Source organism: Crinia signifera, chromosome 7 (genome assembly GCF_055691185.1).
Source record: "Crinia signifera chromosome 7, ASM5569118v1, whole genome shotgun sequence".
In the NCBI taxonomy this organism is placed as follows: Eukaryota; Metazoa; Chordata; class Amphibia; order Anura; family Myobatrachidae; genus Crinia; species Crinia signifera.
This window is the reverse complement of record NC_139223.1, coordinates 28,125,442-28,269,620: the sequence shown is the minus strand read 5'-3', so window position 1 is coordinate 28,269,620 and position 144,179 is coordinate 28,125,442. Positions and strand designations below refer to the sequence as shown.

General features: G+C 47.0%; 2 protein-coding genes across 2 annotated transcripts; both read right to left on the bottom strand.

Annotated features, from left to right (window-relative positions):
• Window positions 1-36,478: 36,478 nt before the first annotated feature.
• On the bottom strand, window positions 36,479-95,835 carry ADCY9 (adenylate cyclase 9). Its single transcript, XM_083152697.1, has 10 exons — window positions 93,293-95,835; window positions 52,576-52,763; window positions 50,575-50,676; window positions 46,608-46,828; window positions 46,250-46,352; window positions 45,302-45,510; window positions 43,629-43,788; window positions 39,956-40,104; window positions 39,826-39,867; window positions 36,479-38,770 (listed from the first exon to the last, which is right to left on the bottom strand). The coding sequence occupies exons 1-10, from the start codon at window positions 94,965-94,967 to the stop codon at window positions 37,702-37,704; spliced, it is 3,918 nt and encodes a 1,305-aa protein (XP_083008823.1). The 5' UTR covers window positions 94,968-95,835; the 3' UTR covers window positions 36,479-37,701.
• Window positions 95,836-111,175: 15,340 nt separating this feature from the next.
• Window positions 111,176-140,439, bottom strand: SRL (sarcalumenin). The gene is made up of 6 exons (XM_083151950.1): window positions 140,391-140,439; window positions 116,879-116,977; window positions 115,252-115,347; window positions 112,562-112,678; window positions 112,234-112,467; window positions 111,176-111,986 (listed from the first exon to the last, which is right to left on the bottom strand). Exons 1-6 carry the CDS (start codon window positions 140,437-140,439, stop codon window positions 111,181-111,183), a joined length of 1,401 nt encoding a protein of 466 aa, XP_083008076.1. The 3' UTR covers window positions 111,176-111,180.
• Window positions 140,440-144,179: the final 3,740 nt, after the last annotated feature.

Here is a 144,179-nt window from a genome sequence, read left to right as displayed (position 1 = left end):
AGTGGATAGTGTAGCACGCCAGAGACAGTAGCGATGGGATCAGAGGCCAGCAGGGACAACCAGCTGGAGGGCGCAGTGTGCATAGGCACTAGGATAGCCAGGACTTCCCCAGATGCTTGCAGGCTGAAGAGACAATTTGCACTGACCCAGATTACCCTAGGCAGATCCCATTTATAGCAAGGGAAGGACTGCCATAGGCCATCTGGACAAAATGGGAGGAAAAGACCTGACCTGGCCAATCACTGCTTTTGCCCTCAAGCAAGATGGCGGCACCGTTATCCGGGGCCGGCCTCCTGACAGTCAGATTGCCGCACCTCTGTGTATCCATGCTGACGTTCATAGTCGCACAACGCCACCACCGCCTGCCTGACCAGGACCCCAGCGGACACACGCCAACCACCGGCAAGCACGGACCGGTGAGTACTGTACCCGCCGTGCGATGCTGCCGCGGCGTGTGACAGGGGAGCATGTTTAGGGCCTTCCCCTGGATAAATTTGTATTAGAGAGGAATGGCAAATGGCCTGGGATGCCTATTGGGGTGGCCAGGACCTCTGTCCAATGTCAGGTTGGTGTACGCCAAGCAGATCTTTGACCCAGGGAGCCTGTTCTGGGCCTCCCACTAGATGGATTTCGATAGATATGCCACACATACCAAGTTTACTAAGTGCTTGGGTTCTTGGTGTGACTCCCTGACACCACCCCCCAAAAAAAAAAAAAAAAAAAAGATTGCTGCCCAGTGTCACACTCTAGGGTTTTGTGGGGACTGGCAAATGGGGAGTAGCTTTCTCAAGTAATGGAGTACAGGGTAAATGGATCAGAATTTGCATAAGGTTTAGAAGGTTTAATATTAAAGTCTTGCAATACAGTCAGTGAATAAGCTTCAATGAATCGACAAGCAAAAGATACTGGAAATGCAATGTAAACAAGCAACAGTGATAACAGTAGCCGTTTGTATATCGGTAGATAAACTGTTGCACAGGACTTGGATACAACTGTGAAGAATTTGCAGATTGCTTGTGGAATACACTGAGACCTTGGAGATGACTGTGAAAGACTTGTAAATGACTGTGGAATATACTGTGGACTGGGATACAACTGCAAAGAACTTGGAGATGATTTATGAAGGACTTGTAGACAACAGTGAAGAATTTGTAAATGATTGGAAGACCTTGGAGACGACTGTAAAGAACTTGGAAAGTAATGAAGGATTTTGGAGACCACTGTAAAGTTTGTAAGTGATTGTGAAGACCTTGGAGATGACTGTAAGGAACTTGGAGATGACTGTGAGGAGTTTTGGAGACCACTGTAAAGAAGTTGTATATGATAGTGAAGACCTTGGAAATGACTGTGAAGAACTTGGACACAACTGTGAAGAACTTGGAGACGACTTTGGAGAACTTGGAGACAACTGAGAGCAACTTGGAAACAACTGCGAAGAACTTGAAGACGACTGTGAAGAACTTGGAGAAGACTGTGAACAACTTGGAGACGACTGTGAACAACTTGGAGACGACTGTGAACAACTTGGAGATGACTGTGAACAACTTGGAGATGACTGTGAACAACTTGGAGACGACTGTGAAGAACTTGGAAACAACTGTGATGCACACGGAGACGACTGTGAAGAACTTGGAAACAACTGTAAAGTACTTGGAGACGACTGTGAAGAACTTGGAGACGACTGTGAAGAACTTGAAAAGGACTGTGAAGCACAGAGAAGCTATCCCAGCAGGAGAGAGGTGGGGCACCTGCAGCACTTTGGTAGATCACTGCGGAACTGGATACCTTGAAGGAACACCAGACAGGAGCAACAGCAGGTTGGACAGGAAACAACTGTGGACCACAAAGCCAGAGAACCACTCTCCAGGAGGTAGACTGAAGCACTGGCAGGGAGACATGGGCCAGACCCCTTTTATCAGGGAAAGACGCACCAGATTGGCTGCAGAAACCCCTGGCGAGGGGATTGGAGAAACCTTAGTCTCCAACATGGACGCCTCCATACTGGAGACACCACGGAGAACCAAGCACACCTCCTCTCACAGCCAGTGTTCCTTCAAGGTAAACAGTTTCACAGCAGTTCTGCCCCTCCACAGCATGTGCCACAATGGCAGCCTCCATTGCCAGCATCCCGCCACCCGGATCCTGCCTCCTGTGTGCTCCTGCTCATCGGCATCCCGACCACACCACACTGTAACATGTGTGGGTGCGTGCGAGCAGTGGTGGTGGGCAGAGCCCTCAGCCGGGACCGCTGTTTAGAACGGCCATGGCAAAACCCTACTCTGACTCTATTGGCCCGGGCAGGTGACCGTAGGTTTCTCCTTTAGTCGTCGCGTTCGAAGGAGCGAGTTAAGCCCGCTCCAACCCCGATGCAACCAGGTTTTAGGATGGTACAAACCTACGGCGGCTGTCAGAGACAGGACCAAGAGGACAATCTAACAGGGCCTATATGGACTAAACACCCTGGATAATAGCACCAGGCCAAGGACGGGGAATGTGACCAAGTCACAAGCACCGGACCAAGTAATAACGGGGGGCCACCAAACAAAATACACGCCCACATTAAATAGTACACTTAAAGTGACGGTACCCAAAAACAGGCATGGACACACAACCGTGGGCCTCTCTGAATCATGGAGAGCTGGACTAGGACAATAATAAGGATAACTCATAAGGAACCAGGCTCCACTGGAGCACTTACGTGACCGGACCGAACCCTCCGGCAGCACAGGATGGTAAGGTGCACGCCAGGAGCGACTTTGCAGGACTGGATGGTGATACACTGACCAAGACGGAACCGGATCAAGACTGGACCAGGACCGGACCAAGACGGGACCATAACCGCACCAAGACTGGACTGAGACTGCAGCAAGATGGCAGCTGGACAATGACTGGACCACGTCTGGACAGTAACTGGAGCACGGCTGAAGAACAGGACCAAGCAGCACTGGGACAGCACGACCCCCACCTGTGGTAAGCCTCTGCTCGCTGACACTCAGAGAAAGTCTGGGGATTATGGCTACAGGTGAAGCCCCATCAACACAAATGACACCAATGAAAGCAAAAAGGAATCAGCTCCAATATCACAAAAACTTGTAAAATGGAAATTGTGAACAAAGAAAATAAAGGATATCTGTGGAGCGCTGTCCGTAAAACTAGAGAGCTTTCAGTCTCTCCGCTCTTCTCCTCTGCTCACATGAAGTTAGGCATATTGGAAATAGAAGGGGGAAGAACAAAGAGCAAATGTGTAGAAAACAGTTCAAAATGTAGAGTAACAAAATCAAAGTTTGAAGAAAAGATTTTAATTTAAATTGGATTTAAAAAGGGCACCTCATAGGAATCCATAGAAAACAAAGAGGTAGTTGTTTTGCTCTCTAAAGCATTATTGGATTCCTATGTGGTGCTCTTTAATATATATTTTTTTTAAATACAATTTTAATAAAAATCTTTTCTTCAAACTTTGACGTATGATCCTATTGTGAAGATAAAGATACCTTGATGTGTCTCACTGAATTGTGAGTTTTGGTACGATTCAAAAAAAGAAACCTTTATATGTGTATTTACCAGTGTGTACATGTGAGTTGAGTTGAAAGTATGTTTCTGTTATCCTCTCTCTACCACTGGGTAGATCCGGTGAAGGTTGAAGTACACCAGAAAGAAACCTTTATGGGCTTATCACCACACTATTACTTGTGAATGTGGTATGTCAAACGGGGATTTCTCCATTAAACTTTGATTTTGTTACTTTACATTTTTAAACGTTTTCTACACATTTGTTCTTTGTTCTTTCCCCCCTCTATTTCCAATATGCCTAACTTCATGTGAGCCGGAGAAGAAAGAGGAAAGACTGAAAGTTCTCTAGTTTTATGGACAAATGACACCAGACAGCCGCCTCTTGGGTCTGTTGGAAGTCTTATCAAGCGTAAAACAAGAGAAGGATAAAGGACATGATTCTGGTTCACTCGCAAAAGCAAATTCTCTCTCTAATGGACAAAACCATGCTGCACTGCAGGTGGGGCAGATGTAACATATGCAGGGAGAGTTATGGGCCCTACACACGGAGAGATTTGAGATTCATAATGGGATATTTAGCGTGAGAGATTTCCCTTAAACTTAATCTCTCAGATAATGAACCCACACACAGAGAGATTTGTGCCAGAGATTCATAATGGGAGATTCAGCAGATTTAAAATCTCTCACAGAAAGTGTTTAGGGGAATATTTTCTTGGACCGGTCCTGCTTTTTAAAATACAGGGGACTAAAGGAGTAGACGTACCCCCGTATTTTGCAAACCAGCACCGGGCTCTTGGACCAGTCCTGGTTTCCAAAATACGGGGGGACAAAAGGAGTAGGGTTCCCCCATATTTTGGAAACAAGCACCGGGCTCAAACGGCTATCAGGGTAATGCCAGAGCCGGGGGACACTTATATCTATGGTCCCACAGCCAAAGCATTACCTCTATTGCTGGTCAGCCCGGCTCAGGTCCCTGGGGGAGTGGGTACCCCACCAATAAAGGGGTCCCCCCTCCAGGGCACCACTGGCCCGGGTGAAGCCCAAGGATGTCCCTGGCACCCCTGGGCAGTGGACGAAAGGCTGATGGTGGATAGTAAAATCATTGGCCAGTGGCCTTATAAATAAGCATTGGTGGCCAGTGTAAATAGTGTCCCCCCACAAACAAAGGTTAGTGATACAGTGTCCCCCCAAAAGATATAAACATTGGTGATACAGGGTGTCCCTCCCCCCCCCCCCCCCCCCCAAAAAAAAAAATCCATTGAACGTTGGTATAGTGTAAAAAAAATACTTACCAAGTCTGGAGTCTTTGGCGGCATGTCCTGTCACTCACGCAGCTTCCATTGACGAGGGTTGGAGCAGTGGGGTGGCTTCAGCGCAGCATCTCTGGCGGCATCAGCGCAGCAGCTCTCCAGGGGCTTCAGAGGGACAGCTTTCCTCAGCTTCTTCGGCGGCATCAGCGCAGCAACTATCCGGCAGCTTCAGAGGGACCTCTCTCTGGCGGCTTCAGGGGGACAGCTCATCACAGGATCTACTGCGGCATCAGTGCAGCAACTCTCCAGCGGCTTCACGGGGACAGCTTTCCTCAGCTTCTCCGGCGGCATCAGTGCAGCCACTATCCGGCGGCTTCAGGGGGATAGCTTTCCCGCGACTTCAAGGGGGACAGATATCCAGCGGTTTCAAGTGGGCATCTCCAGCATCTTCAGGTGGGCATCTCTGGCGGCTCCATCTCCGGCGGCTACTAATCGCTCAGGCAGATACAGACCCGCAGGGACGCGCTTTTCAGTTGCTGGGCGGGATGTTCTAACATCCGCAGCCCTGTATCGCCGGCCATCGAATTCTTAATGACCACATACAGTATTCTCTAACATATGCGGTCATTAATGCAAGGGACAGCTCTTGCGATAAGATTAAGCCAAAATTCACATAATGCCACACGGATTGAGCCAGAATTCACATATTGCCACACAGATTAAGCCAAAATTCATAATACGCTTCATAAACAGGGACATTGTCCACCAAAGGCGCACATTAAACATTTACACCATAATGTCCATTACACGTTAAGTTACACGGCATGATGTCCATTATGTATTATGCCAAACACCATAATGCCTATTGAAAATTATGCTACATAAGTGCTACTTATCTACATGCTCATTGCCAAGGGTTCCATGCTCGCGGTAAATGGGGGACAGCCGCCATGCAGAAGTGATAGCCACTGACAGTGGCAGAGCCTGGCTGTATTCAGAGCACTGCAGGTCCCGGCTAATTGAAATAATACCCCTTTAACACCAGAAAATGCATTCCCAGATTGGCCCCTTTTACACCAGCCTAGTCCCTGCATTTTCTTGTGTGAGGGGGAGAGAAAACCACCCCTCCCCCCTTTAACCAGTTATCTCATTTAACCCCTTCCCGACATATGACGTACATTTACGTCATATGTCGGTTGGGGGTGAATCAAGCCAGCTCACGGAGTGAGCTGGCTTGATAGAGAGCAGGTAATGGCTGTATATTACAGCCATGTCCCTGCTCTCACGGCCACGAGCGGCGAGTTCGCCGATCGCGGCCGTTTAACCCTTTAAGCGCCGCGGGCAAAGCGCCCGCAGTGCTTAAATAGCTGATCGGAGGGGGGGCGCCCCCCTCCGGCGCCGATCGGGGCCCCCCGCAGCGCGATCGGAGGGTGCCGATCGGTTGCCATGGTAGCCAGGGGTCTAATGTAGACCCCTGTGCTGTCCGTGTATTCATACCTATTACATCCTGCCTCAGGCAGGATGTAATAGGAAGTGCAAAAAATCACTACGTTCAGCCATAGAGCTCTATGGCTGAACCTAGTACAGGCGATCGCGCCCCCTAGTGGTCAAGTACACTAGGGGGCCTTGTAGTAAAAGTAAAAAAAAAAAAAAAATAAAGTTTAAAAAAAAAAAAAAAATAATAAAATATTAAAAGTTCAAATCACCCCCCTTTCCCCATTTCCCAAATAAAAATAAATAAATAATAAAAAAAATAAACATATTTGGTATCGCCGCGTTCCTAAAAGTCCGATCTATTAAAATATAACATTAGTTATCCCGCACGGTTAAAGGCGTAAACGGAAAATAATCCCCAACGCCAAAACTACGCTTTTTGGTCGCATCGCCTACCCAAAAAAAAATAGCTAAAAGAGATCAGAAAGTCGCCCATATCCCATAATGGTATTAATTAAAAAGTACACTTCAGCCCGCAAAAAATGAGCCCTCACCCAGGTCCGTAGGTGGAAAAATAAAAAAGTTATAAGCCGCAGAACATGGCGACGCGACGCAAATTCGAAAAACCGTAACATTTTCTATTTTTTTTTTTAGTGGTAAAATGTAACGAAAACTATATAAGTTTGGTATTACCGGAATCGTAACGACCCATAGAATAAAGATAACCCATCATTTTAAACGAACTATGAATTTCAAAAAAACCGTAACCAGCGCAAAATTGTGGAATTGCGTTTTTTTTTTTTTTTACCCCACATTGAATTATTTCCTGATTCCCCAGAATATTATACGGTATAGTAAATGGTACCATTAGAAAGTACAACTTGTCCCGCAAAAAAAAAGCCCTCATGTGTCTATATAGCCGGAAAATTAAAAAAGTTACGCTTATTTGAACACAAGGAGGGAAAAAAAAAAAAAAATTACCTTAAAAGGCAATGTCGGGAAGGGGTTAACCAGCTATATCTTCGGAACCAACGGACCCATTTACATGAGACAAGTATCATATTGAAGAACTTTTCAGTGGGCTTTGAATGATTTTGGTCCAGTGAAACTGGAACGTTTGGTTCCAGAGTAATCTGCCCTCAAAGAACATGAACAGCCATGAAATTACATTTCAAAAATAAAACAATCGGTTTACACGCAATATCTCTGGAACCGATTGACCGATATGGACCAGCCTGGTATCATATTGAAGGCCCAGCGATTTGGAATTAAATGAGATCAATCTCAAGCTTCTGTAATGCCGTGGGGGGGACTGGCACCCATCGGAACCGGGTGGGGGTCGGAATTGACGGGTCCCATATTATCCTATGGGGAAAAAACATTACAGCTTTGCCAGGCGATATTTCCGGTTCCCGGGGGGCTAGAGACACGGGGCTGGGCTCGTTGGAAAGCCCTGGTCCTCAGCTACAAAATGAAATGACAGGGGGGACATGTGCCCGGGTGCCCCACCCTGAATCTGCCACTGTATATATATATATTATTTATATAGTTCCTATCTTTGATTAGATAATAACATGTATTGTTGTTACATATGTAAGCAGTACTAGACGCTGTTATCCATTCACCTGCCGATCACCACCACTAATTCACTTACACTGAGCTGACAGCTTGTGATAACTGGTGTAGGACTTGTAGCATAGGGAAATGAATGCTTGCACATTTTCTTTTTAATTATACAATTGCAAAGGCATATTGCGCTGCGATAATTTTATTTTTTTTTGCTTCTCAGCCAATCATGGACTTAGGGCCTTATTCTGCTCGGTACGGTGGGACCGTAAACGGGCGGATCGTGGTTTTTTTTAAATCTGCGCATGCGTAGCTTTCGCAATGCACAGGTGCGGCGACCTCACACCGCTAACGGACGGTCTCTCCTTGCGCAAAAACCTGTCCGCAAGAACACAGTCATTGTGGGCGGCATGGGGGCGTTTTTAGGGGAGCGGCCAGAATAATGAGGAAAACTGGGCGTAAACATGGGCGTACACAGGGGTGTGCGCCAAAAATGTACGGTGCCACAACCGCCTCGATCGGCGAACGCGCCATGCATTTTGGCCCAAAAACAGGCGGACGCCAAAGATAGCTCCAGACCACCCCTAAGGTGCGTACACACGGGGGGAGATATATTGCTAGCAATATATTGCTTGCAATATTTTGCTGAGCAATATATTGCTCAGTGTCTCCTTTTCATCAGCGACCAGAGATGGTCGCTGATGAAAGGGAACCTCTGCCGGGGGAGCCTGCAGAGGTAATTAGCTGGTCGCAGGAGCAAGCTCCTGCGACCAGCGATTAGAAAGGGGCTGAAAACTTATTATTTACTCAGTCCACTGTTGCCACTGGCAGTGTTACTGCCTAAGTGTACCTACCTAGTAGTACAACTATCATGGGTCCTCAAACTGCGGCCCTCCAGATGTGGTGAAACTACAAATCCCAGCATGCCTTGCCACAGTTTTCCTATAAGGGAGTGTTAAAACTGTGGCAAGGCATGCTGGGAATTGTAGTTTCACCACATCTGGAGGGCCGCAGTTTGAGGACCCATGAATACATACTAGGCTGCTATATCTAATTTAATAAAAAATAATAATTGTGCTGCGTGAGACTGTAAAAAATAATTCCATGCTGCTGGTGCACTGACGTGTGCCACTGAGTGCCACTGCCAAGCAGTACCTAATAATAAAATTAATTATTATAATGTCTGCTGGTGCACAATACTAGTATTGCTGACGTATCTACCTGTCTTGTGCCTAGTCCTGTCTTATCTACCTGTCTGGTGCCTAGTACTGCTGTATCTACCGTCTGGTCTGGGGCTCACTGCCTAATACTGCCGTATCTACCGTCTGGTGCCTAGTACTGCTGTATCTACCGTCTGGTCTGGGGCTCACTGCCTAATACTGCCGTATCTACCATCTGGTGCCTAGTACTGCAGTATCTACCGTGTGGTGCCTACTACTGCCTCATCTACCTGTCTGGTGCCTAGTACTGCCGCATCTACCGCTGCAGTGCCACTCTTACATGAGACACGTGTTTGTGCCGCACACTTGTGTGGCTTAGTATAGTTATCCAGCTACCTCAGTGCAAGCTTTTGCCCTAAAAACAATATTGTGAGCCTTGAGTGGTCGGTCCAATGCATGTCCACCTAAAGTTGGTCGACCCGATGACCCATACCCCTTGGAACATGGGTGAGCATTGCACTCAGTGGCGTAACTATAGAGGGTGCAGGGGATGCAGCTGCTATGGGGCCCGGGGCTTGGGGGGCCCATGGACCCGGCAGGCAATCCCCTGCACCCTTTTAAATGTGCTGCGGTGTGCGAAAATCCGGGTCCGCTGCAAATGCAGTTGCCCAGAGCCAGAGGTCTGTAGTAAACACTGAGGCCGGGGGGAGGGGCTCGGGAGGAGCTGCCCGGAGCTTCTGGCTGCTGGGGAAGAAGGAAGTACCGCTATGTAGCCGGACGTACCCTGCCCGCCCTGTAGTCGCTGCGTGGATGGGAAGGAGGAGGTTATGCTGCTGCTGGCCACATCCTGCTCCCTGGTCCTGGAGCCGCCGCTCCATTTCGTGGAGGAAGAAGGTGTGGCTGTCTGAAGCTGCCTGGACCCTGCCATTTAGCCGCTCTGCGAAGGGAGGAGCCTGAAGTGCCGCTGCCGGGAGCTGTGATCTGTTCGTACCATGCCATGGAGCTCCTCCATGGAGGGGGCGGAGGTAGGTGCCATTGCTGCTGGCCGGACGCTGCCTGGACTCGAACTTCTGCTGCTGCCCGGACCCTTCCCTTTGGTGGAGGGGAAGGGAAGAGATGCCACAGTCCAGAGCCTGCCTGCAGACAACAGACCCGAGTGATGGTGCGCACCCCCCTACATGCACACACTTCTGTCTGTCTGTCGCCTCCTGCACGCCCATCTGTATATATTCTACACCCATCCATCTGTCCCCACATATTATGGTGCACTGTCCTGTCTCTATGGATGTCTGTTAGTCTGTCTTCTGTACCCCCTGTTCCATTTGGTGCTCTGCGCTTCTGTCTATGTGCCTCCATCCATCTTTTAGTCTGTGCCACTATATTGGGATCATGTCTGTCTATATGCCCATCTTTGTACCCCCATCCACTTGTCATTCTATGCCCCCATATGGTGTTTTGTCTATCCGTCTCCCCATCTATGCCCCCATATGGTGCACTTTCTGTCAGTTCGATCTTGTTCCCGCATTGGCCTAGCCCTCCCCTGTCCGTTGGCTGTCCATCTTTATCTCACTCTCTCCCTGACACTGTCTCTCTCTCTCTCCCCCTGAAATGGTCTATTTTGCTCCCCCTGATACAGTCTGTTTCTCCCCCTCTCTCACTGACACGGTCTTGTCCAGACACCCTCTCTATTTCCTTCTCTCTCCCCCTCTCCCTAACACCCTTCTCTCTCTTGTTGACACCTTCTCTCTCTCCCTCTTTCCTTGACACTCTATTACTCTCTCGCTCCCTTTACTCTGCCCCCCTCCACCATAAGGGGCATTGTAGTGACAGTGGTAGGGGGGCCCCTTTAAAATTTTTGCTATGGGGCCCTCACAATTCTAGTTACGCCCCTGATTGCACTGTTATAGGGTATGCCGAGATAATCTTGTGCAGCATCTTATAAAGAACCCACTATGGGGATATTACAGACTGTGGGGGTTATTCTGGTTCATTCGCTGGGATGTGAATTTGCACCCTTGCGAGTCAATCAGAACCCGCCTTGCGAAGGGTGGTACGCCGGGCCACCATTCGCAAGGTGCGTACATTCGCAGTGGATGCGAATGGATGTTTCACCTAAACATCCATTCCCATGCCGCTGGCATACCTCCCAACAGTCCCGATTTCAGCGGGACAGTCCCGATTATCTGGGCCTGTCCCGCTGTCCCACCCGCGGGCGGCAGTGTCCCACCCGCGGGCGGCAGTGTCCCGCGGTGTGGGGGGGCTGTTGGGAGTCCCCCCTGTCGGCTGCTTAGCAGCGGGGAATAAACGCTGTGCGCATGCGCACAGCATCTATTCCCGCAGCCAGGGGGCTGGGGGCATGGCTAGAGGCTCACAGAGCCTCTGGGTCATGCCCCCATAGCGGCAGAATGGGGGCGTGGCCTCGCGGGGAGCCGTGAATGTAGGCCACGCCCCCGAAAATTTTGGCGCGCAGCAGCGTCCCGCCTGCTGAGCTCGCAAGGTTGGGAGGTATGGTGCTGTGTGGGACTGTAAAAAATAATTCCATGCTGCTGGTGCACTGACGTGTGCCACTGAGTGCCACTGCCAAGCAGTACCTAATATAAAATTAATTATTATATAAATTCTGCTGGTGCACTGCATAAAGCTACTGGTGGTGTGTAATATAATAACTACCTTTTGTGGTGACCACTGGCAGTGCTACTGCCTGCCTGCCTACCTGCCTACCTACCTAGTTATTTATTTTCTCTACCTACTAGGCTGCTATATTATTAATAATTTATTGAATTATATATAGTCCACTGGTGCTGCCTGCACTGAATTCTGTGAATAGAGGTTGCCAGTGTTAATGCCGATGAATTATGACCAAAGTAACAATAAGTGAAAAGCGTAGGTCACGTATTATGTCCGTAACCTGCGTACCCTTTATACCTAACTACGTGCGAACAAAACGTAGCGCAGCGTAGCGTACCTTTATTGTGTATTTTACAACCAAGAACCAATACCTCAAACAGAGATCCCTTCGCAGTACTTCGTCTCTAATCTGCGAATATACCTTTATGGACAGTGTCCGTAATATACCTTTATCGCTAAATGCGAATAACAGACACAAACCACAGTATAGAAGTATGGAGATAAGAACTCCGTAAAAAGGTTGTATTTAAGTCCCTAATGGACAAAAGGGGGTTACAGGAAAAGAAAATACAGGTTTAACAGGTAATACAATAGACTAACAATGAATACGATAATCAGGCTCTGCTAGGGGGAAGGAAACAGATACAAGACACAATCAGCCAACAATACAATAAGAATAAATACCGTGAATGCAACCGTTACCGTCTCATCAAATATGCGAAGCGCAGTCCGGTCAGAGCTCGCTATCGTTCAGGGTTGAACTATAGCCCGGTTGAAGGTCAGGGAAAGAAAAATGTGCCGAAGTGACCGAGGCAGCCCTGGGTCTCCTATCTTATAGGGTCAGAAAGGGGAGGTCAAAGGCCATTCCTATTGGTCAGAGATCGTATGTCAGGTCAGCTGTGATTGGGGGGTAAGATGATACACCTGGTTTGACTAGGTGCAGGGGAGTGAACTTTAGGAGTCCTTTGTTCGTTAGTATCGTCGGCAGGGATTGTAAACAGCTGTAGAAACCGGTTACATCTAGATTCCTTTGTTATATACTTTCAACCGAAACTGTCTTGGGAATATGGAATTATGTCCATAACTATCGGGCCGTGTCTTTGGCGAAATATTCGCAATGACCGGAATACTACGCATAAGAAACGGAACAGAACGGTACTAAACATGATACAGACAGATGTATGCAGGGCTAACTAAGCTATGTGTGGCGTTCTAAACCTTTAACTACATTTTACTTAGTGTCAGTATGTATTTATGAATTTATGTGTGATAGTATGGCTACTCTTCTGGTCCACTTTGTCACACAGAATCGGGTATGGAAACTTTATTAGCGCAACTCTGCGAACCAAAATGGCGGCCATACTATCCTAAAATGGCGTGTGTGCAACTCGACTTCCACAGTCCACCCTTTAACAGTAAATATAAAACTGTTACAGTACAAAACATTTTACACGACAATACAGAAATTCATAATCCTAACAGAGAAATTGGGATCCATGAAATAAACATATAAGGGGAGTAAACCATCTGCTCTTGGCCGATCCAGGATCATGGATAAACGATGGTCCGCATTTATCGAACAATCTACTCAGGGTCACGAAGGATAATGTACAATTTTGGGATAAAAATAAAAACAGGGGTGGTTACACTATATACAATTGTTTTTCAGATATGGCATCCTTTGGTAGGTATTGTTTGTGACAACAGACCCTTGAACTCTTTGTTGTCTCTCTTTTTGGTATGCTTTTAAGTATGATGGTATTATCACTATCAAACATCCGGTCCTGGGTAATGTGTCAAGTTTATAGATTCTACCTTGACCTAAACTGGGACAGGTAACACACTCTCAGAACTCTGTATCGTCCGTCCAATGCCTGGCAGCAGTGCGGCGGCGGTGTCCTTGATTTTGAAGATAAGAACGGATAGTGGGGGGGGAGACAAGAAAAGGACCCACAACAATAGAGAAAACTGAGAAAGGAAAAAATTTTTGTTAGTGATCCTTCCAACCTGTTACCAGTGGGGTGTGTCACAGTCCCTTTTGTAGCTTGTACAGGTTGCTTGACCTTAGCTGCTCTCCAGTCCTCCCGAAATGGTGCCTCTTAGCGATTTCTTTCTTCCGCCCTCGAGTGTAGGGTGGCCAATCCCGGGATCGGGATCGGCGGGATCCCGGGATTTGGCCCCTAAAACGCCGGGATTTCAATCCCGGGATTGGAGTTTCCAATCCCGGGATTTCGGGATTAGACTGCGCATGCGCAGTCTAATGCCGGGCAGCGTCTGAGCTAGTGCTCAGACGCTGCCCGGCTTCTCCCGTCCCGGGCAGTGCAGCTCTGCGCAGCGTGACGACGTCAGAGGTCACGCTGCGCAGGGCACACAACAGCCGCCGCCTCCTCATCTGACTCCTGCGCTGACCTCCCGCCGCCCGCCCTCCCACCCAGCCTGCATTCTCCTTTACCCGGACCCCCAGACCATCGACCGACAAAGGCTACAGCCTCCCGCAACACACGCCTGGCTACTGTATATCCGCCCGGCCGCACCGCACCGCAACTGTAAGTAAATATGCGGGCGGCCGGGGCGGGTTTTTGTATTAGGGAAGCCAATCCCGGGATCCCGGGAATCCCGGGATCGGGCATTTTTCAATCCCGAATTCCGGGATTGAAAAAATGCCCCGGGATTGGCAACCCTACTCGAGTGTAAGGACCTTCTGGCTTTCTGTTCCTTTGGCAGTAGGACGAACGTACCCGAATCTCTCTCTGCGACTTTGTTATTGAGGTAGTGCTGGTCAACAAGATTTGGGGTGGTTCTTTCCAAAGGTCTATCAAGCAACCTGTATATGGCAAAGCAGGGGAAACAACAACATCTCCTGGTTCATGGTTATGACAGTTCACAACAGGTGTCAACAAAGTCCTTTTGCTGCAGTTTTCCAGGTGTGGATACATCACTTGCATTTGTGGTCTAGGATCTCCTTGTGGGATTACCATAACCTGTGGCTGCCCGCCAAGCAATGTTTCGATGGGGACAAATGAGGTGGAGTTCTGAGAGTGATTCTACTACTATAAAAAGAGATTATGGGGTGTACCATCAGTCCCTAAAGGTTCACACATGACTTAAACCTTTCATATATATATACTTGCATACTCAAGGGTGCTTCTGGGCTGCCATATATATACACACAAACGTCAACACACATATATATATATATATATATATATATATCAAAATAAATAAATAAATAACTAGAATGTTTCTAGAGTGGACTGTACAAAGCCAATTTTGTATTACCTGCAGAGGATCCTGCTGGAGGAGGGATGTGGAGATGGCTCTGTGGGAACAGCCGTTGCAGTTTCTTTCCCCCAGACAAGTAAGGCATGATCCTGTCGTCTTACCTGTCTGTGGGCACACCAGTAATTTCGGACTAATTTTCCCCATACCTTCCCTGTCAAGACACGTCAGGCCATGGGCTATCCTATCTCTGTCCTGACAGTTTGGCATGTTCTCAGAGTCACTGGTTTTCCTTGTCCATCTTTCTATTCCTGTCCACATCCCTTCGGCTTCCAGACTGCTTCTCCTGCAGGGGACACAAATCTTGTATTTCTATGTGAATATACTGACATTTACAGGGGGAACACAAACATTATCCGCAGAGCGCATGGCTCACCCAGCTGCCTTGCCAGCATGTTCATTATCAAGTGACACTGAATCCTCATCGAAGATGTGGGCTTTACACTTGATAACAGCCACTCTGTCCGGCAGCTGTGTGACTGTCAGGAATCTTTTAAACTTACAACGCTTGCGCCACTGGAGTGCCAGCTACTGAAACAAAACATCTGAGGCGCCATAGGGCCTAAGATCTTCTGTATTACCCCAACAAACATACTTGGAGTCGGCATGAATATTGGCTGTTTTTCTCTCAGCCCGCAGTACTACTAATGAGACTGCTGTTGCTGAGTGAGACGTCCAATGGGTTCAGCCTCTACTATGCCTTTTCCATCTATTACGGTATAGCCAGTGTACAATTTTCCCCTCTCGGTGTTGTGGAAAGAACGAGGGAGAGAGAGGAAAAAAAAATGAATTACCTCTTCCAATGGGTTGTTACCACCCTTTGGGGGCATGCTGCAAAGGTCTGATTCAAACATGTCATGCAATCATATTCGTCTCGGCTCCCACTAAATTCCACCATTCCAGCAACCTCAGCATCAATCCACCCTTTGTGCCTTGGCGGGCACACCTGGTAAGAGTGTTGCTGGGTTTACAATATTACCCATTTTACTGGTAACATCAATGCAAGTTCCCATTTAGTGAACTTGGCTGATGAATATTTTTTCACATGTTTAGGCAGAATTTTAGGAGTGTCCAGACTATATGAGGAGCATAAACAGTTAAAACACACCCCAACACCACATTCTCAGTTTTGTTTACCAGTAGTGCTATGGCAACTACACTGTGTAGACAAGTATGAAGTGCTCAAGTAATAGGGTTTAATTGCACACTGCAGTACGACATTGGTCAGGCTGGCATCACCAGGTTTCTTACGTCACTATATCTGTCGCCCCCTCAGCAGGTCTAATATTCTAAATCACATGGTCTCTTGTGTCAGTTTTACCCATGGCAAAAGGCTGTAATCAGGCCTGTTTCTTCTTCTCTACTATCCACATTTGTCTGTGAAGACATGGGTTTTGCGATTGTACCTATTTATATGTAAATGCGTTTTACAACCCTTTTCATTCTTTGTAGAAGGGGAATGCTTTGTGCATTACTTGGACTGCTTTTCACAAGATGGTGGCTGTGGTTGCCCTGGGTAACATTAGGAGCAATGCTTAAAGTTACTGGGACTTTGTTCAAGATTTACTGAAAAATATATATATTGACTACTCGCTTTATGGGGTACCGCATATTCACAATGGGTATTTCTCTGCTGGGAGTGCGACAGATCTTTCAAACTATTTTTCTATGATTTGTGGGTTTATGGTTACTAATGTGTCCCAGATTTCCCCCCCTCCCCCCCCCTTCTTGTTCAGGCGCAACCGCAATCCGTCCTGAGATACCTTATGTCCTGCCTCAGGAGGATACACCAGAAGTTGTCTATCGCCAACTGCTGGTGCTGTGGATGAGGAAAGGACATAACAATAGATCATTAACCCATTGTATTGGTATTTACCCATTTGTGGGCCGTAAGGACAGTGTGCGATCTTGCAAGACCCGGGGGAGGAACTTGGTGGCTCTCTGAGGTTTCTGGAACAGAAGAGTAGGGGAAGAAGAAAAAAATTGGAAAAAGAGAGAGAGAAAAACTCAAAAAAAAGTAGAAAATATTTATGACAGTAATGTGTACATTTATTTTCAACAGGAATTTTTCTTTTATTTTTATGACACCAGGATTTAGCACTATGGGGGAATTGGCTCTCAACTATTTGGTTCTTACCCTTTTCAACTCCTGTTCTGATTTGTAAGCCCTCCCTTTCTTTCTGTTTCCCAGTGTGGTTGTGACTATGGGCTGTGTCTAGGGGTATTTAGCTAAAAGTTCTCTTTTGGGAACCTTGTTATTTCACTGGGTATTTTTCCAGCTCAACCTCAGATTTCAAATGGTGAAGCTGTACTTTGGGGTGCTATACTTTCTGTTTTTAACAGGGTTTCTATTGAAGCTATGGTTGCCATTGATCCTGTGTCCTTCCCATCTTTAGTTCAAAGGGAACTCGGTATTTGTGCTGTAGTTTTTAGCTACCTTAGATGGATTTGACTCTATAACAGTGGAATACAACATTAGCCTCTGAGGACTGTCCAGCATATCTTGCACTTCTTGTGTAAGATTTCTAGGAGTGTCCAGAAATACCCCATCAGGGGTGCAATAGATGACATATCCCATTTTACATAGTAAATCTCTACCCAGGAGGTTAGTCGGGGCCGCTGCAGCCAACAGAAAAGAGTGTTTGGTGTGCAGAGGCCCGCTTGTAACATCTGCTGGTTTCGTCAGTGGGTAATGCTGTATTTTTCCTGTTACCCCAATTGCTGCTACTAATTGCTTGGCACAACCTAGACCAGGAGGGAATGTTGTTAACGGGTTTGATACAAAAAAAACTTTATATTTAAACTATTCCACTTACCCATATCTGAGGCTCCTCCCTCAGATATTGTCTTATGTTACCTGGATGTGGGGTGTATGTGTGTCCTACTCCCTGTTTGCATATATGTGTCATGCTTAGGGCGGCGTTGGCTACTAGGTGGGGCTATGGCTATGTGTTGAGACCTACCTGTCTTCTCCCATTGTGTCTCCCAGTTACTTACATATGTGTTATGTTTCCTATGGTTACTTACCCTGCAATGTCTGGCTATGTGTCCTTTGTTTCCACATTTGAAACATACCATTTGGTTTTGTCTTTCTGTCATAAATCGTTTGTCCAGATCAACAGCAGATTTCTTTAAAGTGTGTATTGACATCTGTCTGCAGTTGGGGTGAATGGTTTCTATGTTGGTTCTCAGATTTTCCCTAAGACCTTGTATCAGCACAGAGACAATCCCTCCCTTAAGATGTATGTTGTCCCTGGGGCTGGGGATACCAGAGTGTTTTGGCAACGCCTGTAAGGCACGGTTGAAATATCCGCTGGTGGACTCACCATCTTTCTGTGTGATGGTGAACCCTAGGGTATTTTCAACCATCGCTGGGAAATATACACCCAATTGTATATTTATTAGGCGTATATTTTCCTGGTTGCCCTGTTCAGTTAAAATCTTATCGCCCTCCACACCACTGTCTCGAATGAACTTCTGGACATCTATGTGTGAAGGGAGGCAAGCTCTCAACATGTATCGCCAATCCTTATTGGTGGGCTCATCTGAATTTCCTCGCTCCCTTACAAATTTCTGACACTTTGCCAGATCTTTGCTGGGATCAGGGAAATTTTTGATGATTGAATGACGTTCCAATCGTGTCCATGTATTGTGCATGTCACTATCCTTTACAGGCATTACCTCATCCCCGTCTCCCCGTCCACAAGGAGGTTCCACTGTGTGCAGAGGGTGGATCTGTATCCCCCCTGCACCATTGGACAACATCCCAGGAACAACTATCTCTGTGCTGTGTTGTGTGTACTTACCTGTGTCTAATACTATGCTGTTGGCATCAGCCGTCTCTTCCTCCTGTGCTGGAGCCCCAGCAGCGGGTTGAGCTTTTCCCTCAAGCAGGTTAAGTGCATGGGAGACGGCCAGTGCCAACAGCTGCTCGTTTTTCTCTCGGGTTTCCTTATAAGGGGATAAGACAGGGTACAAGTTAGCAACGGATACATTATTACTCATGTCTTTCTTATGAGTCATTAACCCCTTCGGCACATATGGGGGTGGGGGAGCTGATTCTATTGCGGCAGCGGTTGCATTTTTATTGTGGCTGATTGTATCTGGTATTGCCAGACCTCTGATTCCCCATTGTTCCTGTCCTTCCTTCTGCCACAATTTAAGAATATCTATGTGCTTCATTCTCTCCTTACGACTGGAGAGTAGACATATTTCATCTTTTACTGCTGATAAGATTTCTGGATCAAAGCTACCAACACTGGGAAATTCTAACTTGCTGCCTTGTGTCATTTTTCTCCATTTATTTTGGTAAACAACTGCTCGCTCACCGTGCTTACAGCACATAATAAAAGCCGCCGATCCTTTTGGTCGGCTTGCTTCCTCCCTAACTTGCACGTTATCACAGCGTGACCCGTTATTACCCATAATTACAGGAATAAACGTTCACAGCTTAATAGATACCGGTGGGTTATTACTTGTCTGAGAGCTCCCCAAACACTTACTTCTACAGCTTCCTAGAACAGTCCCACAATCAAGCGGGTGCGAAGGATACGAGGTATGATACTCAATCACCAAGTCTTTCAACTAGCAGCGAACTTCTAGTCAACTTGCAAGGTGCGGCCTAATTTTTCCAGGGTACAACAAACTTGTTTTCTTGTACCCCCAAAAACTGGTTTTTCTAAAGTAGCTAATCGGATCACTGGGTTCCGATGTATCTTCTTGTACCCTCCTAGCGGATCAGTTCCACTGAAGGGGCAGTTCCTATGGGCACGTCGTTACGTGAACCCTGTCCTAACTGGACTGTCCTACACTGGACTACACTGCGCTTGAGTCGTGCCGTCACACACCCGTTCGCCTCAGTTATTTTTCACACTGGGCGCTAGTTACACCTTGGTCTTATGCTTATTGTTGAAATATTTCTGTACAGAAAATCTTCCCAGGCTGGTAGCTTTTCACTAGATACTTATGCAGGTATAAATCCCTTATAATAAGCTATAGGAATCTATTAAAATAATGCTTGAGTTGCTTGTTTTTGAAAAATGAACAAAAAGAAAAAAAACTTATTTTCTTTTATTAATCACCGCCTTATCCACAGTATATTACTATACTGTTTAAATAAAGCTAGTGGTTCAATACTGTTCACCTTTGAGTTCCTATGTGTGCTGCATGTGCAGTACCAATGAACAGCCACGTGTGTACGTGCGTTGTTCACAGGCCGCCGATGAATCGGCCACCCACGTGTTCTATAGTGTATTTGCAAGGTTGCGCTCGAGTTTCGCTATACGCAGTAATTGCGCCTAAATGTGGAATAAATCCCTTAACTCCGTCCGAAAGTTACGTATCAAGATGCGAAATAAATCCCGCACTTAATCCGTAAATCACGTACAAAGATGCGAAACTTTCCCGATATGGGCACGTGCGCGTGCACCTTGCGTAATACACAATAGACGCTTTACGTTACTGCAAAAGGCTCAGGACTTGTCGCCACGTGGCGGAGTCCCTGGTTTTGCAGTAACTAACAATAAACAGTTATAGTTTTGCACAGAGGGGATCCTCTATGTACTATAATAAACACAGACTCCACGTGTGCGAACCTTATCGCACGTGGTACATATACTGTAATGAACAAGCAACTCAAGACACTATACCCCGTTAAACTACTTGTGGCAGGCAGAAGTACAGTTTACTAAACACTTAATATATGCTTTAAACACGTGGCTTTCACCCATTGTACTCCGGGTTCAACGCTAGCACTTCTCAAACCCCGCACCGCCGCGGACCCGGCCTATCCAGCAATGGATAATAATACTTCCACCCTTTTGCTGGTATAGGTCGGGCCGCGCGCCTGGTACTAAGTTCCAGAATCTGAAACGGCCGGACGGACAGCCCCCAATTGTTAATGCCGATGAATTATGACCAAAGTAACAATAAGTGAAAAGCGTAGGTCACGTATTATGTCCGTAACCTGCGTACCCTTTATACCTAACTACGTGCGAACAAAACGTAGCGCAGTGTAGCGTACCTTTTATTGTGTATTTTACAACCAAGAACCAATACCTCAAACAGAGATCCCTTCGCAGTACTTCGTCTCTAATCTGCGAATATACCTTTATGGACAGTGTCCGTAATATACCTTTATCGCTAAATGCGAATAACAGACACAAACCACAGTATAGAAGTATGGAGATAAGAACTCCGTAAAAAGGTTGTATTTAAGTCCCTAATGAACAAAAGGGGGTTACAGGAATAGAAAATACAGGTTTAACAGGTAATACAATAGACTAACAATGAATACGATAATCAGGCTCTGCTAGGGGGAAGGAAACAGATACAAGACACAATCAGCCAACAATACAATAAGAATAAATACCGTGAATGTAACCGTTACCGTCTCATCAAATATGCGAAGCGCAGTCCGGTCAGAGCTCGCTATCGTTCAGGGTTGAACTATAGCCCGGTTGAAGGTCAGGGAAAGAAAGATGTGCCGAAGTGACCGAGGCAGCCCTGGGTCTCCTATCTTATAGGGTCAGAAAGGGGAGGTCAAAGGCCATTCCTATTGGTCAGAGATCGTATGTCAGGTCAGCTGTGATTGGGGGGTAAGATGATACACCTGGTTTGACTAGGTGCAGGGGAGTGAACTTTAGGAGTCCTTTGTTCGTTAGTATCGTCGGCAGGGATTGTAAACAGCTGTAGAAACCGGTTACATCTAGATTCCTTTGTTATATACTTTCAACCGAAACTGTCTTGGGAATATGGAATTATGTCCATAACTATCGGGCCGTGTCTATTGCGAAATATTCGCAATGACCGGAATACTACGCATAAGAAACGGAACGGTACTAAACATGATACAGACAGATGTATGCAGGGCTAACTAAGCTATGTGTGGCGTTCTAAACCTTTAACTACATTTTACTTAGTGTCAGTATGTATTTATGAATTTATGTGTGATAGTATGGCTACTCTTCTGGTCCACTTTGTCACACAGAATCGGGTATGGAAACTTTATTAGCGCAACTCTGCGAACCAAAATGGCGGCCATACTATCCTAAAATGGCGTGTGTGCAACTCGACTTCCACACCAGTATTATTTACTAAGTCCACTGTTGCCACTGGCAGTGTTACTGCAGTGTACCTACCTAGTAGTACAAGTACATACTAGGCTGCTATATCTTATTTAATAAAAAAATAAATAATACTTGTGCTGTGTGGGACTGTAAAAAATAATTCCATGCTGCTTGTACACTGACGTGTGCCACTGAGTGCCACTGCCAAGCAGTACCTAATAATAAAATTAATTATTATAAATTCTGCTGGTGCACTGCATAAGCTACTGGTGGTGTGTAATATAATAACTACCTTTTGTGGTGACCACTGGCAGTGCTACTGCCTGCCTGCCTGCCTGCCTACCTACCTAGTAGTTTATTTTCTCTACCTACTAGGCTGCTATATAATTAATAATTAATTGAATTATATATAGTCCACTGGTGCTGCCTGCACTGAATACTGTGAATAGAGGTTGCTAGTATTATTTACTCAGTCCACTGTTGCCACTGGCAGTGTTGCTGCCTAAGTGTACTTACCTAGTAGTACAACTACATACTAGGCTGCTATATCTAATTTAATTTAAAAAAAAATAATACTTGTGCTGTGTGGGACTGTAAAAAATAATTCCATGCTGCTTGTGCACTGACGTGTGCCACTGAGTGCCACTGCCAAGCAGTACCTAATAATAAAATGTATTATTATAAATTCTGCTGGTGCACAATACTAGTATTGCTGACGTATCTACCTGTCTTGTGCCTAGTACTGTCTTATCTACCTGTCTGGTGCCTAGTACTGCTGTATCTACCGTCTGGTCTGGGGCTCACTGCCTAATACTGCCGTATCAACCTGTCTGGTCTGGGGCTCACTGCCTAATACTGCCGTATCTACCGTCTGGTGCCTAGTACTGCCTAGTACTGCCTTATCTAACGGTCTTGTGCCTAGTACTGCAATATCTACCGTGTGGTGCCTACTACTGCCTCATCTACCTGTCTGGTCTGGTGCCCACTGCTGAGAGTCATTCGTATGAGGGACTTGTCTTTTCAATGCATACAACTGATTGCATTCCACTAATGAGAGTAATTGATTGCTGCACCAATCGCCCACTGCTCCTCGGCTGCACTGTGTAAACAGTGCACGATCAAGCCAGATAGGGGTCTTTTTGGGGCCTAGTTTTTTATACTGCCATCCTGTCTGCCGCTGCAGTGCTGGGTACACACCAAAACGATTTTGGCACAATCCCATCAATCTGGATCCAATTCAGACTGATTGGATGCAGATTGGATGCAGATTTGGTCAAAATCGTTTGGTTGGATCTGAATTGGATCCGAATCCGATCCTACCTGCTGCAGGTAGGATCTGTAAAAGACCCATTCATCTGAGGGGATCAAATCGTATGCAAATCGTATGATCCAATTTGCATACGATTTGCATATGATTTGCATACGATTTGCATCCAATCCAAATCGTTTTGGTGTGTACCCAGCATAACACTTGTGTGGCTTAGCATAGTTATCCAGCTACCTCGGTGCAACCTTTTGCCCTAAAAACAATATTGTGAGGTGTGAGGTGTTCAGAATAGACTGGAAATGAGTGGAAATTAATGTTATTGAGGTTAATATAGCGTAGGAGCAAAAAAACCACCCAAATTCTGCGATTTTAGCAGTTTTTATGCTTTTTTAACAAAAAAAATCAGAACCCAAAAAAATCCAAACACAAAACACTTATGAGGTGTTTTGCCAAAACCCATTAGAACCCAAAACCTCAAGGAAATCAGAACGCAAAACCCGAAAGTGTCCGGTGCACATCCCTACATTGTATAGTGTATAGTGGTGGCAAAGCCATGATGACACATTCATTTCTCCACGTCCACGTACTGGACATCTTTCAGAACCCCACCCCCTGTTGCGCTGACCCGGTTGCTCCCTCCCAAAGGGAGCAGCAAAAAAAGTTGTCAAGCACATCCTACTCTCTGCACCAGTCACCATTGCTGGGCACCCTCCTGTTCCCAGTGTGCTCATTTGGTACTCTCAATGCCAGTCATTATTGCTGGGTGCTCTTCACAGTTTCCGTCAGGGCCAGTCACTATTACAGGGCCATCTCCATAGTTTCTAGTGGGGCTTTGTCTTGGCTTAAAGCCTTGGACTAATGTATGGTGCCTCGGGCTAAGTGACGCCTAGTGCCTGAATGAGGTCCAGATGTACTAAGCTTCACAAGGTGATAAAGTGGAGACAAAATACCAACCAATTAACAAAAAATGACAGTAGTTGATTGGGTGGTGGTTTACTCTTCATTTTATCACTTTTTGAAGCTTATTACATCTGGGCATGAGTCTTAATGCCTGGGGTTGGCAGAGGCTTTGTGCCCTCCAGAGGCGGATTGGCCCACCGGGAAACCGGGCCGTTTCCCGGTGGGCCGGACCAGATTTCACTCTGGCTGGGCCGCTTACCTTTGTTAGAAGCGGCCGCAGCACAGCCTGGTCACAAACGGCAGCATTGCCCAAAACAAATATGGCCGCCGCCTAAATGCATATAGGCGGCGGCCATATTGGTTTTGGGCAATGCTGGATGCCGACTAGGGTTACCACCCGTCCTGCCCCGGACTATGAAATGTCCGGGAATTTGCTCCCCCTCCCGGCGCCGGGGGAAGTCAGGGAGCCTGTGTCACTCAGCGCCGCTCAGCGCCACAGCGCCGGGTAAACATAGACTGTTGCCGGCTGAAAGGAAGGGGTGAGGAGTGGACATGGAGTAGGTCCGCGACGGCGGTGACGTCATCGGCGCTGTGAGGCCCTCCCCAGCTCTGCTTGTCCACATGCACTCTGACGCTGGGAGTCGGGACCAAGGATGGAGGGCTGCAATGGGAGCTCAGATGTCCAGGAACAGCCTGCCGCCAGCATAACAAGTAATGTATTGTACACAATACACACACACACTATATATATATATATATATATATATATATATATATATATATATATATATATATGTGTGTATGTACAGTATGTGGGGGCATATGTTTGGCACTGTGGGGGCATATATGGTACTGGGGGCATACTTAGCACTGTGGGGGCATATATGTGTGGCGCTGTGGGGGAATATCTGGCACTGAGGGCATACTTAGCACTGTGGGGGAATATGATATCTGGCACTGTGGGGGATAAATGGCACTATGGGGGCATATATGTGTGGCACTGGGGGCATACCTAGCACTGTGGGGGCATATATGTGTGGCACTCTGGGGGCATATCTGGCACTGGGGAGTCCGGACAGGTGGTGTTCCCGGACTATTCAATGTCCGGGAACAGGCAGTCAGGCAGGCGCAGCCGTGCATGGACCACACCCAGGTTCGCCGCCAGGTGTTCAGCGGTAGCTCGACTGAGCTCCGACGTGTTGCGGTCCTCACTTGGCGGCAGTGACCTCCTGCCGCTCAGCTGTCGTGTAGCATTTCCTCGCTTGGCAGCAGGAGGTCACTCTCTTGCTGAGTGAGGTGACTTCCACAGCGCAAGATTTTGCGCCTTCTCCGTTGCCGCATGCTGTACTCATTTGTCGCCGCCATCGCCGCTGATCCAATTGGGCCTCCTGTATCTGGTAAACTTTCTTTTTTTTTTTTAAACCGTGTTTGTGCTGGCTATTTGTGCAGTGCGCATCTGCTTTGTGAAGTGCGCAGTAGTTCAATTTGCCTTTGACTCCAACCTGTGGGGCATATGTATAATGGGCATCATGTGTGTGGCATATGTATAATGAGCATCAAGGTGTGGGGCATATGTATAATGGAGCATCGTAGTGCGGGGCATAATGTGTAATGGGCATCACTGTGTGTTGAGTAATGGGCATCACGATGTGTGGCATAATGTGTAATGGGAATTACAGTGTTTGGTATAGTGTGTAATGGGCATTATAGCGTGTTGCGTGTGAATTACGGTGTGTTGCATAACATGTAATGGGTATTATGGCACGTGGTATAATATGTAATGGGTGTGTGATGTGTAGCAAGCATAACGGTGTAAATTTTTGGTGCGCGCCTTCGGCGCGCACTATCCCTGTTGTCCTTAGTTTTAAACAATTGTTGAGCCCTGGCATAACTCGTAATGGGCATCATGGCCTCTGGTGTGCACTGTCACTGTTGTCCTTCTTTTATGAAAAATTGTTGAGCCCTGGCATAATGTGTAATAGGCACTATGGCATGTGGTATAATATGGATGTGTGACGTGTAATAGGCATTATAGGGCAAATTTTTGGTGCGCGCCTTCGGCGTAACATGTAATGGGCATCACGGTGTGTGCCATAATGTATAATGGGTATCAGTGTGTGGCATAACGTGTAATGGGCATTACAGTGTGTGACATAACGTGTATGTGGTATTACTGTGTGCGAAATCAAGAATAGATTTGAAGCAAATGTAAAAAAAAATAAATAAGGTGGGTCAAGGGGCAGGCTGTGGGTGTGGGTGAGCTACTAGCCATGCCCCCCAGAGGCGAAAATGGGGCGTGACCTTGTTGAAATAGGCCACGCCCCATACCAATAGGCCACACCCCTTAAAAAAACTGGCGCGCCTCCGGCGCGCAAAAGTTAGCCCCCCATCCCCCCTAGGGCTGCTTCAAATTATTTCCCGGGCTGCTTTTAATTCCCAATCCGCCCCTGGTGCCCTCTGACCTAGTTGAGGCCTAATTCCATGGCCTTGTTCCTGGGCCTAGTTTGGGCCTAGTTGAGGCCTAGTTCCTGGGCCTAGTTGATGCCTAGCTCCTGTGCCTAGTTGAGTCCTAGTTCCTAAGCCTGGTTGAGGCCTAGTTGATGCCTAGCTCCTGTGCCTAGTTGAGTCCTAGTTCCTAAGCCTGGTTGAGGCCTAGTTGATGCCTAGCTCCTGGGCCTAGTTGAGTCCTAGTTCCTACGCCTGGTTGAGGCCTAGTTCCTGGGATTAGTGGAAACAGAGGGATGGGAGGCTAGGGCTCTGCATTCACTGCCAGAGTGAGATAAGAACTATGGCCTGGACATGATTGATACCGAGACCCACGGTTTAATTGGCTCTTAATGGCTCGTGCCTCCTACCAATAATTCCCCAATGAGCCTAGAAGGTTGTTTGCATCACTATGTATATTCAGGAGAGTGTCCAGAGGGGGGGATCAAGCTTATGGGGATGGGGCCCTCGGGTGCTCATCCTATGTGTCATGATGCAGCAAATCAAGTGTCTGTGGAGAGGTGGCAGGTCTAAAACAGCGCAGTTCTCATTTGGGACATATTGGTTACCCCTCTGCATGGACAATTTACAGCATTATGCCGCCCATATAGTTCAATAGGAAGCGAGCGTGATGGTTGCGGGTCACCTAATCTTCCCAAGGTGTATCTATCCGCTTCCCACAGTCCTCGTGCAAGTTTCTGTATTGATGAGGATGATGACCAATACTTTCTTTTGCTGAATATAGCTATACAGAAGATACTCTGGGTACATGAAACTCAAAATACAGCCACATATTTACCCTAAAATCAGGATGTAGATATGTATGCTTACAGTAGTAACTGGTAGGCCAATTGCTGTATGGTACAAATCTATGGTATAAATGATGCAATAGTGACCTCTTGTGGCGGAAAGCTATGATTGTCCAAGTGCAAAAGTGCATAATGTAGACCTGTAAAGATTTCCCAGAATAATGGTATCTCCGCGCCCGCTGCATCGTAGCACGTCCTAACACGGATTCAGATGTACAAATGTCACACATCTAACTGATTAGTGGAAGCTATGGTGCTTGTGTCGCCCACTGGCGAAAACATGCAAAATACTTACACAAGGTTTTAAAAAGCCAAAAGTGCAAAACTATAGGGCAGATGGCATAACTTTAATTTCTTCTTATGCACTTACAAGGCACTTTTGATTAAAAGTGCATCACAAAACGTGTTGGTCTCCAAGGTTTTCATATATTAGACCAAGTTCCTAGAAAGGCTGAAGAAACTGAAGATAGTGCAAATACCGTTTTTGTAAAGTTAAAAACACACAATTTATTCATTACACTCATTACACTCACATTAAAATATAGAAAAAAAGCATATCACCCAATCGGGTAATGGAGCTCCAAGGACAAAGAGTTCACCCAGACGGCCTGTTCGGGTCAGCAAACAGTACTCCTATCCTCGGCGTGCTCCAGGGTCCGCTCGGTGGCGGCGGTCAGCTTTAGCGCGCTTTTGGGCAACAACTGTCCACCCTCAGAAGCTTCTCACCTTGGGCCTATGACACATTCCTGCCACCCCCATCTCACTTTGGGCCTATGACACCTTCCTGCCACCCGCGTCAAACCTTGGGCCTATGACACCTTCCTGCCACCCGCATCTCACCTTGGGTCTTTGACACATTACCGCCACCCGCATCTTGCCTAGGGCCTATGACACCTTCCTGCCACCCGCATCTCACCTTGGGTCTTTGACACATTACCGCCACCCGCATCTTGCCTAGGGCCTATGACACATTCCTGTCACCCGCATCTCACCTTGGGTCTTTGACACATTACCGCCACCCGCATCTTGCCTAGGGCCTATGACACCTTCCTGCCACCCGCATCTCACCTTGGTTCTTTGACACATTACTGCCACCCGCATAGGGTTGCCACCTCACTCTACATGGATTCCTGGAGATTTCCCCCCACGAGTAATGATGCGTGTGCCGGGGCGCGCTCCCGAAAAGGGGGCATGGTCTATTCGAACGTGGGTGTGGCCTATTTAAGAGGGCGTGATTTATTAAAAAAGGTGTGTAACTACGATTTTTTTTTACCATAAAGATAAAAATGCTTGGGGGCAGGGCAGGCAGGGTCGAGCCGTGGAGCCTGACAGTGGCAGGCAGCCAACAGTCAACTCACCAGGCAGTCTTCGTCATGGGTGGGCCAGGGCCTGGCACCAGCAGGCGGACACAGCAGCAGCCAGCAACGCAGGACGGAGGCAGGGCATGCTGGGACTCGAGTCTCATGTCCACTGACTGTGCCAAGTGCACATGGGTGTCTTACTCCAAGTCCTAGGAGCACAGTCAGCAGCGGGCGGAGTCAGCGTGCCGAGGCAGGCGCTTGAGTATCTACACACGTCGCAGGCAGGGCGGGCGGCTGGCTCTGCAGTTACTCGCGAGATGATGACATCATCGTCTCGCGAGTGCGCCTATCAGGCTGCAGAGGCAGGCCTGACAGGCGCAATGAGCGCCATGACATCGTCTGGCATCTGGGGACAGGGGAGAGCCGGCGAATAGGCCAGGAGGCTTTTCCAGACACCCGGAATCCGGGAGACTGGAAAAATCTCCTGGAGTGTTGCCACCAAAATCGGGAGATTCCCCGGAAAAACGGGAGAGGTGGCAACCCTACACCCACATCTTGCCTTGGGCCTATGACACTTTCCTGCCACCCGCATCTCACCTTGGGTCTATGACACCTTCCGACCACCAACATCTCACCTTAGACATATGACACATTCCTGCCATCAGGGCCGTCTATTCGTATGGGCTTGATGGGCACTTGCCCAGGGGCCCCAGGTGTATAAGGGCCCTATGCTGATAGCTGAGGGGCTCCTTTTTCCAGGGATTCCAGAATTTTGAAAATCGGCCCTGGGGAACTGGAGATATCCAACTTCAAAGCAGCAGTCCACATCCGATCTTGCAATTAATTGCAATTCCCAGTCGTATTTTTCAGGTTCTCTCTTGCTTAGAGTTTTTCTGAGAGTATATTCCAAAAGTTGGGACTCTCCCCTTTCTGCCAACACTAGCGGCTTGTCTCTATCATGCCCAGAACCAGAGATATCAGCCTTCCAGCAGCCGGTCCCTGCTCCAGCTCCAAACATCTGGTGTACAGTTTTATATTTTTGTCAATGGATTGCTCTGGCTCCTGGTCTCTGACCCCCAAGTCCCCAGCACCTCCTGAAAGTTGGGACTCTAGGGGTGAGATTTAATAGGATGAGAGATTCAGAAAGTGAGAGATTTGGTGAGAAATCTCCATTTTTTTTTAAAGTGGCAATCATTTACACTGCAAAATCTAACTGGTTTTGCAGTGTAAATGATTGCCGCTTTAAAAAAACTGGAGATTTCTCACCAAATCTCTCAATTTCTGAATCTCTCATCCTATTAAATCTCACCCTATGTTTTTATACTATTGAAGGCTAAGAAATCTATTTCCAGATAATGGTGATATCTGCAGTCAAACACGCTGCCCTTCCACCAGAAAATGACGAATATTAAGCCCACTCCATTATCCAACCCTCCTCTGCGTATAAAACACCCCCTACCTCCCTGGAAGTCATTTACAAGGGACCCTTCATTCAGCTCAGTGCCCCCTTCCACACGTTAGTGTTCTCCCTCCCACCACCTGTGCGGTATAGGAGTAATTAGCAGAAGTTACTGCTCCAGGTCCTACATATTGAATGGAAGATACAGCACCCCCTGTCACCCGTGGGACATCAAAGCTGCCCCTAGGAGTGGAGAGTGGGTAAGGGCCCCAGTGCAAGGGCCCATAGCCCTGCCTGCCATCCACCTCTCACCTTAGGCCTATGATACCTTCTTGCCACCTGCATCTCACCTTAGGCCTATGACACTTTCCTGCCATCCACCTCTCAATTTAGAGCCAGTGAAACAGTTTGGGAACATTTGATTGGAAAGAATTATAAGCCCTCACACAGTGCAAACAAGTAACAATCCCACCTGATGATATACATACATGACTGAAAGGCACAGGCGGAACCTAGAAAGTTCCAGGACTGCACATATGTTTACAATGCAGATCTATGTGTAGGTTGATTTGCCAGCTGCATGCCATGGAATCTGGATGACACTTATCTCTCAGATAAGGTATAAGGCGATCCGCACATTTATCATGTCATGATATCTAGAAATCAGTTGCAGCGAGGGAGGAAGCGTGCCGGCACGCTCCAAGGAACTTCAGTGTTCCAGGTCCATCTACAATGTAAGAAAATGTTCCTTAGTAAATACTGATAGAAATAGCGCAGTGAGATGTAACTAAACAAGTGAGAACAGAAAAACGGATTACAGACATCAGCCATCTGTCTCGCTGGCACGTTCCGCGCAGGGGTACTGCCACCCTGGATGGGCACTGTTCTCTGCTTATAATCCTTCTAAATAGTTTTACTGCTTCTTGACTCACTATTTATATAACATTCCATAGCGGAATGTGGGGGAGATGTATCAAACCTCACTCACACTATTTATATAACGGTCCATAACGGAATGTGGGGGAGATGTATCAAACCTCACTCACACTATTTATATAACGGTCCATAACGGAATGTGGGGGAGATGTATCAAACCTCTCTCACACTATTTATATAACATTCCATAGCGGAATGTGGGGGAGATGTATCAAACCTCGCTCACACTATTTATATAACGGTCCATAACAGAATGTGGGGGAGATGTATCAAACCTCGCTCACACTATTTATATAACATTCCATAGCGGAATGTGGGGGAGATGTATCAAACCTCCCTCACACTATTTATATAACATTCCATAGCGGAATGTGGGGGAGATGTATCAAACCTCGCTCACACTATTTATATAACGGTCCATAACAGAATGTGGGGGAGATGTATCAAACCTCTCTCTCACACTATATGACATTCCATAGAGGAATGTGGGGGAGATGTATCAAACCTCGCTCAGACTATTTATATAACGTTCCATAACGGAATGTGGGGAAGATGTATCAAACCTCTCTCACACTATTTATATAACGTTCCATAACGGAATGTGGGGGAGATGTCTCAAACCTTTCTCACTATTTATATAATGTTTCATACCGGTATGTGGGGGAGATGTATCAAACCTTTCTCACTATTTATATGATGTTTCATACCGGTATGTGGGGGAGATGTATCAAACCACTCTCTCTAACACTATTTATATAACATTCCATATCGGAATGTGGGGGGAGATGTATCAAACCACTCTAACACTATTATATAACATTCGATAACGGAATGTAGGGGAGATGTATCAAACCACTTTCTCTCGCACATTATTTATTTAACGTTCCATAACAGAATGTGGGGGAGATGTATCAAACCTCTCTCACACACTATTTATATAACGTACCATAGTGTAATGTGGGGGAGATGTATCAAACCTCTCTCTCTCACACATTATTTATATAACATTCCATAGCGGAATGTGGGGGAGATGTATCAAACCTCTCTCACTATATATATAACGTTCCATAACGGTATGTGGGGGAGATGTATCAAACCACTCTCTCTTACACTAGTTACAGTATATAACATTCCATCCCACAGTGTGGGAGGGAACTGTATCAAACCACTCTCTTTCTCTCTCACACTATTTATATAATGTTTTATAATGGAATGTGGGGGAGATGTATCAAACCACTCTCTCACACATACTATTTATATAACATTCCATAACGGATTGTGGGGGGAGATGTATCAAACCTCTCTTACACTATTTTTAGAATGTTCCACAATGGACTGTGGGGGAGATGTATCAAACCACTCTCTCTCTCGCACATTATTTATATAACGTTCCATAACGGAATGTGGGGGAGATGTATCAAACCTCTCTCTCTCTCTCTCGCACATTATTTATTTAACGTTCCATAACGGAATGTGGGGGAGATGTATCAAACGTATCAAAAGAGAGAGGAAAAAGTACAAAACAATCAGCTCCCAGCAGCACACCACCCAACTGTCCCGCTAATTGGAGACGGTCCTGCTGTTGCTCCCATAGGTGTGTGTGTGTGTGTGGGGGCAAGTGGGAGAACCAGAGCTAAGCTGCTCAGGGAATGCCCCCAAATTGATGAAAGCAGGTGTAGCATTTATTAGCCCCTCCCCCTACACATGTGACTCCACCCCCTTCGTATGTGTCTCCGACCCTTTTCGTGAACAGGCGTGCCATACGGCTCTGTAGATCATCTTGAAGATGTGAGGTATGTGTAACTGTCATTGCTCACACCTGTGACATGTCAGCTAGAAGCTGACTGATGAGTACTTTATCTCTCTCTTTCTATACCAGGCTTATTAAGGCTGGAGCTGACGTCACACACCCTCCCTGAAAACACTTGGCGTTTCTTCCTGCCACCCCCAGAAAATGGACGGGTACTACCCCCAAACTCCGGCTTCCTGTCAAAGTGCGATGGGCATGCAAATTAAAAAAAAGTACAGTCATTTGCTAATCAATCGCCGCACAAATTTGCACACCTGCGATCAGGTCTGATTGTGATTGATAAGTAGGGTGATGCATGTACCAGTAGAGGAGTCTCTGACAGCCCTTGTTAGTTGCAGCACTGCGGAAGGCGTCACAGCCGCGCACACACCAGAACACCACAATCGCTCAGGAAATAACCCAGACACCAAACTGTACTGAATGCGTTTATTTTGGCTTTGCAGGTTGTTCTGCAGAACAGAGTATATCGCGCAGCAGGAGCATTCGGTCACCGCAGAAATCTGAGCGAGATGCGAGACCTGGGGAGGAGGGAGGGTCACAACAACCTGGGAACAGCCAGCAAATGCCCTTCTATAAATCAGGCACTACAGCTTCCTTAGTGCACAGACTCTTCCCCTGTGTACATATAGATCTACAAGTGTATGGGTATATACATATCACTGTCTGTATCACATCACATCGGTGCATTCATCCACTGAAAATACTGTATGCACATAAGGTATATATATATATATACATACACATAGCATGTCTCCTAGCAACGGACGCCTCCTGTGGAAATCCCGATGACGTCAGACGGCTTGTCTGAATCAGGTGACCAGACAGGAAGTCAGGGCTTGGAGGAGTGAGTGACGGAGAGGGCAGCGCGAGGTTGATCCCGGTCCACGTTGTTAAAGTGTAAAAGTGCTTTTGTCATTATTTGTGTTCAAACCTTGATAACGGATTAAAATCCGAAACGTCGGTACCCTTGTGTTGTCTGACCTTCTTTCCAAAGTCTGTGCGAGTGCCATCTGCTCCCCACATCTATATATACACATATATATATATATATATCTGTGTTTCCTACTGTTCTAGTCTTTCAGCAGCACTCTGGGGCTTGAGTGTGACATCATCAAGCCCCGCCCCCGGGACGTAAACTAACCCGATTTGATAGAGGGGGCAGGGCTAAAATCACGCAATTATGACATTAAAGCTCCGCCCCCTCCCCGGAGACACGCAGATTGTGGTATTTAAATGCCGCAGTCGGGGGGAGGATGCCGCGATCGGGCGGGCCCCAGAATCCAGGACGGTTGCCCACCTTTCCCTGGGGCCGGGAGGGGGACTTGATTTTCGTGAGCTTCCCAGCCATTCCGGGATGGTAGGCCACCCTTGTATAGATATAGATATAGAGAGAGAGAGACATGAAGTAGTGGCACTCCTCAGACTGGCTTAAATATTTAAAATTCCTTTATTGTCGCCCGACTGCGTTTCGGGGAAGAGTTCCCCCGTTTTCAAGGGCACAGGATACAAACTGACATACTATACAATCAACATTTAGACAGGTGGAACAATGTTGATTGTATAGTATGTCAGTTTGTATCCTGTGCCCTTGAAAACGGGGGAACTCTTCCCCGAAACGCCGTCGGGCGACAATAAAGGAATTTTAAATATTTAAGTCAGTCTGAGGAGTGCCACTACTTCACGTCTCTACATGGATCCCCTCACCAGGGAAATCGGGATGGCACCCCAGCAAGCTAATTTAGGGTAACATGGAGTGTCGGATACCAACTTCTATATATATATATATATATATATATATATATATATCTGGCTGCCTTTTAGCATTGTTTTTCAATTACACGTTTTGAACCAAGTCCCTGGAGTGCCTGCTTTTCTTTCTAACGATCTACCCATTGCTTAGCCGAGCACCAGGGCGGCTGACTTTGATAGGAGAGTGCCATGCCAGTCCGTCTACCCACTATATATATATATATATATATATATATATATGCACACACACACCACACCCATGCTAACTTTTAGAGATGAAGGGGGAAATTTACTAAGGTTGGAGTTCTATGTCACATGGGATGTTGCTATGGGCAACCAATCAGATGCTATCAATTATCCTCTAGAAGGTGCTAAATAAATAAGGGGCCGATTCTGGATCACTCATAGTGATCTGAATTCGGCCCCTGCCCCGATGGGTTTGCTCATGCGCATTTCTGCACATGTGCAAACCAGGACAGCGAACGGCCTCGTCACATGACGTCAGACGCCCGCCCAGTCTTCCTCCTAGCGCCCGAAAATAACAGTCAGTTGAGACATCATGGTCAGCGAACTTCGCAACTTACCGAGCCAACCAGAATAAGGCCCTGATCCGTTACCCATAGCAACATGCCGTGTGAAATAGAACGCCCATCTTAGTAAATTTCCCCCCCGATATAGCCAAATTGGGGTGTGGATCATTAGGTCAACAGTGGACATTGACAAAAGGTCAGCATTGAAATGGTGGACACGAGGGGAGGTCGACATGAGTCTATGTCAAAATCTGCTGACACCGTATAGGTGTACCCTGTCCTCTCACAATGTTCTCCCTCTATGGCCACTTGGAGCGTAAACTAAGAACAAGTCAGTTAAAAAAATCATGAAAAACTTATGTGACCTTTTCTTGTGTCAACGATTAACCCGTCGACCTTTTGTCAATGTCCACCTTTTTCATGCATCGACTGAATACCGCGAAATTGCATTGTGGATTAGGTGGCAGAGGCCTTGGGGAGCAACTGTGACTTGTCCTCTTTGTCGTCGCTGTGACTGTACCACCCACTGCTGACCCCACACTGCTGACCTCACACTGCTGACCCTACACAGCTTTCTGGTAAACATTGTCACATGGAAAATAAATAGAGGCACCGTCAGCACCTTGTCTATGACCTAAACGCTAAATCTTGGCCCTATAAATAACATATGTTATGTATGTACACAGGTATATATATTTTTTTTTGCAGTTCAAGGGATACTGTACACATAAGCCCACACCTACACAGAAGTACTTGGAAGATGTCAATCACCCATCCTCTGCCATGGCAATCTAGTTATACCTAGTCCTATATACCGATTAAAGGGAAAGTTTCAGCTTTATAAGATGGCCTATGGGTAATAACGCCATTTACTAGGCCGCAATGGAGGACTCCGCCGGTGGATGATCTGCTTCAGTGACCAATCGGATTCTAGTTGCTGTTTATTTGGGCCAGTAGCTGATTAGTTGCCCTGGTCCTGTCGGTGGTGGGGGCGATTCCCCTTAGCAGTTTCCCGGTCCACATCACATGATGTAATAACGATGTGCGCAGTCGGGTATACACATTAGACCATAGGCACGATTTGTCGTTCCGATACAGCAAATTGTGCCGAAATCGCTCTACCCAGCCTAAAGTGATCTACCATCTTGTCTTGTTCTGAAACCCTGATGGATGCGGTAATGGCTCAAAGGACGGCCATGTGCAGTAACCGACTTTACCCAGACCCCGGTATCTCTCCACACACTTTGGCAAATCTCTCTTTATATCATTTTACGCTGAGAGACTGTGGTACTACTATATACCATTCAGGAGGCAGGGAGAGGTTACAAGCCCAGTGAAGTGCGGCCTGACCTCTGCGTGTGTGTGTGTGTGTGTGTGTGTGTGTGGGGGGGGGGGGGGGGGGGGGGGGGGGTTTGATAACTGTGCCAACCTCTACTTTTTCAGTCAACTCAAAACTTTTGGATTTCAGTAGACTAAACCATTCTCCGGGACATCACACCACTTATTACCCATGGCAAAGATGTATGGTGTGACATGGGGCGATATCGTTAGAAGTGATACTTCCCATTTAACGGACTTCTCTCTGCAAACAATATGGCCGCCATCCTCTTCTGAGGGAAGCTTTGTCTTATAGCTAGAGAGGTATCTTATTACATTGTTCTGCTGTGGCAACAAGAAGGTTAGAGAAGCATCTGAGATACCCTCAGGGGTATCAGGACACACACAAACTAAGATTGAATTTTTGTTTTCCACAATACCCTTAAAACTAAGGAGGCAGCACACCTATAACGGACCTGGTAGGCAGCTAGAGTGTTACTGAAAGCACGTTACAATCGCATCGTCTTAAAATAGAAACAAAATGACTCACTAACCATTTCCCCATTGGTAAAAAAACCAAATCCCTTTCACGCCCCCTCCCCCCCCCAAAAAAATCACTTGTTTGCTGTGGTGGAAAGCATTCCGGGGAGGTGCATGCTTTTGGCAAGTATTGGCGAGAATTGCTTCAAGGTGTCACTGTCTTCTCACATGGGCAGGAGATACCCAGAGAGCGGAAGGCACTTAGTTCAATCCTCAGTATGGCTGAAGAAGGTTGGTGAAAAGAGGAGGCTTGAGATGGGGTAAGAGAATGGTCTTCCCATTTGTCCAGTGCCTGGGCCACCCGTCAGAGGTAATCTGCCAGGAGGAGGTGGCATGCCTGTATTTGGAGTATTTATAAACCTGGCACGTGAAGGGCAATGCGGCCACCATGAGACAAAATGGAGGCTGCAACAGAGTTGGAGACTCAACCTTGCTACCAAACCGTGGATAGGAAGTACAGTAGGAAGAGACACCCCACTAGTATACATGGGAGCCTCCAATTTACCATAAACATGTAGAACTTACTCATAACACAGAGGCCCACCAGCACATAACGTGGAGAATTAAGAGCCATCTATATAGATAACCATTGTAAGCCACCTCACCATATGACTGAGCCATGGAATGATGGAGTGATCTCTTTAGTACAGAAAGAAAGGTCCATGAGCGGTGGAGTGGAGAGCATAACTGCTCTAGTGGGCCAACAGTCTAGTTCATTGCTGGTGGCACCCACAAGCTATACGGTCCTTCTCCAGACCACCCGTCTCACCGTGCTCCTCCATCTCGCCCCCTGTCCTCTGGTTTCTCCCGCTTGCGTCCTGTTTCCCCAACTCCTGCTTCTACTGCCCCTTTCCCTCCGGTCACCAGACTGCTAATTTCATCTGTGGGTGAGCGACCAATGCTGCCATCCACCTGTACCCGGATATCCGGAGAGATAGAGAGCTGATGATGGGGTACTAGGCCCCCGTTGTCCGTACACTTTGGGTATAGGTACGTTTTCATCTGTCCTTTTCCCTTGACATTGACCGTCCCTCTGTAGTCAAAGTCATAGCCCATTTTTACTAGCACCCTATAGCTTTCCTCACTCGCCTGAATGCGGCACTCCACACCCGTTGTGTCCATTCTGCTAGCAATGTTCACCGTGTCCCCCCAGATGTCATAAAGCAACTTGGTAGTCCCGATAACGCCAGCGGTCAGTGGCCCGTGGTTGAACCCAATGCGGAGCTTGAAATTGAACCAAAGCATGTTGTTGTTGAAATCGTCCACCACACTCATCATTTCCTTGGCAAACTCAAACAAGGTCTGCAGGTGGCGGTGAGGTTGGCTGCTGTCCTGGCACTGAGATGGGTTGAGCCCAGAGGCAGCCATGTATGTGGCTCCAATGGTTTTGATCTTCTCAATGCAGGAGTAATGCGGCTTGCTGAGGAGCTCGTCAAAGTCCCCAATGAGCTCATTGAGAACACGGTAGCACTCTTTACCACCCTCGTAGTTCTCTTCATAGAATTCACTGAAGTTGACTATACTGGCAAATATGACACCAGCATCATCGTGGTTTTTGGAATAGCTCTGAGAGACCTTCAGTTGCTCAGCCACGTGATAAGGGATGATGTTTCGAAGAAGCCAGTCGGCCTGATCTCGCATACTCTGAATTTTGGTACGGTGAAGGTCGGCCTCCACGTCACCGTGGTAGTGCAAACGGTAACTGACTTCGAACTCTCGATTCAAGAACCAAACCAGCAGAAGGAGGAGGAAATAGGCCACGGCTAGCTCCTGCCCAAGCTGTGAAGATGGCTTACTGCCAAAGCCTAGGATATCAGAGGAAGGAGATGGAGAGCTGGAAGGAGACGAGACATTAGACATTAGGTATGTAATTATGATTCATCATACTTTAAACATCAGTTACTAGGGGGGAGAATTGTCACATTAGTCACCGGGATGGGGTCTACGTTATACACATGTCCCCAGTACAGGGTTTGCTTTGTACAGGTGTCGCCAACGCAGGGTCTGCTTTGTACAGGTCACTGAAATGGGGTCTAATTTGTGCATGTGTCCCCAGTACAGTTTAGTATCATCTACAAAAATGGACACTTTGCTCCTTAGACCATCTCCTTGGTCATTAATAAAAATATAAAAAAGTACCTTGTGGCGCCCCACTTAAGACTTTTCATTTAAAAAATCATCCATTTTATGCAAATCTCTTCAGATGGCACATCGGGTGCTGGAAGAGGACGGGCAGAGGGTGGTGGCAGGAGTGATAAAAACACTGACCAGCCCTCTGATTGGCTTAGAGAGCTCAGCCAATCAGAAGGCTGCCCAGGGTTTTAAACAATTCTGCCACCACCGCTGACCTCCGCTGCCCGCTAGCACTACTGTGGAGGCTGAATTGTTTAAACACTGGGCAGAGGGCTGCCCAGTGTTTTAAACACTTCTGCCGCCACCGCTAGCGCCATGTCGCCCTCGGCCTGCCATCTCCTACGCTGCCAGCGGTCCCTCCAGCCGCCTCTCCCCTAACCCCACGCTGCTGAAAGCGTTCCCTCCGCCCCCCACCCGCAGATTGCATTAGAGGGATCACATGTGGTTAAAAACCGCATGCGATCACTCCTGCAATTCGATAGATATTATGTGCAGCACATAACATCTGCCGACGAGACATTCAATGGCGTGCCCGCGCATCGCGTCGAAACGCCCCTTAAAAATGCATACAATCATTCTATTTATCGGCCAGATGTGGTAGAAATCTAATGATTGCATGCAATATCTCACAAGTGTATGGGCAGCATAAAACTTAGCAGTATCCGCCCGTTAGTAAATATACATCCTGGCGTAAGTTTCCCGAGCTGCGATTATGTCCCCATAAGAACGTCCATATGTTTCTCTATATCACTTTACCTGTAATTAGTTTCCATGTCAGACTCTGGTATTACTGGCGCTCTAGGAAAGAAAGACAAAACAATTAACATTATTTAAGATGAATAAAGCAGTTCCTGCATTGTCCCCACATCGTGGCCCACACACATACCTATCTGGGAACAGCGGCAGAAACAGCAGGATCAGCAGAGCTGCACCGGCCAGGGTTGCAAGCGTGGACCGCAGCCAGGAGCTCAGCTGACAGAAGTTACAGTACTGCACCATAGGGATCACAAGAGCGGAACACAGGAACATGGTATACTGTAGGAGGTACAGAGACACAATGTGACCACCAGAGGGCACTAGACTACAGGCCTACACAACATCATTACCCGAATTACCTCATCAGTGTGTTTCTGTGATAAATTACATTCAGCAGCGGCAGCCCTGACAGTGGGTGTTTAGGGAAAAATGTGGAGTGGGTGGAAACCTCAATGACAATTATACGTTCATGTGACAACTTCAGTAGTAACGGCTGTTTGTGAGTAGTGTCTTAGTGATAGCACTAGTGCGCTACTTCTTAGTACATTGCGGGATTGTGCGCACAGAGTCGCTGCATTTACTGTGCTCAGCGGAGAAGTCTGTATCTATATAATGTACGATAATCCACTGGCAATACAGTAACCTTACTCATATACAGTAACCCCACTCATATACAGTAACCCCCACTCATATACAGTAACCCCACTCATATACAGTAACCTCACTCATATACAGTAACCCCCACTCATATACAGTAACCCCACTTATACAGTAACCTCATATTATATACAGTAACCTCACTCATATACAGTAACCTCATTCATATACAGTAACCTCACATTATATACAGTAACCTCACTCATATACAGTAACCCCACTCATATACAGTAACCTCACATTATATACAGTAACCTCACTCATATACAATATCCTCACTCATATACAGTAACCTCACATTATATACAGTAACCTCACTCATATACAGTAACCCCACTCATATACAGTAACCTCACATTATATACAGTAACCTCACTCATATACAGTAACCCCACTCATATACAGTAATCTCATATTATATACAGTAATCCCACTCATATACAGTAACCCCCACTCATATACAGTAACCCCAATCATGTACAGTAACCTCATTCATATACAGTAACCCCCACTCATATACAGTAACCTCATATTATATACAGTAACCCCACTCATATTCAGTAACCTCACTCATATACAGTAACCCCCACTCATATACAGTAACCCCCACTCATATACAGTAACCTAACATTATATACAGTAACCTTACTCATATATAGTAACCCCCACTCATATACAGTAACCTCATATTATATACAGCAACCTTATTCATATACAGTAACCCCACTCATATACAGTAACCTCACACATATACAGTAACCTCCACTCATATACAGTAACCCCCACCCTCGCTCATATACAGTAACCCCCACCCTCGCTCATATACAGTAACCTCCACTCATATACAGTAACCCCCACTCATATACAGTACCTCCACTCATATACAGTAACCCCCACTCATATACAGTACCCCCACTCATATACAGTACCTCCACTCATATACAGTACCCTCCACTCATATACAGTAACCCCCACTCATATACAGCAACCTTATTCATATACAGTAACCCCACTCATATACAGTAACCTCACTCATATACAGTAACCTCGCTCATATACAGTAACATCCACTCATTTACAGTACCCCCCACTCATATACAGTACCTCCACTCATATACAGTAACCTCCACTCATATACAGTAACCCCCACTCATATACAGCAACCTTATTCATATACTGTAACCCCGCTCATATACAGTAACCTCGCTCATATACAGTAACCTTGCTCATATACAGTAACCCCCACTCATATACTGTAACCCCGCTCATATACAGTAACCTCGCTCATATACAGTAACCTTGCTCATATACAGTAACCCCCACTCATATACAGTAACCCCCGATCATATACAGTAACCCCCAATCATATACAGTAACCCCACTCATATACAGTAACCTCATTCATATACAGTAACCCCCACTCATATACAGTAACCACACTCATACAGTAACCTCGCTCATATACAGTAATTCCCACTCATATACAGTAACCCCCAATCATATACAGTAACCCCACTCATATACAGTAACCTCACTCATATACAGTAACCCCCACTCATATACAGTAACCCCCAATCATATACGGTAACCTTATTCATATACAGTAACCTCACTCATATACAGTACCCCCATATACAGCAACCTTAATTATATACAGTAACCCCACTCATATACAGTAACCCCACTCATATACAGTAACCCCCACTCATGTACAGTAACCCCACTCCTATACAGTAACCCCACTCATATACAGTAACCCCACTCATATACAGTAACCCCACTCATATACAGTAACCCCCACTCATGTACAGTAACCCCACTCACATACAGTAACCTCACTCATGTACATAAACCCCCACTCATATACAGTAGCCCCACTCATATACAGTAACCCCCACTCATATACAGTAACCTTATTCATATACAGTAACCCCACTCATATACAGTAACCTCACTCATATACAGTAACCTCGCTCATATACAGTAACCTCCACTCATATACAGTAACCCCCACTCATATACAGTAACCTCCACTCATATACAGTAACCCCCACTCATATACAGCAACCTTATTCATATACTGTAACCCCACTCATATACAGTAACCTCGCTCATATACAGTAACCTCGCTCATATACAGTAACCCCCACTCATATACAGTAACCCCCGATCATATGCAGTAACCCCCAATCATATACAGTAACCCCACTCATATACAGTAACCTCATTCATATACAGTAACCCCCACTCATATACAGTAACCACACTCATACAGTAACCTCGCTCATATACAGTAATCCCCACTCATATACAGTAACCCCCAATCATATACAGTAACCCCACTCATATACAGTAACCTCACTCATATACAGTAACCCCCACTCATATACAGTAACCCCCAATCATATACAGTAACCCCCACTCATATACAGTAACCCCCAATCATATACAGTAACCCCCACTCATATACAGTAACCCCCAATCATATACAGTAACCTTATTCATATACAGTAACCTCACTCATATAAAGTAACCCCACTCATATACAGTAACCTTTTTCATATACAGTAACCCCACTCATATACAGTAACCCCACTCATATACAGTAACCCCCACTCATATACAGTAACCACACTCATATACAGTAACCTCATTCATATACAGTAACCCCCACTCATGTACAGTAACCCCACTCACATACAGTAACCTCACTCATGTACATAAACCCCCACTCATATACAGTAGCCACACTCATATACAGTAACCCCACTCATATACAGTAACCCCCACTCATATACAGTAACCTCACATCATATACAGTAACCCCACTCATATACAGTAACCCCCACTCATATACAGTAACCTCACATCATATACAGTAACCCCACTCATATACAGTAACCCCCACTCATATACAGTAACCTCACTAATATACAGTAACCCCACTCATATACAGTAACCCCCACTCATATACAGTAACCCCACTCATATACAGTAACCCCCACTCATATACAGAAACCCTACTCATTCTAAAAAGCCAAATATCCTCCTCTGTATTGGGCAGAGGATTGCCCAATCACTATGTGGATTGGGCTAGCTTTGCCATAGCATGGACACACCATCCACCCCAGACCCAGCAGACATACGTGTGTGTTGGTGTAGAAGTCAGCGGTCAGGTAGGAGAAGACAACAGCTGCGGGCAGAGACACAAGCACGGTGCCAATCAGGTGACGGGGCAGCCAGCCAGAGATAACCTCCAAGAGCCGCCTGGTGCACAGTAACATGTCCTCCAAATAGAACGCCATCCTGCAGAATGCACAGAGGTAGAGGGAAGGGAAGAGTCTAGTCATTGGTAGGATTTAGTACCGTTTACAAATTGCTCGAGAATAACTGTATTTTTGTATTTTGTGCCTTATAAATACAGCATATATATAGTTCTTCCTGCTCCACGTAATGGTGGCCGACGTGGAACGGAACAAATGCAGAGATGCACTAACATCTCTGCCGCCGGAACGGGGGAGAGAAAACTCAATGCAACCATAATAAGGAGTAGATGTATGAAGCAGTGATAAGGGAGGGAGCCAGAGGAGAAGGTGGCCCATGGCAACTAATCAGCTGCTCTGTATAATTTATATTATGCAAATTATAGATGTTACTTCAGTACTGATTGGTTGCCATTGTTCACTTCTCCGTTGGCTCATCCTCCTCCCTTATCCCTGCTTATACATCTACCCCTAAATTCTTTACACTGTCCTATGGTTAGAAAAATAAATGTAATTTCTCCCCTCGGCGCACCACCAAGGGTTAACGGCTCTGCATAGTGCACAAACATTGTTTCAACAAAGAAACAACTAAGAACATTTGATCTACCAGGATCTATTGTAATGAATAGAGAGGGGTAGAAGACTACAACATTTTTTTTTTTTTTGCAAACCAAATTGATACGTCAGCTGAATTCTCCGGCACACAAGGAGAATCTCTATAGTCCGGGCTTATTTTTCAGCAGCAATGTTAATAACAATAATTTGCAAATCAATTGGACATCATTATTATTATATTTTAATACGCCCGGAGGTTCCCTATAACTTTGCATCGTAGGAAGCACCCCAGGAATTTGGGTATGTGTATATGTGATGTACTGATGGGCTGGTGAACAAAACCTGAAAATAATGATCTCTCACACCGGATGATTTAGAATTTTTATATTGAAAGGCGCTTTATTTATATATGAATATGTCATAAGATGAGGTTTTATCCACATAGTTTTCCAATAGTCCTGTGTTCCTGCTTTGTCTCATCATCCGTACAGAGTATACAGAAGAATAATGAGCATACAACAAGTTAGTGAGAAGTTCTTTGGATTCCAGTATCATCTCTGTGTGGATGACACCCAAACAGATCTACAGTTTTGTCACCGCATCTCTGTCCACCTGTGCTGGCCCGCTTTACTATATAACTTTGGGCCCTCTTCCATCCATCCATCTTGGATGTAAACTAGCCACCTCCAATTCAATGCCCACAGTCACCTGGCTATAAGGTAGGATCACATAGTAGCAGACAGAAACTCGTAACCCCAGGCTCCAGATTTCTACTGGCTGGCTAACTTTCTGCCCGGCCAATCTATGATATTGTACAATGAAGGTTGTCCAATAACTGGTGATTATTTTGGTCTCTACTTTCTGAGAACTACAACTCTGTATGTGCTGTTTAAACTTCTAAAGTAATCCCTTAATAACCGATACATCCACCATTACTACACTGGCAGACAATCAGGAACTCCGCCCCGGTACAGCACTCCATCATTTCCATGTTGGCTCACCGGACAGAGACGAGCAAGGACAGAAATCCCAGGAGGCCACAGACGGCTAGCACAGCGAGTGCCGGTGTTGGTGGGTATACGGGAACGTTGCCTGGCTTCAGGAAACAGGTGACGGAGAGGAGCAGGAAGATGAAGAAGGAGAGAAGCACATCCAGCAGCGAGCTGAAGGTGGCGCTCGCGAAGGTCTTTACTGGAGCCAAGCGTATGACCTGGAGAGACATGGAGACATGTTGCTAGGGATGGCCATCGGTGCCAATTCTGCACCCAGCCATCGATAGTGGCAAACTATTTGATGGTCATCCATTATATTTGACTGAATGGCCCGTGGGCCAATCAGAACATGGGGGCGGGACTTCCGGGTGTCGTGGGGCGGAGCTATGCTCCGTGTCTCGGCACCTTGAAAAAAAAAGAAAAAAGGAAACATCACTTCTCCTTTGCCATCGATGTAGGGAAACCATCTGGTACTCCCACATCGATGGCAAAAGTATTTGACATTGGCCACAAACCATCATCATGATTTTAAATCATCGATGGTCGATGGCCATCCCTACATGTTACTATTCCCCCATTTCCGTGGATGTGCTATCACTTCAACCAGGCGCTAGAATGAAAATCATTGGGGGCCCATTGCCCAGCACGTGCCAGAAAAACTAATGTGTACGACATAACTAGTCACGTGTATGGGCCGCCGGCCCCTTATACCAAATGGACAGATTTAGGGGTAATTCATACCTGCTCGCTAGGCTGTCTATATTTGCTGTCTAGAGAGCAGGTAAACACCGGCCCCTCAAACGCCTGCCCCCCCACCCCCGCCGCTCAAATCACCGCGCTACCATGCGAGCAGATGTGTACACATCCGCTAGGCATGCGCCGTCACAGAGCAAAAAATCATTTGATGGTTACTCCGCATCAAATGATTTTTCCTCTCCTGTCTGCACAGATATCTACCTCCTCCTGGTAGCTGGCTCGATATGAAGTCTCCAGCTCCTTGTCTTGAAAGTTCAGACTCAGCGGGTTAATTGGTGGTTTGAAGAAGTAATCCTTCATTAAGCTGCAAGAGAGAGACAGGTCAGCGTACAGTAAGGAGCCTCACGTGCGGTCACAGATCGCGGGGCTGCTGCAGCAATCGCCCACATTTCTGAATCAGGCCCTAAGTCAAGCGTCTATATCGCCTAAACCACTCCGCCGCATCGGCTATTACACCCTGGCTCCATGACACTATTTTTCCAGGCAAAAGTAGTCGATAAAGAAACTCCTGTCCGGGGAGGTCAGGCGGCTGCCCCTTCCCTGCCCACGATTCACTTACCTGTCTTCTTTAATGACCTCTACAAAATGAGCGTCTGTCTTTTCCCGGATGTTCTTGAAGCGTAGAGGGAGCAGGGCCGTCTGGTCCATGCTGACCCCACACCAGCGACCTTTTTCTTGGAGCATCTCATACAAGGAGGCCTGGCTGTTGTTCAGGGTCTCTTCTGGTGGGGGACTCAGTAGCCCATTCTGGGTTTTTAAGTGGCGCCCGATGGCCGTCGGCTGTGATGGAGACATAAAGAAGTACGTTGGATTTCAGCCATATTGTAATTGTGATTCAGGCCATTCACCCTTCTCCAGTATCCTCTATTACATGGGTCTTCAACCTATGGCCCTCCAGATGTTGTGAAACTACATGTCCCAGCATGCATTGCCACATTTTTTCCTATAAGAGCATGCCAAAGCTGTCAGGGCATGCTGGGACATGTAGTTTCACAACATCTGGAGGGCCACAGGTTGAAGACCTGTGCTCTATTACTAAATGCAAGTCAGCTATGACTGTCACCCGAATGAACGGTCTATCGACTAAGCCTTAGATAGAGATAAAGTGGAAGGAGACAAAGTACCAGCCAATCAGCCCCTAACAGTGATTTTTCAAGCCCAGTCTGCAACAGGGGCTGATTGGCTAGTACGTTATCTCTCTCCAAGGATTAAAACATAGGGGCAGATTTATTTAGCTGGTGCAGTGATAAAGTGACTGGTACTTTTCCATCAGCCAATCAGTGCCTAACTGTCACTTTTCAAACCCAGACTGTGACTTAATAGTTAGAAGCTGATTGGACAGTGATAAAGTACCAGCCACTTTATCACTTCATCGAGCTTAATAAATCTGCCCCATAGATCCCAAATGGATCTATGTTCTAAGGGCCCGAGATTCCCCCCTGCCCCTGTGCACGGCTGTGAATGCGTTCTGTGGGGAAATTCACTCACCCTCAAATGATCCCCCACACACACACACACACACACTCACTCACACACACTCGCAGCGCTGAGTAAGGTCCTTATTCTGGTTCACTCGCAAATAAAAATTTATTCTCAAATGGACAAAACCATGTGCACTGCAGGTGGGGCAGATGTAACATTTGCAGAGAGAATTAGATTTGGGTGGGGTTTTACTTCGTGAGATTTATATTGCAGTGTAAAAATAAAGCAGCAAGTATTTACCCTGCACAGAAACAAAATAACTCACCCAAATCTAATTCTCTCTGCACATTTTACATCTGCCCCACCTGCAGTGCAGCATGGTTTTGTCCATTAGAGAGTGATTGTGCCTTTGCGAGTGAACCAGAATAACGGCCTAAGTCTAGACTCACTCGGCATTGCGAAGGCTGCGGGGAGAAGGAGGCGTCAGTGGCCTGCCCTCCCTTCCAGGACACTCCCATGTCCACGTGCTCTCTAAGGATGCATAATATTACACCGCTACAGCCCATTTCTGCCGCAATAAGTCATGTGACTCAGGCGCACTGGCCGTAGTTCCATACTATGATACAGCCCATTTCTGCCGCAATAAGTCACGTGACTCAGGCGCACTGGCCGTAGTTCCATACTATGATACAGCCCATTTCTGCCGCAATAAGTCACGTGACTCAGGCGCACTGGCCGTAGTTCCATACTATGATACAGCCCATTTCTGCCGCAATAAGTCATGTGACTCAGGCGCACTGGCCGTAGTTCCATACTATGATACAGCCCATTTCTGCCGCAATAAGTCATGTGACTCAGGCGCACTGGCCGTAGTTCCATACTATGATACAGCCCATTTCTGCCGCAATAAGTCATGTGACTCAGGCGCACTGGCCGTAGTTCCATACTATGATACAGCCCATTTCTGCCGCAATAAATCATGTGACTCAGGCGCACTTGCCGTAGTTCCATACTATGATACAGCCCATTTCTGCCGCAATAAGTCACGTGACTCAGGCGCACTGGCCGTAGTTCCATACTATGATACAGCCCATTTCTGCCGCAATAAGTCACGTGACTCAGGCGCACTGGCCGTATTTCCATACTATGATACAGCCCATTTCTGCCGCAATAAGTCATGTGACTCAGGCGCACTGACCGTAGTTCCAGGCGCACTGGCCGTAGTTCCATACTATGATACAGCCCATTTCTGCCGCAATAAGTCCTGTGACTCAGGCGCACTGGCCGTAGTTCCATACTATGATACAGTCCATTTCTGCCGCAATAAGTCATGTGACTGAGGCGCACTGGCCGTAGTTCCATACTATGATACAGTCCATTTCTGCCGCAATAAGTCCTGTGACTGAGGCGCACTGGCCGTAGTTCCATACTATGATACAGTCCATTTCTGCCGCAATAAGTCCTGTGACTGAGGCGCACTGGCCGTAGTTCCATACTATGATACAGTCCATTTCTGCCGCAATAAGTCATGTGACTCAGACGCACTGGCCATAGTTCCATACTATGATACAGTCCATTTCTGCCACAATAAGTCATGTGACTCAGGCGCACTGGCCGTAGTTCCATACTATGATACAGCCCATTTCTGCCGCAATAAGTCATGTGACTCAGGCGCACTGGACGTAGTTCCATACTATGATACAGCCCATTTCTGCCGCAATAAGTCATGTGACTCAGGCGCACTGGCCTTAGTTCCATACTATGATACAGCCCATTTCTGCCGCAATAAGTCATGTGACTCAGGCACACTGGCTGTAGTTCCATACTATGATACAGCCCATTTCTGCCGCAATAAGTCATGTGACTCAGGCGCACTGGCCGTAGTTCCATACTATGATACAGCCCATTTCTGCCGCAATAAGTCATGTGACTCAGGCACACTGGCCGTAGTTCCATACTATGATACAGCCCATTTCTGCCGCAATAAGTCATGTGACTCAGGCGCACTGGCCGTAGTTCCATACTATGATACAGCCCATTTCTGCCGCAATAAGTCACGTGACTCAGGCGCACTGGCCGTATTTCCATACTATGATACAGCCCATTTCTGCCGCAATAAGTCATGTGACTCAGGCGCACTGACCGTAGTTCCAGGCGCACTGGCCGTAGTTCCATACTATGATACAGCCCATTTCTGCCGCAATAAGTCCTGTGACTCAGGCGCACTGGCCGTAGTTCCATACTATGATACAGTCCATTTCTGCCGCAATAAGTCATGTGACTGAGGCGCACTGGCCGTAGTTCCATACTATGATACAGTCCATTTCTGCCGCAATAAGTCCTGTGACTGAGGCGCACTGGCCGTAGTTCCATACTATGATACAGTCCATTTCTGCCGCAATAAGTCCTGTGACTGAGGCGCACTGGCCGTAGTTCCATACTATGATACAGTCCATTTCTGCCGCAATAAGTCATGTGACTCAGACGCACTGGCCATAGTTCCATACTATGATACAGTCCATTTCTGCCACAATAAGTCATGTGACTCAGGCGCACTGGCCGTAGTTCCATACTATGATACAGCCCATTTCTGCCGCAATAAGTCATGTGACTCAGGCGCACTGGCCTTAGTTCCATACTATGATACAGCCCATTTCTGCCGCAATAAGTCATGTGACTCAGGCGCACTGGCCGTAGTTCCATACTATGATACAGCCCATTTCTGCCGCAATAAGTCATGTGACTCAGGCGCACTGGCCGTAGTTCCATACTATGATACAGCCCATTTCTGCCGCAATAAGTCATGTGACTCAGGCACACTGGCCGTAGTTCCATACTATGATACAGCCCATTTCTGCCGCAATAAGTCATGTGACTCAGGCGCACTGGCCGTAGTTCCATACTATGATACAGCCCATTTCTGCCGCAATAAGTCATGTGACTCAGGCGCACTGGCCGTAGTTCCATACTATGATACAGCCCATTTCTGCCGCAATAAGTCATGTGACTCAGGCGCACTGGCCGTAGTTCCATACTATGATACTCTCCACAATATTTCCCTTTACTCTCTACCAAGATCACCAGTATGCAATAGCTGCTCCTACCCGAGGGCCCCCGCCTTTCCACTCTTCTGGGGCCCCGTTGGCAGCAGATGCCCCTTCCTCCACTCCATCTCGGGTTCCAGGGTCTGTGCAGGACGGACAGCTCTGCAAATAAACAACAATGGAAACGTATGAAACTATTATCACCATCTATATCGGCGCCACGGATTAACCCTTCCCATGAAAGTGCTGCACTGAATCCCAGCTCATGAGAAAAGTCGGAGAATTAGCTGGAGCTGCGAGACTATACCCGACCATTACAGCCGCTCGCAGCCCTCCGGAGACAGTTTGTACCGGCGGGAACGTAACCAATAAGGTGAGATCCTGCTCTGGCCCCTGCCCACCGCCGGCCCTCCCTCCCTGCAGCAAATGGACTGGCAGATGTGTATTCGCCAAGAATGCACATGCGCAAACCCCGACGTTCGGAGATGAGGCCAAATTCGGATTGTTACAAGCGATCCTGAATCGGACCCAAAGTGCAGAGCGATATGGTACCAACCAACCAGCTCCTAATACCCCTATCACACCGCACCTCGGACCCGGGTGATTGGCGAGGGCTGATGTGTGGAATCGGGTCATGGTGCAGTGTGAAAGCAACAAAGCTTATAACCCGGGTGGACCAACCTGCCAATTCCATATGAGTTACAGGAAGGGTTAAACCCGGGTCGCCCTCTGTATAATGGGAGACTTGGGTTTAATGTGAAAGTGCTGGACTTGGGGCAGTGCCAGGTCGGACCCAGGATCAAGAAGGTCTTTGCGGTCTGAAAGGGCTATTGGTGTCATTTATCAAACACAGCATACAGCATGGCAGCTTGACACTTTACCACTCTCCACGTTATCTCTCGCCAAGCTGTGATAAATCTCTGCCTTTATCTCTCTCCTTGGTAAAGGAAGGCTATGATCTGAGATGCAGGCGTGATACACACTCATGTGGTGCAAAGGGAACCCATGAATGGGGTGATTCAGTCCCGCTTGCTGCAGGACAAATTTGCTCCCCCTGTCCGATGTTTGGGGTTTGTGCATGTGCCAACACCCAGAACGAACGCCTTTGGCGAATTTTACATCCACCGAAGCGTTGGCTCCAGGAAGGGTTGGCAGGGGGCGGGGCCATAGACACGCTGGGCACACCTCTGTGACCAATGGCCATGTCAATGCCTGCTTGTGAGCGGGAGGCTGACGCCACATGACGTCAGACCCTGCCCCCTTTTCGCCCATCTCCGTCCAGGATAAAAGTCAGTCTAGACTAATATTGATGTATGTCAATAAACATAAAGGGGGAGATGTATCGGAGCTTGGAGAGATAACGTACCAAGCAATGTGTTAGACCGGGCCCCTTCAGTCACAGATGCCAGCTTGTGCTATGCCGCACTCCCTGCAGGTGGCCTGGGGACATTAATAGATTGGGAATCATTGTGAGCCTCATTAAGGCTACACTGCCTCCACGGGGAGTAGGACCCAGGGGGGAGGGGGGGGGTGATGTAATTAATTGCTGCTAATGAGGGCAAAGGGTGGCAGGGGAGTCTTCCTGGGGAAAATCTGTTAGTGTTCTGCTGGGATCAGCCAGTAACCCCTTGCTCTCCGATGCAGGCGGGCAATGGTGCCCATTAACCCTTGCTGTGCAGTGTCTGTGCATGTGCCACAATCAGGTACGGATCAATTACATGTTTCTGACCAGACGCCTCGCTACTGCTGCGCCCCGGCACATGTTACCATTCCGAATCGGATGTTAAAGTGTTAATAAACAGTCCCAAAATAAAAACAATCATGAAAAACTCATGTCAATTTTTTTTTAATTTGTCGACAATTTGCAATGTCGACATTTTGCTTGCAACGGCCTTTTGTAATGTCGACCTTTTGGTGTGGACCTATTAACCTTTAGGTGTTGACCTATTGACCTAGACACCGTTGACCTATAATCCGGATACTGCCACAATCCCCCCCCCCCCACTAATATCTCTGCAGCAGTCGCCCTGCGGGCACCGCGCAGCACAATCCGTTACTAACCTTCAGTCTTTCCACGTGAGAGCAGTGAAGAGAGTCGCTGGCGCTGTCTGAAGTGAGACCCCCCACGCCACACGGCGGCTGTGAGCCAACACCGGGGTCTGATCCCTCCTGAGGTGGGAGCAGAGTCTGGGAGCAGCTGCAGCTGGGGGCCCGCGGCCTGCGCCCGGAGATCAAGAAGGTCTTCAGCCCTGTAGGAAAGATGATAAGGTTGCGCTTAGAATCAGAGTTGACCTGAACTGTGGCAGATGTCATTTCCAGACCCCCGCCCCCCCCCCCAACAATGCATACAGTAATACATACAGTAATATACAGTGTGCCTCCTCAACCATTAAATCTACTTATTCCACCATCCATGCGGTGATGCATGAACCTTATTAAAGTACGTATGTGCGGGGAATGCCTTATAAAGCCAGCACTGTACTATTATAAAGCTCTTTATTCTCTGTCCTGGCCATGCAGGCTGTGTGTCTGGGTAATTGGGCCTTGTGACAGTAGTCAGAGGCCATCTAGTCCTCCCATGGCTCTGCGCACTTTATCCACACAAAGGACAATCAGACAGATACACAGGGCCATCATTTATGTATTATGCGCCTGTCAGGTAAAGGCACTTACAAATAATGGCACATGGTCTGTGAGGTGTGCCGGCCGCTCTGTACCCACCCCCCGCCTCGCCTACTCCCTCCCCCGTAAGGTGATTGGCAGCACAATACAGCACAAGTGGTGGCATGGGCCTATTTGGGAGATGAGGAGATGGGCAGAGGGAGGACAGACTAGGGTGCAGGCATGGTGTATAATAACAGAGCAGCGCTGTCCCCTGCTCCGCCCATCTCTATGTCTGTTCCTTCTCCTGATTACGGAGCCAGTGAGGCTACAGCCACACGGCACAGTCTCCATATTGTAATGCCATTTTCCCAGAGACATGGGGGGTGATGTATCAGAGTGGAAACGGGGAAAAGGTGAGGTGTTGCCCATAGCAACTAATGAGCTTCTAGCTATCATTTGTCAAGTACATTCTATCAAATGGCAAGTAGAAGCGGATTGGTTGCCACATACTGAGAGGAGCAGGGTCCTCAGCAGCACAGAGTATATCAGGAGATGAGTGATGTGTCAGTGAGGACAGGGCTGCATGTGACAGGGGCAGTGACATGATGTGAGGAGGGGAATGGGGGCAGCAGGAAGCCACAGACTGAGAGTTATATAGTGGGAGGAGCAGGGTCCCCAGCAGCACAGAGTATATCAGGAGATGAGTGATGTGTCAGTGAGGTCAGGGCTGCATGTGACTGGGGCAGTGACATGATGTAAGGAGGGGAATGGAGGCAGCAGGAAGCCACAGACTGAGAGTTATATATTGGGAGGAGCAGAGTCCCCAGCAGCACAGAGTATATCAGGAGATGAGTGATGTGTCAGTGAGGACCTGGCTGCATGTGACAGGGGGGCAGTGACATGATGTGAGGAGGGGAATGGAGGCAGCAGGAAGCCACAGACTGAGAGTTATATAGTGAGAGGAGCAGGATCCCCAGCAGCACAGAGTATATCAGGAGATGATTGATGTGTCAGGGAGGACAGGGCTGCATGTGACAGGGAGGCAGTGACATGATGTGAGGAGGGGAATGGGGGCAGCAGGAAGCCACAGACTGAGAGTTATATATTGGGAGGAGCAGGGTCCCCAGCAGCACAGAGTATATCAGGAGATGTGTGATGTGTCAGTGAGGACAGGGCTGCATGTGACAGGGGGGCAGTGACATGATGTGAGGAGGGGAATGGGGGCAGCAGGAAGCCACAGACTGAGAGCTATATAATGGGAGGAGCAGGGACCCCAGCAGCGCAGAGTATATCAGGAGATGAGTGATGTCATCTCCTCAGTATGTCATCTCCTGAGACCCGGACATGGTGTGGCTAGGCTTAGAGATAGACATGCCTAGCTGCCAGTGCTGGCCTTGATACCCCTACCTGGTAATTAGCTATTTATTTATTTTTAAGTAGAAGTGTGGACCATAACTTGTATGAGGGGTTCTTTTACCCCCAAATACTTCATAGGCATCTGCATCTGAAAGTCCCTCCCAAAAAATCAACTCGATATGAAGATCACAAAAAAAAAAAAGTTTGGCGGAAGAATTCTGTTCTCAAAACTCAGGGCCTTGGCATTCCACGGGTGCAAGAACTCAAGTGTTGCAGGTTGGTATATGCCAGCCAGGAGAAGTCAGGCGATGAGTCACCATTATTCAGGTAAGATCTGCACCAACCTGAAACATGACTGAGCCCATTTTTGCTACCTGCATGCAGAGAGTTCTCTAGCAGACTTAGGGGGTCATTCAGACCTGCTTGCTAGACTGTGTATATTTGCTGCCTAGCAAGCAGGTCAACATATTCTACGCCAAAAGCACGCCCACCGTGCCGCCCGAATCCCTACTCTACCATGCGAGCGCCCCCCTGGCTGCCAATCCTTCTGCAAACTCCCCAGCGAGTTTTGCACTTGCGCATAAGCGACTACTATGCGCATGCCGAGACCCCCGGTCTGAATCAGCCCCTTATTTCCTGCCCCAGAACTGACACGAGCCGACACTCATGACTTAATTGCATGACAACTTAATTCAATTATGACACAATGATGCCACTGAATATTTAATGGAGCACAAGTAATAGCCTCATCATTCTGCGATTACTGTGTTGTTTACACCATAAGCAGCCGCCATTCCGTTGGCCTCGCTGCAAAGCCTACAAAGGGACGGGAGGTTCGTACATTGCACAATGAGTGCCAGCAGGAAGCCAGTAAGTCGTCTCAGTCTATTATCAGCCCTGCTAAGTAGGATGTGAGTTATCTGTGCGACACAGAGCCTTACCCTGACCATACACCACAGCACTATGTTTATATGTAACGTGTCCATGGATCCCTTTCATATTCAGAAGCACGTATGTCTGTATTCTAATCCTCGCTGTGGTTAATAGTCATTATTATGTAAAAGGCCCCAGCGCAGAGCTATTCCTGTATTTGTGTGCACTGCAAGAAGCTGTCAGCTATGCACAGCCCGTAACACATAGGATTATGTCACTATAATGCACAGGTGGTTTATTATACACTGCTGTAATAGCCCGTACGAAGCTGAATAATGCATGAAACAATCAGAGTGGTTATAGTCAATGCACCCGCTGTTCGCTCTTTCACCTTTCCTGCAGGATCAGGGATGTTTCTGCAACATTCATGATATGTGACTGCAAGCAGGCAGGGTGACTGATTTGAGCTGCTGAAATGCGCTTGGAGGATTGGTGGAGTCCTACGTGATGTCACAGCAGCTGAAGTAGCTGTAAACTTAGCTTTTTTTATATCTGTACTAGATTTTCTCAACATATGAAAGATTACCGGTCAGTTTGGAGATTGAAACAGCTGCAAGGGCGTACAAGTGTGATTAGGACTGTCCCTCGCCCATCGATGATTCAAATGTATCGATGGTCTATGGCCGGCGTCTAATACTTTTAGTTTTACCATCGATGGCGTATGGTAAAACCATTGATGGCAGTGCACAGAACTGTTACCTGACAGCGATGGTTTTTGTCACCATCGACATCTGTTAATTGAGACAACACCGATGGCCATCCCTAAGTGTGAGTAGTGTAGATGGGGGCCGTGTAGTCTCTAATAAAGAGATGGGATTTTAGAGAGCGTTTTACATACATTAGGTTTGAATCTGTACAAATATAGGGAATGGGTGTTGTCAACGGGAGAGAAAGCGGTACATCGGGGAAGAGGATAGGCGCAGGTCAGAGGCAAGTCTGAAGGTGCCATACACTTAACGATTTGGGCCCTTTTCACCCAATTCCTACAGATCAGGCAGAGAAATTGGGTGAAAGGTGCCCAAATCGTATGCGCCTAACCTCCAATTCCAATCCAATGCGCATTTATGTGCACATCGGATCAGATCCGTAGATCACAAGTGCTGCACATAAGATTTATTGGATCCAGCAGCACTTGCTGGGGGTCGCTTACGATACATCGTAGATAGATAAGATATATAAATAGATAGAGATAGATAGATCAGGGTTGCCTACCCTCCCGGAATGGCCGGGAGGGTCCCGAAAATCGGGTCACCCTCCAAGCCCCCCGGAAAGGTGGGCAACCTTCCCGGATTCTCCCCCTGATGATTGCGGCATCCCCCCTGGCCGTGGTGTTTAAATGACCTTATCTGCGGATCTCCGGGGAGGGGGCAGGGCTAAAGTGTCATAATCGCATCATTTAGCCCCGCCCCTCCGCAGAGATCGGCAAACTGAGTCACTTTCCTTTGTGGGCTTAAAGTCATGTTTAGCTCAGCGACCAGATTGCCCGCAATGGGAGTGTGTACCGGCGATATATATATCGCCGAGTGCGCGCTCCCGTTTTCTCCCCCGTAGTGATCGCTGGTCGCAGGAACATGCTCCTGCGACCAGCTGATTTCCACTGCCGGGTTCGCTGGTTCAAATGGGACACTGAGCGATATATCGCTCATCGCGAGCAATATATCGCTCAGCGATATATCCCCCCGTGTGTACAGGGCTTAAGATAGAATACCTACTGCTAAAAGTCTGACACACAGGCAGCGGCTATTCTCCCTACATTGTGCAGTCTCCGCAGTCGGGATTCCGACATCGGGCTAATGACTGTCGGAATCCCGCCTGTTGGGGCGTTATACCCGCCCGATAAGATATAGATAGATAGACATATATAAGATAGATAGAATGTACTTCATTACATGTACTAAATGCTCCAGTACATCTGTACAGCGTGTAGACAGTAGCATGATCACCATGGTACAGTCAGCGTGTAGCATGTCAGATCCGTGTGTAATGCACTGTGTCAGTTGAGTGCTCGCCGGAGAGTCAGGGGTGACAGCTGGGAGCAGGCCGGGGCCTCGTGTCACTGAGACCTGTGCGTGTGAAAGGGACACTTGTGTCTTCATGTATATTTCACAAAGCCTAAGTGTTCTGCATACATGAGTAACGAGGAGGGAGGAGGTGGCAGGGAGCCAGGGAGAGAGCAGGTGAGAGCGGCAGACAGCGAGACAGAGAGAGGAGGGGGACGCAGGCAGGCAGGCCTGGCAGGGAACATACACAGTGTGTGTGTGTGTGGTGGCAGAAAGAGACATCAGCCATGAGATAGAACCTAGAAACACCCAGAATAGAACGCTGAGATTCTCTTCTTCGGTGCCGCCGCCAAGCAGCGAGTGTCAGCTCAGCGTACGCCGCAGAACATATTGCCAGTGTCGGTTTAGTCTGGGCTTGCCCACTGCATCCTCCTTTGATGAAGGGCCCATCTGCCAGCATAGGCCCTGAGCCAAAGCACACAGCCAGGAAAGCCGCACAAAAGGGTGTGTGACGGGTAGCGGGGGAGAACACTGGCATACCACTGCTCTGCCAACACACGGCTCTAAGGCAATGTACCTAGTACAAATTGCAGGGTGGCACACGAAAGCCGATCAAAGTCACCCGGAGGTGGAGAGCACAAAGTCTGCTACGCTGCATATGAATTTGTGTTCTACACTGTTCTGTCATATAACGTAACTGTCATACAGCACAGTTCAAAATTCAACCACCAACTGCCATTCCAAACTGATTCACTGGCAGTGGGTGTGGCTCTCCTATTTGAATTTTGGCTGCAGCCCCACCCCTGGATCCTCCACTGCTGCTTCGGTAAAGTAACCTGGTTTTCCAAAATGCACAGTAAACTTACACAGTCATGTACACAGAAAGTCTGCCATCTCCATCCAAGGCACCCACTTCTCTAGCCGCGGCTGGTGCTGTGCCAGGGTCTACAGGCATGCAGAAGGCTCTGGGAAAAATGGGGCAGCGCCCATTTTCACGGTTACTTCCTTTGGTGTCTGCCGAATGAGGAGGTGTCCTGTGACGTCAAGCCCCCGGCAGGCTTCAGCACGTTGGCATTTCCAGGGCTGTGCCAGCGTTTTCATAGGGACGCCCACAAAACGCTGGGCGTTGCCCTGGTGCGGCCCCCCTTGTCTGCCCCCCTCTGGAACAAACAGCCTGGCGAGTATGAAATTGTGTAGGAAGTCAGCAGGAAAAGTGCTTGATGGCAGGTATGTGCCACTAAAGGTGCCCACACACTAGAACGATTTTATGGTCGATTTCCGATAAAGCGACCCATATTGACCAATTTTTACCGATAATCAGACGAAAATCGACCGATATCGGTCGGATGCGTACTCCCGCAGATCTTTTGCTAAATCTTCTGATCTTACATGCTGCATGAAAGATCAGAAGATTTAATAAAAGAGACTTTGTTTTCAAATTTAATGGAAACAAGTTTACTTAGCTGAAGAAAAGCTGGTTTTGTTTTGGACTTAATCTGCTGTTGATAAGCCTGTAATAATGTGCCCCGGTGCTGGGACAGCTTCCGGGAGGCGAAGAGGAAGGAGGATCCCACGCCGGCGGAGCGCAGGAGCGCCCCAGCTGAAGACAGAAGGCGGCGCTGGAAGAGGATGGTGGCAACGGAGAGAAGAGCTCCGGCGGCCGCTGAAGAGGCCAGAAGATCTCCGGCGCCTCCTGGAAGAAGAAAGGAAGCGGCGCCGCCGCTGGCCAGGACAGGCCAGCGGCAGAAGAAAGAAGATGGCGGCCATCCACGGAGAAGCCAGCGGGGATGGGAAGCATCAGAGCTGAGGAAGCATCCCCCCCCCCCCCCGCGGCCTCTCCCAACACCAGGTAAGCGGCCCTGTCTTGCTGCAACCTATTTCGTTTGAGCCTACCTGTCTTGGAACCAAGATCTCACACTTGCTAAAGCAGTTCGTTCCAGGGGTCCCCACATGTGCAAACACGTGTGTGTGCAGACCCCTCACCATCATCCGATCGGTGCCGAATTACCCCCTATGTCAGAGGACGTATAACTGAATAAAATCAGGTCACCTTCAGCTATGCCCAAAAGTACCATTATTTACCATTGCCATGGTGATCTGACCACGGGGGGGCTTACTTTTATGCTTGAGATTCTGACTTGGACTTGGCTCCGAAATAATGATAGCAATTCCCTCATGTTTATACGTGTAGATGCGCAAAGGAAAAAGGCAGAATGACTCATGCAAAACAAGTTCACTAAATATTTATAGGGGAAAAAAATCCTGATTTGTATAAATAAGTTATTATTTCCTTTAACGCTTCTGCCGCCGGATTGGTTAAAGAGTAAAAAAAATGTACAATCTGATTGGCGGGAAAGCCTTGAGCACGTGTTATGAGGTCAGGTGACGCTGCAGATCTTGGCTGCGGAACAGGACAGGAGCAGTCAATGTCTCCATGAGAGTCTCTCACTGACAGACGGACCCTCTGGCATAGAGAAGGGATCCACAGATGAAGTGGAAGCCAATGAGACAGATGGAGGAATAGAGCCAGACACTGGGCCAAATGCACTAAGCTTCAAAAGTGTTAAAATGGAGGGTGATAAACAGCCAGCCAATCAGCTCCTGTCTGCCATGTTATAGACTGTGTTTGAAAAATGTCAGGCAGGAGCTGATTGGTTGGTTGTTTATCACTTTTGAAGCTTAGTGCATCTCTCCCACTGTATGTTCACCATTATTACCACTTGTGACATATGGACACATCACCTCAGGAGTTAATGTTACTCCTCCAGACCACATGGATAGGATCATGTCAGGAATGTGGATAATGTCAACATTAGCAAAGAAAAAGAAACACAGCTGTATATTCATGGTAATTTTAACTCTCGGACAAGTCTGAAGAGCGCAAGCATAGGGCAGGGTGGCGGGACATAAGGAGAACAGGAGCAGTAATGAAGCACTTTACTAATGAAGGCTCATTGCTATTTACAGAAAATGGGTTTATATGAGGGAAAAAAAAGCCACAGATTAGGCGGAGGAAGCGTCACGGGCAAGATACGCTGGCGCCTGGGTAATTGAGATATTAGAATGCATTGGCATGGGCTATAATAGCGATGGTACATAGGGCCTAATTAAGGTTGGCACCCACAATCGGAACGGGCCACATTTGGGGCAGTACGGATGGTGTAATGGTTAGCATTATTGCCTCACAGCGCTGAGGTCATGGGTTCGATTCCCACCATGGCCCTAACTGTGCAGAGTTTGTATATTCTCCCCGTGCTTGCGTGGGTTTCCTCCGGGTACTCCGGTTTCCTCCCACAATTCAAAAATATACTGATAGGTTATTTGGCTCCTAACAAATTAACTCTTGAATGTCTGTGTGTGTGTATATGTGGTAGGGAATATAGATTGTAAGCTCCTCTGGTGCAGGGACGGATGTGAATGTTCAGATATTCTCTGTAAAGCGCTGTGGAATATGTGTGGGCTATATTAAGAAATGGTTAATAAATAATAATAAATTAACCCACACTGGTCACTGAGCATTGATCAGGCTCTGCTTTGAAACAGGACTACATTTGTTGCATTTGTTGTCTTAGGCAAATATCCACCTTAAAATGTCTTAAAAGACTAACCCTGGCCTGTACATACTAGATGAGGTGTGAAACTGACAATCTAATTGACAAAATCGGCATTGGATGTGGGTGAACAATATAGTGCGTACACATCGAACAATATCGTATCCAATATCGTTCCGTGCCATCACACCCGGGCCAATCCTAATGCAGTTTCTTGACTACATAGCCAAAGATGACCGGCACGTGTAGCAGATGGGGCATCATTAAGGATGCACGTAGTACATCCTGCACTTGCCAGCAGAACAGCATTTGGTCTCACATACATCTGAGAAAGCTGTATTATTATTATTTTTGGATGGTTGGGGGCAGGTGCAGATACACTACTGACAAAGATGAGCTAGTGTGTGACTTGTGATTGGCCGATTGGGTACTTATGTAGTAACTGGGCTGCCGATTTTTTGATTGTATGCCTTAAGTTAAGGCATACAATCAGATGCGATGCGATGCGATATCGCATCGCATCGCATCGCATCCGATATCGGATGCGATGACCCGATTTTTCCATAGGAATCAATGTTAAAATGATTCCTATGGAAAAATGGGTCCTTTTCATACCCCTACTATCCAAGTGGGCATGGAGTTGGATATAAACCTGTGGCGAGCGTAGCGAGCCACCGAGCCCGAAGCGTGGCGAGCGAAGCGAGCCCCGCGAGGGGACGGTATTCGTCCCCTCGCGGGGCTCGCTTCGCTCGCCACGCTTCGGGCTCGGTGGCTCGCTACGCTCGCCACAGGTTTATATCCAACTCCATGCCCACTTGGATAGTAGGGGTATGAAAAGGACCCATTTTTCCCATTGAATTCCATGTTAAAATGGACTCAGTCCATTTTAACATTGATTCCTATGGAAAAATCGGGTCATCGCATCGCATCGCATCGCATCGAATCGCATGGTCGCATGCGATGCGATGCGATCTCCCGATCCGACCCGATTTAGAAATCGGCAGCCCAGTTACTACATAAGTACCGCCGATTGTTCTGCAGATGCTGATAGGTCTTTTCGCCATTGTTTGGACATATGTTACGCTACTAATAGCGCATTTTAGCAAATCCGTTTACCAGACGGAGAGCTGTTTCTGGCATATCAGGGGCCAAGGCCTATTAGCCAATACACATCTCACAACAAAACACAAATGGGTGCAACTATATGCAATGTATGCCTGGCATAATCCCTGTGCGTATGATGCCAATGCTGTGCCCTACCCATCTGTATATGTCTACGGCTTAGCAGGTGGGTGAAGCACCAATTTGGCGCGCTCTTTTAGCATAGATGGCACACAAATCGCGTCGGTCTGTACTGCTCCACTGGTAGCTCAAAACTGCCTGCGAGTATACTTTAGTAAATGCTGTGGAACTACAACTCCCAGCGCACCAAGGCAGTCAGCAACAGTGAATAAAGGTTGGAATCTGGCAGCATCCTGGCACCTGACCATCCCCAGCGACGTGGGTATATGCCCTACTGTCACTGCCTAAAGCGAACACATGCTCCTCTCACCCTCCTCCTGGCAGAATCTGACACCTTTGGCTCACTGCGACAGCCAGGCAGCAGCACAACGCCCTCGCTGCTGCTGTGCTGCTGTGGGGCAGATTCTCCGGGCACAGTGGCTGATATCTCTTTAAGCAGCGCTGCTGTGCTACCTGCGCCCGTCTGCTCTCGCCCGTGTGGGGAAACAACATAAAACGATTGGCTCTTGTGTGGGAACATAGCATTCCATCCAACGCTCTGCCTAATGACACACACTGTGCAGACAAAGAGGGGGAATGAAATATTGTGGCTTTGAGGTCTGACAAGCTGTCTGCCAAAACTCCATTAGGGAAGGATTGCACGCTGTTATAATCAAGGGGCTGGCTTTCCCAGTGACACTGCTCACTCTGGTCTGGGGAATGGCAGTCCGGAGCTGTATTCTAATGCCCTGGGACCCCCTCCAGCCATGCCGGCCATAATGCTCAGGAGGCTGCCGAATTTATTGGGGCAAAAGGGCAAAAGCTTTCTGCATCCTGAATTCCGGAATTAATACAGACAGAAGGGTATGGGTAAAAACCGGACCCAGACAAGACCCCGGACTGCCGGACCGGACATCAAAATCTGCAGTCCAGAGCTTGTAGTGTCCGGTCCGGGGGGGGGGGGCGTCTCGTCTTGGTTGTGTCCTACCTGTGGGGCCTTCACATGACAGCTGTCACCATGGAGAGGAGGAGGGTGAGAATAAAGCCTCCCTGTATGGTCCGGGCAAGTGGCAAAAACCGGAACGGTCCGGACCACACGGGAAGGCTGTAATCTCCCTTTTGCCCATGTCCTTGGTGAAAGCTATCACAGGGACCCCCAGACGAGACACACCCCCGGATCGGACACTACAAGCTGCAGATTTTGATGTCCGGTTCGGTGATCCGGGGTCTTGTCCGGTCTGGTATTTACATAGTCCCAGTTTTTTACGTAGTCCCCAGACAGAGGCAGATTGTCCTGATGTCAGCTCACCAGATGTCAGCTGCCCGCCCACTTCCCTCTGAATATGCACGTGGATCTACAGGTGCCCATACACGGTGCAATAGCACTGTGCAATGCGATGCGGGTTCCTGCGGGCATCGCATCGCCCAGTACAAAAAGTATGGGTACTTGTGTAATACGCTACGTTTTCAGCGTAGCCCAACGGCTGTCTAGCGTACTTTGCGTAGTGACTCCGCGGCAGCCCAGCTCTGTCCCCGGCGTCCACGGTAAGCCTAGTGAGCACCTCTCACACAGCGCCGGTAACCACCAGATCCCTTGCACTAGTGGAGAGGGGATCATGCGGGCGCCGGTGGAGCGGCTTTCCATCTGTCTGAGACAATACCCTACTTCTGACTGACTACGCTAACTTGTTAGGTGTAGCCAATCAGATGAAAAAGGGGCGGTAGCTTAGGCAGGGGTATATAGGTGGTAGTCAGGTGATTCTCTTCCCTCCCTTGCTTTCTTCTTCTACCACCCGGCCTTTCGGCCTTTTCCCAAATTTGGCTTCACAAAAATGTAGTTATAATTGGCGGGAGGGCGCTCTCGATCATTGTTAACGTTTTGTGACTTAGCTGGTCTCCAAGCGCGCTCCTGGCCATCCCTTTTCAATAGGGTCATACCAACAATAAATACTGTTGACCTTTTTAAACTTACGCAGTGGTTGTCCGTGTGGTTATTTCAGGTCATGTGTCCGTGCGATTTATTTCAGGTCATGTGTCCGTGTGATTTATTTCTAGGGGTAATCAATGTTTAAGTTAGAAGAAAAGGTCTATCACAATAATTCAATAGGCGCCTTAAGGGCGGGATGTATTAACATACATCGCCGCCCTTCGCACTGCAGCCGCCGCGATGCTGCCGCATATGTACTTACATATGCGGCCAGCATCGGGTTGCGGTGACGGAAACCCCCGCGATACCTGTGATGTGGGCTGCGGGGGTCTCCGTCACCTCCCGGCCGCTGGCAGCGTCCCCCTGCGTCTCCTCCTCCCCCCTGAAGCCGGATGTCCTCCCGGCTGTCACACCAGGGGGAGGAGGAGATTTTGGAGGACGGGAGGGGGGGGGGGGGGGGGCGCGGACGTCGTATGGCGGGAGGCGAAAGAAGCTCATGGGCTTCTATAGGGTATTGCCACCCAGGGGGTGGCGATACCCAGCCTTGCGAAAACGGGGCGGACCGGGATTGATACATAGGAAAATGCCGTAAAACGGGGGTTTTACGGCATTTTCCCTTTAGTAAATCTCGCCCTAAGTCTTGTTCTGGGACCCGGTCATCAGTGGTAATTTCTGTGTACACGGGGTATGACTGTGCTCTGCATAGGCATCACCCATCCTGCCCGTGCAGACACATTGCCCTTGTGGAGGGAGTCCGATCACCGGCTGCAGGGAAGGACACTCGCTGCCTTTTATGGTCCAAGATGTGAAGTAAGAAACGCTGGGAAGGGGGGGGGGGGGGTATTAAACTCCTGCAGTTTTGCAGTTTCTGTCTGTGTAATGTCAGCTCTGTGCAGAGCACTCAGGTGGGAACGCAGTTAATTCATAAATGCTGTGCCCAGGAACGCAGGTTAAGGGGCAAGAAAAAGGGTCATAAAAGGCATCATGGCCTCATTAGCTCATTCATCTGCAGACATGGTGCAAATTCTGGGGGATGCTCTGCAGGGATTAGCGTGATGCGCTGCAGGTCGTGCTGCTCACAGCACAGTTTTCTCTCTCACACTCGGTGCAATCCTGTCCCAGCAGGCTTGGAGATCTGGGCTATATTGGGAGTGAAGGAGAGGATTCTAATGTGCTAAATTTCTGAGTAAACACTGTCAGGCCGAAGCCTCATCCCCATTCCTGTCATCGTGTGAGAGACAGTGCAGTACATCGCATTTTTCCAAGACAGGACTTATGGGTATGTAAACCCACCAACGCTAAGCGTCAGAGAATGCAGAAAGCCGTATACTGAGCGAAGTAACTTCCTATCTAAAAACGGTTAATTTATGGCTGTGTGCAGAACCGGGCCTCAGTGGAATTCATATGCCTGGTATAGGCTGATACGTAGCAGCTAAGCCTCAGGGAATTGTGTAAATATAATATATATTTATAAACAGCTGTCAGGGTACAGAGAAATATATATATTTATTTAAAGTCCGAGGGACAGATTTCTACCAAACATCCACCTCAAATGGAAAATGTGCACAGAGGACCCCCCAGTGAGGAGGCCAATCTCATGTACTGTATGCTGATAAATCACCAAGTATGACACTGCATGTTTAAAAAGGCGCACATTTGTCAATGTTGGTGTCGGTCGCACCTTGTTTCAGTGGGATACGGTCATTTCGTCTACAGCATGTCGGTCGACAAGCATTGGGTAGACACCGTTAGGTTGACATGGTTCTAGGTCGACATGGGTTCTATGTCGACAGGTCATTAGGTCAACAGTGTCTAGGTCAACAGTCAAAAGGTCGACATGGGGTTTTTCTCTGCTTTTTGAGCCGACATGTGCCGAAAGGCGGTATTTCATGCCCTACCATTCACTAGGGCGTGGTGGGAGAATAAAATAGTGTGCCGAGCGCAGGGAGGCACCGTGCCCGAAGCAAAACAAGCGATGCGAGGGGATGCGGTGCACTGGAAACTGTCTATGTCAACCGCGTCGACATTCGGGTAAAAAAAAAAAACAATAAAAAACCCCATGTCGACCTTTTTACTGTCGACCTAGACACTGTCGACCTAATGCTTGTGTGGACCTAATGACCTGTCGACCTAGACCATGTCGACCTAGAACCATGTCGACATTTTCCCATGTCGACCTAACGGTGTCGACCTAATGCTTGTCGACCAACATGTTGTAGACAAAACGATCCCAACCCGTTTCAGTTAGCAACCAATCAGATTATACTTCTTATTTATTTAACACCGTCTAGAAGATAACAGAATCTGATTGGTTTCCCATAGCAACATCCCATCTTCAATAGAACTCCCATCTAAGTATATTTACCCTCAATGGTTCTGATTCAGTCACTGCCCAGGAACGCCAATCACTTTCCCATCCTATCACTGATACCTTCTATTCCTATAGCAGCAGCAGCTTTGTGCACACAGTACCAACCCTTGGTATTCACAAATATGCGCACATGCCAACTATGGGAACATTGACATTGTTTGTGGAATCTTGATATAGTGAAATCTAGAATCAGGCCCGATATCTACGCCATGAAAGCGTATGGCGCCAGCACTATATTACTATCTTGCAGACATCGCTGAGGAATCTGGGCGTTCTCACCGGTATGCAATTCCATACGTCCCAGTATAATAAATCCTTGTTTATGGCAGAAATACTGCATTATGCACAAAGCATTTAGAAGGCGGTAAGAAGTGAGAGTGACCAGGGGAGACATGCATGGGGGTATGTATAATGGTGCACCCATGTCATTAAACTTTCCTCTACAGAGTCCTGCATCGGACGGTGCTGCAGACCAGAAGAAATCACTGGAAAAATGGAGTAATGACCATTTTCCCTGTGATTTGCACGGGCACAGTAGAAACGTTGGTACTTGTGTAGTTTCACAGCGCCAGCATGGCGCCGTGCTACTTCCGGGTTTTACGCTCGCCACAAAATCTAAAATCTAAAATAAAGTAACTTAACTCCATGCCAACATGGATAGTTCATACCTCCACTATCCATGTTGGCATGGAGTTGATATTAGATAGCGTGGCGAGTGTAGCGAGCCACCGAGCCCGCAGCGTGGGCGAGCGAAGCGAGCCCCGCAAGGGGGCTCAGACGTACTACACAAGTACCGAAACGTTACTTAGAGCATAGAGTGAAATATGCTTATGAGTATCACCAATTCAACAAATTATGCCACACATTGGTGCAACCTTATTCACTTTTTCACCAAACAGTAGTACTCCTTATTCACATTATGCCACAGTATTGCTCATTATTTGCTTTATGTCACTGTGGTGCCCCTTATTCACATTACATCACACACAGTAGTGCTCCTTATTCACATTACACCAAAAGGTCCTTATTGACATTATACAACACAGTGGTGCTCCTTATTCACATTATACTACACAGTAGTGCTCCTTATGCACATTGTACTACACCGTAGTGCTCCTTATTCTTGTTATGTAATAGTAGTGTTCCTTATTCATGTTACATAACAGTAGTGCTCCTTATTCACATTATACTACACAGTAGTGCTCCTTATTCATGTTATGTCACATTAGTCCCCTTATTAATGTTACACTACACAGTAGTATCTCTTATACAAATAACATAATGCTACACAGTAGTGCCGCTTATTCACATTATAATTTGCCCATTAATAGTGCTACCCTCCAAATCCTTTCTCTCACTTTCTCGCAGACCACCAGTAGGTCATGATGTGATTTCATTCATAAACAATGCAGGCTGTGCAGCGCTCAAACCTAAGCCCATTAGAAGTGACTGAGGGCAGGGGTACACTAACACTACTGCACTGCTGTCTGTCTGACTTCTGTCATAGGCTGAGGCTGTCAGTGACCTATCGCTGTCTCTCTCTCTCTCTCGCTCCTTTTGCTCCCACCGCCCTGCACCAAAAGAACACCTCATTCGGCAGGGTGCTGTGGGTCTGAATTTTGTGAGCTAGAGAAGGGGTTGGAACACGCAGGACAGGCAGCAACGCCCACTATGATGTATATTAGAAGTGGTGCAGCTGGCAGAAAAGAAGCTGGACGCTAGGCAGTGGGTACACAACAGCCGGGTCTGCCCATAAAGGCTTCTGCAATGTGTGCAATGGCAACAACTCTAGCAACTTAGTTACAGACATGTACTAAAGCACGGACAAGCAGGAAAGTTGTCCAAACCAACCAATCAGCTTATACCTATAACTTTATAGAAAAAAAATTCCTAACGACTCAGCTGCTTTCTTGTGCTCAACGACGCCCCCCTCTGGCATCTCACATGCGCCTCAGACATACAAAGACGGTACATCGGTATATCGATCGTACAGATTCGCACATCGAGCGCCCACCTCTGTATCAGGAATACAGGTGGAGAAGGTGTCTGGTTTATTAAATAAACCGGGCAGCACGGATGGTGTAATGGTTAGCATTACTGCCTCACAGCACTGAGGTCATGGGTTCGATCCCCACCATGGCTCTAACTGTGTGGAGTTTGTATATTCTCCCCGTGTTTGCGTGGGTTTACTCCGGGTACTCCGGTTTCCCCCCACAATCCAAAAATATACTGGTAGGCTAATTGGCTTCCAACAAATATTAACCCTAGAATGTCTGTGTGTGAGTGATGTGGTAGGGAATATAGATTGTAAGCTCCACTGGGGCAGGGACTGATGTGAATGTTCAAATATTCTCTGTAAAGCGCTGCGGAATTTGTATGCGCTATATAAGAAACTGGTAATAAATAAATAAATAATAAATAATTAAATACAGTATTTCATTTATATTGCACTAAGAATTGTTTACCTGGAGTATATGGCACTTGTGGGGTGGTGAAAAGGTCACTTTAATTATAGCTCACATTAAACAGTATGTCCCTCCTCCTCCTCATCCTCCCGGACTGGCCTTTCAGCAGGCTCCAATGTCAACAATCAGTCGCTGGATCTCCTGTGCAGTTGCCAAGTAATAGGTGCTACAAATTAGACCTGCCTAAAACACTGGAGCATTGCCTGGGTTTCACAGCAGGAATGTATAGCCGTCGTCTGCTAGACTGGATTGAACTGAAGTCTGGTTCTTTATTTGTAGCAGGTAGACGGCATACCAGGATATAACAGTATGGGATTTCCCAGGATACAGCATGGCAATTCTCAGGTGACAGCAGGCAACACACAGGCTTCACAATGAGGGTACACTCCAGAGAATCCTAACATAATCTCTTTATTCCCAGCCTATCACCCAGCCAGTAATAGGCATTGGGAACACTGACCCTCTGCTCTGGACAAACATATAACAGGAAGTAACAGGTGTTGTTAATTAGCAGACAGTGATTCACAATACATTTTAGGAAAACTCGGACTGGATCTCGCTAGCCCTGCTGCTGCTGCTGCTCTAAATCCTGCACGTCATGTATGCTGTCCCTGCTACAGTAGGGCCACATCATTACGTTGTTGGTCTATAGAGTGCACTACTGAGCTTCATTCATGTTGCTTCACACCTTGAAGCATTCTCCTTTACCAAGTTGGTCGCCCAAAAACCACTCCCTCAAAAGGAGGGGGTGTGGTATATAAGGTTGACAATGTCTATGCCGACAATGTCTAGGTTGACCCCAAAAGGCCGACACTGGGAAAAGGTTGACAAAAGGTCACCATTCGTTTTTCATATATTTTTTGTGTCAATGTCGACACCTGTCGGAAGTAAACGGCATTCGATATGACACTTTTTACACTATTTATCGGGCTGATGGGTCGAAATCATGTGAAAAAAGGCCAAATCGTACTAGTGTATGTGGGCCTTTACGGTTGATTCTTAGGGGGGAATTTACCAAGATGGGAGTTTCATTCACATTGGATGTTGCTATGGGCAACCAGAATCATCTTTATTTACCTTCTAGAAATTAATATAGTATCTAATTGGTTGCCCACAGCAACATCCCATCTGAAATAGAACTCCACCATAGTAAATGACCCCATTATTCTCGCCTTTCGTAAGTATTTAAAATGATGAAAAAGTGCATTATTAGCAACTCTAGCAAAGGTGACAAGATGTGGATTATATTGCTCCAAAGTGGGTCAAGACCGTGTCAAGTGTGATGTGCTTAGGAGGCTTTGCAGCAGTGTCCCAAAACTATCATATCATTATTTTCCGTGGGGCCTAGTCTTTCACTGACACACTGCTTACTGATGCTGCAGTTATACATCTGACTGCATGTACAGGAGCCATTGTCTGTACTTGCCAATATTCCGCATGGGACATATAGGAGGTGCAGGGGGGCGTGACTCTGTCTGTGACTTAAGGGGAGATATACTAAGCCTTGGAGAAAGATAAAGTGGAGAGAGATGGTACTGTAGTAATGTTGCCACTGCATCTGGCTAGTGGGCTGCCTTCAAACCTGCCCTGTGCCCCCCTACACATGACATAACCTCTTCGGGGGCAGTGCCAGCACAGGTGGATGGAAAGCCCTGCCCCTGAGCAGCAGGGGGTGGTCCCTTGATGGTGTGATTAACCACAATTCATGGTTAGTCTATTCTCTCATGAGTCTCCAAAATTTGTGAGCTCCCGGATAAGAGATTAGGGCCCCATTTACCATTGATCGCATTTACAATGCGATCTGGGCGGAATATTACCGCCCAGGATCGCATTGTAAAATGCGATAATTTCGCCCCAATGTAATACCTGTTGTGCGCAGGGACAGGGCTCCGAAAGGAGCCTGTCCCTGCGATGCCTGGTGCCAGAAGCCGGGGGGTCTGTTACACGCTGACCTCCCCCGCGACCCCGCTGACCGCACTGCCGCTCGGGCAGTGCGATGTGTAGCCATAGGCTACATGGGTGAAGGGACCATCGGTGGAGGCGATGGGCAGGGACCGTCGGTGGAGGCAGTGGGCAGGGAGTTTCGCCGCCATGGGGCGGGGGCTGGCGATGGAATGGCCAGCCCCTGTAAAGATGAATTGCGCTCCATCTGTATGTCACTAGGCCCCAACTCTTCACCTGAAAACCGCACAAGGCTTTATTTGAAAGCCTATAAAAGGCCGACTGAACTTCAGCTCCCATATTTTGCAATGAGCACGAGGCTCCTGTAAACCTCCATCTGCCGAGCGTCCTTTCCTTGAATAAACTCGCAGCTGCTCGGCTGTGCGAATGTCTTTTCTATTACATAAATATTGTATTAATCTCCGAGACGTTGTGTCAAACAGATTTATCGCCACCGTTTCATTCTCGCTAACATAATACAGTAATAAACCCCCCATAAAGAGAAGATGCCCAGATAATATATATTCATATACAATGACAGAGCGAGCGATTGAGGGTGTAGAAATATTTCATATTACTGCCCGGTTGTTAGGCCTATTAGTCCCGTCATAAAGGAAAGGGTACTTGTTTCCTAGCACGGCCACACCGATGTTGATCGGGTCGGTCGCATCGCATCGATCGCATCGCATGCGACCAAATCGCATGCGATGCGACCGACGTGATGGTCCCGATTTTTACATTGATTGAAATGTGAATAGGGTCCCTGGGACCCTATTTTACATTGTATTCAATGTAAAAGTCTCCCCAGACCCCATATTTAACCCCATCAACGGCACCCCACGATTGACGCCAACCCGAAGCGTGGCGAGCGTAGCAAGCCCGCGAGGGGCGGCGGTACGCGTCCTCCGACCTTTTCATACCCCTACTATCCACGTTGCCGTGGAGTTGAGAATATAAAGTGTGGCGAGGGGACGCGTATAACTTCACAGGTATACGCGTCCCCACACGGGGCTCGCTGCGCTCGCCACGCTTCGGGCTCGGTGGCTCGCCACACTTTATATTCTCAACTCCACGCCGACGTGGATAGTAGGGGTATGAAAAGGTCGGAGGACACATACCGCCGCCCCTCGCGGGCTCGCTACGCTTCGGGTTGGCGGCAATCGTGGGGTGACATTCACAATGGGGGGGGGCATATACAATGAGAAATGGGCCATATTGGCCCATTTTCCATTGTTAACTATGTAAAAAGTGCTTAATCGCGTCCATCGCATCTTGTGCCATGATAATGGCACAAGACCGACGCGATGACCGCGATTACAATGTTAAAAATATTTTAACATTGAACCCTAAGGGAAAATCGGGTGCATCGCGTCGGTCGCGTCGAGTGCCATGTTAATGCACCCGACCGACGCGATGGACCCGATTTTGCCTTTGCCGGCAAAATGGACCTGATTTCAAAGGAAATCGGGTCCATCGGGGGGTAATCGTGTACCTTAAGTTAAGGTACACGATTACCCCCGATTGTGGCCGTGCTAGGAAACAAGTACCAAGGAAAGTACTTTTCTCTGTATGACTGGCCGCAGCTGGACCCTGTTCTGGGTACAGGAGCCCCTACCATGGGTGCCACCAATGAACAAGTAGCACTATGCCACCCCGGCATCGGAGGGGTTAAAGGTTCTCATGGGAATCATTTGAAGCCGCAGAGTAGCCTCCCAGGCTCTGCAGGATGGGTTCCAAGCTCTGGGGGTCTTGTCTCCCACGAGGGGTGCAGGGCAGAGTTTTCTAAATATACCACAGCACCACATTCCAGCCCACAGCGGAGACACGGGGGAAGGGGGGCTGAAGGCACTCCCCTAGTGACTTATCACAGCGCCTACCCAAACAACAGCTTGCCTCCTGCATCCAGACACGTCATCCACACACGTCAGCTTGGTGCATCCACAGACCCCAGGCTTCCTTCCAGACTTTTATTCCAGTTATTAGTGATAATAATAACATACATGGGCAGAGTAATAGCATTCGTCCAGAAGTCAGTATTAGCTTCTCCCTGCTGTACATTATATAGATATTAGAAGTCGCTGAGTGGTCCCGTGGCAGGAGGGCTGTCGGTACATTGCTGACTGGTGGGCCCGATTCGTACCTGATCGCTGCTGAGTGAAATCGCACAGTGGACAATTATCGATACACTGAGCATGCGTATGGGCCTCAGTGCAGAGGCACGACTCCTGCTATCACAGAAATATTTTGTATCTTCACTGGCCGTTCACAAGGTGATTGACAGGATGCCGGGGTCTGGGGGTGGTAACTGGCTGTTTAGCTCCTGCGACCAGCGATCATAAGGGGGCTAAAAACAGGAGCGCGCACCTGGCAATTTATCACCAGTGCACACTCAGCGGCCATATCCCCAGCGATTATAGCCCGTGTGTAAGCACCTTTATACTGCTGGGACTTCAGACGCAGTACTTAGATCGCGTATGCTGGCCGGAAGCGTCTATCTCCTACAGATGCCTCCTACAGGCATTACCATATTAATTGTACAGCATTGCTTCCCTGCGGCCGGGCAGGTCCGCACATATCTGAAACACAATTTCCGTGGGCATTTCTGGGTGGTAAATGGTGCGGCTGTGTCACGGTTAGCGACTGTGTCTGAATACGCAGTTGCACTGGTGCAGGCGGCCATGTTCATTTGAAGATTCTGCACCTTTGTAGGGCTGGCACAATCTCAGGTGATGCGACTTATGGTGCATCTTAATACGCAGAGCGGCAGATTGCTATTGCAGCCAGTTGGGTTCTCAGTGGGGACTGGAGTCTGGGACAATTAGCAAATTACAAAAAAATCTTCTCTTTTCAGATATCGCACATGACGGTTCAATATGGCGTTAGCTGTTCTGTCAGTATGTCCATATTATCGCAGCCTCCTGTGGTACGCACTGGTATATCTATAATGGGTACACAGTGTGTGATGTGCATGATAGCCCCCTGGAGTCCAGGGGAACCCACACCACACACCCTGCACACAGCAGCTCTGAAGAAACTACTATCATGGCAGCCATTTTTCTGACGTTCTGCATCTGTGAAGTAGAATCTTTGGGAAAATTGCTGCTGCGCTATTTTCTCGGAGACTTACGCATGTGCGCTAGAATCTGGGACATCACTAGCACTGTTAAATCCTAACTGAATCCTTGTCATGAGGATTGAGCTCGAATTTAACAGCATTAACAATATAGTGAAGATGCAATCTGACGTAATCATAGATGTAATCATAGGGTTTTTTTTTTCTTGCTCACCTTGCAGAAATACAGTAATGCATTAATCTGAAATGGTTGTGCAAAAGGACATTAGACTATATATGACACAGCAACCTAAAATTAAATAAGTTTGAATACTGATAAAGTGTGGAGGCATCCATTTTGTGGGGGAAGTGAGCCGCTAGCGATGAGCTGACAATGATGAGCATATTAGTCAGTACATAAAATGGCCGCCTTCACTCTATTATAAAACACAGAATTCTAAACAACAAAACATTGTTTTGTGGCTCTGGTATTTTGTCTGTTACACCAAGGCAAACTGCTTCAAGGTCACACTGTGAGACATGTAATTCTGCTCCACATCTGACACATTCTGTACACAATGGTGCGCATTAATAAAGGGTATCAAAATGGCGCCAAAAAACTGTCAGAAAGTCACATTAAACCACTGAGTGAGAATTCAATAGAAAAACATTTGGACAAGTGTCTCTAATCAGTTACTTATATAACACTTTCGTGCTTCTGTTATTTCTGTGACTACGGGTGTCACCAAACTCCCCTCTGCAAATTCTGACTTCTGCGTGGTAAACCGTCGGCAGCAAAACTGTTATGAGAACATTTACATATCTACTTGCACATAAAACGCTCATTTTCCTGAAATACCATCATGTTATTTAGTTTAAGTTCTGGAAATATGGATCTTTAGCTTTTAATGGTATCTTATGTACCATACACATTAATAAAGAGTATGTATATTTGTTAAAATACAACATGGTGTCAGGCTATAAGAAGTGACTTGGTAATTAACTTACAGTATATCCTTGGTTGATACCTTCATAAGCTATTAATGATAATGCTGCAATTTTTACACAGTGTAATGTGACTACCATAGCAACCACAGTCACGTGGCATGCTATGCAGTGAGCAGGAGGGCTCTGGAATGCTCCTCTGAGCTCTGTTTTCACTTGAAGACCCTGCCCCACCTATCTTTCGTCACATGACTTGCTGACGGTCTTAGTTTGAAAAGCAGAATAACTGTACATGTGTTTGTTTTAATAAGGGTTAAAGACAGTGCTACGTACGTGGGTGTATGTGTGTGTGAGAGAGCATTTGTGAATACAAAGCCCGTTGTGTTCCAGGTTAGGAGGAGTGACACTAATATCCCTTCCATATGCAAAAACAAAACTGAGAGGAATAAAGTGCAGTTGTTGTCAAATAAAGGGCATAAATGAATGTCCCCAAGGCCTCAATGCCACCGGGAGCGCCAGCGTGGGAAACGCTAAGTACCGTTTCACAGCGGAGTGTGTGAGTGTGCTGGCAATGGCTGTATGGTATCTGTATGGCTGTATGGCACTTGTGCTAATAGGACTGAACTGGCAGCCCCCTGGAATATTCCCGGCACAGAGATCGCGCTACTGGGCGTACCACTGCAGACGTCGCCCCTTAAGGTGCAATTCCGCGGCGCTGGCCAAGGAACAGTCTTTCATAAACAACAGAACACTCAGATTCTTTAAACACTTAGGAGAGAGCGTCAGAGGAAAAGAGGATGTTTGGTTTCTCAAGTGCAACTGAAAAGGGCCGGGGACGTCAGTCAGCTGTCATTGTGTTTCCCTGCAAACTGCCTTCATTGGAAAATCAGGTCGCAGAGTTTGGGAGAAGGTCCGGATTAAATACTGGGCTCTACCACTAACCCACCCATCCAGCAGCCTATATCTAACCATCCCCCTAGTGCCTAACCCCCTCGAGATGTGTCGGAATTCTACCTTTAGGGGTACCTACTACTGGAATCTTGACCTCCTCCCAAGGTCGACCCCTAGGCCGACACCTTGAATTGGTCGACCTACCCAAGGTGGACGTTGACAAAATGTTGACACAAGCTTATGGTTGACATAGACATGGTTGACATGAATAAAGTTGACGTGACTTTTTTCACACTTTACTCTCCAAGTGGCTATAGAGTATAATAGTGTGCGGAGCGCAGCGGGGCATTGTGCCCGAAGCATGGCGAAAGCAGGGGTCCATGCGAGGGGATGGGGTGCACTTGGCGACCTTTTGTCGAAGTCGATCTTGGGTATGTTGACCATTTTAAAGTGACGACCTACTGACTGTCAACCTAGACATTGTCTACCATTTATGCCATAACCGAACCTCATCGAGACCCGGAGATTGGTGTGTGAGGGACCACTGTAACCGGAAGGGCAGTCCTGCACAAGTATCGATGCATGCGGCATTAATGAATGATGCAATTCATGTGATAAGGGGCATATGCAATACATGATACATCCCGTCCTATACCTCCAACTGAACACTTAGTGGCTGACTCAGGGGTGGGAGCAAAGCAAGATGGCTTCACGCTCACTGGAACACGCCCACAACACTCCTATGACACGCCCACAACACTCCTATGACACGCCCACAACACTGTGAGGCTCTTTGCAGGAAATAAGGCAGTTCGCAACATGTCAGCTTCCATCTAGTTATGCTGAAATAATCTTCAATAGCATAAGGCCATCTTGTACATAGACGAGTTTCCATCCCAGTACAGCCAATATCCTGATCCACGAATATGACAAGCAAGTCACCTGCTATTGTAACAAAGGTAACATTATTACAAGGTAATTACACCTCTAATAAACACATCCCCACTATGAAAGATTCCTTTGTAACGTTCACAAATCTGACAAATCAAAATGTTTGCAGTGAATGCACTTTAACTTTGTGCTCCGGCTTTGGGGCGGTGAAGTTGCATCTGCTGTCGCTGTGGCCAGGGTCTACAGATATGCTATAGATGGATATGGAGGGGAGTATGAAGGGCAGCACCTGCTTCAGTGTTCCGACAACTGCCACCAGGGGGCGAAGCCACTGCAGAGGTCCCTATGTTACTACCCTAGGCAGGACAAGCTAGGCCACCAATTCTGTCAACCATGGCCATGTTGACTTTTTGCTTGTATTGACCTATTGTCCAAGTAGACTTAAAGTGTGTTGACCAATAATGGACGACCTATTGACTGTTGACCCTACAGGGCTCCGTCAAACGCACAGGCTGAGAAACACTGCCCTACGGGGCTCCGCCAGACATACGGACAGGAAATCACTGCCCCACAGGGATCCGCCGGACATACGGACAGAAAATCACTGCCCTACGGGGCTATGTCAGAGATACGGACAGGAAATCACTGCCCTACGGGGCTATGTCAGACATACGGACAGGAAATCACTGCCCTACGGGGCTATGTCAGACATACGGACAGGAAATCACTGCCCTACGGGGCTATGTCAGACATACGGACAGGAAATCGCTGCCCTACGGGGCTATGTCAGACATACGGACAGGAAATCACTGCCCTACGGGGATCCGCCAGACATACGGACAGGAAATCACTGCCCTACGGGGCTCCGCCAGACATACGGACAGGAGATCACTGCCCTACGGGGCTCCGCCGGACATACGGACAGGAAATCACTGCCCTACGGGGATCCGCCAGACATACGGACAGGAAATCACTGCCCTACGGGGATCCGCCGGACATACGGACAGGAAATCACTGCCCTACGGGGATCCGCCGGACATACGGGCAGGAGATCACTGCCCTACGGGGCTCCGCCAGACATACGGACAGGAAATCACTGCCCCACGGGGCTCCGCCAGACATACGGACAGGAAACACTGCCCCACGGGGATCTGCCAGACATACGGACAGGAAACACTGCCCCACAGGACTCTGCCAGACATACGGACAGGAAACACTGCCCCACGGGACTCTGCCAGACATACGGACAGGAAACACTGCCCCACGGGGAACCACCAGACAAACGGACAGGAGATCACTGCCCTACAGGGCTACGTCAGACATATGGACAAGAAATCACTGCCCTACGGGGATCCGCCAGACATACGGACAGGAAACACTGCCCCACGGGGATCTGCCAGACATACGGACAGGAAACACTGCCCCACGGGGAACCGCCAGACATACGGACAGGAAACACTGCCCCACGGGGATCCGCCAGACATACGGACAGGAAACACTGCCCCACAGGGATCCGCCAGACATACAGACAGGAAATCACTGCCCTACGGGGATCCGCCAGACATACGGACAGGAAACACTGCCCTATGGGGCTCCGCCAGACATACGGACAGGAAACACTGCCCCACGGGACTCTGCCAGACATACGGACTGGAAACACTGCCCCACGGGGATCCGCCAGACATACGGACAGGAAACACTGCCCCACGGGACTCTGCCAGACATACGGACTGGAAACACTGCCCCACGGGGATCCGCCAGACATACGGACAGGAAACACTGCCCCACGGGGATCCACCAGACATATGGACAGGAAACACTGCCCTACGGGGCTCCACCAGCCATATGTACAGGAAACACTGCCCCACGGGGATCCGCCAGACATACGGACAGGAAAACACTGCCCAACGGGGCTACGTCAGACATACGAATATGGAAGCACTGCCCTACGGGACTCCGTCAGACATATGGGCTGGGAAACACTTACCTACAGGGCTCCATCAGACATACGAACATGGAAGCACTGCCCTACGGGACTCCATCAGATGTACGGCCTGGGAAACACTGCCCTACGGGGCTCCATCAGACCTATAAGTCTGGGAAACACTGCCCTATGGGGCTCCATCAGACCTACTGGGCTGGGCCATGTCACACGTACAGGCAGGAAAGCACTGCCCTATGGGGCTCTGTCAGACGTACAGGCTGGGAAACACTGCCCTACGGGACTCCATCAGATGTACGGCCTGGGAAACACTGCCCTACGGGGCTCCATCAGACCTATAAGTCTGGGAAACACTGCCCTATGGGGCTCCATCAGACCTACTGGGCTGGGCCATGTCACACGTACAGGCAGGAACGCACTGCCCTATGGGGCTCTGTCAGACGTACAGCCTGGGAAACACTGCCCTACGGGGTCCAGTTAGTAAAAAACACAACATGGAAGATGAGCATTAGAGAAGTTCCTATGTACTTTTCACATTCCGTCAGGTATTAGCATGAGGAATAATGCAAACCATGTGTATATGGTACAGAACAATGGTGGGAACGGCACCTCTGACTCCTACTTGTGAAGTTTTTGTGTGTTTTTATGAACTCATGACAAGCGTAATAAAAGCGGACAGGTGTGAACAAGCCGAACACCCAGCCCACGCACTTATTATAGAAATGAGAAATGACAACGGCATACAATGGTTACTTCTCTATAATAACCACTATATACATGGATAATACAGGGTCCATGCAAGTCTGTTTCGCCGTAATCCCAGTTCAGGATAGATTTCCGCGGTCCGTGTCTTGGAATGTGACTTCCAATCAAAGACAATATTGCTTATCTTAAATACACAGTCAGTCAGTGTGCTTGTAATACATATATTAAAGAGAATGAGAGGTTATCAGTAATGAGCGATAAGAAAGTGCAATTACTATGCATGACCTGAGGCACTTAAAGAGGCAGTATGCAGCGTGTAGCGCGCCCAAGATGGCTGCCTCTCCTGGTCCCCTCGTGGGCAGGGTAACTAATGCTTGGAATTCATGACTGTGCAAACAAAGATAGGGGCGAAAAGATAAGTAAATATGTCCTGGACCACCAACCCTGGGCACCCCAGAGTGTCACGGCACCCAGTCTCAGAATCACTGGACTATCTCATATTTAATTATACTGATTGGCTACATCTATCCGCTCACAAACCAGCAAATTGTCTGATGTCTTATTGATTGTCAGTGCAATGTAATGTCAGCGATCACCTGCCTGCAGGCTATATGAATCGTGCGCAGATGACATGGATTATATAAGATGTCTGTTTATCTAGAGCAGACTATAAAATGTATCAAAGGCTTTATACATCTCCCCCTATAACTGTATTTACTGTTAATTATGCTGACTGTTGGCTTTAGCTGCCAGGGGACCCCCTCCTACTACCACAAGCGTACATATATACTGTACACAGAACACCGGCAGCTCAGGAACATACACACAGAATGGTACTGTACACGTTATCGCACAGCCTGGGTACACCCCCACACGGGCCTCCTGTGTGTACAGGAATAACACAGGGCGGGTCAGGCAGCCGAAGCTCCACATAACACAGATAAGGTGATGCACCAGTCAGAGGTACAAGTGACCAGCATAACAGAATGTCATGATTGGACACTATAGCAGAGTAGCCCATACTTCCGGAATGGCCAGGAGCCTCCTGAAAATCGGGTCCGCAATGGCACCAGGCTCCCGTAACCCCCATTCTGCGGAGGGGTCCGCGTGGGACCAGATGACGTGAACCGCACCCCCCCCCCCACCCCTGCTGTGCAATGCCTGTATATCAGCATTACACAGTGAGGGGCGTGGCCTCAATGAGTGGTTTATTTCTCTCCACTTTATCACTCTTCAAGGCATAGTACATTTCCCCCAGAATGTAAATCAATTTTTGTTGCTCTCGGAATTTATATTTACAGTACTAGTTAAAAGCCAGTCAAAATGATGGCTTTCGCCAATGCAGGGCTCCGTCACCCATCAAAACGGCTGAGTACACACGTCGTCTAGTGTGTGCCCAGCTGTAGAGTGTGAGGCCTTGTGGTACTCAAGCCAATTGTATGTACTGTATATGTATATATAAGTCAGGAGAAACCCGGAGAGGAGACTTTCAGCAACACTTCGGGGGTGGGGCTTGAGCGTGACATTATCAAGCCTCGCCCCCATGATGGCAAATAACTCGATTTGCAGATCTTTGTGGAGGGGCGGGGCTAAAATGAAGTGATTATGACATTTTATCCTTGCCCCCCCCCCTCGGAGACCTGCGGATTGCAGTATTTAAATGCTGTGGTCGGGGTAGGACGCCGCAATCAGGGGGCTGAGTGGGGGTCCCTCATAATCCACGAGGGTTGCCCACCTTTCCGGGGGCTGGGGAGGGGGACCTGATTTTCTTGACCCTCCTCGCCATTCCGAGAGGGTAGACAACCCTGATATACTGTAAGTCAGTGCTATAAATCTCATTTAGTCATACTTGCCTACTTTTGAAAACTAGTTTCAGGGAGATTATAGTCGGTAGTAGAAATTTGCATGGCTCCCCATTAAGGGGGTGTGCCATGCTCCACCCAAAGGGTGTGTCTAGTTCCATATATGGAGAGATTGTGAAAAGAGATCCTAGAAGCGTGGGTGTGTACTGCTACATCTGAGAGGAATCTTTTATAATGAGTTATATCCAAATGTAGATGATCCCCAAAGCAGTTAGTAAGAGATACTATACTTGGTAAAGTGCTGGGAAATGGTGCTGATGATTCAATGTAAATGTATCTGTCTCTCATTCCTTTTTCCTCAAAAATGTAACACTGTAATGTGGGCTAGGTAAAATGATGGAGATTGCTAGACTGATCAGGGAGAGAGGGAGATTGCTGCTATTTCAGGGAGTCTCCTGCAGAATGCAGGAAGGGAGGTAACCATGGTGTAACAGTGTAATGTAGGCTAAGTGACATGAGGGAGATTGCTAGACTAATGAGGGAGAGAGGGAGATTGCTGCTATTTCAGGGAGTCTCCTGCAGAATGCAGGAGGGGAGGTAACTATGATGTAACAGTGTAATGTGGGCTAAGTGACATGAGGGAGATTGCTAGACTAATGAGGGAGAGAGGGAGATTGCTGCTATTTCAGGGAGTCTCCTGCAGAATGCAGGTGGGGAGGTAACTATGATGTAACAGTGTAATGTGGGCTAGGTGACATGAGGGAGATTACTAGACTAATGAGGGAGAGAGGGAGATTGCTGCTATGTCAGGGAGTCTCCTGCAGAATGCAGGAGGGGAGATAACTATGGTGTAACAGTGTAATGTGGGCTAGGTGACATGAGGGAGATTACTAGACTAATGAGGGAGAGAGGCAGATTGCTGCTATATCAGAGAGAGGTTAGGTAACTATGCTTTTAGTTAATACTTTTAAATTACATTTGCAAGTTTAAAAACATGTTACAGTGCCTGAGATGGTCTTAAAATATTAAGGAGGCATTCTTTAGGCGTTGTAAACGACATAAGTATTGGGTGCGATGCAGCTGACTGAACAGCTCCTGGCCCTCATTCCGGCGCTACACAATATCGCATTTAATTGATTTCTCCCCAAAGAGAACATTGGGACGGGATGTATCAATATACATCGCCGCCCTTCACTGCACGGCCGCCGTGATGCCAGCGCATGTACTAATATATGTGGCTGGCATCGCGGTGCAGTGACGGAGGCCCCCCGCAATACCTGTAATATTGTGTGGGAGGTGGTCTCCATCACCTCCCTGCCGCCTCCTGGTCCCCTCATGCCGGGACAGCTCAGCATGGCTGTCCCCGGCGCCTACTCCTCCCCCCTGCAGCCGGAAGGACGTCCGGCTGCCCTGCTAGGGGGAGGAGGGGTTTACCTTCCGGGTCCAGGAGGACCTGCAGCAAGGTAAACCAAAGGGAGGGGGAGAGGGGGTTGGCGGAGGCGGCGGGTTTGCGGCGGAGGCTGCGGGCGGTGAAAAGAAGCCCATAGGCTTCTATAGGGTATCACCACCCACCCTGCTATGTGGTGATGCGGCGGCCGGCGATTCATACACTAGGAAATGCGGTTTTACCGCATTTTTAGCTTAGTACATACCGCTGGTAGCATGAGAGGACATTGCCCATATCAACCAATAGCATTCTCTTTTATCTTGCTGGTTGCTATAGACAACAACGGCCAAACCATTAGAAGGTTGGTAAGAAATAAACATTGTTCACAGGGCTTTCCAAGTAAAGGCAAGATCGCTGCTTTTCCCTTTGCTTGATGGGGAAAAGCGATGTATCTGCTCCTTTGTCCCATTAAGGGCACACAGGGGAGCGGGAAGGGAGGAGGCGGCAGAAGTATCCTATGTAAAACATGTACTATGCCTACTGCCAGGCACAGGACACAGAGCAGAAGTTACCAGATGAAAGTATAGGAAACAATAAGCCATTCAAAATGTCCGGAGTAGCACATTACAGACTGTAATAACTGTAATATGTGGATGCCACATCCCGTTCACAGCTGAAGTATCACCTACGTAAGACTACAAGCATCCTCTCCCACAGCCGAAGCCCCAGGGGACGCAATACGCAGCCATGTTTATCAGGACCGGTTCCGTACTACCAGCAAATCCGCTTCCAGTGGGTATAGAAAGACTACACAGCCGTCCAGAAAATACAGGGTTTAGTGATTCAGGTCTGATATCATGATAGATTCAATTGGCGGTGATGACCATGAGGTGTTGTCGCTCCAGCCGCTTGTCTGGCACCTTGTGATCACCAACATAACAGGTTTATTCCCTCACACATGGTAGAGGTGCAACAGAAGCTGTGATGTTGGGTGACCTTGATTAGCAGTGACACGCGCAGCACCTTCTGGAAACAATCTTAACCTGCTTACCTCACACTGGCCCTTATTCTGATCGGTGCGGCCGGATCCAAATATGCGGCCAGGACAGTGCGTGCGAAACCCCGCCTTCCGTACGGATCGCCAACTCCGTCCGTACGCGGTAAGAAGCTGGCCGAACAGACCGCACGTGTATTTTTCATGGAATACGCCTCCTCCATCTCAGGGAACCTCCCCCATCATTCGATGGTCGCAGAACATCGAATGCAGGACCGAATGGTCCACCAGCTCCCGCAACCTCAGACCACACGGACATTTTTCCGTGCAAAAGCAGGGATCTGGGCGGGCAGCTGACATCCGGCGATGTCATATGTTCGCCCCCTACAAGTGCGTCAAGGCCGCATTACCATACGTACGCCCAGCGTTTGCATGGGAACGCCCATGAAACGCGGGGCGTATGCATATGGTAATGAGCCCAAATAGCCTTTCACGCCCCTCTCCACCCCCTGTTCGGAGTGTTCACAGATCATGCGGGATTTGGCCATACGCCCCGCTCGCACATGCGCAGACACAAAACATCGGCGGGCCGAACGCACGCGGATATTACCGCACCAACCAGAATAAGGGCCACTGTTATATAAGTAACTAGTTCATGTTAATGATAAGGTAACTCTACATGGCCAGCAATAAGTCATTGTATAAATGTGTCCTCATATACTGGCATTTATATTCCACATGTTGCCATTGTTATCGTACACTAATAACCAGATTGGCGGTCCTACCATACACTAGACACCAGATTAGCAGTCCTACCATACACTAGACACCAGATTGGCAGTCCTACCATACACTAGACACCAGATTAGCAGTCCTACCATACACTAGACACCAGATTGGCAGTCCTACCATACACTAGACACCAGATTGGCGGCCCTACCATACACTAGACACCAGATTGGCGGCCCTACCATACACTAGACACCAGATTGGCGGCCCTACCATACACTAGACACCAGATTGGCGGCCCTACCATACACTAGACACCAGATTGGCGGCCCTACCATACACTAGACACCAGATTGGCGGCCCTACCATACACTAGACACCAGATTGGCGGCCCTACCATACACTAGATACCAGATTGGCGGCCCTACCGTACACTAGACACCATATTGGCGGCCCTACCATACACTAGATACCAGATTGGTGGCCCTACCGTACACTAGTCACCAGATTGGGGGCCCTACCATACACTAGACACCAGATTGGCGGCCCTACCGTACACTAGACACCAGATTGGCGGCCCTACCGTACACTAGACACCATATTGGCGGCCCTACCGTACACTAGACACCAGATTGGCAGCACTACCATACACTAGACACCAGATTGGGGGCCCTACCATACACTAGACACCAGATTGGCGGCCCTACCATACACTAGACACCAGATTGGCGGCCCTACCATACACTAGACACCAGATTGGGGGCCCTACCATACACTAGACACCAGATTGGCGGCCCTACCATACACTAGACACCAGATTGGCGGCCCTACCATACACTAGATACCAGATTGGCGGCCTTACCATACACTAGACACCAGATTGGCAGCCCTACCATACACTAGATACCAGATTGGCGGCCCTACCGTACACTAGACACCATATTGGCGGCCCTACCGTACACTAGACACCAGATTGGCAGCCCTACCATACACTAGACACCAGATTGGCGGCCCTACCATACACTAGATACCAGATTGGCGGCCCTACCGTACACTAGACACCAGATTGGGGGCCCTACCGTACACTAGACACCATATTGGCGGCCCTACCATACACTAGTCACCAGATTGGCGGCCCTACCATACACTAGACACCAGATTGGCGGCCCTACCATACACTAGACACCAGATTGGGGGGCCTACCATACACTAGACACCAGATTGGCGGCCCTACCATACACTAGACACCAGATTGGCGGCCCTACCATACACTAGACACCAGATTGGCGGCCCTACCATACACTAGACACCAGATTGGCAGCACTACCATACACTAGACACCAGATTGGCAGCACTACCATACACTAGACACCAGATTGGCGGCCCTACCATACACTAGACACCAGATTGGCGGCCCTACCATACACTAGACACCAGATTGGCGGCCCTACCATACACTAGACACCAGATTGGGGGCCCTACCATACACTAGACACCAGATTGGCGGTCCTACCATACACTAGACACCAGATTGGCGGCCCTACCATACACTAGACACCAGATTGGCGGCCCTACCATACACTAGACACCAGATTGGGGGCCCTACCATACACTAGACACCAGATTGGCGGCCCTACCATACACTAGATACCAGATTGGCGGCCCTACCGTACACTAGACACCAGATTGGCGGCCCTACCATACACTAGACACCAGATTGGGGGCCCTACCATACACTAGACACCAGATTGGCGGCCCTACCATACACTAGATACCAGATTGGCGGCCCTACCGTACACTAGACACCATATTGGCGGCCCTACCGTACACTAGTCACCAGATTGGCAGCCCTACCATACACTAGACACCAGATTGGCGGCCCTACCGTACACTAGTCACCAGATTGGCGGCCCTACCATACACTAGACACCAGATTGGCGGCCCTACCATACACTAGACACCAGATTGGCGGCCCTACCATACACTAGACACCAGATTGGCACCCCTACCATACACTAGACACCAGATTGGCACCCCTACCATACACTAGATACCAGATTGGCGGCCCTACCATACACTAGACACCAGATTGGCGGCCCTACCATACACTAGACACCAGATTGGTGGCCCTACCATACACTAAATACCAGATTGGTGGCCTTACCATACACTAGACACCAGATTGGCGGCCCTACCATACACTAGACACCAGATTGGCGGCCCTACCATACACTAGACACCAGATTGGCACCCCTACCATACACTAGACACCAGATTGGCGGCCCTACCATACACTAGACACCAGATTGGCGGCCCTACCATACACTAGACACCAGATTGGCACCCCTACCATACACTAGACACCAGATTGGCGGCCCTACCATACACTAGATACCAGATTGGCGGCCCTACCATACACTAGACACCAGATTGGCGGCCCTACCATACACTTGATACCAGATTGGTGGCCCTACCATACACTAAATACCAGATTGGTGGCCTTACCATACACTAGTCACCAGATTGGCGGCCCTACCATACACTAGACACCAGATTGGCAACACTACCATACACTAGACACCAGATTGGCGGCCCTACCATACACTAGACACCAGATTGGCGGCCCTACCGTACACTAGACACCAGATTGGCGGCCCTACCATACACTAGACACCAGATTGGCGGCCCTACCATACACTAGACACCAGATTGGCGGCCCTACAGTACACTAGACACCAGATTGGCGGCCCTACCATACACTAGACACCAGATTGGCGGCCCTACCATACACTAGACACCAGATTGGCGGTCCTACCATACACTAGATACCAGATTGGCGGCCCTACCATACATTAGATACCAGATTGGCGGCCCTACCATACACTACATTCTGCGATAAACCTCTGCTGTAAAGAATAGCCGTCAGTTTGCTGTCTATTAAAAAAAAACAACGATTATAGTCGAACAAACCAATATTTTTAGGATTATGTCTATTTATAAACCAGGAACAATGAGTGTCAGGGAAGCTGAAGACTTCAGACATCAATTGAGGTAGTTTGTTAACTTTCAACTGAGGGCATTGTTCTAACCTTATATGATCATGATAACATTGCTTTCAACGTGTTTTCTAAACAGGGAACCAATTATGCAAATTATCTCTGTTTTGACAACAGTTTAAAAAGGAGAAACATAGCTGAGTGCGAAACAGGAAAGGACTTGAGTGAGATGTCATCTAAGAAGGGTCTGAGGTGACAAGATGGGCCTGTCAATGAGGGTTTAAATCTAATTGGGGGCAATTCAATTCTTGACAACAACATACTGTGCGGTTCAATACTGCATCGCAAATTCTCCCTCACAAAAAATGACCATAAATGCCAGCAGCACATGTGTCAATCCGAATTCCCATCAATAAGGATGATGTTGGATGTCAACTTAATGGGAGCTTAATTGAAAGGTACTGCACTATGGGCTGAGATGAGAGGACAAATTAGAAGATAAAAGGTCAAACAAGGTTATGCTGAGGGCAGAGGTCAAACAAGAAGGGGCTGAGGGGAGAGGTCAAACAAGATTGGGCTGAGGGGTGAGGTCCAACAAGATAGAACTAATGAGAGAGGTGCATCAAGATTGGGCTGAGGGGAGAAGTCAAACAAGATGGAGCTGATGCAGAGGTCACCCAAATTTCTGTTGATGGAGAGGACCGCCAAGATGGAGTTGATGGTGAGGACCAACAAGACGAGGCTGATGGGACTTGTCAAGCAAGATGGAGTGGATGGGAAAAGTCAATCAAGTTGTAACTGGTGGGAGAACTCAAACAAGATGGAGAAGATAGGAGACATCAAACAGGATGGGGCTGATGGGAAAGGTCAAACAAAATGGGACTGATTGGAGAGGTCAAGGAAGATTAATGTTCCATTCATATTTAGTCGTCAGTTGACAATAAATCAAAATAATTTTATATGGCCATAGCTAAGAGATGATCATAAACTAACTTTTAGCATTTGTTTTCTGTGTTGGAAGACAGCTGCTACTCACACATAGAAAATGTCTAGTATTCTCTTTTAGCCAAATACTACGATAAAATGAAAGATGGAATTAGTGTGGAAAATCCCAGAAATATGGAGGCATGGCTAAACACAGATTATTTCATACAAGAATAACTGTAAAAGAATGCAAACACTTGTAAGGACATTTACTAAAGGGGGGTTTGTTGAAACCATGTCAGTGTCTAATGCAGGATTTTTAGAGGGGGGTTTCCAAATGTAATGCTGGGTACACACCAAAACGATCGGATTGTACGATTTGCATACAATTTGCATACGATTTACATACGATTTGCATACGATTTGCATACGATCCGATCCCCTCTGTATTCAGATGAATGGATCTTTTACAGATCCTACCTGCAGCAGGTAGGATCGGATTCGAATCCAATTCAGATCCAACCAAACGATTTTGACCAAATCTGCATCCAATCAGTCTGAATTGGATCCAGATTGATGGGATTGTGTTAAAATCGTTTTGGTGTGTACCCAGCATAATCCAAAAATATGTACGGGAGTCTGGGGGAGTGGTAACAGCCCTGAAAATTTGTCTTTTTCTACACTGGATACTGTATGGAATACAGTATTAATATTTCTCAGTACAGATGGTCTATAGCAGGGGTGTCCAAACTTTTTGCGATTTGGTGAGGTGAAAATGTGGGGGCCGACCATTCAGCCTGACATTCTTTGAATCATTAATCACATCAGAATTGTCCCCCACTCTGCCCCCTTTCACTCTATGTCCCCCAGCCTGCCCCTTCACTTTATTTCCCCCAGCCTGCCCCCATTCATTGTATGTCCCCCAGCCTGCCCCTCCTTCACTGTATGTCCCCCATTCACTGTATGCTCCCAACTCTGCACCCATTCACTCTGCCCCCCAGCCTGCCCCCTTCTCTTAATGTCCATCAGTGCCTCCATTCATTGTATGTCCCCAAGCCTGACCCTCCTTCACTGTATGACTCCCATTCATCGTATGACCCCCATTCACTATGTACCCCACTCTGCTCCCATTTACTGTATGTCCCCCAGCCTGCCCCTGCTCCCCCTTCTCTGAATGGCCATCACTGCCTCCATTCACTGTATGTCCCCCAGCCTGACCCTCCTTCACTGTATGTCCCCCACTCTGCCCCCTCCCTTCTCTGTATGTTTCCCAGCCCCTTGTGTGAGCCAGAGGAAGGAGAGGCAAAGCAGGCACTGCAAGGACAGGAGATGTTTGGGCTCCCGCTGCTGCCCTCCTCCGCTCTGCATGTTACTGGAGCAAGCTTCCCCCTTGCTGCCCCCCTCCCCAAACACTGCTGTCACTGTGATTGTGGAGTAGGGTGATATACGATTGCAGCAGCAGGGGTAGGACGCCAAACCTCCTCACTGCAGCAGACAGCAAGGTAAAGGCGCGCTTGCCAGGGCCCCAGTTTTAGTGTCCTGTGCTGTGCTTCCCACATCTGATGCTCTGCCCGCTTCCAGCTGGAGACTGCGGGCCGCTTGAAATGACAGCACGGGCCGCAATTGGCCCCCGGGCCTGACTTTGGACATGCCTGGTCTATAGTATAGGCTGTTTCAAACATTTAAATAATATAAGTGGTCAGGTAAAGGTTAAACATGCTATAATAAATATATACACAAACATAATAGAACCAGTACTGTACTTTCTAAACTCACAATCTCCCACTTTATGGTAAGGCTCCTGTCTCTTCCTCCTGGTAGCTGCTCTCTGGTCTATTGCAATGTTGAAAGGCTCAGATCCACACATACAGTAAATGTGGTAGAAGAAGCTGGTACACTGGGCATGTGCAGCCGCTCTGCTCTGTCCCTTACACTGCATGGTGTGGGGGCAGCTCTATTGATCATATTACATACCAGTGCCAGTGCCCCGTGTGTCGCTATCACCCAGCAATTAATATACAGCAACACTGGCACTGACAGATCGCTCAGCATACAGCGCCGACACATCGCTGTGCAGCGCTGTGTGCTGAGCAATTTACATATCTCAGATTGCTCAGCAATTGTTCCCCATGTGTAGGCCCCTTAAGAGCACTGAATATCTGTTTTACCAAGTGGCCAGCGATCCAGGAGGCTTGCGGCCGAAATGCTGCATCCAGCCAGCGTAAACGCAGCGCTCGCACAACCTACAAATGACGCTGCGTCTGCGGCCCTAACCAGACACACTGACAGCGCATGGCTGTGATACATTAACTCACACACTGTTTTTGGTAATTGTTAGTAGAATTGATTTGTGTTAAACACAGCTAGAACGATTCCTGGCCATGTCTGGCTGCTTGCGCAATAACATATAAAGTGTGTAATATAACCACAAGTAAATGGCTTCTAGCAGAGAACACAGGAAATCAGTGTATAATGCATGGGATACACAAGACCTAAATGGCCTTTAATGCTGGTGGTTTAACTGTTGGTGTGCCAGCTCCAGCACATGATCTCCCATATGTTCCGCCCATCACGCTCGCTGTGGGTTCTGTGAACACTGCGTAATCTCATAGATGCGTTGCCTTTCCTAACCACAGACAAGCCGTGAAATGTCATTAATAGTAATTCATTCATGCAGTGGTGACAAAAGAATGAAATGGGGCCACATTCTTCCCCTGTCACGTGTGAACCATTATGGTCAGAAAACATGGCATGCAGCATTAGAGTTTCAATTTATCCCGTCCGGCAAAGTAGACTTCTCTGTCCACTTTACCTATCACCAGGGGCACAATGGCATACCCTCCAACACCTGAAGAGCAAAAACCGGTACAGATTCGGAAAGGGGTGTGGTCACTGCACCCCCTTTTTTATACTGACAATGGGCAGTTGGAGACCCAAAAAAGGTACAGGCCATAAAACAAAACTGTACTGTACCTGCCAAAAAGGTACAGTTGGAGGGTATGCCTTATCCGGACAACATCAAACAGAGCTGGGATTATATATATTATACAGTTATATCCTGACTGCGGATTATCAGGACAGGATCAAACAGAGCTGGGATTATATATATTATACAGTTATATCCTGACTGCGGATTATCAGGACAGGATCAAACAGAGCTGGGATTATATATAGGATTATATATATTATACAGTTATATCCTGACTGCGGATTATCAGAACAGGATCAAACAGTGCTGGGATTATATATATTATACAGTTATATCCTGACTGCAGATTATCAGGACAGGATCACACAGTGCTGGGATTATATATAATATACAGTTATGTCCTGACTGCAGATTATCAGGACAGGATCACACAGTGCTGGGATTATATTATAAACAGTTATATCAGGACAGGATCACACAGTATATAACAGGATATACAGTTATATAAGGACAGGATCACACAGTGCTGGGATTATATTATATATAATATACAGTTATATCCTGACTGCAGATTATCAGGACAGGATCACACAGTGCTGGGATTATATAATATACAGTTATGTCCTGACTGCAGATTATCAGGACACATAGTGCTGGGATTATATTATATATAATATATACAGTTATATCCTGACTGCAGATTATCAGGACAGGATCACACAGTGCTGAGATTATATATATTATACAGTTATATCCTGACTGCGGATTATCAGGACAGGATCAAACAGTGCTGGGATTATATTATATATAATATACAGTTATATCCTGACTGCAAATTATCAGGACAGGATCACACAGTGCTGGGATTATATATAGTATACAGTTATGTCCTGACTGCAGATTATCAAGACAGGATCAGACAGTGCTGGGATTATATATTGTATAGTTATATCTTGACTGCAGATTATCAGGACAGGATCACACAGTGCTGGGATTATATATAATATACAGTTATGTCTTGACTGCAGATTATCAGGACAGGATCAGGCAGTGCTGGGATTATATATAATATACAGTTATGTCCTGACTGCAGATTATCAGGACACATAGGGGGTTATTCTAGTTCATTCTTTCTGACAAAATCCTTCTTAGATGGACAAAACCATGTGCACTGCGGGTGGGGCAGATGTAACTTGTGCAGAGAGAATTAGATTTGGGTGGAGTTTTACTTCAAAGTGAGATCTATATTGCAGTGTAAAATAAAGCAGTCAGTATTTTCCCTGCACAGAAACAAAATAACTCACCCAAATCTAATTCTATCTGCACATGTTACATCTGCCCCCCTGCAGTGCACATGGTTTTGTCCATCTAAGAAGGATTTTGTCAGAAAGAATGAACTAGAATAAACCCCATAATAGTGCTGGGATTATATTATATATACAGTTATATCCTGACTGCAAATTATCAGGACAGGATCACACAGTGCTGAGATTATATATATTATACAGTTATCTCCTGACTGCAGATTATTAGGACAGGATCAGACAATACTGGGATTATATATATAATATACAGTTATATCTTGACTGCAGATTTTCAGGACAGATCAGACAGTGCTGGGATTATTAAAAAAAAATATATATATCTATCTATATATATATATATATATCTATATATATCTATATATATATATATATTATAAATGATACATAGATTGTCTGACTGCAGTTTATGAGGTCATGTTCTTTATATAACTATTAATAATTGAAACCACCATCCATGTGAAACCTGCCAATGTTAATGCAGATTATGCACAATACTTCATCAAATCATTGTGGAATATTAAAGGAATTTGTCTAAAATTTTAGTTGAACCATAATCCAAGATAATTCAATTAACATTCACAATAATGCAATTCTAGCCTACCTTCTGTCACTTGCTATTCTGTAAATCATGGAATTGCTTCTGAATATAGGATTTTATTCTTGGATTATAGAAGCATTTTACTTTTATAAGCATACAGCAGGCGGTAGTATAGGCATTCTCATGTACTATAGGACTCAATGCTACAGCTCAGCCCATAGATGTCATTTTACCTGGTTGAACTCGATGGACTGGTTGATCTCGATGGACTAACGTTTTTTTTCAGCCTTTATTTGTTACTACAGTATGTATGTTACTATGTTACCTTTACTATGTTACTATGTATGTTACTATGTTACCTTTAAGTTGATCAGCCGCTACAATCTGACCCACGCGTTCCACCACCAGACTGTCTACCATCAAGTAGCGGTCATCCAGGTACTTTGCGGTTTTCTCCGAAATGTGCACTTTGCCTGCAACTCCCAACTGCTCCATAAGGTTGGCAAGGTTGACGTCATTTGACCACACATCAAATTTGAACCTTCTCATGCCAAGGATGCCACACAGAACCGTGCCAGTGTGGACGCCGACACGCATGTTGACCATTTCCTTCTTTTCCTGGCAGAACTGCTCAATGGCCTCAATCATCCCAAGGCCCATCTCAATGCAGCAATAAGCATGATCACTCCGTGGCTCGGGGCATCCTGCCACACAGTAGTAGCAGTCGCCCAAGGTGCTGATTTTCTCACACTTCGTCTCCTCGCAAATCCGGTCAAAGCGGCCAAATAAGTCATTGAGAAGTCCCACAAGGGCATGGGCAGACTTGTTGGCACTCATCTTGGTGAATCCTACAATATCTGCGAAAAGGATGCTGACTTGTTCTATCCTCTGCATCTTGAAGGGCCTGAAGACTATGGGTGTTTTTTGGATAGAGGACTTCTTCTTGCGACTCTTGGGGCTCGAGGCCGAGTGGCGCTTGACAGAGTTTTCACTCTCATCATCGCCCTGCTTCATCAGGTCATCGGCGATAATCCTTGGCATGACGGAGTGGATCATCCTTTCTTTGAGGGCCTTCTCCACTTCTAGGTCTTTGCCATGCATAATGGACTGTCCAACCTTTAGGAAAGTGCTGCGGGATCGGACTTCCGACATTATGAAAAGGTGCACTCCTATGGCGTGAATGCAGACGTGCAGCAGTGCTTTGCTGAGGAGTTCCCAATGGGCCATCCTACCCACCAAAGGAGCAAAACACGCTTCGTCCCGAAAATGGTATCCAAAGGTCTCAAAAAGAATAGAGTACGCCACCCCAAGGCAGGCACTGAGGTACAGGGGCAAGTGCATGACTGTGTAGAGCAATAGAAGAACCTCCACACATATGGAAAAGCTGCCAATCTGGGATAGACAAGAAGTGGAACCTGCCGAAGACGGGGAGGTAAAGTTGGAGAATCCATCAGTGGCAGTTTCGGGGTTCAATGCCTGGAACTGCGAGGCCAACGTGAGGGCAAAGACCAGCATTGTGACAAACAGGGAGACTGCTGTGCAGTGGCGGGCGTAAGGTTTGGTGAAGGTAAAGCAAAAGAAGCCTAGGCACACCACCAGGAAGCTCAGAGTTGGTACAAGGTGGGCAATCAGTTTGGACTTTGTATGAACTCCAAAGTAGATGCTCCACAGGAGCCCAGAAACCGACAGGTACAGTAGGGCGTAGCGGAACCTGCGCTGTGTTTGCGGGAAGCATCGCTCCACACAGGCTTCCTCTAGGTTACTGGAATCAAATTTTGGGTTCCACCAGTTGGACGTGGACCTTTCAAAAAGCTGAGGGAGCCTCTTCTGCCTCCGAGCGCCCCCGACCCCACCACCTTTCTTCACGCCAGACTCCCCCGAGCTACAGCTGGAGGATATGCTGTATTTGCACCGTCTGGAAGATCCTTGGTTTTGCTGCCTGTTAATTTTCACAGTCACGCTGCTACTGTCCCCGCTGCCATCACACCTCACCTCTGTGTGATGCAGCAGCTGCTGGTTCACGGGGGAGGCCATGTTATCAGTGTATACTTTGCCTTGGACTTTTTTTTTTATTCCCCCTCTTTTCACCCTCCAGCAGCCAAACTATGGTTCAGCTACAGACCAGCAGAAGGATCCTGAGTCTCCTGGCAGCTCCCAGCCTGTCCTGAGGCAGCACACACACTTGTACCTCCATGCAAAGTAACCGCTGTGCCCTGTAGTCTCTCCCTGCACTGGCAGCCAAGTACAGTCATTCAGCGCGGGTGCAGATCTCTCCTGACAGACCACAGCAGTCCATACGTTAATAGGTGCATTTAGGACATCAGAGGAACCGCTGGAGGCTGTGGAACCTGCTGCAGCCTATCATCTCCCTCAGGCTGCTTACTGTAAATATTTAGGAACTGCTCACTCAGTGCTGTCAGCCCCAAAGGAGGCAATAGTCTGTATATTCCATCCACCCTGGGGGTCTCCATCTTTCATGGCAAAATGATCCAGGGTTGCTGGGACGGCATGGCAGGCATTGGTGCTGCAGAGGAAGCAAGGGCAGATTGCACCTTTCTCTGAGTTAGCTCAGTATCCCCTCCTCTTTTAGGGTGTTCTTCCAATGCTGGGTGTTGCATGCAATCCTCTTCTCTCTCCCCCCCCCCCCCCCCCCAACCCCCCCTGGATAATGGCTTTTGCAGTGGGCACAGCAGTCTGCCCCTTCACTCCCTGGGTTCCCAGTAGGCCAGGGTGCCCCTCTCCTGGTGGGTGGCAGGGGTACACAGAGCGGTGTTCTGGGGCTCTTGCTCTCCTTCCCCAGCCATGAGGGGGCCACTCTCACCAGCTCTCAGACAGGCCGCTCTCTCCTCTCTCTCTTTCCTGGCTGCTTTTCCTATGCTGGGCTGAGCATGGAGGGAGGGGGGAGGAGGAGGAGAGACAGAGGGGGGGCCGAGCAGAGAGGGGAGGGAGGGGAGAGATGGGAAAGGGGTAGAGGCTGAGGGAAAAGAGACACAGTTATTATGGGATTTCCAGGGGAAAAGAGGGTGGCTGAGGAGAGCATGCCGTGGCTGCAGGAACAGGCCCTCAGAGGCATTAGTGGTGCTCCTATGGGATGTTACACTGTCATTTCTGTCTGGGAAGTAAACGTCGGCCATTCCCTTCATCCAAATGCAGACGTGCTGTCTCCTGGTCTATAATATTAATAATTGTTATAATTCCTGGAGAGAGATACAGTGGAGAGAGATAAAGTACTAGCCAAGTAGATCCTAACTGCCACAGTAGAGGTTGTGTTTGAAACATGACAGTTAAGGTGCCCATACATGGGCCCTTATTCTGGTTGGTGCGGTAATATCCGCGTGCGTTCGTGCCGCCGATGTTTTGTGTCTGCGCATGTGCAGAGGCGTCTCTGCGCATGTGCGAGCGGGGCGTACGGCCAAATCCCGCATGAAATGTGAACACTCCGACCAGGGGGTGGAGAGGGGCGTGAAGGGCTATTTGGGCTCATTACCATATGCGTACGCCCCGCGTTTCATGGGCGTTCCCATGCAAACGCTGGGCGTACGTATGGTAATGCGGCCGTGACGCACGTGTAGGGGGAGGACATATGACATCGCCGGATGTCAGCTTTCCGCCCAGATCCCTGCTTTTGCACGGAAAAATGTCCGTGTGGTCTGAGGTTGCGGGAGCTGGTGGAGCACTCGGTCCGGCATTCGATGGTCTGCGACCATCGAATGATGGGGGAGGTTCCCTGAGATGGAGGAGGCGTATTCCATGTAAAAAAACACGTGCGGTCCGTTCGGACAGCTTCTTGCCGCGTACGGACGGAGTTGGCGATCCGTATGGAAGGCGGGGTTTCGCACGCACGGTCCTGGCCGCATATTCGGATCCGGCCGCACCGATCAGAATAAGGCCCATGGTGTGATCGCACTGTATGAGCCCCTTTAGGAGCTGATTGTCTGGTACATTTTCTCTCTCCCCTATCTCCAAGGCTTAGTGCATAGACCCCCTAAGTCTGCCAGGCCCGTATATATCCCTGCTTGTGCACAGGTAGCTTCATATAAATGACTGGGGCAATTTGCATATTACCAATCTCTAAAAAATGAACATTGTGTATTTTTTCTCATTATACTAAATGCTATCCAGCTGTTGTTAGTCTGAGTTATATTACCCTCTGTCGCAGCCATTAATGCCCAGCACATACTACATGGAACACCCCACAGCCGATATATAGGTAATGATACCTGCGGTAATCTTGGGAGAATGATATAGCGCATACACATACCTCCCGACTTTTCAATGGTGAGAAGAGGGAAACTGGTGCGGCGAATCGCCCGAAAATGGTTTATGCAAATTAGGTAGTGCATGCCAATGAGGGACGCGCCCCCGTTTTCATCCGCTGCGCCTCTGAATAGACACTGTGCGCAATGACCATTGACCATTGATGACTCAAAATCATTGATGGTTTATGACCGATGTAGAATAGTGTTGCCTTCGATGGGGGAGAACCAGATGGTTTGCCTCTATCGATGTCAAAGTACAACAAATAGTGGGGGTGTTTTAGCCGAGGGGTTGGGATACGGAGCATAGCGCCGCCCCCGACACCAGAAACGCCCCGCCCCCAGGTTCTGATTGGCCCACAGTCCAGTCAGTCAAATAAAAGGGATGGTCATCGATCGTTAAAACCATAGATGGTCATACATCACATAGTTTGCTACCATCGATGGTCATTTGCACTATCACCATCAATGTCAACCATTGATGGCAATAGCGTAGATGGCCATTCCTAGCTTGGATGGTATTGTATTGCGCATGCTCCAGAGGTGAACTGGTTTATGATTAATTGCTTGTGATATAGAGCTGTACGCACCTCAGTCGCAGGTACACTTGCGGCAGCCGGGTATGTTCAGTGATTGTGTGCACACGGAATTGTGAGCAACACCAGTTTTGCATCACAGATAGGACTAATAACAATTCGTACAACTTTGTTCCCTGTATGCAATGCACATGCATCTCTCAGGGATTGCTAGATCTTTATACAATGCACAGTCCTGACCTCGTCAGTCACCAGTCCTAGTCCTAGTGAGACCAGTATCTGCCTGTGATTCTCCACTTCCATTGATTAGGTGATCATTATTCTGTCATGAGATAATGCTGCCGCATCCTTCTGCACATAGGTGTCAGCAAAAGCCGATAAATGGTCATTACATCTATAATCTCCTCTTGTCCTGTACCTGTACTCCTGTCATGTTAATGTGATGTACTGTATCTGCATGAGGCTGTGTATCCTGGAAAGGTCAATGCTGCCATCTGCTGGTGAAATGACTGCACTACAGGCCAGTAAGAGGTGAGGCAAAACGGGAAGCGGTCATCTATTAGAATGAACTTAGGTCTACAGTCATTAGGTCGACCCCACTAGGTCGACTGGCAGGAAGGTCGACCTGACTTAAGGTTGATATGGGCCAAGGTCGACATGACTTAAGGTTGAATTTGCATAAAGGTCCACATGAGGAAGGTCGACTGGTCATAAGGTCGACATGGGTTTTTCACTGTTTTTTGAGCCGACATGTGCCGACAGGCGGTATTTCATGCCCTACCATCCACTAGGGCGTGGAGGAGGTTATTACAGCTGTGACGAGCGAAGCGAGCCAGCGTGCCCGAAGCATCGCGAGCAAAGCGAGCGCTGCGAGGGTCCGATTCTCATTGCCAACTGTGTCCATGTCGACTGTGTCGAGATTCGGGACAAAAAACAGTGAAAAACCCATGTCGACCTTATGACTAGTCAACCTTCCTCATGTCGACCTTTATGCAAATTCCACCTTAAGTCATGTCGACATTGGCCCATGTCGACCTTAAGTCAGGTCGACCTTCCTGCCAGTCGACCTAGTGGGGTCGACCTAATGACTGTAGACCTAAGTGTGGTCTGACAGATGTACCGCTTCCGAAAGTGTCTGTAATAATCTATGAGAATGCATTTGGGGACTCGGTAACTGGTGGCAGTGTTCCGCCCCTTTGAAACTCTTATGACAACGGTTGTTTTGCTAAATAGCCCCGATACTAATATCTGCTTTATTCTTGCAGACAGAGGTTTCCGCGCGGTTGACAGCTAATTAGTTGGTAAAGAGGATCCTTTGAGTGCAGTAAATATCCGCTCACACGGACCATGTAAGATTTATACCCGACTCCTGGTCGTGTCCGGACGGCTGCTGCCCGTACACTGCTGTGATTACTGTCATTAGACGGTCAATAGCTGTTTTACAGGGATATTTATTTACAGCAGAGATTTCCTGACCCCTTGCTTCTAGCTGCCTCGCTTGGGCCTGATGCCGAGGGATCTGGTGGATTGTTCGACAGTAATTAGCCCAACGGTCAATAGGTCGGCCACTATTGTTCGACGCGTGAAAAAGGTGGACATGGTCCAGGTCGACAAAGGAAAAGGTCAACTTGAACTTTTCATGATTTTTTTTTTTTACTTCTCAATCAATGTGAGCATAGAGATAGATGGTAAAAGTGCGCTGAGCGCAGCGAGGCACCGCGACCAAAGAATGCCGACGGGATGCGTTACACTTATATGGTGTACAGATTTCGACATAGACACCAAAAAAAGTGAAAACCCAGTGTCAATCTTCTCCTGTGTTGAATATTTCCATATCGATCTTTTGCTTGTGTCGACCTTTTGTCGATGTAAACCTTTTTCATATGTTGTCCTACTCCCTATCGACCAATAGTGGTCATCCTGTCGACCTAATTACTGTCGACCTAATGATCTACACCCCTATTTAGGTCGATATACATTGGGCCGACCACTGAAGGTCGACTGGCCTTAGGTCGACACCTGAAAAAGGTCAACATGCCTAATGTCGACATGGCCAAATGGACAACACAATCATTAGGTCGACATTGGGAAGGTCAACAGTCAAAAGGTCGACATGGGTTCTTCCTGGGGGGTTTTGTCCTGAATGTCAACACGGTCGACATGTACACCGAAAAAGATGTACACTTGCATAATTTGCTAAGCTCGGCACACTATTGTATTCTCCCACCACGCCCTAGTGGATGGTAGGGCATGGATATTCAGATGTAGAGAAATTGCTCCTTGTACAGGAGTGTTACTGGCAGAGTACAATGAGTCACATTAGAGGCCATACTCAGGCAGAGAACCTGCATGAGGCTGGTGCCAGTTCCCGTGGTGGCATCTAATACTTATTCCCGTAATACATTTATCTAGGGCACTTGAATCCATCTAAAGCAGGTGCAGGTACCATGCATCCTCTCCTGCTCTATTACTGAGAAGCCTGGAAGCCATTTTTACCAAGATGGCCGCCGCAATCTCACTTTGCATATGTAACCATGTCCTGTAACCCTTATGTAGGATACTGGTCCCAAAATTGCTACTTTCTCAGCCCCCTAGGAAAGCAGTTAAGTCTCCTAGAACCACCAACACCCCCACTACCCCTGCCAACCAGCCTCCATGATGATGTGATTTGTGCTGAATCACAGCCACACCCCACCCAAAGCCTCATGTGCCGCCTCTCTGCCCCCTATATAAAGCTACACCTCCAACACCACTGTCCCGACTATACATCAGCATTACCACTGCCTCTGCTGTTATCACCGCTTACTCTGTAGTGTATTCTGATACCGCTGAGAATCGCCGTTATATTTTATAACCTGATTAAGGATGTTGGTACTTATGTAGTATCTTGGCGTCCGATTTAGAAATCGTGTCGGATCGGTAGCATCGCATCGCATCGCATGCGACCAAATCGTATGCGATGCGATGGTCCCGATTTTTCCATAGGATTCAATGTTAAAATGGTCTGAGTCCATTTTAACATAGAATTCAATGGGAAAAAGGGGTCCTTTTCCTTTCCCCACTATCCAAGTGGGCATGGAGTTGGAAATAAACCTGTGGCGAGCGTAGCGAGCCACCGAGCCCGAAGCGTGGCGAGCGAAGCGATCCCCGCGAGGGGACACAGAATACTTTTTAAGAAATCTGCGTTCGCTCGCCACGCTTCGGACTCGGTGGCTATTCGATGCGATTTTGTCGAAAATCGCGTCGACTTGCATCTGATTGTATGCCTTAAGGTAAGGCATACAATCAGAAAATCGGCAGCCTAGATACTACAAGACTGTAGAAGCCAGCTTGTCTGGCTGAAAACAGCATAAACTCACCTGGCTATCGGCAGCCTAGATACTACAAGACTGTAGAAGCCAGCTTGTCTGGCTGAAAACAGCATAAACTCACCTGGCTATCGGCAGGAATCCTTAGCTTACACACTGGATCTGGGCCCGGGGGTTCGGCTTGTCTTGATTGACCGGTGGCAGATTTGAATGATGTTTCAGGATAGGCTGTCTTGAAGTTGGAGGTGGAGATTGATGGGATGATGATCCTGCTTCCTGAAGTTTCTCGGAAAGAACGGTAGTTTAAATTAGAGCTGTATTTACACTTAGCTGGTGGTTGACGTCGAGATGTGGGCATCACCGATCCAGGTGGGCCCACATCTGGACCTTAACAATCATCTACTTCGGATATGGTAAATTGTTGCGGACATTTGTAGGTTAGGGCAGGTGGCCCAATTTTTTGATGACTCGGGCAGAGTGGTGAGCTCTGCCTTAGTGATATGCGAGGTCAGGGGCAGAGGCAGAAGGTCAACCCCCTGACCTTAAGGGCAAGTGGCCCCTTTTGGAAAAGTCCGCTTCGTAATTGTGCCGTTGTCATGGACGCTGGCAGGTGGCCGGTCCTAGGCAATTAAGGGCAGGAGGCCCTTAGATCCGGAGTTTGTTATTTTTATTACTTTGTTATTTTCCAGCAATATTATTTATATTGCATGCCGTTCTTTGCCCGCCACCTTAGTTAGAGCAGGGACATAAATTTTAGTTAGATTCAAATAGGCCGCCCCTGCTCAAAATAAATAAGCCGTCCCCTTTAAGCCCAATTCAGTTGTACGCGTCTTTATTTCTTAGATAAGTGGTGGATGAGTGCCTATGTCTGTGTGGAGTTTATAAGTACCAGGATGTTTTACATCAACTCTATTTCACAGTCCACCTGAACCTATTACTTTACACCAATAGGACATATAATAGCTAATATAATATATAATATATAACTAGGTGATTCATCACGCCCTACGGGCGCTCTTCACACCGTCGTAAGGGGCTGCGCCCCCTTAATTTGTGAACGTTTGTATTGTGAGAAATATGTTTAGAATTGTATGAAAGATGCCTGTATTGCAACTTGAGTTATAGGTGAAATGTGTTAAATAGAGAGCATATGATTTGGAAGGGGGTGTGCATTGTTTTGTTTAATTAAAAAGCAGTAACAGAGTAATGCTGTGTACACACGGGGGAGATATATTGCTCAGCCATATATTGCTGAGCAATATATGGCTGAGCAATATATTGCTCAGTTTCTCCTGTTCATCAGCGACCAGAGATGGTCGCTGATGAAAAAGAAACTGCCGGGGGGAGCCCGGCAGTGGTAATCAGCTGGTCGCAGGAGCATGTTCCTGCGACCAGCGATCACCACAGGGGCAAAAACAGGAACGCGCAACCGGCGATATATCGCCGGTGCACACTCCCATTGCGGGCAATATGGTCGCTCAGCGACCATATTTCCCGCGATTTTGGACAAAATCGCCCCCCGTATGTACGCACCTTAAGATGTACATTGATAGTGTGGAGGGTACAGTGACATTTGTGGGTGGGTGTGTGTGTGTGTGTGCAATAGTATAGTAGGGTGTTTTTGAGTCAGTGGCTCCCCACTGGCAGAGGTCACAACACAGGAAAACAGGAGGCTGGGTAGTGATAGGGGTGTGTGGGCATAAGGGGGACTAAAGAGGAGGGTGGGAGACACAGTGCAGCTTCTGCCAGTGGGTGATGGTCCAGCGTGGCAGTACAGGAGTACAAGACGGTGGCCCTGAGTCAGTGTCTCCTCCTACTGGGTGGGAGTTAGGGTGCATGAGAGCAGGAGGCTGCGGGGGGTGCCGCAAATCACGGGAGGGGGGTCACAGGGGGGGCGCGAATCGTGGGTGGGGCGGCGGGGGGCGCTCACCTGGTGCAGTGTCTTTGCTGGGCAACATGGGGAGGCAGAGGATGTCTGGCACTGTGGGCTCACTGGGCTTGTTCTCTCTCCAGGAGGGACACATTGCTCTGTTTCTGGACTTCCCTCATAATGTATGATTGCCATCACCTGTTTCACACATGTTATTAATTGATTAGAAAGGTGCTTCAACACAGGTGCTAGCAATCATTAATTAAGGGAGAAGTCCAGAAACAGAGCAATGTGCCCCTCCTGTTATACACACACTCACACACTTTGAGAGACAGATGTAGCCAAATATATAAGAGATAGCTTTGTCTATTTATACCCTACACAGAAGATCAAAGAATTGAATTATGTATGGCCATTATGCTCCACCAACAAAATGGCTGCCTCCATAGTGCATGGATGGCAGATGTGCTTTATGCATTCCACTTAAAGTAATCTTTACATGTGGTTCACATGATCTGACATCATATACACGCACAACGCACAAAATAAAATTCCTATCATCTGCCGAGCCGCTGATTCTGGGCATAATCCTTGTATTACGCAGAGATTATCCCGTGCTTGTACAAAATCAGATTATGGATTTAGAAACTCATTTGTGCCAATTTGACCGGCTTTCTCCTCATCACTGGAGAGGGTTAGATGAGAAACCAAGTGATTGCTTAGTATAAGCATGAGGCAGATTGGTTGCTATGGGAAACATACCATCTTCAATAGAATTCCCATTTTAGTAAATTAACCCCCTTGGGTGGATGCTGGCACAAAGGATGACGGGTGACTTAAATAAAAAAAAACAGTGACGTACTTCAGCACGCAAAGGGCTCCCTGGGAATGCAGTGGGAGGGGCTATGTTTAGGGGTGTGGCTAGTCTCCAGATAGAGTGTGGCCAGCTGCCACTGAGGCTTGGCTATCCATTAGAGAGTGCATGGTCTGGGCCCCTTTATAAATATATATAGTAAATACTGCTAGTGCATCATACTTGCCTACTTTTAAAGTCTCCTGGAGAGTAGACTGTCAGCAGCACTTATGGGGGGCGGGGCTTGATGTAGATGTCATCAAGCCCCGCCCCCAGTACAGCAATGTAGTGCATGCAGGGGTATTCCCTGGGCCTCTGTGGGCCAGTCCAACCCTGTAAATAAATATCTAACCATTATTCTGCCGAATTTGTGTCACTGTGTCTTTCTTTATTAGTATTGATATTATTATTTGTATTATTATTGCTGTTAGGTGAAAAGTAAACGCAGGTGTGCCCAGGTGTTTGATGGGAAGTCATGTGACATCAGCTCCGCCCCCAATCAACCTGTTTCCATAGCAGCTGCCGAGTTAGTCCTGGGCTAGTCAGGGCCTGCACATGCCTGTACACGTCTGTACACACTGGGAAAATCATTTGATGGTGAGCAGCTTGCGAATGGATTTGTAAATATTTGCGCGGCTGTGACTAGATTCGCAATCCGTGACCATCTATTTGCAAGGCGGGATTTCCCTCTGGCGTGGCGGCATCTTACCTGATCGCTGGCTGCTGCATATTAGCGGCCACGCGAACAGGGCTGAATTAGGCCCAAATTCCCAGAGTTCCCAGAGCCTAGGGGTCAGATGCACTAAGCTTCAAAAGTCATAAAATGGAGAGTGATAAACAGTCAGCCAATCAGCTCCTACCTGTCACAGACTGTGTTTGAAAGATGTCAGGCCAGAGCTGATTGGCTGTCTGTTTAACACCCTCCATTTTATCACTTTTGAAACTTAGTGCATCTGGCCCTGGATCTGCTCATTCCTCTTATTCACCAGACCGACTGCAGGATGTGAGGCCTGGGCTCTGTGCTCGGCGCAGCCATCTGTTCCTCAGGCTCGGACAGCCCCCTGCCGCTTTCTTATTTTAGACATTTTCGGCAGAGAAAAGTTTATTTCCACAGGAAGGTTCTCACAGCAGCTGTGCCAGTGTAGCCCTGCGTTCCAGCTCCACTTTATTGTCAGGAAATGAGCATTACAGAATATTTGGGCCTGTCTCAGTGGCAGACGTTAATCGCGCCAACCCTGCGTCTCGGTATGCAATGGATCTGAGAAGATATGCGAATGTCGCAGGCACCATATTTTGAAGAGAGCCTTCCATCGTAGGCTTCTCAGATCTGCCCCTTGCATAAAAAGATGGAGCATCGGAGCAACATCGGTCACACCATCGGACCTTTGTACAGAAATGACTACTGCTGGATTCTCAATTGGGCTGCTAGCATACAAAGATCTAGCACCAGAGGAACAATGGTCACGCCATCTGATTTCTGAGCAACTCTGTGGTTGATAAGACACTGGGGCCAGAACCACTGCATAAGGCGATGCAGTCACTGGCTGAGGGGGACGTGATTACATGTGACACCGCCTGCAAGATGATGTCATATGTTTTTTATTGGCAGTTTATTAATGGTGTCCCTGGTAAGCAGCCATCCTGGGCTGGGTGGGTAAACCCCGTTAGAACTTGGTATAAACCTGACATTATAGGGTGACACCGCCTCTCTCTGTTCCCCCTCCACATCTGCTAGACATCTGTAAAAGGTCCAAAATGGAAGTAGACTCCACAAAGTGTGCATTGAGGGGCAGCACGTGTGTGAAATGTCCCCCTGCAGACTCTGTGCTGGATAATGTTTTCTTAGCCGCAGAATTGGGCATATGGTACGAATGACTGGGTCTGCCACAGGGTGACCACTGTATAGTCTGCAAGTCAAGATGTATATGCATGAGTAAGAGTTCCCAAAGGGGACACGGACATAAATTACTCCTTTGTGTGATAAATGATAGTCATGACTGAAAGTGAAAGCAATTTTTGCAGGGACACTGATCTGTTTCATACTTGCTGGATATGGCGAGAGGGAGCTATGAAGACAGAGATTGAAAGTAGGAGCGAATAGGCACTGGGAGCAGGGGTGAAGAGTATGTGGGCTAAAACTGTCACAGCACAAAGTGAAAGTAAAAAATGTCACAGTTCAAAGTGAAAGTAAATTGAAGAAGTCGTCCTTTTGACGGGCTTTTAAACGTTTTTTGACATATTCAGAGGGGGATGGAGCCATGCATCTTTCGGGTGGTGTGTGATCAGCCAGCATCCCCTTCCTTACCATATTGTGACTGGTATCCCCAGCCTATAATTCCTGCATCAATACTGGTAATAATAATGCATCAATCACAGTCGCAATGTATCCTGAAGAGAAGATCAGGGACAGCTCATCTTTGTCCTACTGGAGAGTGGGTATTGGTGGCTGGGGCAGTAGGTTGATGTTGGGTGCTAAGAAGCTTTACACCAGCCCTGGTTGCAGTGTGTATCCTTGTGTAATATACCTTTTAGTGTGTTACTACACCTAGGTGTCTGATTAAATGTATTATTTCTTTGAATAAGGGTATAGTACGTCCATTTCTGGAGAAAGAGGAGCGCACAGGTGGACCTTGATATCTGCCAAGTTCCTGTCACCCACCTTTGCGGGATGCCCTCAATTTGCTGACAGTCATACTACTGACACATTCCTAAATGTTGATATTCTTTGCTCCGACATAGCCAAAATGCTGACTAGGTCACGGTCAAACAGCCAACATTTAAAATGTCGACATATCCTAAAATCGACATGAGTTGTTCCTGATTTTTTTTTTCTGTGTAACCAACTTATTCTTACTTCAGGATCCAAGTAGTCATAGGGTTAGATTATAATAGTGCGCAAGGCTCCATGTCCGACGCATGAGAGGGGACGCAGTACACTTATATGGTTCCCATGTCGACCTATGTTGACATAGACACCCCCAAAAAAATTGTCAACTTTTTGAAATATAGAGATTTTAATTTTTATCTTTTCAACTGTGTCCGAGTAAAGAGTGCACCAATCCTATTTCCCAGTGCTGTAACTAGAAAGGTTGGTGCATGGGGCAACAAGGAATTCAGCTGCAAAGTCTTGCAGAGACCAAGGGCCTTATTCTGGTCGGTGCGGCCGGATCCGATTATGCGGCCAGGACCGTGCGTGCGAAACCCCGCCTTCCATACGGATCGCCAACTCCGTCCGTACACGGTAAGAAGCTGGCCGAACGGACCGCACGTGTATTTTTCATGGAATACGCCTCCTCCATCTAAGGGAACCTCCCCCATCATTCGATGGTCGCAGACCATCGAATGCAGGACCGAGTGCTCCACCAGCTCCCGCAACCTCAGACCACACGGACATTTTTCCGTGCAAAAGCAGGGATCTGGGCGGGCAGCTGACATCCGGCGATGTCATATGTCCTCCCCCTACACGTGCGTCACGGCCGCATTACCATACGTACGCCCAACGTTTTCATGGGAACACCCATGAAACGCGGGGCGTATGCATATGGTAATGAGCACAAATAGCCCTTCACGCCCCTCTCCACCCCCTGTTCGGAGTGTTCACATATCATGCGGGATTTGGCCGTACACCCCGCTCGCACATGCGCAGAGACGCCTCTGCACATGCGCAGACACAAAACATCGGCGGCCCGAACGCACGCGGATATATCCGCACCGACTAAGGGCCTAAGTGACAGCCACATTGCTGCTCACATTCAGAGTGGCACAAGAGTTACCACCAGCACAGTGATACTGGGAGAAAATATAATTGTGTGCTGGCATTCGCTTCTCCCTAATCTGATTGGCTAAGCAATCCCCACCCCTTGAACTACCCAAATAAATAGAGGAGACCATCCTGGCCAATCAGGTGCAGGAACAACAACACCTTGAAACAGGCATCCATGCTGAATTTGTGTGAGGCGGAAAATGTGGAAGTGCTAAAAAGTGTTTTCAAAGTGTCAGATGTCGGGTGTTTGGCCTCGCTTTACAAAGCGCCCTCTTACATAAACTCCACCGGATCACTGGTCTCCCGTACAGCAAGAGCGTGTTTTGCATTAGCACAGAATCTGCATTGTCTTATAAGAAAGAGATCACAGCAAGATCATCGTTGACAAGCACAAATATTTTTATTGTACGTCAAGAGGAGAGTCCGAAGACTGTCATAGCAGAGGGAAAGGAGTGTTTATTGTAGAAAATCATGTAATATGAAACAACTATATTAATTGGACCAAGGGAATGGAACCTGCTGCTTTCACCAACTGTAATAAATGCGTTTTATGATAACCCCATACATTGCCGGTTGCTGGGGCCAGTAGATCAATACCCAGGTTAATATGATTATGAACACGTATTAAACTGACAGTATCCTGCAGTTCATTCACCTATTGCTGGCGTATAATTATCATATGTATTCACTTTCCCTCCTGTACACCTCACCTTCTCAGCTACACAGATTGGGGGCAGGGATTGTATTTGCTGATCCAAGGATTATGGGAACTAAAAACCTATAGATTCATTTAGTGACATCACTGAGGATCTCATGACTAATATTCATGAGGACTGACTAATATTCATGACACCTGACTATTATTCACGAAGAGTAATATTCATGAGGACTGACTACTATTGATGAAGCCTGACTAATATTCATGAAGCCTGACTATTATTCATGAAGACAGAGTAATATTCATGAGGACTGACTCATATTCATGAAGCCTGATTAATATTCATGAGGACTGACTAATATTCATGAAGACAGAGTAATATTCATGAGGACTGACTAATATTCATGAAGACAGAGTAATATTCATGAGGACTGACTAATATTCATGAGGACTGACTAATATTCATGAAGCCTGACTAATATTTATGAAGACAGAATAATATTCATGAGGACTGACTCATATTCATGAAGCCTGAGTAATATTCATGAGGACTGACTAATATTCATGAAGACAGAGTAATATTCATGAGGACTGACTAATATTCATGAAGACAGAGTAATATTCATGAGGACTGACTAATATTCATGAGGACTGACTAATATTCATGAAGCCTGACTAATATTCATGAAGACAGAATAATATTCATGAGGACTGACTCATATTCATGAAGCCTGAGTAATATTCATGAGGACTGACTAATATTCATGAAGACAGAGTAATATTCATGAGAACTGACTAATATTCATGAGGACTGACTAATATTCATGAAGACAGAATAATATTCATGAGGAATGACTAATATTCACGAATCCTGACTATTATTTATGAACACTGTTAGTATTAATTAAGCTTATCCATTATTTATGAAAATAATACGAAAAATGAAAATAATTACGAATATTCATGTAACATGACCATAATTTGTGTCGTTTATTATCCATGACTAATATTTATGACACCTGATTAATATTCATGAAGTCTGACTATTATTCATGAAGCCTAATTAATACTCATGAAGACTGAATATTATTCATGACGCCTGACTATCGTTTCAAAAGCCTGACTGATACTCAAGAAGCCTGACTATTATTCTTGAAGTCTGACTAACGTTTATGAAGCCCGACTATTATTCTTGAAGTCTAACAATCATGAAGCCTCAATTTCATTCAGAAAGTTCTGGGTTCCCGGCTACATTCTCATTGGTTCAGCCCATAAAATCGTCGCCCTAAGTGTGTAGCAGACAAGATCTCGTTATGCGCATGTCTATTACCCACTTGCCTAATTCCTTGTGTACTGGTTTTTGACCCTCACATTCTGTACATCTACATAATGTTTATTTTCCTAGACTATAGACTTCTGATGCATCCAGATGGACAATTCTAGTGAATACGGTAACCTGGCTCTGACGGTGTTTCTGCATTTGGCCACGCTGAGAAAACAACTTAATTAGCTTTAAGTCAATATTAGAGGTATTTGTCAGCCAACTCAAAGCTATTGATAATAAGCCTGCCTTTCCATTCATCTCAATGCAGGTCCACCTCTGTATATGTCACTGGTGTTAACCCCACAGTCATTTCTCCAACACCAAGCAAGCATGGTAATTAGTATAGAAATGCAAAGATCGAACCAAGCCCGGACTTATCTAGAGGGAAGTCACACTAATAAAGTCACCGGTTTCTTACTTGTAATTGGCTAGTAGATAAAAAATATTATGGCCTTCAGCATAAGCGGATGAGAGGAGGCAAGGTTTGAAACTTACAATATAAAAGAAGAAGCCACAACTTTACTAGGAGTTGGTCACGGCCGTAAAATGTGAAATGACACAAATATTCAAAAATATTTATAAAAAAAAAACACACTTGCTTCATTTGCCGGTAGTAGCGGTCCTATTGTGCCTTCACTTTATATAGTGGGCTGTTGGCGGTTGTATGATAATAATGCTTAGAAAGACTTGTATTATCCATTTTTATTAAAATCCCTCCATCTGGTCTGCTGGTATCACGGTGCTAAGTTGAGTTTAGAAGCACTTACATTAAGACAAAAACTTTTTGGAAAAAAAAAAAAAGTTTACCTGTAACTGAATTCTAAAAGCTGCTCCTAGGATTCCGCAGAGCACTAGTTGCAGAGTACAACTTCCCCTTCAAAGCTGTTGTCATTTGGTTAGACAATGCTGAATAGCTAGGTAATGCCGGCTCTGTGGTGTCCCACTTGCTAATGGTATGCCCCAGTGCACTTGTTGAGTCAATGAGGTTGCCTATTTTTGGGCAATGTTGTGTATTTAGGTTGTGCCCGTTAGGCACAGCCTACTAGCTAGAGGTAGGACCTGGTTCGCTCAGAATTCATGTAACGGACTGATGCCCCAGTCACACTGACAGAATGGAGAGGAGGACACTGTCGGCACTATTTTTTGGGGACCTGATTGAGTCCAACTAACTAAAACAAAAACTACAAATCGGTTGTTCTCTCGCCGCATTACACAAGGATGCATCAGAGAGATTGCAGTGGACTGCAATTCTTCTTACACCTCAAACCACATATTAACTGTCAGGGTGACTTCTCTAAATGATCAACTTTCCCTATGCTCCACTGGAACAATTAAGTTGTAGTTAGAGAAGACATGGAACCCAACAGAATGAGGTAAAGAGTACAGTAAGGATCGAATAACAGTGCTCTGCAATATTATCTAAGAAAATAATATCAATAACATGAGAGGTCCCTCACACATTATAACTTCCTACAGCACCAGAGTGACCAGTCATCTGTTGATACCTTTACGACAGAAAGGTGACACACCTTGACAACATACTGTAAGTAGAGTGGCCTGCAAGTTTTTCAAAAGCAGGTTGCCTCCATCACCAAAAGATCGTAGGACCTTTATATAGTGTTGATACACTTTTTTTTCTATTTTTTATTTTTAAATATGAGAGGGGTTTAGATGAAGAGTTAATTCTTTTTATAGCGGTTCTTTGGTGCCTCTCCGCAGCCAGTGACATCACAGTTGAGGCCTGAAGGCTTTTTACTTATGCTGCTAAGTAGATCGGGTAGCTCATGTGTTATGGCCTTCTCGATCTTCTCTAAGAGGCAGCCACCCATGTAAGAGCATTGTTGGGTCAGAAGCTTGAAGCCTGTAATGGGATTTACTCCAAAGAAATCCTTGTAGGCCTCTCGGTTGGGAAGGTCAAACTTGCTGACATTGGTTTTAGCTACAATGGACTTGAAGATGAAGTATTTATCAGGGTCTTCTATTATGTCTTTGAATACAAGATCTCCATCACTGAAGAAAGTCATCTTTTCTTTATAGGTCTGAAGATACCGGTCCACCAACAATGCATGGATTCGGACTCTGATGGCATGTTGACGGATAAAGGCAATCTTGTTTTCAAGCCTGTTCTCAATGACTTGGGTGAGATCTTCTAGAAGGGAGATCTCTTCTTTCAGGAATAGTTCCTTGTGAGTTTCTGGATGGTAGTCTTCTGGCCAGAAAGAGCTGACATAAACCCTTGGTGGCTCAGTCACATTGATCAGAGGTGCCAAGCTCCAGAACAGTGCTCCATAAACCCTCATGAGTTCTTGGGTGGCCAGGCTGTCTGCCTTGTTCAGAATGATACGGATCTGGGACTCACGTCCTTTCAGCTGGCGGAAGAGCATTTCCAACTCAAGGCCAACATCCAGTTTGGTGGGGTCAAACACCACAAAGATAAGATCTGCTCGGTCGATGAACCATTGGCAAACGTCATTGAATGGATAACCTGCCGAAGAAAGTTTAGATGGGTGATTAGTTATGATATAGAATACTTTAGTACTTTTCAGTGGTCTGTAAGCTAGATACATTTTAGTGGGAAAAGGCATGAAATAACGTTCATCTTACAACTTTTGAATGGCAACTGAAAAGTTTACATAAATAGTAATTGGTCAATTTAATTAGCCACAAGGCAGCTCGTCCCTTGACTCTATTATTATTTTTGTGGTCAACATCTTCATCTGTAGCCACCATACCTCTTTCTTGCTGCTTGCGATTCTCAATAATTCCTGGGGTGTCCACGAATGAGACTCTCTCCAAGAGTTTGTGAGGAATTTCAATGCCAATAAGCTTTTCTAGGAAATTTTGCCCAAACTTCTCCAATGGGGAATAGGATCTAGCGCTGTCAGCAGCCATCACAATGCCCTCAATGGTCTTCAGCTTTGGCCCATGCATGAGGACAGTAAATTCAGAAGTTGTGGGTTCAGCACCTGCCAAAAATTTGACAAAGACAACAGTTAGCAAAAGGGTTCAATGGACGCACAAAAATATTTCTGCACATCATTGAGATGACTCCAACATTACCTGTGTACAATTGATGGGGTGTCTCATCCAACCCCAAGAGGTAGTTGATCATGGTGGACTTGCCAACGCTCCACGGTCCCAAAAACAACACCATTGGCTTGGAAGTGATCTCTCCATCTGATTAAAGGATAAGCACAACTAAGGTTAATGACTATTCATTCAGTGCAATGCTAAACAATGGCAATAAAAGCAAAAATTGTAGAAATATATAACGGACAAAATAAGTATTGCTACATAAAGACACTTTGGAACTTCATGGGAACTATCCTTTAACTGTGGGATGCAACAGAAACCCCAACAGTGTTATAACTCCAAAATAAACATTCAGAGGAATATAAGTTATACCAAGAACCCAAAGGACAGTGGTAAGTTGTGGCTGCATCCCAGTGGGTATATGACCTCTCAATACTTTCATCCACCTGTTTTCAACTTTCTTTTGTTATGAAATGCAATAAACCTATAGAAGAAACTCTCCATTCAGAACTTACTTGAACTATTCTGGTCCCCCAATGGGAGGGGAGGGTGGGGATAGAGATGAACAAGAAATATTGGGTCACCATAGCAACCTTTCAGTTAAGAGGTCAATCTGAGTCAATTCCCTACTGGTCTCTGTGGGCAAACCTCACCCCTTTTTCAGAGTCAAAGGGGCAGAGTCATGGTGTTGCCCATAGCAACCAATCCGATTCTGCCTATTATCTTAGCTAAAAGTGGTTGCTCTCAGCAACGCCACCAGTTTGAATTTTTTAGAAGCTTTAGTAAATATGCGCCAACGGGGTAGATCTTGGTTTTTCGGAACTTGACTGTATTCAATGGGACCCTCTAACCAGATTTTCAGCCATGCAATATCCAGACAATTAGTCAATGCCAGCACTAAAAGTGTGGGGAGCGTTTGGTCCACCATTGCCTTTGGTAGCCACTGGGATTTCCAGTGACATGTGGTGATTTATTAACGAAAATGCCTTTTGATTGGTACTTTCCTTCATGTAGAGGATTTGGATGAAGAATTACGGTAATTAGCATTTGTTAGTAATTAGCCAAAGTATCTTCTCATCAAGGTGCCAGATGTATCAAGCTTCAAAAAGTGATCAAATGGAGAGTGATAAACCACCAGCCAATCAGCTCCTTCCTGTCATGTTTCAAACCCTGCCTGTAACATGGCAGATATAAGCTGATTGGCTGGCTGTTTATCACTCTCCATTTTATCACTTTTTGAAGTTTGATCTGGCCCCAAGAGAGAAGAAGCGTAATGCTGGTGCCAGCAGGTGAGTGGGCAAAGCTCAGCAGTGTTAGAAGGGGCAGACACACCAGCTGAGAAGGCCAGGCAGGATCCAGGCATGGGTATTCCCACCCATGGCCGCGTACGTTCATGATAAGCTGTTAGCAGATGGGAGGGAAATTACAAGTTAACATTTAGCCACATGACAAGGGAAGGCTACCCACTGACAGGCGGCAGCAGGAACTGTGATGACGCAGAGCTGTGCGGTATCCACGTCTCAATGCCGTATTTCCCAGTACAATATTCTCCTTACTACACAAGGATAAGGTCTAATTCACTAAAGCTTCTACAAATGGAGAGGTGATGAACCAATCAGATCTGACTTTCATTTTCTATGATGCAATCAAGAAATTATATACATAATCTGATTGGTTGCTATGGGCAACTTCACTTCTTCATATTTAGAAGCTTAGCCCTGACTCATTTTACAAACATAATGGTAGATGTATGAAGCAGTGATAAGGGAGGAGAAGTGGCCCACGACAGCTCTGTACAATTGTCTGTTATGCAAATTATAGATGTTACTTCAGTGCGGATTGGTTGCCATGGGCCACTTCTCCTCTGGCTCCTCCTCTCTTATCATATGCAAATTATAGATGTTACTTCAGTGCATATTGGTTGCCATGGGCCACTTCTCCTCTGGCTTCTCCCTTATCATATGCAAAATGTAGATGTTACTTCAGTGCTGATTGGTTGCCATGGGCCTCTGGCTTACTGCTTCAATCATCTACTATCCCAGGCAATGAGGCATTCCCAACCACGGTTCTCAAGGCACACCAACAGTACAGGTTTTAGTGATATCCAGCTTGAGCACAGGTGACTTAATTAGTACCAGAGTGATTCTGATTAACCTCTTCAGTGGCAATCCCGAGAATTTTCCGGGCTGTGCCTCAGTGCCCAGTCTGGCAAGCCCGGAAAATTCTCGGGATTGCCACTGTTTGGAGTCGGGCAGCGCTGCTGAGTTCACTCTGATCTCAGGCAGCGTCGCGCTGCCCGGCTCCCTCCCCTCTGCGGCGTCGCCTCCTCCTCCCTCCTCCTCCCCCCTCCCCTCCGGGTTTTCAATAGAATTCCCCGGCGCCGGCTTATGACAAGCCGGCTGCCGGGGACAGCGATGCGGTGGGGGGGGCGCAGGTCCGGGCAGTACAGTTCCTCTAAGCTACCATGTGTGGCATTGCTGTGCTCAGGCAAATACATTGTACGAAAACTAAAAGAATGACCATTCACCTTTTAGAATGATCCATTCAAAAGAACCGTCTCACTCACGACCGACCCATCTCTAATAGGGCTCATTTATCACAGTGTAACAAAACTTGTTGCGTATGCTAAAACTTGTGTGCAGACTCCATGCTGGCCCTTTCCTCACTTGCCTTTGAAAAGAGGCCATTAGCATCATACCAAAGACAAACCTACTCACCTGAAATCTCATACTGTCTCAGCTCGCTGTACTTGTAAGACAGTTCCAAGGGTTTGATAGAAGAATGATAGATTTTCCTGAGCCTCTGCAGTATTGCTGGAAAGAGATAAAGAACTTGAGAACCAGGGCATGATTAAAGGTTCCAGGTGCCCTAGGCTAATACACATGTTGCTCCCCTTGTAATGCTGCTAAACGAAATGAGTTCGGAATAAGAATCAGGCGTACCAGTGATGCTTCTGCTTTTTGCTACAAATAAATAGTTTATATTTGCAGCAAAAAGCCGAAGCACATATAAGCCTTCTTATTACCGAGGTGCGCTCTTATCCAACGGTGGAATTACTGCCATACATCACTGGTACGCCTGATTCTCATTCCAAACTCAGAAGCTAAGCAGTGATTGGCTGGGTGACCAACAGGGAATACCTGGAGCTGTAACACATCAGACAGCAGAAACACCATTATCCGGCTAAAGGAGCAATCTCTTTCTCCCTACTCTATCATTTTTCTTTATATTTCTTTACATTTAAAAATCGTGACTGGGACCACCACCGCATTAATTATTACATTTATAGGGGATTTAATGTCACGCGTCAAATATCCCTATGTGAGCAAGGATTGTTTCTGAATTTGTTCCTCAACTCAATTTGTTGAAGGATATTACCTTATTGGCTCACATATCGTACTTACTCTAGTAATTTTCGCTACCAAGTAATTATTCTGTGACCACTAAATTGTACGTATTATATTTGTTTCTTTTGTTTATTATTGTATCCTTATGTCTTGCTACACGTACTGATATTTTAACATAGATAATCAATAAAAGTTAAATTTTAAACACCATAAATAATTTCATTTCATAAGTGTGCCCCAAAAACCTTTGTTGTTCTCCCTTTGTCACCCTTGTGACTCATTTCTCTTCAATTTTGTTCCTCAGCTATCACCTCCCCCAGTTCTGACTCCTAGTCCTGGCTGCAGCCTAATCCACCTATTAGTTACCCAAGCAATGAGGGTAACATCAGAACTTCAGTTATTAACATTACCAGGACCAATCAAATGATCACAAGCACTAGGCGCTCATGCCCATACACCATCAAGTAGCTAGACCAGAGCTCCAAGCAGCTGGATCTCTGTTCCATTTGGGCCATCTCAGATAGCTGCCATTTGTGACAAGACAACCAGATTGTATAGGGCCTAGATCATTAAATGGTTCATGCAAATGACATAGTCACCCGGACAAAGTCCCCATCAAACATGATCAACATCTGATGGTTGTAGAAGTGTTGATGACCCGAGTGGAGGCACGGCTTGGGCTTTCATGCATGATCATTTAGACTATCCAAATACCCTTTATCTGCCTTTGATAGGCTCAAGACTATCAATGAAATCTGTGGCTATTATAAGCTCCAATGTTTTCAGTATAAATAGCCGTCTCCTACATAACATGTACTAATTCCAACTCTCAAGTGGGAGTTCAAAGTTTAATTTCCTTTATTTGTAATCATCTCAAACTAATAAGGTGTTAAGGAACCTTGCATTGAAGAGGATGATGGACCTACCTACCACCGATAGATGCATTCCTTCAATGAAGATGACAAGTGGTCACCCAGGATATACTATATGTCCTTACCTGTATAGTCATCTGCTGGTTTCTCATCTGACAACTTCAGAGTGTTGTCTATGTGGGTCCTGTCCCTCCTTCTGATCTCTTCTGAGTCGTCCACATCATCTGCAGGGAAAAATAAGAGCAGCCAATCAGATGTCAGTATCACTGGGTCGCACTTGGGTTTGTGATATCTCTGTTTTCACACATCATCTATACAGTTACACGGGTTTATATCCCTTGTACAGTAAGGTGCAACTGATGTCTCCAGGCAGCCATTTTGTGGCCTGGAATGATATCAATGGGAATACTGTAATTCACTAGGCAGCCATGATATTTCTGAGGTAATTTATGAGGTTGGACTGACTGACTACATTCTTGCCAAGGGTGTAACTACGATTGGTGCAAGGGGTGCATCTTTGCTGTCTAACTAATATGTTTTACATAGATTTATTACCATCAGTTGCTAAATAGGGGGCCCTTACAAATTTTGCTATGGGGCCTACTAATATCTAGGTATGCCTCTGATTCTTGGGAATTTTCATCCCGTTCACAATATGGCCGCCTCTGCTGTGGCTAAGCCACTGATGCACATCAGTTGAGAGAACTGGATATTAATTTACTAACCAATCATGTACATGAGTTGTAAGGGTGTATTTACTAAGTGCCGGGTTCAAAAACCCATCGCACCTAATTGTGTTTATGCCCAAAATTTAAATGGTCAATTATTTTATTAGCCATGTTTTGCTAGTAAAATTGTTGCCATTTTGGGCATACACAGGATTGGAAGCGCCGGGTTTTAGCACCCACTGCTTAGTAAATACACCCCGTTAACAGGGAATATTCTACTTTCAGTTATAAATTTATTGATTTAAGCAAACGCTCATAAAAGCCAAACACGTCAATGGCAGCCATTTCACTCATTTATTTCCAGATCTATCTGGTTAGGAGAAAAATTGGTGTTCGCAAAGACTCTGTCTAGGCTAATCGCTATATATAAAAGTCTAAGGGGGTTATTCTGGTTGATTCGCAAGGCCTTGCGATTCCACCAAATCCACGCCTTGCGAATGCATGCCCCCCCCCCTTCACAGTGCGGGTCACCCGCACAGGCTGCTAATGGATGTTTATGCAGAAACGCGCCTGCGCATGAGCAGACACACCTCCATGAGAATGCGCGGAGAACCGAACAGATATGAATAAGGGCCTAAATCCTCCTCACCTTTTTGAGGTGAAGTACCGCATTTGACCACTAGAGGCCACTACTACATTACTCCTTAACAGAAAGTGAAACCAAAATGATCTGTTTCAAACTTTGTGATATGGATAGAGGGAGCTGTGAAGACAGAGGTTGGAGGTAGGAGCAGATAGGGACTAAGCCGTCATGACAATCTTTTAACTAGTGTAAAAAAAAAAAGTTATAGCAGCAATAAAAGCCGACAGCCTGCCTTCCATGTCTTAATCTCTGAACCAGTGCTTCGGTATTCAGCCAAAGGTAACCATGCAAACATTACAAAACAACATAATAATCAATAGAGCTGCCACCACATCATGCAGTGTAAGGGACAGAGCAGAGCTGCTGCACATGCCCAGTGTACCAGCTTCTTCTACCACATTTACTGTGTGTGCGGATCTGAGCCCTCAAACACTGCAATGGACCAGAGAGCAGCTACCAGGAGGAAGAGACAGGAGCCTTACCATGAAGTGGGAGATTGTAAACTTATAAAGTGCAGTACTGTTTCTATTATGTTTGTGTATTTATATATTATATGTTTGACCTTTTCCTGACCACTTATCTTATTTAAATGTTTGAAAGAGCCTATATTATAGACAATCTGTACTGTTAAATATCAATGCTGTATTCCATACAGTATCCAGTGTATAAAAAGACCAATATTCGGGGCTGTTACCGCTCCCCCAGACTCCCGTACTTACTCCAGTGGGATATTTTGGATTACATTTGGAAACCCTCCTCTAATACCCCTTTTACACCAAAACGCCGGGTCACACCCAGGTTTTTGGAACCAGCTTCAACCCGGGTGAGACCCGGCGTTTTTTACCTTTTACACCGCAGTGTGTTTCTGGAGCCGGCGCTTGGAGATGACCTCATCTCCGAGCGCCGGTACCACTGATCGCCGCGCCCGGCCCCGCACCACCACACTGGGGGCAAGCCCAGCACCAAGGTAAGCTGCGCCCCGCCCCTGTGCACCCCCCCCCCCAGCCTCCGTCTGTGAGGTGAATGGATGCCACACACAGGCATCCATTCACCTACTCCCGGCACCCCGCTGCTGTCTGCAGAGTACATACTATTATCTTTACATGAACAAGCGCTCTCTTTTTTTATATGTACCTAGAGTACAGTAGACAGCAGCGGAGGCTGTGTGTGCACCCCCGTCCAACCTGCAGAGGCTGCGGTCTTAAGGTTGGGCTTCCCCCATTGATGTCAGGACCTGGGTAGGAGTCCTGTGTAAATGGAGACGGGTTGACCCATTTACACCGCCGCCGACCCAGGTCTGACCCTCCGATGACCTGGGTTTTTGCGGCGATGTAAAAGGGGAATAAAAATCCTGTGTTTGCCACTGCATCTTCACTCATTTTCTGCTGTACATCTATGGGCTGCAAGCGCAATGAACAAAAGTTATTGGTCGCAGAGCGTGCCCCGACCATTTCAGCGGCATTCCGCGGACAACCGGCTGAATTGTGTTGCCCTTTTAGTGTCTGAATAGTAAATATGTGCCTATGAGGGTTTACTCAGTTTATTGGAATGCCTAACCTTTTACGTCTGGCTTTGATTCTAATATTCCCTCTTTTGATACTTTCTCTGCGTTTGTTTCATCCTTAACATCTGTTTTTGTTTCTCCTGCTTCTATGTTTTCTCTTGATGTCTCGCCATGTATATCTTCAGCGTCTGGCGCTGATTCATCTACTTGTGTCACTTCTGGTAAGTTTTCTTTATTTCCATCACTCACAACACCTGAGTTTTCTGCGCCTTCTTCTTTCTCCTCTTCTGAAGAATTCTCCCCATGTATTTCAGAGTTGACAGCGACCTCTGGGTCTTCTGCTGCTCTATCTTCCACATCTTTTGATGAACTTTCTCCATTTACATCATCATTCTCATCTGATACTGTTTCCTCTGCTCCTTCTTTCTCTTCTTCTCCATTCATATCATCGTCATCGTCATCATCTGACCTCCCTCCAGTGTTATCATGCTCAACAGCTGATTCGGATACTTCTACTTCTTTCTCAATCTCTGATGACTGCCCTTCATTTAGGTCACCAACTAATTCTGCTACTTCTTCATCTTCTGCCCCCGAGCCTTCATTGTCCTCATTGTGATCTATCTTTTCTTCTTCCTTCTTGTCTTTTGCCTTAGGATTCTCTAATTGTTGATGCAATGCGTCTTTGTGTATTTGGTTCTCTTCTTCACCTGAGATGTCTGTGGAATCATCCTGGTCTACATCATCAGTCTGAGTTTTAATAGACCCCTGGCCTCCACCTATACTTAGCTTCCCAGCAGTTAATATGTCCAAGGAAAGATTTCCAGATTCCTGGCCCTCTCCCAATTCTGACTCCTGTTGATACACAACCACGTCTTCTTCATTCTCAGTTATACCTAGGTTTAGTTGTTTCTCTTCTTCTTCTTCTTCTTCTTCTTCTTCTTCGATACTTCCCTTTAGGGCACCCAAGCTGGTTTCTTGATCCACTTCACTTTCGTCATCTGCAGATTGAGGGTCTTCCTGTTGTACAACATCTCTTAAAGACTCCAATAGAAGGTCCTCTGTAACAGTCTTTTCTTCAGTATTGTGTCCTTTAACTATGGAATCCTTACTGACCGTGTCATCAGATTCTTCATCTAATATGGTCGTTTCCTGGTCTTGTCCTATATCAGCTTCGTCACTGGTGCCTGCTTCCAGTTCAATGTTTGTAGATTCACATGGTGATGCACCCGGAGTGATGTTTTGCTTCTCCAGCCTATCTCCCACAGCCCCACAGTCCTGTGGCTTCACCTCATGTGTCTCTGGCTCAAGACCTTCTGTGTACGAAAGGAGTAGATTCTTTTCTAAAAGACTTTGCTCGGCATAAAGAGACTTGGCATCCAAGCTGGGGTCCGCTGCATCCTGTTGGCCATCGGCAAAGCCTCCAATGTCATCAGTGGCATCAGGAGAGGTGACTTGAAATTCTAAACAGAAGACGATCAGTCAGTGTCATCGGGCCACTGGGTTCAGCAGAAGAACAGCAAAGTAATCATAATATCTGCAAAGTGCATTGTTTAGTGCATTAGTTTGTCAATTCAATGTCATCTTTATTCTGGTGGCTTCAGCCTTCATATAACCAACTTCCACTGATTAACAATGTTAGCGTTGTGCCATAAGTTTTAACTGGGTATTAATTAGAAAGCTAGTTTTCATCAACTGACATTAACAAAGTACAGTGGTGGGTAGCCATTTTGGGTGTGGGCCTATGAGTTGGGGCAGCCATTTTGGGAGCAGGCTTATGTTTCTTTAAATGCAGTTTTTGAATGCAGCAGGATCCAGAGAGGACCCCGAGGTGATTTTACCAGGCCAATGTATCACTGTGCACTCACAGAGATACAGGCTCGTATAGATATAGGAGCCCATTGCTGTGGTGAGTGAAGTGAGCTGCAAGAGGTGCTGTGCTTGTGTGGTCCCACTGACCAAACATGGAAAGCAGCCATTTTCAGGGTTCCAGGAGAATACTCCGGATCTACATCCATATTGTGTAGCCCATATTCAGATGGCGGTAGCTGCAGGCATCAATTTTAGGAAAGCTTTGCATACTGGAAATACTGTAGATAAATCGGGCAGTTTTGCATCCACCATAGATTCAGCTGCCACCAGGAATGGAAGGATCGCAGTAGGTAACATAGATATCTGCTGTGGTCCCTCCTATACACATTCGGGGGATACTTAATATTTGCAGCTTATTCCTGAAATAGTGTTTTCGTGGAAATACACGCAAACATGGGCCTCAAAGCAGTAGCAACACCATTCACCGTTCACCATATAGTCCAGCTTTGTAGAACGTTCGGGGGACTCTTTAAATAATCTGTCAGCAGAGGGCTGAACAGACAAAATAAAACTTTATTACTACTAAGAGACAACAGACAAGCATTGGTGTCTTCCCTCGGCCGCTCTCAGCTGTGCGGTGTCCGGTGACAAAGCCTGACAAGCACAGGTGTCCTTACATAAGTAGCCTCTGGGCAAGGTTTAACACCGTCATTGGCATTACATGGAATGTGGATATGGAATACTGTACATTGTAGAAGCTCTCAAACAGGTTCTCAAAGTCGGTCCTCAGGACCCCACATGTTTTGCAGGTCTTCTGACAGAATCAAGTGCAATAATTAGCTCCACCTGTGGATTTTTTAAAATGTGTCAGTGAGTAATGAATGCAACTGGAAAATGTGAACTGTGTGGGGTCCTGAGGACCGAGTTTGAGAACCACGGAGATAGACGGAGATTACGGCACCAAGGGCCTTATTCTAGTTCACTCTTTCTGACAAAATCCTTCTTAGATGGACAAAACCATGTGCACTGCAGGGGGCAGATGTGCAGAGATAATTAAATTTGGGTGAGTTATTTTGTATCTGTGCAGGGTAAATACTGGCTGCTTTATTTTTACACTGCAATATAGATCTCACTTTGAAGTAAAACCCCACTCAAATTTAATTCTCTCTGCACAAGTAACACCTGCCCCACCTGCAGTGCACATGGTTTTGTCCATCTAAGAAGGAAGGTCAGAAAGAGTGAACTAGAATAAGGCCCCAAGTCACAGTAGTTAGGCCACTGCAGCAGAATCCCACAAAGGGGTCTCTGGCCTTTTATCCTTGGCACCCCCCCCCTCCCCCCCCCCCCCCGCATTGCAAACTTTCTCACAACTTAGCAGATTTCCAGTGTATTTTTACTGAGGTAAAAATACATCTGAAATCTGCTAGGTTGTCCAAAGTTTGCCCCGATTGCAATGTCTGAGGTGCCAGGAATTTCCGTGGGGACAGCAGGGAGATTAAGCACTGCGGCTATTTCGGATGGGTGCCTGATCTCTTGTTATTGTCTATAATAATTTGCTGTCACACTATTCCTGTGGGCCCATTACCCAGGCGTCCTCTAAAAGGGCTCCTATGGAATTAAATACAGTGTCACCTTTGAACTGGAACTTTGCAAGGGACTGAATATTATAGTGCAAAGTTGTCTACCGTGGTGCCCTTCAACAGACTATTGAGGATAGGTCGGTCATCAGCTAGTAAGGTCTGAGAAGTTTTATATACTTTCGTTGTACATCGCTATGGAGTATGCTGGTGCTATAAGTGTTAGTAATGTATGTTGTAGAGAATTAACTAATATTCAAAGTCAGCATGAACCGAAATTGTAAAGTTGGTGTCACATTTCAGAGCAGTTTTTTTGTATGTTTGCCTGTCCCATTCAGGGACTTTTTTCATTCATTTAAATGTTGCTGAAATTTGGCAGTGTTATTTTTATCTGTGAGGTGTACGCTGCCTAGAGAGCTGGTCTGAATAAGGCCCTTTTGTGGTTCACAAACAATATCCTCAAGGCAACCCAGGTTTTAGGGATATCCCTGCTTGTGCACAGAAGGGAACCATTTCATAGTGATATAAATTTGCCCACTCAGAATTGTCACCAGACACCTGTGAACACCATAACCCAATTTAAATATATATTCTTGATTGAACAGTTATGAGGATTATTTCCAAAACCGAGGTTCCTTCCACCCACAATAGCAGTACAATCTCATTATATGAGGAAGCGGCCAGCGAGCTACGAAACTCATTGGGTTTATAGAAACAGTCCATTCATTTGTTGCTCAAAGTTGTTGGAAATCAGTTATTTGCTGGAAAGGCCACTTTTACACGTTGGACACAAAGTCTTCGCCACCAAGGACCCCACACAGCGATATCCTTTAGGACGAATATTTGAACTTTACTAGTGAACCTGTACCCAAAGAGTTAGCCTAGATGGATTAATGGACTCTGAATCTGCTGTGGCCCTGAGCAGTGGTAGCCATCCAGTCAGTGCTATACAATGGCCTACAGTAAATGGGTTGGACCAGCCATACTTACTTATCTAGCAGCATTGTCTATTCAAAAATTGGGATTGACAGCAAAGCCCCCACGGACCATCTAACCACAGTCCCAGACTGCCATGTTTCTCTTGCTGATTTTGAATCTGCAGTTTTGCAAGAGTGGGACTAATAGGAGTTGCTGGTCTATGGAATGTACTTTTTGTCGGGCAGCACCCATTTAGGGAATGCTCTTCCACGTACATAAAGACTCTCCTCTAGCCTCCAAACTTGCAAGCGTTCCCTGAAAACTCACCTCTTCAGGCAAGCGTATCATATTCAGGAGCCCCCACATAACCTCCAGTAGCATTCATATCTCATAGCATCCCATCAGGACTGTCGTGCAATCTAGTGGGACTGCCCTGCTTTAGATTCCTATCTTTATGTTTCCCTCCTATAGATTGTAAGTTTGCGAGCAGGGCCCTCCTACCTCTATGTCAGTTTGTATCTACCCAGTTTGTTTAATCACTGCTGTTTCCAATTGTAAAGCGCAACGGAATCTGCTGCGCTATATAAGTAACTGTAAATAAATAAATGCTATCTCAAAGCTGAATGGTTACCACGGGCAACTTTTCAACCGTCCCACTGCTTAAAACATCTCCCCCTAAAGTGTTATCCGAAGCAAAGGGGTTAACTAAACTGCTGGTACGGGTTATATGGCCCAACCTTGAACAGATAATCCACATGATATAGACAGTAAAGCCACCGACATGATCACTTTTGTGTCAATGATACTTGGCCGTCCTGGCCCCCAGAGGACTGTGGGAAAACTATGTCTCTTAGCTCAGTGCTGATGCAGCACAAGTGACATAACTGACAGGCTCAGCCATCAGGAGGAAAGGGCACAGGGAGATGGATGTAATTGCCCTTGGAGACTGACATCCAGGCCGGGAGGAGGAGGGGACAAATATTCTTAGCTGCCTGGACAATTATATACGATAGCTGCTGGCTGCCCCTCCTGTGACACAGGACCTATAAATGAATAGGGGTCATGTACATTGACATGCTTCTCTCTCCCTGCCAGTGTCAGGTGGTGGATATTACAGACGCAGGGCTGCAGCACACGCAGGCCGGGTTACACAGAGACGTTAATAGTCACCTAATGTCCGGAAATAAATAAGGAAATGGCAACAGTCATGAGAATATGTCACTTTTATTCACTGTCATCTAAACCTTAATTGTCGTTGTTTTGGGCGGGATTTATCAGCGTTAAAAAAATGAGATAATACCTCAGAAAGAGGGTCTGCAGCAGGCACAGCCTACGGGCGTCTTAGTGCAAAAAGCATAGCGAAGAGGTATGCGTCAGTAAGGATGGCCATCGACCATCGATGATTCCAAATAATCGGTGGTTTATGGCCGATGTAGAACAGTTTTGCCATCGATGGTGGAGAACCAGATGGTTTCCCTCCATCGATGTCAAGTATGAATAAATAGTATTTTTTTTTCCCCAAGGGGCCGGGACATGAAGCATAGCCCCGTCGCCGACACCGGTGAAGCCCCGCCCTTGTTTTTTGATTGGCCCACAGACCAATCAGTCTAAGAAAATGGATGACCATCGATCGGTAAAAACATAGGACAGCCGGGTCATAAACCTGTAAGTCTTCTCTTCATTGGAGGAACCACCCCAGCAGATATGTATCCATGCGACAAATAATACACCCGCCCCTCAGCTTCTAAGGGGCGTGTGTATCCAAATGGCCTTGGATTCGCTCAACACATGATGACACCAGAAGATTGAAAGGGGCAAAATGCCGACACAAACAATAGGTCAACCCATGAAAATGTTGACATGAGTTTTTCAGGTTTCTGTGATGTCAATGTGGACACCTGAGCGTGCGGACCACCGATTAGTGTTAGCCAGGTGCCTCGCTGCACTCAAAGCACTTCACTGCTCCCAGCTGGGGACCACGTGGATGTATGAAAAAGTCCAAACAATTTTATCAACATCATCAATAAAACGAATGCATGTCGACCTTTTGTTGTCGACCTATTCACTGTCCGCGTAGACACTGCCTGAGAGCCACTCAAATACCTATCCGAATCTTCTTGTTAGGTTCAATTTACTAAGATGGGAGTTCTACTGAAGATGGGATGTTGCTATGGGCAACCAATGAGATTTTATCTATTATTTTCTAGAAGGTGCTAAATGATTAAGCAGTAAAATTTGGTTGGTTGCTATGGGCAACATCCCATCTTCAACAGAACTCACAACTTACTACATTTTACCTCAGCATATTTATTTGTAAATGTGTAAAGTATTTCCATTGGCTTTTGTAATGCCCTGCAATTATTCTGGCTTAATTATTATTATTATTACTACACACTATATTACTGGAGTCTGTGGCCAGCTAATGAGTCTGATTCTGATGCCAGTCTGCTCTGACCCTGGCAGCCAGCGCTTGGCATAAGCTCTCTGCTTCTGGTTACTGCCAGGAGCGGCTGAGAATGCTGCAGAATGTCCTGTAATGCACAACAAATGCAGCAGTCCATAAAGTTGTTTTAAATAAAAAAAAAAAAAAAAAAGAACAGGTGTGTAATTCTAATTACCTGCTATAGAGTACAGGCCGTTATTACAGGGATATGGCCGCTCAGTGTAATCCTGGACCAATGTCAGCAGACAGAATTAAACCCAAAAATAGAGACTGTGCCTGCGGTGATGAGCCCAGGATAGGAGGATATACAGTACAATGAAAATACTACGTTTATTTACTTAGCAGAGACAGAGACATGACTTTGCGTCGGCACAAGGGGGGTTATTCTGGTTGAGTCGGATGGCTCCGAATGCGGACGGACGGCCGATGGTTGGTGTTTGCGCATGTGCAGAGGCGTATCTGCGCATGTGCGAATGCCGCGCACGTCCGAATACGGCGTGAATTCTGTACAGAAAACGATCGGTCGGAGCAATCTGAACAGAGGGGCGTGAAGGGCTGTTTGGGCTCATTACCATATTCGTACGCCCCGCGTTTCATGGGCGTTCCCATGAAAACGCTGGGCGTACGTATGGTAATGCGCCCGTGACACACGTGTGGGGGGTGGACATATGACATAGCCGGATATCCCTGCTTTTGCACAGAGAAATGCCCAAGTGGTCTGGAGCACTCGGTGCTGCCTGACCACTCGGTCCTGCATTCGATGGTTGGCGACTATCGAATGATGGGGGAGGTTCCCAGAGATGGAGGAGGTGTTCGCATGAAAAATCCACTCGCGGTCTGTTCGGTCGGCGTCTTACCGCATTCGGACGGTGTGAGTGATCCGTACGGAAGGCGGGGCTAAGAACGCTCGGTTCCTGTCCGAAAATACGCATCCAACCGAATCAACCAGAATAAGGCCCAAGGTGCTCTCTCTGATATATCGAATGTATTGTCTGACTTGAAGAGTTTTTTTACCCTGATCTGATGCGACAGTGACTGTGGTCATCGGCTGACACTGGCAGTATGAATCCCACCCACGTGCACACACCAACACCACCGCCTTGGTCCCAATTCTTCGAATGAATGACAACAATTGGGTCAGGCGATGCTTAGTGGCTCTGTAGAAATATTTTCCTACCACTATGGGAAGTTGAATTGTAAAACAGACAGCCAATCAGGTCCTAACTGCCATGTTACAGGCAAAATGACAGATGGGAGCTGATTGGCTGTTTTTGATCACTCTCCACTTTATCACTTTTTGAAGCTGCCCAAATTGTCATCTCTTGCCAGGCTTGGATAATACCCCATAGGCATAATTATCATTTACAGGTATCACCCTTATAACAGTTGCGTTTCTTCCGATGAAAGCGTAGGTTTAGCATCGCGGCACACCATTTTATCACCTCCGGGACCAAAGATACAAGTAGTATATAAGCGGCCATACAAGTAATGACTGTATAGATAAGCAGCCTTCCATAATGTAATACAACAGGGTATATAATACATATATAATGATGGCTGCCTATCATACTGCAGGCATAATACTGCTCCCTACCTGTGAGTACAGAGATATCAGTGCACCATACTTGCCTACTTTTGAAAACTAGTTTCAGGGAGATTATAGTTGGTAGCAGAATTTTGCACAGCGCTCCATTGAGGGGGCTTGTCACCCAAAATGATTTGTATAAAAATGTAGAAGAGCCCCAAAGCAGTTAGTAAGAGCTACTATAATTGGTAACGGCGCTGATGATTCAATGTAAATGTATCTATCTCTCATTCCTTTTCCCCAAAAAAATGTAACAGTGTAATGTGGGCTAGGTGACACGAGGGAGATTGCTAGACTAATGAGAGAGAGAGAGAGAGGGAGATTGCTGCTATGTCAGGGAGTCTCCTGCAGAATGCAGGAGGGGAGGTAACTATGATGTAACAGTGTAATGTGGGCTAGGTGACATGAGGGAGATTGCTAGACTAATGAGGGAGAGGGGGAGATTGCTGCTATGTCAGGGAGTCTCCTGCAGAATGCAGGAGGGGAGGTAACTATGATGTAACAGTGTAATGTGGGCTAGGTGACATGAGGGAGATTGCTAGAATAATGAGGGAGAGAGGGAGATTGCTGCTATGTCAGGGAGTCTCCTGCAGAATGCAGGAGGGGAGGTAACTATGATGTAACAGTGTAATGTGGGCTAGGTGACATGAGGGAGATTGCTAGACTAATGAGGGGGAGAGGGAGATTGCTGCTATGTCAGGGAGTCTACTGCAGAATGCAGGAGGGGAGGTAACTATGATGTAACAGTGTAATGTGGGCTAGGTGAAATGATGGAGATTGCTAGACTAATGAGGGAGAGAGGGAGATTGCTGCTATGTCAGGGAGTCTCATGCAGGAGGGTAGGCAACTATGCAGTGCACCTCTTTGCATCACCCTAATGGCATCACTGAGGAAACATTATTACAATGCAGGTAAGAGGCCAATTAACTAAGAGAAATCTGTAATGACGCCCATTGTGTGAGTGTGTGTGTGTGAGAGTGTGTGTGTGTGTGTGTGTGTGTGTGTGTGTGTATTTGTGTGTGTTTCTTATAATAGCAAGTCTCTCTTTGTTACATGACCCCCAGAGTGCACAGGGAGAGGTCACTGCATTGACCTCTATGCCACCAACAGGGAGATATCCTAAAAATATGTCTCTTCTTCACCATTACTTAGTCTGAAAATATGGCACCCAGAGGTCAGACGTATAAAACAGACACATCATGGATCCTGGGTCAGGAGTCCAGTGGTATAACCATGCCATATCTGTCAGGTGACTAGGGTCCTCCTCAGCCAGGGACTACAATATGTCCCAGGGGTCCCAGCTCTTATTTACAAAGTGCATCTAATTGGTGTTTGGAATGGCTCCTAACCGGCATCATTCATGGATGTCCAGCAGCAAGTACATGCAGTGGAAAGAGTAAGGGCCAGATGTATCAATCCTCAAAAAGTGATAGAGTGATAAACAACCAGCCAATCAGCTCCTACCTGTCATTTTTTTAAACCCAGCCTGTAAATTGGCAGTTAGGATCTGATTGGCTTTATCACTCTCCATTTTATCACTTTTTGAAGCTTGATACATCTGGTCCTCACTCTTTCCACTTTCTATTTGCTGCTGGACCACCAAGAATGTTGCCGGTGAGGACTCATTCCAAACTCCAGTTAGATGCACTTTGCAGAAACCAACTCTCTCTGCATGTGTTACATCTGCCCCACCTGCAGTGCAGCATGGTTTTATCCAACTGAGAAAGATTTAGCTTTTGTGATCAGCTGTGAATCAGGCCCAATATATGTCACCCTCCATATGCATGTCATCAAATCCCGGCGTCAAGCGCAATGCTGGAAAGGAATGTACCTATATACTGCACGCAGCGTATAAATATGTCCCCTGTACACCGGGCCTCCCCCTTTCTCCCCAGTAGGAGAACACGTAGCGCTCGTGCCGCATGGGAAAGCCCCTTCTTCTTAAGCGACTCCCAAGATGTGCCAAGCCGTGAAGATCTCTTGTTATTATAGAGGGGATCTCCCCGGTTTCATGTTTCATAATTAATGTTTTAAAAACAGATGCTGACACTCAGAAAGGAGATTCCCCTACCCCAGGGGCATCGGAGTAACCTCATCCTGCAGCCTGTGTCTGAGAGATCGCTGGCACTCACCACCCAGACACAAACGCTGTCACTTCCAGCTGTACTGTGTATAAAGCCGGTGTCAGACAGACGGGCACGTGCCACGCCACCACTTCTGCTGCCATCGCAAAACACTCTCAAACTCCAATCACATACACACTATTCCATACCGCCTCTAATGCATCAGCCTATTTATAGTATATATGTGCGCAGCTATTGTCAGGGAGGGGATCCTGCAGATCCATCTCCTGGTAAACTGAGCAATCTCTAGTAACATGGACTACAACAGCTAACGCCATCTAAAACAATCCAGAGCTTGATTAATCGATGTCATCCTAGCGCGCATTCACAAGCCTTAACAGCGACAGAAATAGCAAATGGATCTAATCGCAATCCTCTCGCAACTTGAATGACAGGAAGCCGGGTTTTTTTGGGTGGGGACCAGCTATTTTCTGGGAATGTCAGAAAAAAACAGACGTGCCCCGGTGTTTTAAGGGAGGTCGTGTGACATCAGTGCCGGCCTTGATCAGCCAATGGGCCAGATGCACTCAGCTTCAAAAAGTGATAAAAGGGAGAGTGATAAACAACCAGCCAATCAGCTCCTGCCTGACATGTCACAGACTGTGTTTTAAAAATGCTACGTACTCACAGTCATCAGCAACTTGGCAGATGAGCAATCAGATCTGAATTCTGCCCATAGTCAGTAATAAATGTTTCCCCCCATTCAGCGTGGGTCATTTCCAGCATTCCAAAAATGTTCATATCCAGCTTGTTTGACGCTTAAATGGACATACATGTAGATTACTTTTCGTCTGATATTTCGTGTGATCAGTATATTTTTGTTTAACCCTCTGAGTGCCAAGTGAAATTGTCAAATTTGGTGTGAAAATTGCCATGCAAATAATTGTATTCCTCATAATGACCTGTAATGTTACTGTATATAGGGAATATCATCTTTTTGACACAATTTTTTTTTTTTATTTGAATTTATATAACAAATGTGAGAGATGCAGGGATTTATTAGCGGATATTTTGTGCATCTCTCACAGAGATGTTGGCACTCAAAGGGTTAAACAAAACGTTTTATTTATATATATATATATATATATTTATTTATTTTTAAAGGACATTTTGAGCACTGAGGGTGCGTACCACGCTTTGTGCTATTAATGCAGCCTTAAAAAAAAAAGTAAGACAAGAACAGGTGCAGTGGTATACGGTGTAATACATTATTTCCCGGATTCGCGCACCTGGGGGAGTGATTGATGGTTTACTATTACTACTATTTACGTGAAACACAAACACGGAGACCACCCCCCCACACACACACTATAAGACTCATTCCAAGCTTTGCAGTTGTTATGTAATAGTCTCATTGACCCAAATCCCAGAGACACAGTGACATCAATATGACGAAATCCGTCTTCCTGGCGGCGGTGCCAGTGCCGTGGCATGTGATAGGGGCACCCCCTTGTCAGATTGCAGTTATGAGTGGATGTCAGGTCAGGTCATTCGTCCTGTGTGCTGATTACCCAGAATCCCTCTCACTACAGAGATGGCCTGCAGGAATGCTATCAATGCAGTGGCCTATAAAAATGTATTTATTGCCAGGTACTTATATAGCGCACACATATTCCGCAGCGCTTTACAGAGAACATTTGGCCAATCACATCAGTCCCTGCTCCGGAGTTTATACTCTATGGCAGGCATGTCCAACGTTGGCCCTCCAGATGTTGTGAAACTACACATCCCAGCATGCTTTGCAATAGTTTTAGCATTCTCTAATAGCAAAACTATGGCAAAGCACGCTGGGATGTGTAGTTTCACAACATCTGGAGGGCCAAAGTTGGACATGCCTGCTCTATGGAGTAGATGCATTATACCCACACAATACCCTTATTTTTCTGCATATCGGTATGCTATCTGGTAGAGAGCAGCGCCAATCAGGGCCGGCGCCACCACTAGGCATTTGCCTAGGGCGCCGGCACCTGGAGGGCGGCAGTACGCCCCTCACCCCCAGCATGGAGGGTTAGCGAACTGTGGTACCTGTGTAAAAAACTTGCGTCCCCGGCGTCCCTGCAGTGCTGGTGCGTGCAGGGGTGTCCGTGCCGCCAGGGGAACCTGCGGCGCTGTTATTGTGTATAAGCTGGCCGCGGCCGGCGGGGTCCCTACAGTGAATAGAAAATAACTAGCACTCAGCAGGGATGCCGGGGACGCAAGTTTTTTTACACAGGTACCACCCCCCCCGGCACCGGGGTGCCCCCACCCCGACTCGCCTGGGGCGCTCCGGTGCCAATAATGACACGGGCAGATGGCACATACCGGCGCTTATACCGCTTCTCTCCATAACGACCTCTCATCTATATACACCTTTGCTCCCTACCGTATGTACATACACACACTTACACACGAGGGGTGATTTTTGTCAGAAGCCAATTAACCTACCAGTATATTTTGGAATTGTGGGGAGAAAATAAAAGCACACATAGGAAATCACACAAGCACAGGGAGAACATACAAACTCCACACTGTTGGAGCCATGGTGGGAGTTGAATCCAAGTACTCACTGCTGTGGTGCAGTAATGCTGACTACTATGCCTACTGTGTTTCCTCCCCATAGTTGATTTCCTATTATTGGTGACACTGTTGGTGAATGAAGACATTAAAGACATCAGCACCAATGTGTCAAAATTGGGCGATATCTAATTGCATGGTAGATCTCAAACCATGTGGGAGATTACACAAGTTGCTACGATATTGACAGTTCTTACATCAGGCATGTCCAAACTGAGGCCCTTTCAGCTGTTGTGAAACTACACATCCCAGCATGCCTTGCCATTGTTTTAGCATTCCATATTAGCGCAGCTGTGGCAAGGCATGCTGGGATGTGTAGTTTCACAACAGCTGGAGGGCCATAGTTTTGACATGCCTGTCTTACATCTATCGCCTGTACTTGTCCTGCCACAGCTCCAGCCTAGTATACCAGAAGCACCACAACCTTGCACAAATCTGTCAGCCGTATGTGTCTCACCCACGGCTGAGTGTGTGTGTAACTGAGCACAGGATATGGAGGATGTGAGTGTGTTGCTGGCATGTAGGGGATACCGAACCTATTCAGACCTGTGCGTGCACACAGATGCATCTGATGATTTCCAGCAACTACATTTGCGCTGATAGTTATGACCAGTGGCGGATCCAGAGGAGGGGCTGCAGCACAGTTCAAAATTCACCCGCTGCCACCAACTGCCATTCTGAGCTGACCCACGGGCAGTGGGTGTGGCTTCCCTATTTGAATTTGAACTGTGCTGCAGCTCCTCCTCTGGAGCCACCAATGCAGTGGCCACCAGTGTCTATGTAAGTCCCAGCGGCTGAGTACAATGATGCAGGGACAGTCACAAATTAGTCATTTATCCGACTTCTGAGTAGTTCTATATTTGTGTAGCATAGCTCTGCAAGTGACACTCCGGAGCCGCTGTCACTGTGTAATCTCCCAATACTACAAGCAACCAAATCTTATTCATTATTTACAGGTTACTTCATCTTATTCAGCTGAGCAGAACTAACGGAGCCACAAAATACAGCGGTCCCACAAACTGTAAACGTCTGTGGGGAGTTTTCCTCCCCTTTAAATGCAGAAGCATCTTCTGGACCACAGAGGAGTTAGTCTCCTCCAGAATAAGCCCCAGCTGGCTCCTTCCTGACTGGGTAAGGCCTGTGTGATATATATAACCTTAAAAGGAATCAGTCACTGTCTGCAACTGTGCTGTGTGACAGGCTGAGGGGCCAGCAGCTGCGGGCAAGTGTGACAGTGCAGTGGGAGGGGGTGAGCAGAAGTTTACCATGCAGGGACAGATAGGGCAGAGGATTCGCTAGAAGGGGAGAATAGGGATCTGTCCGTTCTGAGCCGGTCAGTGTCCAGTTACAGCAGTGTTTCCATACTTAGCATGCTGACTAGAATCATTAGCTACGCCAGGCCAGGGGGAGAGCATCCTAAATTTACCCAAGGGCGAGCAAGGGTACATCCAAACCTGCTGTCAAAATGTCCCTCTCCTTTGTTCTTGAAATCATGTCCATTCACTATCACTCCCTGGAACGGTGTTTCGGCCTAAATCACAATCTGGGTCTGTCTGGTGACAATATATATCGTGGGGAGCCATACTTGTTTGAAATTAAAATGAATTGAGAGGGTAAAATACGCATTAAGCCACTGAAAAAGGGATGGGAACCAACATCAATTGCGCTTTTCCAGCGAAACGCGTTACTCCAATGCGCAAACGCACCAAAACATAATATTACGCAACCTTGCACATTCCAATTGGCTCCCATATGGTATTTATGACCATTTCTTGCCTTGAGGGGAAGAGGACAGGATTTGAAAGGGGGCGTGTCCGCGTAGAAAAGTTATGTTATGGCAAAAAGCGTCAGTTCTGATCACAAGAAAGGGGATCATTCGCAGGTGCCTGACCGCTGCTGCAAGTTGATGAGAAGGATTTGGGAACTCCTTTAGTTGGCTGAATGAATCCGAATCCCACTGTCACTTATATTAATACATTAGTAATGTTGATGCTGCAATCTATTCAGCTATTGGGCGGACATTGTCAATTGTCCCGCAGCAACAGACAATATTTCATAAACTCAGCAGAACGGCCAGGATGCGGGCTCCAATAGGGGATGGACGAGTGGTGATAGCTTTAGATTCAAAATAACTCTAACTATTATGTTTCCAGTACATATAATGTTGCCTAACAGGTTATACTGCTTTGTTTTATATGTTTGGGTATAATCTGGTTCTCAGACTTTAGACACATCCTATAAAAGACATATAGGGTGAAATGTAATAGGATGAGAGAATCAGAAAGTGAGGGATTTGGGAAGAAATCTCCAGTTTTTTAAAGCGGCAATCATTTACACTGCAAAATCAGACTGGTATTGCAGTGTAAATTATTGCCGCTTTAAAAAAAACCTGGAGATTTCTTAGCAAACCTCTCACTTTCTGATTCTCTCATCCTATTACATTTCACCCATGATCTTCATATAAGTTTTATGCTACCGAATACGTATCCGGATTTACCAACCCAGCCATAACATAAGAGCGCGAAGAACCCGGCAGAAAATGAGGAGCGAGGGCATCACGCGATGTAATGACCTTGTGGCACCTGAAATATGCCATCTAAGAGTTTATTACAGCTGAAGTAAATTTCCCCGAATGCTTCCACTTACAGTCTGCATGCCAGCGCCGGCCACTGCTGGCAGCCTTCGGGTCATTCTAGATGATTTGGACCGTCAAGGCCCTTACGACCCAACAGGGAATCCCAATAACACAGGAGACAGTGAGGCACTAAACACTATATATCTTTTCTGTAATCCTAGACACTCCAAACATTTAGCAGTTCAGTGGCAGATTAGATGCACACATGGTGGTCCCATAACCCAAACTCTGTCAGTATCTGGCTTGTTACAGAGAAAGTAATGTACAAATTATATATAAAGGCAACAGGACCAAATCTTACCTACTAATATGTTCTGATCACATGATATGAGCATAATACATCTATTACACCCTATTACACCCTATACAGACATAGGACACTACACCCCCAACATGTCCTGACCACTGGCCATAATACATCTATTACACCCTATACAGACATAAGACACTACACCCCCAACATGTCCCGACCACTGGCCATAATACATCTATTACACCCTATACAGACATAGGACACTACACCCCCAACATGTCCTGACCGCTGGCCATAATACACCTATTACACCCTATACAGACATAGGACACTACACCCCTACATGTCCTGACCACTGGCCATAATACATCTATTGCACCCTATACAGACATAGGACACTACACTCCAACATGTCCTGACCACTGTCCATAATACATCTATTACACCCTATTACACCCTATACAGACATAGGACACTGCACCCCTAACATGTCCTGACCACTGGCCATAATACATCTATTACACCCTATTACACACTATACAGACATAGGACACTACACCCCAATATGTCCTGACCGCCGACCATAATACATCTATTACACCCTATACAGACACAGGACACTACACCCCAACATGTCCTGACCACTGGCCATAATACATATATTACACCCTATACATACATAGGACACTACACCCCAACATGTCCTGACCGCTGGCCATAATACATCTATTACACCCTATACAGACATAGGACACTACACCCCAACATGTCCTGACCACCGGCCATAATACATCTATTACACCCTATACAGACATAGGACACACTACACCCCCAACATGTCCTGACCAATGGCCATAATACATCTATTACACCCTATACAGACATAGGACACTACACCCCAACATGTCCTGACCACTGGCCATAATACATCTATTACACCCTATACAGACATAGGACACTACACCCCCAATATGTCCTGACCACTGGCCATAATACATCTATTACACCCTATACTGACATAGGACACTACACACCAACATGACCTGACCACTGGCCTTGACCATAATACATCTAGTAAACTGTATACCAGCATTTTTGTTCAACCTCTTTCAACTCGCCTCACACCAAACAACATTTTAAAATTGCCATGACACACCATCAAACCCTCACAGGGAAAAACACATTGGTCCTCACAGGAAAATAACAAATCCATTGCCGCCTATATGAAAAAAACAATCACACTAGTCCCCACAGGTACAAAAAATAAAGCAAGTAAAGTAAAGTAAATTTGTCTCACAAATATCACATTGGTCCCCACATAGAAAGCATACACATTGTTCCCCCCAAAACAACAAAAGAAAACACATTGACCCCCAGTTGATTATAGATGTTTGTTAATGAATTGATTGTGTTTTTGGTGCGCTCACGTTCGTTGAATGTGTATTTATTGCTGAACCACCTAAACCGATGTCACCAACATCACCGGGTGGGTAGTCAAGGTAGAAGGTTCAGCGAATACCTTTTGATGTGGTTAGCTAATTGGGAAAAACATTCATTAATAGTCCAGGTTTGCCGACTTTATTATTCTCCTCTCCGGGAGAAGCCCGGGAGAAAATCAGATACTACCGGGGGGAAGAGGCAGGGAAACAGCTGACCGCCGGAGAAGCCGCTGGTCGCAGGAGCGGCAACCACAGGCAAACAGGGGTAAATTTACTAAGATGGGAGTTCTATTGAAGATGGGATGTTTTCCATAGCAACCAATCACATTATATATATTATCTTCTAGAAGTTGCTAAATAAATAAGAAGTAGAATCTGATTGGTTTCCCATAGCAACATCCCATCTTCAATAGAACTCCCATCTTAGTAAATTTACCTCAGAAAGGCCTGTATTCAGATCTGATTGCAGTACAAATTTGGAAAATGGGTAATGTGGGGTACACACCAGGACGATTTGGCCCAAAATGAGCCAATTTAGATACAATCTCGACCGATTGTATGTAAATCGGCCATGTTTTGGGCCATTTCGCTGCTGTTTCGATGCAATCCCAATCCGATGCGGGGCCCCGCTGGGCCGTTAGGTCTTTTCTGAGATCCTACCTGCAACATGTAGGATCTGAGAAACGACCAGTGTAGTGGGTGCGGGGCGCGATCGGATCGCAATCACATCAGGGGCTTTTTCTGTGCCGGTCGGCGGCGGCTCTGCGGCTCCGTCAGCCTGTGACTGGGTCGTACTTTCCTGTGACGACCTGCTCACGAGCAGCATCGTGCTGGTGTGTACCCAGCATTAAACCATGTGCACTGCAGGTGGGGCAGATGTAACATGTGCAGAGAGAGTTACATTTGTTTGAGTTATTTTGTTTCTGTGCAGGGTAAATACTGGCTGCATTATTTTTACACTGCAAATTAGATTTCAGTTTTAACACACCCCACCCAAATTTAACTCTCTCTGCCCACACAGAAGCCCAGTCCCTCCAGCCTACAGACATTAGTGATACAGGACACATATCCTAAATGAAGAATCCTTAACAAAACCGAGCCGGAGACATAACCTGATTAACCAGGCGTGTTCTGTCATCAGGCGCTCAGGAGGCAGCTGTCTCAGGCAGCAAGATCCGTGGGGCAGCACAATGCTGGATAGCAAATTAGGAACATTTGAATGCTAACACAATTGTAACTAGTGATTTTCCCCTCAGGGATGTCTTTTAGAAACACAAGCAATGATTTTCTACCTCGTTATCGCCGTTACCCATGAAGTATTAAGCTGCATTTGCAAGTTGTTGTCCCAATGTCATTTTAGTGGCAAACTTGTATGTGGCCTAGAAATGTGACACCTGGGGCTTAACTCAATCCTCATCGCAAAGCAACTTTTTAGAAAATGGACAAAACCATGCTGCACTGCAGGTGGGGCAGATGTAACATGTGCAGAGAGAGAGAGAGTTAAGGCCCCCATACACTATACGATTTTGGGACGATTTCATCCGATTTCGGCACTTTGGGCCGATAACCGAATGAAATCGCCCCAAAATCGCAGGTGTGTGATATATGATCCGATCCGATGCGCGGTCCCGTGCGCATCGGACCGGATCAGGGAGGTCGGACGGTCAGCACATAAGATCATCCGACCTCCCTGTATGCTATGCATATGCCTGCCCACCTGTCAGGCATATGCATGCAGACACCGGGGGGCGGGGGAGCACGGCGGGCAGACACACTGACCTGGCCGGCTGTAGTGGGGGCGGGCGGCAGCTCACAAATAAGTTCCCGCCGGGTGCGGCGAGTGATGCTGACCTGGCCGGCATGCTGTGGTCACAAATAGCAGCGCTGCCGCTGCGGGACGGGACGCACAGTGGCGGCTATTAGATTTTCAAAATAGCTGTCAAATGACCGGCCGTTCTGTGATTGGCTGAGAGCTCTCTCAGCCAATCACAGAACGGCCGGTCATTTGACATTTGACATCTCGCTCCAAGTCTGAATTAGGCCCCATGTCCGCTATAGGATCCACTACATGTATCCAGGATTCATCGTTTGTCATGTAATAACTAGCAGGGAGATTGGCTGGGGGCCTGGGACAGGGCACAGTGACATGACGTCAGATCGCCCAGCAGGTGACCTGGGCCTCTGGGTTCGCAGGACTCTCGCTAGAGTTCTGGACTGGTGGTGACAGTGGGACAGATAATGATAATGACCCTGGACACAGACAGCCGCACTGCAGATTTGTGGGCCAGGCTGCGGCTGTGTGCTGCTGGCCTGGCTCTCTGCCTGCCCGGCCACGGACTCTGGACTGGACAGACTGGTCTGGACAACAAGAGACAACACAACTGTGCCCACCCCACTGCCGAACTTACAGTAAATATACTGAACCAACTGATGCCACTGCTGCGCAGCGCGGCACCACAGGCAGGAGGCAGCTCACCGCCGGGCCGACGTCCAAGTCCGACAGGCAGCCGCAGCAGCATGCACGTCACGGTGTCACTGGCACTGCTGTCAGGCGGGCGTGTGTCACACATGGCAGCGCCGTAGCCGCTGCCCGCAGGAGGAGCCGGGGAGGAGTCGGGCACGTCACACAGTGACACTAACAAGTCTGTGTCCACTGTCCTGCTCCCTCCTCCTCCCAGCGAGCGCAGCGGCGGAGTGACTGTGTCACCCGGCTTCCTCACGTTGTTAGGTATGTCTCTCAGTCTCGAGTCGTCATGTGAGTGTCACTGAATGTGATGTGACACTCACACTGTGATGGCTTCCCGCAGTAATGTAATCGGCGCCAGGCGGGGGTGGGTGGTGGCGGCTGCGCGGGCCACATGACGAGGTCTGGAGGGCCGGATTTGGCCCGCGGGCCTTGTGTTTGACACCCGTGTGCTAGAGAAAACATTAACACAGAAAACCACGGATCTCAGCAAAATCATTTCGGATCCAGTTACAACACAAGACACTGATCTGTATCTGTTTCCTTGTATAGAGGCACAGTACTAATGTAAGGGATGAGACAGCAGAACATGGCTGAGTCAGCAGTTACTAGTATCATCACACACACATCCCCACTCACTACAGGACGACAAGCTGGAGTCGGGCTGGGCACGTTCATTAGGGAAGATCATAAGGGTTAGGAACAGTGGCGGCTCCAGGGGGGGGTGTCACACTGCGGCTGAATTCAGACCAGGCTGGGCGATTATCGATAGACTGCACATGCGTACTGGCCATAGTATGCATGAACAAGGCCATCCTGCGATAAAAGCCTGCTACTTTTTTAGTTGCTTCCGTGCTATGGGAGACAAGGGGAGTTCCATAGGGGAATAGCGCAACGAATCACATCAGCGCACACCTACCCCTGCTGCATCAGGTCGCAGTACCGCAGGACCATAACTAGGGGATATACAGCAAATGGTGCCATATTTCATTAGGATTTGACCACTATCTGCCCTAACATTACCCAGAAGCTGCAAGTCCAACCCGAAGCCATGGCAGATATTTCCTGTCATTGACAACCTGGCACAAGATATGTGAGAGCCAACTTGTGATTGGTTGCTAGGCTGATGCAGATTTACACCTTCAAGCCACATCAGTAAATAGCCCAGTGTTACTAGGCAACCCTATCCGGATTGTATTTCATTGTAGTTCCGCACAACTCTATACAATGTATACGTCACAGCATTCTGCTGCTCCAGCAGGATTTGGCTACACGTGTGCTAGTGGAAGCAGCAGGAGCAAGAAGAGATGAGGGGCAGATAATGTCTAATATCTAAAGCCCCATACTCATTAGACCATTGGCGGATCCAGGGGGGGGGGGGGGGCTACAGCACAGTTCAAAAATTCAAATAGGAGAGCCACACCCACTGACACCAACTGTCATTCCAAACTGTCTCACTGGCAGTGGGTGTGGCTCCCCTATTTGAACTTTGGTGCACCCCCCCCCCCCCTCCCTCTGAATCTGCCACTGCATTAGATGCCCAACTTTTTGTTTCTCCTCTCCGGGAGAAGCCCAGGTTGTAGAATTACAACAGTGCTTCTGGGGGCAGGACCAGGTGTCATCAAGCTCCACCCCCAATGTGATTTATGTCATTTTTTCTCCACCCCCTCTGCATAAACCTGCAGCCGGTATTTGACCGGCAGGGTTGGAGGATACCGGGGGAGAGTTGGGGGGGGGGGTCGCGCAGGGCTCTAGGGGCATGCAGGAGCCATGCCCTCCCTTCCGGGGGGCCAGGAGGTGGTAGGCAAGTATGATTAGACGATATATGATTAACAATATGAACGCTAATGATATTATTAACGATATATCGTTCATAATGCCCAATATCATAAAAGATTAATGATATGGGTCGTTATTGATATCTACTGTTGTCTGTATAAGCAGATCGATGTTGACTATCGGCAATGACTGCATGTTCACGCTGGGGCAGGGTGACGTCACTGAACGATATCGGACATTGTGTATGAACGATATCGTGAGCTGCCAGTTCAGAGGGAAATCAGTAACAATATCGTTCGAAAACAATATTGTCTATGCATAGGGGCATAGTTGCCTACCCTCCTGCATTCTGCAGGAGACTCCCTGAAATAGCAACAATCTCCCTCTCTCCCTCATAAGTCTAGCAATCTCCCTCATTTCACCTAGTCCACATTATACTGTTACATTTTTTGGGGAAAAAAGGAATGAGAGACAGATACATTTACATTGAATCATCAGCACCATTTCCCAGCACTTTACCAAGTATAGTAGCTCTTAGTAACTGCTTTGGGGCTCATCTACATTTGGATACAAGTCATTTTAAAATATTCCTCTCAGATGTAGCAGTGCACACCCACGCTTCTAGGTGCCACGTTCACAATCTCTCCATATATGGAACTAGACACGCCCTTTGGGTGGAGCATGACACGCCCCCTTAATGGGGAGCTGTGCAAAATTGTACTACCAACTGTAATCTCCCTGAAACTAGTTTTCCAATGTAGGCAAGTATGATAGGGGGCATAACAATGCAGCGACTTAAACACAACTGTGATCAAATACATAGCAACCAATATGATTCTAGCTCTCATTTTATAGATTTAACTAGTTAAATCATACTTTGAAGTTGATTGGTTGCTATGGGCAACTCTTCTAAATGAAATCATACCAATAAATGAAATGATACCACTGCAATGTCTGGCTTCAGGCTTAGTACATCTCCCCCTATAGCTGGTGAGCCGTCTTCAGTGATGACCATGGCAGTCTAGCCCATAATGTTATTATTAACCTTTACTGTTCCAGAAAGTACAGTAGTCTCCCCAGCCCCCATCACCCCTCTGCCCCAAATGCCTCATGTCACTCTGTTAACAGCAGCTGTCACTTTGCAGCCCTGGGACACCTCATGTTTCCTTAGCTGTCAGCTGTTGGGACGTAATCCCCCTCTCTGTCTTTTAATGCTAGATAGGATAGCCACAATGAGAAATTCAGATGTTGCACCCTTTGCGGTTGTGTGTCTCCCTATACAAGTGCCTCTTCCCCTGCGCTCAGTGCAATCATCGCAGACGCCTCCGTTAATCCCGATGTCTGATGTTACATCATTGGTGTTCTGCATTCTCACTGCAGCGGGAGGGAGAAATAACCACATAGTATGTTCCTATAGTAAGGTTACTGGCTGATAATGTCGTGTTTTATGTATGTATGTTATGGCTGGCCCGGTGTGAGACGCACATAGGCCCTTATACTGGTTCACTCGCAAAGGCAAATTCCTTCTCAAATGGACAAAACCATGTGCACTGCAGGTGGGGAAGATGTAACTTGTGCAGAGAGAGTTAGATTTGGGTGTGTTATTTTGTTTCTGTGCAGGGTAAATACTGGCTGCTTTATTTTTACACTGCAATATAGATATCACTTCGAAGTAAAACCCAACCCAAATCTAATTATCTCTGCACATGTTACATCTGCCCCACCTGCAGTGCACATGGAGAAGGAATTTGCCTTAGCGAGTGAACCAGAATAAGGTCCATAGTATATTATGCACACATGTTCCATAAAAATACATATAATGGGGGAGACTTAAGGTGCGTACACACGGGGGGGGGGGGGGGGGGGGGGGGGGAGATATATTGCCCAGTGTCTCCTTTTCATCAGCGACCAGCGATTACAATGGGGCACAAAACGGGAGCGCGCACTGCCGGGGCACACTTCCATCACTGGCAATATGGTCGCCTGCGACCATATTCCCAGCGATTATAGCCCCTATCGCCCCCGTGTGTACACAGCATTACTAAGATGGGAGTTCTATTTCAGATTTATGTTGTTATGGACAATCAATCAGATACTATCTATCTACATGTTGCTAAATAAATAAGAAGTAGATTCTGATTGGTTGCCGATAGCAACATCCCATTTGAAATAGAATGGCCATCTTAGTAAGTTTCCCTCAATGCATTATCATATAGTATAAGCAGACATACATTCCAAAGGATCACGGATTAACCTGCGGGTGCAACTGATGGTGTATTATATGGGCACGCGTGCTGATTTTTTTAGGATCACAGCCATATGGGCTACTTGGGGACAGCAATGAAATGCAATATTAGCACAGGCACAAGATCCCCATGTCCCCTGGCCCTGCCTGTATGACAATCGGGAACATAGCCTTCTGCTACTACAGTCATTACGTTACCCTGTTATTCCTCTTCATTAAACCTAATTTTAGCATATTACCGTGGGATTTCATAGATGGAATCGGTTGCATTTCCCAGCCCCCCCCCCCTTATTTATTGAGCACACAGGGCGAGATGCACTAAGCTTCAAAAGTGATAAAATGGAGAGTGATAAACAACCAACCAATCAGCTCATGCCTGACATTTTTCAAACACAGTCTGTGACATGGCAGGTAGGAGCTGATTGGCTGGCTGCTTATCACTCTCCATTTTATCACTTTTGAAGTTTAATACATCTGGCCCACGGAGAGTTATATGACCAGTCCTTGCCCCAGTGAAGCAGTGAGAAGTGTACCAGCGGACAGGCTGCCCGGGCAACCAATCAGCTGTTATGTTTAAGTTTATAGAAAGCACCTGATAACTTTTTCTCCAAAGCAGATTGGTTGCTATAGGCAACTCCTCCACTGGTTAATTTCTCCTCTCTTTTCACTGCTTCCTGAATAGACCCCTACTGTATATTCTCTGCCAGTCTTCATGCAATAGTTTCCGGGAACGATGTCAGTCAGTGACTGTAAGCATTGCCTTCTGCCATAGAGGCCTGTACTGTATG

What these genes read in the sequence shown, in the direction of transcription:
- ADCY9 (XM_083152697.1), bottom strand. Translation starts at nt 94,967, where the DNA reads ATGGCCTCCCCCGTGAACCAGCAGCTGCTGCATCACACAGAGGTGAGG. An exon ending in GAGGTCATTAAAGAAGACAG is followed by an intron (nt 46,353 to 46,607) that starts GTAAGTGAATCG and finishes TCTCTCTTGCAG; the next exon opens with CTTAATGAAGGATTACTTCT. An exon ending in GAGCCAGCTACCAGGAGGAG is followed by an intron (nt 45,511 to 46,249) that starts GTAGATATCTGT and finishes ATGTCTCTCCAG; the next exon opens with GTCATACGCTTGGCTCCAGT.
- SRL (XM_083151950.1), bottom strand. Translation starts at nt 140,439, where the DNA reads ATGACAGGAAATATCTGCCATGGCTTCGGGTTGGACTTGCAGCTTCTG. An exon ending in ACCAGCAGATGACTATACAG is followed by an intron (nt 115,348 to 116,878) that starts GTAAGGACATAT and finishes ATCTCTTTCCAG; the next exon opens with CAATACTGCAGAGGCTCAGG. An exon ending in GAGACAGTATGAGATTTCAG is followed by an intron (nt 112,679 to 115,251) that starts GTGAGTAGGTTT and finishes TCCTTTAATCAG; the next exon opens with ATGGAGAGATCACTTCCAAG.